The sequence below is a fragment of the Gastrolobium bilobum genome, unplaced genomic scaffold, assembly GCF_033153095.1.
Source record: "Gastrolobium bilobum isolate Gb01-03AN ecotype WA unplaced genomic scaffold, APGP_CSIRO_Gbil_v1 utg10055, whole genome shotgun sequence".
Classification (NCBI taxonomy): domain Eukaryota; kingdom Viridiplantae; phylum Streptophyta; class Magnoliopsida; order Fabales; family Fabaceae; genus Gastrolobium; species Gastrolobium bilobum.
Window position 1 is genome coordinate 1 of NW_026895634.1, and position 144,179 is coordinate 144,179.

The 144,179-nt window shown below is 36.4% G+C and overlaps 9 protein-coding genes across 22 annotated transcripts in view; 5 read left to right on the forward strand and 4 right to left on the reverse strand.

Moving 5' to 3' along the window:
* Positions 1 to 2,874: 2,874 nt before the first annotated feature.
* Positions 2,875 to 3,879, reverse strand: LOC133285599 (uncharacterized). The gene has a single exon (XM_061482857.1). The coding sequence runs from the start codon at positions 3,877 to 3,879 to the stop codon at positions 2,875 to 2,877; it is 1,005 nt and encodes a 334-aa protein (XP_061338841.1).
* Positions 3,880 to 5,498: 1,619 nt separating this feature from the next.
* Positions 5,499 to 9,640, forward strand: LOC133285656 (uncharacterized). 3 transcript variants are annotated; one of them, XM_061482911.1, is made up of 3 exons: positions 5,499 to 5,596; positions 6,043 to 6,150; positions 9,145 to 9,640. In XM_061482911.1, the coding sequence occupies exon 3, from the start codon at positions 9,202 to 9,204 to the stop codon at positions 9,586 to 9,588; it is 387 nt and encodes a 128-aa protein (XP_061338895.1). In that variant the 5' UTR covers positions 5,499 to 5,596; positions 6,043 to 6,150; positions 9,145 to 9,201; the 3' UTR covers positions 9,589 to 9,640. The 3 variants fall into 3 exon arrangements, with proteins under 3 accessions (XP_061338895.1, XP_061338910.1, XP_061338904.1); XM_061482926.1 differs by having other exon boundaries at positions 9,191 to 9,640; XM_061482920.1 differs by having other exon boundaries at positions 5,549 to 5,596; positions 5,989 to 6,150.
* An 876-nt stretch (positions 9,641 to 10,516) lies between these two features.
* Positions 10,517 to 18,896, forward strand: LOC133285619 (protein NUCLEAR FUSION DEFECTIVE 4-like). The gene is made up of 3 exons (XM_061482876.1): positions 10,517 to 11,220; positions 16,628 to 17,523; positions 18,142 to 18,896. The coding sequence occupies exons 1-3, from the start codon at positions 10,912 to 10,914 to the stop codon at positions 18,623 to 18,625; spliced, it is 1,689 nt and encodes a 562-aa protein (XP_061338860.1). The 5' UTR covers positions 10,517 to 10,911; the 3' UTR covers positions 18,626 to 18,896.
* A 12,694-nt stretch (positions 18,897 to 31,590) lies between these two features.
* On the forward strand, positions 31,591 to 67,794 carry LOC133285568 (uncharacterized). 5 transcript variants are annotated; one of them, XM_061482822.1, is made up of 26 exons: positions 31,591 to 31,904; positions 32,418 to 32,498; positions 33,482 to 33,619; positions 35,783 to 35,893; positions 35,993 to 36,043; positions 36,156 to 36,256; positions 38,520 to 38,613; positions 39,299 to 39,430; positions 39,589 to 39,855; positions 39,955 to 40,033; positions 46,874 to 46,965; positions 47,071 to 47,154; positions 49,232 to 49,306; positions 52,708 to 52,755; positions 52,987 to 53,082; positions 57,465 to 57,694; positions 57,968 to 61,476; positions 61,568 to 61,647; positions 61,787 to 61,867; positions 63,611 to 63,682; positions 63,762 to 63,867; positions 64,254 to 64,308; positions 64,961 to 65,089; positions 65,181 to 65,298; positions 66,729 to 66,811; positions 66,920 to 67,794. In XM_061482822.1, the coding sequence occupies exons 1-26, from the start codon at positions 31,740 to 31,742 to the stop codon at positions 67,338 to 67,340; spliced, it is 6,498 nt and encodes a 2,165-aa protein (XP_061338806.1). In that variant the 5' UTR covers positions 31,591 to 31,739; the 3' UTR covers positions 67,341 to 67,794. The 5 variants fall into 5 exon arrangements, with proteins under 5 accessions (XP_061338806.1, XP_061338817.1, XP_061338809.1 ...); XM_061482833.1 differs by having other exon boundaries at positions 63,771 to 63,867; XM_061482825.1 differs by having other exon boundaries at positions 61,568 to 61,644.
* Positions 67,795 to 72,076: 4,282 nt separating this feature from the next.
* On the reverse strand, positions 72,077 to 78,037 carry LOC133285610 (uncharacterized). The gene is made up of 3 exons (XM_061482868.1): positions 77,816 to 78,037; positions 74,219 to 74,877; positions 72,077 to 73,036 (listed from the first exon to the last, which is right to left on the reverse strand). Exons 2-3 carry the CDS (start codon positions 74,824 to 74,826, stop codon positions 72,346 to 72,348), a joined length of 1,299 nt encoding a protein of 432 aa, XP_061338852.1. The 5' UTR covers positions 74,827 to 74,877; positions 77,816 to 78,037; the 3' UTR covers positions 72,077 to 72,345.
* A 12,735-nt stretch (positions 78,038 to 90,772) lies between these two features.
* Positions 90,773 to 92,747, forward strand: LOC133285628 (probable DEAD-box ATP-dependent RNA helicase 48). The gene is made up of 2 exons (XM_061482881.1): positions 90,773 to 90,833; positions 91,056 to 92,747. The coding sequence occupies exon 2, from the start codon at positions 91,144 to 91,146 to the stop codon at positions 92,467 to 92,469; it is 1,326 nt and encodes a 441-aa protein (XP_061338865.1). The 5' UTR covers positions 90,773 to 90,833; positions 91,056 to 91,143; the 3' UTR covers positions 92,470 to 92,747.
* Positions 92,748 to 94,423: 1,676 nt separating this feature from the next.
* Positions 94,424 to 96,892, reverse strand: LOC133285669 (glycine-rich protein A3-like). 7 transcript variants are annotated; one of them, XM_061482968.1, is made up of 4 exons: positions 96,658 to 96,763; positions 96,462 to 96,530; positions 95,715 to 96,059; positions 94,424 to 95,020 (listed from the first exon to the last, which is right to left on the reverse strand). In XM_061482968.1, the coding sequence occupies exons 3-4, from the start codon at positions 96,046 to 96,048 to the stop codon at positions 94,782 to 94,784; spliced, it is 573 nt and encodes a 190-aa protein (XP_061338952.1). In that variant the 5' UTR covers positions 96,049 to 96,059; positions 96,462 to 96,530; positions 96,658 to 96,763; the 3' UTR covers positions 94,424 to 94,781. The 7 variants fall into 7 exon arrangements, with proteins under 7 accessions (XP_061338952.1, XP_061338942.1, XP_061338933.1 ...); XM_061482958.1 differs by lacking the exons at positions 96,462 to 96,530; positions 96,658 to 96,763 and adding an exon at positions 96,793 to 96,892; XM_061482949.1 differs by lacking the exon at positions 96,462 to 96,530 and having other exon boundaries at positions 96,658 to 96,759.
* Positions 96,893 to 108,971: 12,079 nt separating this feature from the next.
* On the reverse strand, positions 108,972 to 116,053 carry LOC133285642 (uncharacterized). Of its 2 annotated transcripts, none has more exons than XM_061482900.1 (8): positions 115,745 to 116,053; positions 115,604 to 115,660; positions 114,482 to 114,557; positions 114,057 to 114,136; positions 113,851 to 113,900; positions 113,669 to 113,753; positions 113,252 to 113,350; positions 108,972 to 109,446 (listed from the first exon to the last, which is right to left on the reverse strand). In XM_061482900.1, the coding sequence occupies exons 1-8, from the start codon at positions 116,012 to 116,014 to the stop codon at positions 109,225 to 109,227; spliced, it is 939 nt and encodes a 312-aa protein (XP_061338884.1). In that variant the 5' UTR covers positions 116,015 to 116,053; the 3' UTR covers positions 108,972 to 109,224. The 2 variants fall into 2 exon arrangements, with proteins under 2 accessions (XP_061338884.1, XP_061338876.1); XM_061482892.1 differs by having other exon boundaries at positions 113,851 to 113,954.
* Positions 116,054 to 140,622: 24,569 nt separating this feature from the next.
* Positions 140,623 to 144,179, forward strand: part of LOC133285635 (uncharacterized) — a 4,452-nt gene continuing 895 nt past the window's right edge. Inside the window, exons 1-4 of the mRNA XM_061482886.1 lie at positions 140,623 to 140,861; positions 141,476 to 141,592; positions 143,112 to 143,146; positions 143,658 to 143,758. Coding sequence (XP_061338870.1) covers positions 140,683 to 140,861; positions 141,476 to 141,592; positions 143,112 to 143,146; positions 143,658 to 143,758 — 432 coding nt within the window. The 5' untranslated portion in view covers positions 140,623 to 140,682. The remainder of the gene's footprint in view (positions 140,862 to 141,475; positions 141,593 to 143,111; positions 143,147 to 143,657; positions 143,759 to 144,179) is intronic.

Consider the following 144,179-nt stretch of genomic DNA (forward strand, 5'->3'; position numbering starts at 1 on the left):
ATAGCCCACGTCTCCTGGGTTCAAACATTTCAACAGTGGGGTTGAGAAACCTCTTTTATATAACCGGCCATTCATCAGGCAGAAGTGAGCACTCCTTCTGGCGATCTTCTTCGCTTCTTTCACGTCTGGCGGGAGGGTACCTTATGAAAGGTAGTTAACGATTGGAGTGATCTAGGTGTCAGCTGCGATTTCATATGTTTCTCTCGTAATACTCATTACAACGCATGGCGTTTGTAGGTTATGCTGGATGACCGAACGGTTATTACCTGGACTCTTGGTACTGGCCAATTTGGCGAGTATGTCGGCCCGGGTGTTCTCTCCCCGCCTAATGTGCTCCACCTTGACTGTCATGAATGTCTCCATTATATCTTTGACTCTTTCTAAGTATTTGCACATCAGGGGACCTTTTGCTTGATATTCGCCGGAAATTTGACAGGTCACCAGCTGTGAGTCACTAAAAACCTTGAGATGTTGGGCTCCCATTTCTCTGGCTTGAAGTAAACCGGCTATCAAAGCCTCATACTCTGCTTGATTATTAGTCGTACTGAAGTCGAAGGTCAAAGAGTGCTCCATTGCCACACCATCAGGATTTGCCACGATCAACCCAGCTCCTGACCCTTTGGCGTTGGTTGATCCATCCACGAACAACTTCCATGTCGCCGGGATTTCCCCCAACTGATTGCCGCTTGCAGGGGTATGGGTCATCTCAGCAATGAAATCTGTAAGGGCTTGTGCTTTGATGGCTGTTCTTGGTTCATAATTGATTTGGTATTCTGACAGTTCAATCGCCCAAGACATCATTCGGCCCGCCAGATCAGGCTTTTGTAATACTTGGCGGATGGGTTGATTGGTTCTAACCGTGATTGGGTGACATTGGAAGTATGGCCTAAGTCTTCTCGCAGCAAAGATGAGTGTGAGAATAACCTTTTCAACCTGATGATACCTGAGCTCTGCGCCCTGCAGGACTTTGCTGATGAAATACACTGGTTTCTGTGCTTCTTCGTTCTGCTCTCTGACCAAGGCGGCACTGATGGCTTCTACACCAACGGCGAGATATAAATAAAGGATCTCTCCAATGTCTGGCTTTGTTAAGACAGGCAGGCATGACAGCGCTCTTTTGAATTCTTGGAAAGCTTTCTCACAATCATCAGTCCATTGAAAAGAGCGGCCCTTCTTGAGCAGGCTAAACAACGGAAGGGACTTATAGGCAGAATTTGCTAAGAAACGAGTAAGTGCGACTATCCTTCCGGTCAACTGCTGCACTTCTTTAACCGTCTGGGGACTTCTCATGTCAATGATCACCTTGCATTTGTCAGGATTAACTTCAATACCTCTTTCAGTCAGCATAAAGCCTAGGAACTTCCCTACTGGAACTCCAAAGGCGCATTTGCTTGGGTTGAGCCGCATGTTGTATTTTCTCAACCTATTGAACACACCTTGGAGATGTGTCAAGTGCTGTTCTGGAGTTTGTGACTTAGCGATCATATCGTCTATATAGACTTCAATGCTGTCACCAATCAAGTCTTTGAAGACTTCATTCATCATTCGTTGGTAAGTGGCACCCGCGTTTTTCAATCCGAACGGCATCATGGTGTAACAGTAATTAGCAGTCTGTGTGACGAATGTCGTTTTGTCCTGGTCTTCTTTTAGCAATGGGATCTGATTATAGCCTGAGTATTCATCCATGATGAAAGCACCTTGAATCCTGAGGAGTTATCTACGAGCTGGTCAATGCTTGGGAAAGGATAGGCATCCTTTGGGCACATCTTGTTGAGGTCGGTGTAATCAATGCACATTCTCCACGCTCCACTAGGTTTTTTGACTAGTACGGGGTTTGAGAGCCACGTAGTATATTTAATTTCTCGGATGAAACCGACATCCCATAGTCTCTTTACCTCTTCGTCAATGATCCTTTGGCGATCTGGGCCAAACTTCCTCTTCTTCTGCGAAACGGGCTTTGCTTTGGGGTCTACTGACAATCTGTGGCAACATACTTCCGGGTCTATGCCGGGCATGTCAGATGGCTTCCACGCGAACAGGTCCTTGTTGTCTCGTAGGAGTTTGATCAACCTGCTTTTCAACTCCGGGTTGGTGAACGCCCCAATGGTTGTCGTTTGGTCCTTCTCGCCCAGCACTACGTGCTCTAGAGCTTCGTCTGGTGTGGGCCTGGAATGTTCCATCTGAGGGTCGTCCCGTGCATCAAACTCTACAAGAAGACACTGGTCAAGTTCTTTACCCTTTCCAGTAAGGGCACCAGTTGTTACCTGGGTTGTCGCCATATGGGGTGCTGGTTGGGCTTTCAAAGTGACTTTTGGTGCTGATTGGGCTTTCAAAGTGACTTTTGGTGCTGGTCTCATTTAATTTTGTCGCCACCTTGTTGTCTCTTGCCACAAACTTTATTGCCAAGTGCGAGTGCGACACACTTGCTTCGAAAACGGCGAACATTCGCCTGCCGAGAATTACGTTGTAAGCTGATTGGGTATCCAGCACCAGGAATTGAATGTCGGCTGACTTCGAGGTAGGTGGCGTTCCCAGAGATAATCGTAAGTTTATCAATCCCAAAGGTTTGGTGGTTATGTCGTTAAACCCTGCAAGTGCACCTGCCACTGGTGTTAAGTCATTGACAGTAAAACCCAAAGCTTTAAGACAAGGCAAGAACAAAATGTAAGCAGAACTGCCATGATCCATGAATATGCGGTTGACGCTCCAGTTGGCAATGATTGCTTGGATGACCAAGGGGTCGTCATGGCCAGGTAGGATATCGCCCAAATCGTTGAAGTCCCAGACGATTTTGGGTTTGGCCTGACCTGCATCTGTGCTCGTTTTGCTGATGGTCTTTCCTGCCACTGCTAGGCACTACTTCAAGTGTCTCTTTCAGGAATTAACTGTTACTCCACCGCCACCCAGCCCTCTAGAGATCATATTTATCATTCCATGTTTTATGGCTGCTGAATCTTCGTCTCCTCCGTCACGCCTTTCTCTACTGCTCTGGTTGTCATGCGCCTTACGGATTGGGGGAGACCTTTCCCTGCGATCCCACCCGCGATGAGTTTGATACCTGGGTTGGGTGCTCCTTCTTCGATCTGGTGACCAACTACGCTCTCGATACCGCCTGTTGTTTCCTGGGATTCGGGAGTTGCTTCCCTTGTTTCTTTGACCTCTACTGTTAATGATCTCATCGATTTCATCCTTCAGATGTCTGCACTCCTCAGTACTATGGCCGTTACTGCGGTGGAATTTGCAGTATACAATATTTTCCTGCGATTGCCCCTGACGCCTTGGGTTGTCTTTGCGTTCCTCCTTGTACTCGGTCTGAAGGACGTTATGTGTATGACGTCCAACCATATCTCGCCCTTGTTGGCGACTGACATACTTGGCGGGTTTGCGACTCTTTCTACGTTCCTCAGCATGGTCACTATTTTTCAACTCTCTGTTTCCTTGGCAGTGATTGTCGCTTGCTCGACTTCCTTTGTACTCTTCGATTCGCATAAACTCTTGAGCTTTACGCTTGACTTCTTCAAGATCCAAAACCTCATGACGAGCAAGCTCGTAGGCGAACGCTCCTTCACGCAATCCAGATAAAAGTATGTGCAACTGCACCTTTGGGTCTAGCCCTTGTACCTGCAGGGCTTCTTTGTTAAAACGGTCCAGAAATGACCTAAGAGTTTCCCCGGATTGCTGGCATACTTTCTCCAAGGCATGGACAGACTTCGGCACAGGGCGACTAGTGGCAAAATGGGTCTGGAATTTTCTTGCCAGGTCATCCCAGGATGCTACACTGCACGTTGGTAAGGTGGTAGACCAAGTTATCGCTATTCCGCCCAAGAGCGTTGGGAAGGTTCTGCACATCAGGAGGTTTGTTTCACCATGAAGGGTCATTGCCGCTTCAAACTTTTGTATCCATTCGAACGGATCAGCGTCACCTACGTACGTGACGATGTTGGATGGTCCCTTATAGCCAAGGGGAATAGGAGTGAGGCGTATGCTATCAGTCAGGGGTTTGTTACGCCTTGAGGTGTTCGGAGGGGTTGTTTGTAAGTATGGGGTTCCTGAGGCGCCTCGACTGAGTACGAGATAGCTGGGGCTTGGCGGGCTTCAAAACGGGGTTGGCCAAGGTTCACGACCGATCCCTGTGGTTGAGGGATGGCCGCGTTATGATGGTGGAAAAGATATCCTTGAAACGGGTAACCATTTGGAAAAGGTGGGGGGAAAGGAGCGGCCACATTATTCATACAAGGTCTGGGATGGTGTGTTGGGACTCGATGGTCATTATATAGTGCTACGGGTTGGCTTTGCGCCGGTTGGACACGAAGGGTGGTAGGGAAAGGCATTCCAAATTGGACACCAGGGGGTAGGGGTTGGTTTTCAAACCAGTTTTCTCCTTGCATTTCTTGTATTGGAACTTGATGATTCAGGAATGTTGCTCTGAGACCTTCCGCTGGTGCCTGGGGGTCTGCAGGTTGTAGCACCGGAGGCAGAGCATCTGCAGCTTCTCGCTCAGCTAGGATTGAGTGCATAGAAGGAGGGGAGTTGGAGCGCACAATTCGCACGTGCCCTTCTGGAGTGGCTGCCCGCACTTGTTCTGCTCGTCTTGTTGTGACTACCATGTTGGTCTGCAAATGGTAAGTGTTTTGCGTATTTAGTGGTGGGAGAATGGGAATAGAAGTTTATAGTTTCTCACAGACGGCGCCAATGTACCGTTCGATACAACGAGCCCACTATGTACCTTTGAGGGTAATGTCACTATATGGATTATACCTCTAGCTGATGTAAAGACCAGGCTAGAAGGTAATATTCCAAGGGGTAGTAAGCTGATATTAATGACAGACAGATAGTAAAAGTATAACTGAGAAGTAAATGGGCATAATAACAGTACATAAAAGGTAGATCCCTTCCCTTGTGCCCAAGGGTGGTATTTATAGGAGTCCAGGAGTCTGATCCGTTAGGGCTTACGTATTGGAGGTCAACGCTCCTTGGGATTCGTTATGAGGAGCTGACACGCCTGGCGCTGCAGCGATGCAGGGCTGCTCTTGGGCGATGTCAGCATGCGGCAGCAGGGCGGTTTCCACTTATGGTCTCTGGGCGATCCGCAGAGCATATGAGGTTCCAAGGTAAGACATTTTGGTGTCTTACCTTGGGAGGCGAGCTGCCTTGGGGCATGCGTCTAGGGTCAACCGGTAGGGCTGACGTGTATATAACTTGGGGTACTGGGCTTAGACTGTTTGGGGCTCTGTGAAACTGGGCCATCTACGTTACAAGGCCCTTGGGCTTCGGATGTGGTTAAGCCATCCGGAACACTATCTAAATTAAATTCTTTACTCTCTTTTGACATAAGAGATAAGAAACGCGATACTCTCCACAAATGGCATCACTTATTCACTTTCTCCATATCTGACAGTGTTCTTGGCGAGCCCATTTAGTAATTGGGCCTTTTTAGCCCTAATCCACAGCCCAATAATTATGCGGGTCGGGTTACGGATTAGCATTCATCAACCCATGTTACTCTTCAATGGCAATGCTCTTATTTTCTCTCTCTAGAAACCAAAAACTCTCAGTCGAACCTCTCTCTCTCTCATCCTTTGAGCTGAGACTTCAGGTGAAAAATCCCTAACTACAATTTTATTTTATTTCTGAGTTTTATTTGTTATCTGAATTGCTTTTTTTGCTGATTTGGATTCAGTGTTGAAAACTTATATCTTCGATTTCCATACCCAAAAATCACTACTAATTTGGCTGCAATATGAAATTGGCAGTATAGTTGTCGGGAATTAGGGTTTTTTGATGTATAATAGTGTTGCATATTACTGTTTTGTAAGAAATCTGTAACTGTACGCTTTTTCAGATGGGGATAATTTCTGGTTTTAATTCTTGAAAATCAGAAAATTTTCATCTTATCTGTGATCTTTAAGAAATTGAATAAATGATGAAAAAGTGGAAGTTCATTGATTATTTGATAAAGTGATACTTCAATTGTATATTGTTTTGTAGATCAAAATTAAATTCAAATACTTCAGGCCTAATCCCCTATCTGATTGCCTGCAGAGCATTTAAACCCCATGCTGGAGCAGATAATGATATTAGAGGAACCTCTTTGCAACATTCAGTTTGAATAGCATTGGTTAGAGGGTTAGACAGACCACCTAGTAATAGGTACTATTTGATGTTTACTTTTCTGTTTGTGTAATTTTTATTTTTTATTTTTTTGTCATTTACACTGCATGAATCACCCACATTTGGTCCAAGTACATCTTTTCTTATCCATTTACTGTGAAAAGTAATGGGGTCAAGCTGTTTTAAATCAATAAAATGCACTTGCCCGGGCTCTATTAGTGTATAGTGAGTCACCTTTCCACAATGCCCTTGAATTTTAATATGATTCTGTGTTATTTAGAATGTATAAATCACCCACATTTGGTCTAAGTGTATCTTTGCTTTTCATTTTAGTGGGAAAAGTAAAGGGGACAAGCTGTTTTTAAAAACTATACTATGCACTTGCTGGGCTCTATTAGTGTATTCTGAGTCACCTTTCCAAAAGGCCTTTGAATTCTAATATGGCTTTGTGTTGGTCTGTCCTTTATACATCTTTTGATAAATGCCTTTGATTTTTGACCTGGGAAATTTTTTCCAGCATAAGATAGTTTAAAAATAAAGCTAAATGATTTATGGGCCTGATGTGATGACTGGCATTGTTGACTAGCTGAATCTTTTTCTTCTACACCTCTCGAGAGTTGACAGTATAACTCCTTAGTTCTGGGAAATAGATACTATGCAAGTCCTAATGGATGCTAAATTCAATAGAACAGAAAGCTGATTGCTTTTAATCTAGCTAGGGGAAATTAATTCAGTCAATTTTACACTCTCGATTAAATTGCTTCCTCCGAACTCGTATCTGCTTGTGAAATTGTACCTGTTTTCAGAGGTGCAAGAAAACGAGCATTCTTGCAAAACAGCAAAGGAGTTGTGCTCGTGCACCTTTATACATCTCTGTTTACATAGGCAAAATGCTGGAAATTTGACTGCTGCAAAATGTGAAGAAAAGTAGAAGTGTTTTGTCTGAATAATACTTTCTTGATTCATTGAGAGACCCAATGGGTCCTTTTTATATTGAGTACATCTAACTACCTCAACTACTTTAATAAATATACAACCACCAACTACATCAATAAATATACAACTACCAACTAAATATACAACTACCAACTACATCAATAAATACTATCTAGAATATTCTACATATTCTACAAAATGATAGGATGGTTAATGTAGTTTCATGAGTAAGAAGAGGAATTGAGGTCAAATTTGGTGGTCAATTTATGTAGTTTTTGAAATTATTGAAGAAAGTGATGCATGCACTTTTTCATAAAATGCATACTGTCTTTCATTTTAATATAAGACTCAACCGGCATAACCGCCTCCTTCCCATGTATTTGATGTTTCCTTTCAATTTTCTATTTATTCTTGGATCCCAAGCTATGCTCTACAACAAAAATCAATCATCCTATTCAGAAAGACCCTTTAAATATAGAGGAGTCTGTCTTGTAAATGACATGGGAATGGATCTGGAACATGTATTGTCAACAACTTACCAGAAAGACCAATTTTACCTACCAACTTATGGAGCAATATCCTTACCAAATCTTCACCCAGCACACCAGTAGCCATCTTCTGCCTTCAATTTTATATCAAATAAGTTGCATAATCTCATACTCTTTGATGCCTTGAGATGTCCCCAAGCGCTGCAATGGTTGCAGAATATCTTCTGCCATATACATGAGGACAAGATCCTAACTCAAAATAGCTAATCACCCATGTGTGTAACAGAACCTTTTGCTAGATCAGGAAAAAGAAGAGATTACAGAGAGAGATAATACGAGAAAAGATTATTTCAGAGGATAGGAAGAGAGAATAGGAGAGAGGGAAATTCTTTGATAATTCTTGCTTGCTTTCATTACCCAATTAATACCTATATATACCCTCTAAGGGTTGTTACATAACATCCTAACAACTTATGTGTAGAATATTCTAGAATTACTAATACTTGGGCATGTGAGATGCAATTGTTACATTCCATTGCCCTTCAAACCAACCTCATCCTCGAGGTTGAGTCATAACAATAGCAGGATCAAAGATAAAAATACAGAATATTAGTGGTGGAGAAAGTAGAGAAATGATTCCAAAACCCCTAGCTTCAACCTCAGCCAGAGAACGTAATGTGAATCCACCTATAAATCTAGCATCCTCTGTCACCTTGTGCATTTCCTTCACATGCAGCAAGACCTGCAATACTGTGAAATATGCAAACTTCTGCAATGAATTGCAATCTTTCATTAAAAGCCAATAGATTAGTAAAATCTCCAGCGTGTTGTATCTGTCTGGTCTCCACTGCTATCTCATTTAACTCTTTTTTTATTGCATTATGCCAGAGCAATATTTCATCAATAGGATGTGTTCCAGTGACATCAGAAACATCTACAATGGATCCAGAATATTTCCTTTTTCCAGTTGTTGTGGACTCACATACACAGTTCAATTCCCTAACTTGATGGGTTAATAACTTGAGAATAATCTGCACAACTTTCAACTGTCTTAACACTACTTCTCCCTTCCATCAAGGTGAAGATAGCCTTCTGAAGAAGCTTTTCCTCCAGCACTATCTTGATTAAGCAATTTCGAAGATCCTGAGATTCATCAGGTGATATAGATGCTGAAAGCCATGGAAGAAATTCTGCCATCATATTCACAGGAATACTGCAAAGAAACTGCCAAACTAAGGATGCTTGTTCCTCGAGAGAGAACTTCTCAATAAGCAGAGGAAATACCTCCTCCTCTTCCTTTGCCATGTGTTGACTAACTGATGTTTGCAAAGCTCCCGTGCAGGATGCTAACTCTCTTGGAAAACTTTCATCATTATGGATGGAAGAATTTAACAGCTCAAATAGATGATCAAAAAGATTGCTTTCACCCTTGTGCTCAATGACTAAATGGTCATGAGTTCGATCCTCACCGCCCTATTTTATTAATAAATAATTGAATATTATGTAGTTTCTTAGCACATGCAAATGGGCCTGTTCATTGTCCATCTTCCAGTAGGCTCTTGATAGTTTTATATTATATTTTTCTAACATGATTATTTTGTCCTTTCAGTGTTTTGGAAATTGATTTCTCTGCTTGATTTGCCATCCACTATTAGATAATTGAAGAATGACTGTTACGAAGCGGTATGTGTTGAGATTGTTCATATCATTGAAGTACATTACGGCAAATGTGGTAGATAGAAACAATGGAAGGATTGTAGCAACATCATCCACTGTAGAACATGACATGAAAAAGTCTCTTGAGTGTGGCCGGTCCTGTAATGCAAAAGCAGCTTCTGTTGTTGGGGAGGTATTGGCCATGCGGCTCAAAGTTGATGGGCTTAATGAAGGACAGGGTAAAGGTATTCATGTAAATGTAAGTAAGGAAGTTGAGAAGAAAGGATTTAAGAACCAAACCAAGGTTTGGGCTATTGTGAGTGCTCTTAAGAATAATGGAGTGAAACTCGTCCTTGATGATGAACATGATGCCAATAATCCTTGGCCTAATTCCTAAATCTATGAAGTAAGTCTTGTGCTAAGAACATCTTTTCAGTAAATAAACAAAAAGTTACATGGAAGAATGGTTTAGTCTCATTTCTTATAGAAGCATTTCTGTCAGATGCAATCATAAAATCATTAATTAAAGTATTTTTTATTCATATGGTGCAGTTAATTTAGGTTTTTAAAAAGATATTGTAATATAGATGCTTTTTAAAATGTTTGTTCAGAAACTGTTATTTTTAAGTTTAAAATGTTAGATGAAAATAGGTCCCTATATTTAAAGGATTTCAGTTCAAAAATAAATAAATAAATAAACTGAATTGTATTTTATAAAATTCAAAGCAGGAGTAAGAAATATAAGGTGAACAACCTTTTAAAAAGCTCCTTATGATCTATCTCAATTTTCCAGTCATCACTGACAATATGATCTATCTGAATGCTTTACCTTTTAAAAAACTTTATATATTCTATAATTAAGAAATCTGTACTATCAAAAAATGCAGATTGTAATCTCAATTTCCATCTCATTCAAGGATAAAGTTCTTCCCACTATCCTATATACCTTTAAATATATAGGCAAAGAGCTTCACGTGTTCAGTATGCCAACAACTTTATTTAATAAAGAATACTATTATAAAATAATAATAATAATTAATGATCCATTATACATCCTGATCCTGTACCTCAAAAGCAATATATTTATATATCAAACAATGTATAGAAAGATTTAGTCATGGAGATTGAGAATGAAGATTAAAAACTACTAAGAAAAAAAGTCCATGAAAATAGTATAAATCTGCTAATAAGAACACTGGTCCTTTTTTTGTCCCCTCAAACTGAACATAACTGTAGTGTTGGGGTGCTGAAAATTACATACCAAGTATATAAGCTTCTAAGGGTAATTATTGAAAAACATGCCAATTCTGACAACCAACCAACCAAATAATGTAACTTTCATATTATATATGTGGCACAACTGTGAACCGCAACTTTATGTCCATTCAAGAATGAATAAAATATAAAACAAAGAGGACTCTAATTTTTACATATTGTTTTTTTTTTTTTTTTTCTCCAATAAAGTCTCACTTGTACAGAAGTACCTTCAAATAATTTGTCTTTTTATTTTTTGTTGGTAAACCAAATAAATTATCTTACACCTCAATTTTTCTCTTCCAACTCAAAAACTTTAGACTAACAGCAACCAATCTCTTTAAGCAAGCCATCACCAAATTTAGGCCAAAACTGGAGAAAAAAGAAAGCTTATCATGTTTCTTGGTGGTTGGAAGAAGAAGTAGTGCAAAGGAAAATTCTTGAAGAGACCAAAAAAAAAAAAAAAATGGTTTGGGAATCAAGAAAGTGGGTGATACTCCTAGCATCAATATGGATACAAGCATTCACTGGGACAAACTTTGACTTCTCATCATACTCATCTGATCTCAAATCTGTTCTTGATATAACACAGCTTCAGCTGAATTATCTATCAGTGGCATCAGACATGGGAAAAGCATTTGGATGGTGTTCTGGGATTTCACTCATGTATTTCCCTTTGTGGGTGGTTATGTTCATGGCTGCTTTCATGGGACTTGTTGGTTATGGCCTTCAATGGCTTGTCATTATGAGACTCATCACCTTGCCTTATTTTGTGGTTAGTTTTCATCATTCCTTATTCCTCTTAATTTCTCATTATGTTTATTTCTCTTGTCACTGCTTCTTTGGATTTTTCATGCATTTTCTTTTGTTACTTTGTTTTTCTTAGCTTTTGGTGAAGTGGGATTTGCTAGAAAATCAATGAACTTTAATTAGGCGTTTGCTATAAGGTATTTTATAGGATTTTCGGGAAGCTAAATTTTTCTAAATTTTTAATTTTCAAATATTATCGTAAATTGAATATTTTCATTATATTTTTGAAAATCAAAATTTCCGAATAAAAAAAAAAATTATCCTCTGCTGAAAGAATTTGGGAATGCAATTAAACAATGTCTTTTAGGAAAGAACTTTGTTTGAAACAGAATTATATATAGGGAAATCAAATTTCTCATATATTAAGAAAAGAATTACCTCATATAATAAAAACAAAATTATAACTAGAACCCAAAAATAAGAGGAGAAAAAAAAAATAGATATGAGATCCACCTCTATTTTGTGTGTGCCAAAACTTTATTTCTCTTATAAAAAATGACAGAAATATAACTAGGAAAATGTGGTTTTGGTTTACTCATTTCCTCTCATGCTACTTGCTAAAATTTCCAACAACAACAAAAAAAAACCTAAGGAAAGAAAAATTCTACATACAAGTTTATGGTATCTAAATGGCAAAAGAATCAACCATACTGAAGAAAAAAAAAAACACTTTTAAGAATATCCACTTTCCTCGTTTTCTGGAAAAAAAATAAAATAAAAGGTAGTTGTGAAAGGAAATGAGTGAAGATCTTAGAGCCACACGACAACATTTCTAACCGCATATGTCAAAATCAGTGCCTTAGACATTAGTTTAATGTTTTGAATTAAGGTGTCTATGATTTGAAATAGGATCAAAATAATCGATCAACTACATAATTTGAATGGTAGTTAAAAGATTTAAAAAATAAATTGTATGTCTCAAAATCATAAATATTATAAAGTTTGTCCCTTGTGCGTGTCTGTGTCTAACTCGACATCTAGGAGATTCAAATCTTTGAATTTTGATTAATTTGCCATTGGCTAAGAAAAGCATAGGATGGGTAAGTAGCAAGTGAACACACAGTCATAGATGGGTACATCTCTTCCATCTTTAGTGTTCAAATTATAAAAATTTTGATTGAGAAGAAATATTTGAATAATTTATATAATAAGTAGAAGGGAAAAGTGTGTATAATTTTTGAAAGATGTAAAGTTGTGTCATTTTAAGAGAGAGAAAAAGATAGATAAAGGAAGAGAGAGAGTTGACAAAAAAAAATAAAGTTGTGGGTCCCACCTCTTTGTGAGAGTGAAAGGATGTAAGTTGTGTAATTTAAAAGTATAGACATTTTTCCCTAAGTAGAAAATAGAAGAAATTGTTCCTATTTATATCTTAGTGTTGTACAACGATAATTAAAAAAATAGGAAATGAAAAAACAACAATTATAGAAAATAAAAATAGATAATTAATTAGGTAGTTACGTTAAATATATGATAAATATTTATCTGCATTAATTACGCAAATTTTTTTTACTGAATTTTATAATATATTCCATATACCTTTACACATTTCAAAATTATGTTACTAATATATATATATCATATATGTAAATAACAGAGAAAGAGAGACACTTAAAAAGTTACAATTTCTTTTTTGGTGGATAAAAAAAAGTTACAATACATAATATAATTTAAGGGTGTGTTTGATGTATATTGAGAGACAACTTTTTTAAATGTTATTAGTTGTTCGATAATTGAAATAAAATAATGTTCTTGGCACAACTAGTCTAACATTTCGCCCATATTAGCAGTGATTTGGGTTAGATTCTCAGCTTTCGCTTTTGCTAGGAAATATATAACTTCAATTTAAATTCTCAATAAGATTGGTAGCCGACTAGTCGTCCCTAATCTTGCATGGAGTATACCTCCCCTAATATAGAAAAGTAAATTTATAGGTTATTATGTTATTTAAGAATAATTATTTTCTTTATATAAATTTTAGGAAACTATTACTTTGTTTGATAACGATTTTATTAGGATGTATATAGAATTTTCACATTGGATTAGGATTTTATATTAATTAGAATTTATCTGGAATTCTTATACTGACTCGTCACAAAATTTGTTTATAGCACAAAAAGGGGGAGAAAACCCATAAACCACACCCTTATCTTCTAGCCCTATTGCCAGTACAATAATGTACAACATAAAGGATATCACAATAATTTTTATATTATTATATCAATATTACAAAACGGATATCATAAAATCATTGGTTCATCTATTATTTGATTAATCCAATTCGAGTCAAATAGGATTACATGAGAGGCAAAGTTTTCTATATCAAGTTTTAACATAATTGTATTTCCAAGAATTCGAACTCGCGACCGCTAGTTAAATTGAGACAATCCCTTAAAAGTTGATTCACGTGCTTGATGATATAATTTTTTTTTTCAATTTACTTTGTTGCAAGCTGTGTTAAATGGCTACATCTACTGCACCTATGCATCTTCTCATCTGCAAAAATTTTAACCATAATTTGTAATCTTAGTTTAATATCAAAATATCTTAAGAGTAATATAAGATTCAAAATTTTCAGGGAATCAACTGCTAATTGCTAAATTTAATACAAATTGACTAGTTTAGCAGCTAACTTAGGATATGCTTGTTCTTATCCCTTTGAGTCATTTTGACATGAAATCTAGAAAAAATAAATGCTATCTTTGGAACATTTTTCTAAAGTGAAATATTACTCTTATTTTACATGAGATAGTTATTTCATTTTTTTTCATTTTGAAAATCGCACTTTCTCTTTTTTCTTTTTCTTTTTTGCTTTTTAATAGTGAATTTCACCTGAATTTTCTCTGTAACATGAGAGAACTACTCTCGTATAACATGATACTAATATTTCCCTTTTCTAAAACGAGACTTTAATTGCATAGGTGGCTCCATTCCTCATTAATTGCTAGCAGTACTTGTTGTCGAATATATTTATTAGAAAAGAGCAATGTCTTTATCAAGTAAACTTCTTCTTTCTCCTATTTTCTTGTTTCCATTAATTAAACATGAGATTTATTTTTCTTATTTTGCATAAGATAAGAATAATCTTTCTACACTCACAAAAGAAAGAGAGAGGATAAAAAAAAGAAAAAAAAATTAAAGTGAGTCTCAAGATTTGTTTGTGTAGGAGGATTGTTTTATCTTATAACATAAGAAAAACAATCCCCATTGAACATATAACTTCATCATTAATGCATTTGTTGAACTAACCCAGTAATTTATAGGATTTAGATTTATTTTTTCTTATTAAATACCCAAATGCTAGAATAAAGCCAAAATACAAGCCCAAAAATAATAAAGAAAAATTCAAAAATATAAATGATGTCTCTAGATAGTATATTTTAATATTTTTGTTGATATAGATAATGGAGTCCATTAAACAAAACCAATAAATAATTAAATAAAACTTATAAATTAAGGTGGCTTTTAGTTAGAGATATTTTGATCTGATTAATTGTTTAAATTTAGTTTTGACTTAATGATGATCCAACTATGATAAGCTAGTAATTCCAAATAAATTATATTAACATAAAACTAAACATGAATAAGGTACTAATTTAAGTAAAAAAATATAATAATAATCTATCCTTAATTTTTAAAAACAATTTAAAGCCTTAAAATATTATAATATCTTGCTAGGCATGACCAACCCGAAAAGTATCACAAAGTTAATCCAATTAACTTTGGATCAGGCTATGTTATATAGTCGAGTTGGGTCTTAAATTATCCTTATTTTCCAATAATCATTATGCATAAATAAAGAAGTGATAGATTATATTTATAAATTTTTTGATTACAAATTATATTATATATTTTGCGACAGAATACACACTTAAGTGTTTGTATTCCCTAAAATATATGTTATAATTTGTAAAAATTTGTAAATATAACTCTGCTCAACAGTTAAACCAAAATAAAGATTGTGCTTAAATTAAGTTTATTTATCAAAATTTCCCTCTTTTTTCAACTAACTAAAATGTTGGTGTGGTTGGGGGAGTTGTTCTGATAGCAGCAAATTGTTTAGAATTATTAGCTTACCAGCTTTGGACAGTTTCCTAAGTTAGTTTGGTTTCTTAGGACAAATTATGCATTGGGGGTTATCTGCACTTCAAAGCATTCTTTTTGAAAATTCTTTACCATTCTGGTAGTTCACCTACCCTTCCCCATCATGTACAAGTGTGAAGATTAGAGTGGAGGTTAAGTTAAAAGGGAAAAGGAACTTAGGAGGGGGGTGGGAATACATGAAATTTTGGATTTTTTTTTTTAATTTTTGATAGTATAAATTATTTTTTAAATGTCTTTTTTCTTTTTTTCTTTTTAAATCTCAAATGGATTATAAAGAATAATTTTATCTCCGATAACAAGCCAAATATTAAAACCTAAATTAAAATCATAATAAATATAATCCAATGAAAAAAAAAATGTCAAATAAATTTTATTACCCAATTTATTATTTTTGGTGCACAATTTCTTAGTTTATAAAATTAGGCACATTACATCCTGAAGCTGGTCCCCATCCTGAATTGGTCACCTCTACAGTAAATCTGGTCCCCAAAACAGCATCTTTTGAATCTTCTTTAACAAAATAAGTTCCCATCACCATAAGTATAAACTTTATGGAAAGATAAAACCAAAGAAGACCATAAAAATAGCATGCTTACTCCTTTATATTTGCAAAATAAGATATACTATGATCCTCCTTAAGTACAATAATTAATCTTTTATAAGATACAGAAGAATCAAAGGCGGGCATGAATTAACAAAGAAAAAGTAGCAACATTTATTAATGTATAAATAGGGAGATATACTGATTGCTTAATACTATTTATTAATTATTATGTAAAATAAAATTGCAACAGATAATATAAAATTAGGGTCTAATTAAGTCTATAAATTGGGACGAAAAGTGCAACAATAGAAATAAATTAAGGGTGAAATGCATTACCCAAAAAAGAAATTAAAAAAAAAATTACACAAACACACATTCAACTTTATCCTTATGTAGCATAGAGGAAGAGAGGTAAAACAAAGACTCTTTAAAAGAGTAACAAGAGAAAGATTTCATTGCCATTCGAATCATAAGTTGTTATAATACATTCATTCTTAGTTTCTCAAACCTGTTCAGCTTTGATTCTACAAAGGGAGTGCTATTTTCACCACCAAAGTTATTAGTTTCACTACATAGTTAGGACTATAAACTTTTTGTGATTAAACTTATAGGGACTTTGTAATATTTTTTTATCATGTAAATAGCACAAACTTATTTTCAAATATTTGTGGAAACATTCCAAATTGATGGCTATTAACAAAACAATATTGGTGCACATATTGAACAGGTCTTTTTTCTATGCTTGATTGCTGGTTGTAGCATCTGTTGGTTCAACACCATCTGCTATGTCTTATGTGTGAAACATTTTGCAGCAAACCGTTCACTTGCATTATCATTAAGTATTAGTTTCAATGGTGTAAGTGCAGCTTTGTACACTCTCCTTGCCAATGCAATAAACTCAAGTGATGACACTCTTTATCTCTTACTCAATGCCATTGTTCCTGTACTCATTTCTTTACTAGTACTCTTCCCAATTCTCCACCAACCACAGCCTCAACCACATTCTGCTGATACCCTTCAAAGGGATTCCTTGGTTTTTCTCTGCCTCAACATCCTTGCCATTGTTACAGGCCTCTACCTCCTCTTCCTATATTCCTTCTCTTCTAACAGCGCCACCATGGCTCGTGTTATCCTTGCAGGTGCCATTTTCCTCCTTGTACTACTCTTGTTCTTGCCTGGCATTGTGTATTCTAGAGAATGGTCTTGCTTAACTTTCCCAACAAGCTTTTCCCTATACAATTCAAGGTTCAATGTTATTGACCCTGATGACCATGATCATGATCTTCACAAAGAACTCATTGGTGATGAGGACAATGCAAGGAATGGCAATGCTCAAAGTATAAGAGAAAAGAAGTGTTGTTTTGTGAATGTGTTGGAGAGAGAGCAGATTACAACGCTAGGGGAAGAGCATTCAATAAGGTTGCTAATGCGTAGATGGGACTTTTGGTTATACTACATTGCATATTTCTGTGGAGGAACAATTGGTTTGGTTTACAGCAACAACTTGGGACAAATTTCACAATCACTTGGACACAGTTCTCAGACTAGCTCTATTGTCACACTTTACTCCACATTTTCCTTCTTTGGTCGCCTTCTAGCAGCTGCACCTGACTTCTTGAGCGGGTATGTGTTAAAGATCTTTGTAGGTATAGTGATATATTTACACATACTTGTGCTACACAGCTAGCTAGAAAAAAACTTAGCCAGAATTTTGAGAGAATTTAATAAGATTTAAGGGTCATTTTCATTGTTGGATAAGATAATGTGGTAGGGACTACTCATCCATCCAAGAGTTAATAAGTATGTAACTCATTCTGTCAAAAATTCTAGCAAAAGAAATCCTGTATATTTAGTATTTTTTCCACTTATACAATAATTAATCTAGATGGTGAGTCTTGGAGCAACGATAAGGTTGCTCCTTCTAACCGGAAAAGGTTATGGGTTCGAGTCTGTGAAACAGTTTCTTTGCAAAATCGTACAATCGACCCTCACTTGTACCCTCGCAAGTCGGGGAATCTTGTGCACCAGGATTTGCCCTTATACAATAATTAATCCACTCATCCATTCAAGAGTCAATAAGCATGTCACTCATTCTTATAAAAAAATCTAGCAAAAAATTTCCAGATATTTAGTACAATAATTAATCCAATCACACATTCAAGATTCAATAAGGATGTCACTTGTTCTGACAAAAATTACATTACATGATAAGTAATCTACTAATGTTGTATGACAATGCAGGAAGATACACTTTGCAAGAACTGGATGGTTTGCAGCAGCCCTGGTTCCAACACCAATTGCATTCATTTTGTTGGCCATATCTGGCAGTGAAACAGCATTGCACATAGGAACCAGCTTGATTGGGCTAAGTTCTGGCTTTGTGTTTTCTGCAGCAGTATCTATTACATTAGAGCTATTTGGCCCAAACAGTGTTGGTGTGAACCACAATATCCTCATCACCAACATTCCTTTAGGCTCATGTCTTTATGGCCTTCTTGCAGCTTTGATTTATGACTCCAATGCAACAATGAACCCAACAAAGCACACAACAACAACATGGCTGCGTGAAATGTCCATGTGCATGGGGAGGCAGTGCTACTTTCAGACATTTATATGGTGGGGTTGCATTTCAGTCATAGGATTGGTTTCAAGCTTCTTGCTTTTCATGAGGACTAGAAAGGCTTACGACAATTTTGAAAAAATTGAAAATAGGAATAGAATGTAAAAGGGAATGGATCCTCTCAATGTGACATGAACTCGTGTGAGAGGATATCAAATGTCCAAATACAAATTAATAATTATTACTTTTTACTCTTTATTTTAATACATTCTCTGGTCATGGTTAATTTGTAGTAAATGTAAAATCTTCTCAGATGATCTTATGTTATATGAGAGATCCATTCTCTAACGTATACAAAGAATATTGTACCATGCTCAATGTAATAGGATCAATCACAAATACCAAAAATAGGATATGATATTTATCTCTACTCTTAGTGTCACAAATTCTTTGAGCATATATAGAACATTTGATTTTTTTTAATTTTTTTTTCCAAACCCTCAATCAACCATTCTCGAGCACTCAGAGAATTAGCAAGAGACAGCCTTAATGCCTCTGATATAAGAAAAATTGTCGCAAATTTAGTGACTTCGAATGGATGTTGGGACATGGATGACCTCAATTAAAAGCTCCCCATTAAGGTAAAATAGACCATCCTTTGTTTCCTTCAACATATGATCGTTGACTACCTTTTGGAAGCTAGTGCACCAGAAGCTCTTGACTAATGATCGTTGTGCGTTCTGGATTAATCACAATCCATATGTCTAACTTGCAAGTCAGATGTGGAAAGCGTTGTGCATGCTATGCGAGATTATTCGATAGCTCGAGTACTCTAGATTTATTTATGTTGCATACGAACACGAGACATGTGGGACACACAGACACTCAAACACGTTAATTCTAAAAAATATTCGATTCAGACACGTTAGGAAGGACACTTTTTGATATTAAACAATATTTTAATTTATGTAGTGTATATATATTTAATATTCAATAATTTAACAAAAAAATGAAGCTAAACTTATAATACCCATCAGTACTGCAAAAAAACATAAAATATCACAAATATTTATATTAAACTCAATAAAATAGTAATCGTAATCTAACAAATTTAATAGTTGGAATTAAAAACGCACTAAAACGCAACATTTGAACCCTTTTTTGAGTCTTTCCAACACGTGTTGGAGTGTCGGAGAGTGTCGAAGTGTCGGACACAATAAGTCAGATTTTTTGAAGTGTCGGTGCATCATAGCTCTGGACAACTTTAGTGCCTCATGAGGTAATTAGTAGCTTATTCCCGCCTAATTTCGAGTATTGGTTGGTGTCCAAAATCCCCAGTATCTCCCAACCCAATCGAATATCCCTAGGTCCACATGATTTCTTGTTGGAAGCTATGGCACTGGAAAAACATGGCTATGCATAGCAATTCAGATAACATAGTGATTCAGACTTATTATACCTAAGGTAGAGGCCCAAAAGGCCCAACTCACTCTTGCGACATAACCAAGGGCAATCCATCTCACGCGACATAGCCACAAAGGCAATCCATTTCGCCATAAGAGGTGTGGATCTCGCTCATGTCTTGGCCACCAAGCTAACATAACTTAAACTAGAAGGAATCATCATTGCCGAAATCAGCAGCTCAGGTAAGTTGGCCACAAACAGGGACTAGTAAAAGGATGGCAGGAGCTTGCCGCCATACTTGTAGAATCTGCTATGAATATAAGCTTGCCCACCAAGGAATAGCCTGAGAGAGGCCATCTCTCTCCACCAATCATCATGAACACTGCCTCTTGAAGGATGGTGATAAACATGACGCTCAAACACTATAAATATAGAGGCTATTGGCCTAGTTGTGGATATCTTTCTCTGAATATTTGAACCTCCTTGGATATTAAACTAATTTGAGCGTCAGAGTGCCTTTGCAGGTACCCCCCAGTCGGTCTCATACAAATCAGAGAAGCACAAACACAGCCCAACCATTTCGCATCATACAACATCATCTCGCCAAGCTTCCAAGCATCTCAACAACATCTCATCAATTTTTCCTTCTCTTCATCAACATCCTCTACCTTCAACAGTGCGTGATTAGGCCCAACCCAATTGGTGTTGGACTGATCACATAGATAATCAGAGAGTGAACATAATGAATTCTCTATCCCAGGAAATTCATGTTGCATCCTCATCCACAAGCCAACATGTTACAAAGCAATTAACTATGGAAGCAACCATTGCTTGAAACCATCCGGAGGAAGGCTGACTAAAGGTTAATACTTATGGATAGCTCATGGCAACCCTCGTCTAACGGCTTATGGGGGTGTGCTTCAAGATAAGGTAAGACTTTGGAAATGAGGGTTTGTGTATAGAGTTGGCAAGTGCACAACCTTCACAACGAAGCTTTGGGGTGTTTTGCATGACTTGGAACTTATAATGTCGTCAAGTTGTATTGGAAATTGATTCCTCTAGTGTGATCACTCTGCTCACCAAAGTTGGTGATGCATCTCACAAGAGTCACCATTTATCTCGAATACAAGCAATGTTGGTTAGAAATTGGAGAGTTTGGTTGCAGCACATGTATAGAGAAGGAAACGTTTGTGTGGATTGGATGATTAATCTTTTGTTTAACCAAAAAGACAAGGAAGACTCATTTTTCTATGCCTTTTATATTTGGTAGATTTTGCTGCTATTAGCCGATCTTGCTATTTGTTAGTTCTTGGTTAGATTTCAGCTTTTCGTCTTGTTTTTCTCTTGTTTGGTGCTTTGTCCTATACTCTGCCAAAGAATTAAAATTAAAAAATCTAATTTATCCCCTCTAGCTTTAGATCGTGTGCACTTTTATATAAAATTTTCAAAAACATCAACAAAATTTCTAAACTTTCTTACATGTTCACTTTTGTCTTTTGATTTGATTTTTTTGGCAAACTCTAATGGAAATTATCATATTAAAATTAGATTTTTCAAGTTTCATAATTAAAGTGCACATAACCCTAATTTGGAGGGGATAAATTCAAATTTTATCATAAAAAAAATTGGTAAAAAATGGTTGGTTTAAGCATGTCAATTACTACTTGAGTGAAAATCAAACAAAATTATCAAAAACAGAAAGTTATTAAATATCATGTTACATGTTTTCAAAGTTTAGAGATTGTATACCTAAAATTATGGCTACCATAGCTAGTAACAACTTATCTTAAATTTGAACTACAAATCATGTCTTACCTTAAGAGCCTGTTTGGTGAGCAAGATATCATAAGGACATATAAGATAAGAGAGATGGATAAAAGTATGATAAGATATGGGCTTGATAAGCCCTTCAATGGATAGGATAAAATAATGGATTATGATAAGAGGACTAGATAAAAATAGGAAATTATAAGATTCTAATAAAGTCATATTATATCTCAGATTTGATGTGCACATGTTTTCCAATATTGTACTTAAAGGGAACTAATCAACTAGACAGTGTCAAGATACGATATAAAAAAACTAAAATATTTATTATATCATAATTTTATAGAAATTTTTTAAAATTAATTTTTAAACTTCTTTTTTTCCTTTTGACTCATTTATATATTATTTCCTATTTTAATTTTTTTCAAAAAATATAAAAGGCATAATATTAAATAAATAAAAAATTCCAAAAATAAAAAAAAGTATATCTTTACCAAATAAACTTTTAAAACAAGTTTTAAACTTATTGTCAATTTTTATGTATGTAATAATATTTGGATAAAGTTAGAAATTTGTTGTTTGGTGAAAGTTAATGAAAGTTTGGGTAACTCCAAAAAAAAAGTTAATGAAATTTTTCTTGGAATTAATTTTTAAATTAATTATTCTTATGAATAAGAAGTTTGATTTGAAAAGATGTGTCATTTCGTCGTCGAACGAATATGTTGCTTCATCCTTGAAAGGGTATCTTTTCAATCGTGACCTACATTTTTTTAAAATAAATATATAATCACAATTTTTATACAAGTTTGTCTCTATTAATTTTTGGTAAGTTCTTTGCATTTGCATTCTATTACTCTAGTGCGATTGGTTAGACATAGGTTGAGTTCGATGAGACTATTCAATGTGAAAGTGCCGCCACAAGAATAGAGATAATCCATTATATCCTAGGAGACATTTGTCATGAATCTTAGGCACTATAGAGAGGGCAAAATTGTCTTAAGATTGTTATCCATATGATGTTAAAATTTATGGAGAGGATAATATGTTTAAGAGAGTCTTTTCCAATTGCATTTGCATTTGCATTTCTACTCTAGTGCGATTGGATAGGCATAGGTTGAGTTCGATGAGCTATTCAATCTGGAAGTGCCACTATAAGAATAGAGGTAATATGTTCTATCCTGGAAGATAATTATCCATGAATTTTAGGCATCATAGGGAGGACAACATTGTCTTAAGGACACATTGTCTAATATTGAATTTTTCCTTGATGCATTCATATATTTTCGTACGGTACACTTTAACTGTGCGTTATTGTATGTTTCAATTTTTTGTGTGTATTTCATGAAACTGAGTGTATTTGTTGTAATGATTTTTCTAACACAGATTATCCCCTCTCAATGATTTGAACTAGAGGTGAAAAAAGGGGCGTCCCAGCCCGACCCACCCTCAACCCGTCAAAAAACTGGGCTGGGCGGGTTGACCCACAATTGGATGATGGATTGAAAAATTGAACCCATCCCGTTTTAAGGTGGGTTGGCTCGTATATCACCAAAAAATTGTTGTTTCAACCTGTCAAAATAAATGATTATAAGTTTTTTATTAAAAATTGTACAAATAAAAAAAAAAACACGTCTATACTAATTACAGAACAACTCTTTCAACGGACACAATAAGTAACATTAATTCTAAAATGAACCCTTCAATAACTATTTATGTTTTTATTTTGATTAAACTATCAATGCTATCCATTAATGATTTTTAATGTTAAAATATTCAACTTAAGTATAACGTTTTTTTATCTCAGAAGTTACGAGTCCAGCATTTTTTCAATGTTGTTTGAGTAGGTACTTCAAAGATCTCACAATATTTACGTTAACGAGATATACGTAACTGTAGTAATGTTAACAAATAATCATGAAAACACACTTTATTGTAAGCTTTTACACTGTATACTATATCAGAGCAAAATATATTCCTTCTCACACCATCTGCACCCAGCTAATAAACAAAGACCATGAATATGAAAAGGAGCAAAGTCTATACGAAGGCTGTTTTGTAGTTTCAAAATAAAAATTAATGATAACATAATATATTTTTTGTAATTTTAAATTCAAAAAAAATAATAATAACCCGCGGGTTAACCCACCCCGCCCCTCCTATACCTGTTTTAACTTGTTACTTGACGGGGCAGGTTGACGGGTTAAGGTATGTAACCCGCCTCGCCCCGTTTTGGCGGGTTGACGGTTTGTCCGTTCGGGTTCAACCCATATTATCACTTCTAATTTTAACATTATTTTGTTTAACAATTTTTTTCTGATGAACGCACGCCATGGTGGCTATGGTTGGTGGTGATGATGGTGCTGGTGGTGGTAGTGGTGTTGGCTAGCCGGCGTTGGTTGGCAATTGTAAGACTTGCTCTCATGTTCTTAAGGAAGCATAATTTCATATCCTATTACATTAAATTATAACCCAAGTTCCCTTTAGGTTAGATTATTAGACTACAAAATCGATAAAATGAGTCAAAATGATAAGTTTATTATATCCTATTGGTTGACCAAACTAGAGTTGACAAAGCAGGTTGAACTTGATGGGTTAACCCATCAACTTGTCATAAATGGGCAGGTTGGGTTGTACATTTCAATCTAACCTAATTCAACTCGTCCTGCATGTAGGTGTGTTAAAGTAGGATAGGATAGAGGCAAGTCGGGTCAATCCAAGGATCACTGTTTTTTTTATGAAAAAAATTGAACTTATTATCTATATATATATATCACAACATTTCTTCACCAACATATTCATGAGTTTAATGCCATATGTATTTTATACGACACTTTAAATTTATATTTGAATATGTTGTAGTTTTGTTGCAAAATTGCAACATTAATGGCCCTCTCCAATGGTCAATTCACTACCATTACAACTGAAGCTGGAACCGAACAAAAAATACTATCATTCAAGCAATTTTTCAAAAATATTATTTGTGCAAATTTACATAATGATACACATTTCACTTAGTGCCTGTTTGATATATTTTTTTAAACTTAGAATTATTTTTAAGCTAAAATTAAAAAGAGAGCTTAAAAGATAAAGTTAAAAGGTGTTTAGTGATTATATAAAGGCAAGATGCAATAACGTGTTATTAGCATGAATTATTAGGATAAATAATAAAATTTATAAATACAAGTTTAGAATATGGGTAAAATTATAAAATAAATATAAGGACTCGAAAAAATTGACATACATCTTAAAAAAAAACTCTTCCTAATAACTTTTAACTTTTAATTTTTCCATCATTAAAAAAGTTCTTCTTATGATAAGAGCTTTATAAAAAGAGTAAATACTCAGTTTGGTCACTAACAAAAAAACATGGTACCCTTTTCGGTCCCTATCAAAAATAAATTAGTCTGGAAGTCCCCAACAAAGACAAAGAGGTCCCACATTACTCCTTCTGTTAGTCACAATTAGACGGCGTCACTCACAGAGCTGAAGTGTAACGTTAATACCCATGCTCACCTGCCACGTTGGAAGGCAAACGACATCGTTTGGAGACCTGTGTCCACGTTGCTGCAGAAACAAGTAGAAACCCAAAAGTGCCATTCACCTAACTGTTGTTCACTTTACCATTTCCCATTCTTGGAAGTTCAACATCCATTGTTGAGAAGGAATTGACTATGACGTTGTGGGTATTGGACTTAAACATTTGTTGTGTTTTGATTCTACAGCGGTTCAACACTCGGAGGAAATTCGAGCTTTGCTCGCTTGGGTTTGGTACGAGGTTCATCGTTTTGTTAAAGGTAAATGTCATGTATTTTGGAACACTTTTTTATTCCGGTTGCTATTTGTTGTCTGTGGTCCCCATGAAGTTTTTGTTGTGTAATGTGTGTTTCATTTGTGCATGTTCTGTGGACAATGTGGTCCATGTTTCACTTTAGGGTTTAAAATAAATAAAATGGGTACCGTGTGTGGTCCCTGTGTGAGTAAAGTGGTCCAAGGTTGACCCAAGCAGTAGTAAAAACCACATGCAAAGTGGACAAAAATGCATGTTCCCTTATCTGTTTGTTTAGGGTTTTTTTTATTATTGTTGAGGTATTATTAATGATTTACATAGGACCAGTGTTGGGAGTTTTTGGAATTCAATGGATTAAAGAAAGCTAACTTATTTTTTGTTTTGTACAGATGGCTGAATATATAGTCATTGTTTATCATCATGGTGGTGTTTTAGTAAGAGATGAAGATGGAGTGCTTACCTATGTAAATGGTAGAGTTGACTCACTTCCTGAGATGGATATTGACTACGTTAATTTGCGTGACCTTGACACTCTCTTTAAGAAATTTGGGTATGAAAAATGTAAAAAGATGATGTGGCTAAAGCCTGGTGAACCCAATTTAGTGCAAGGTCTCAAACCTCTTAGTAAGGATTCTGATGTATATGCTATGTGTGAGGCTGCCTTAGGTAATGGAAATAAGATACATATTTATTTCGAAGACTGCATATCAATTCCTCAGTTTGGTTCACCTGAACATGATAGTACAGAGGATAATGTGGTGAATTCCACCTATAATGAGGACCATGCACAAGATGATGGAGTGTTTTCTTGTCAAAATGTGAGTGCAGGTGATGATGGGGTGAATTCGGATCATGAGATCTCACATGATGATGGTGTGAATCCTAAGCATGAGAGTGCAGGGGATGGTGGTCATTCTTCGGAACATGACGGTGGAGATTATGAGATTGCTTCTTTGGATTCATATGACAGTGCAGAGGATGAGGTATATAAGCATTCCCCCCCGGTGTTGAGGACCAATTAGATGATGAAACAAAATAGATTGCACCATGTGGGGAAAAAGGCCTATAAAAAAGACCCTAAAGAAGAAGACATACAAGAAGGATGGCAGCAATGAAGACTCTGATGATTTAGTGGATGAAGAGGAAGACCAAATGTTATTTGAAGAAGATGGATATACTTATCTTTCTGAGAAATTAAGGACTCATCCTTCAAGTGATGATGATGAACATGTGAGACCTGTATAGCCAAAGTTTAATGAACATGCTGCCTTTGGGCATGTTTATTTAGAACTTGGCATGGAGTTTCTGAATTTGGAGCAATTTAAATGTGCTGTGAAAGACTATAACATTAGTCTTGGGAGGCAGTTTATCTGGGCTAAGAATGACAAGATCAGAGTAAGGGCCAAATGCAGTATTGAAGACTGTGAATGGATGGTGTATTGTGCTTGGAACACCAAGCTAAGCACATTCCAAATAGAAACATTTAATAAGACACACACATGTTGCAGAGTGTTCCAGAATAAAAAGGCTACTCAAGATTGGGTGGCCAAGAAATTAGAGAAAATGACATTGACACAGCCGAAGATGTTAAGGTCAGAGGCATTTGAACACATGAAAGAGGAATACAATGTTCATTTAAATATGAAGAAAGTAAGCAAGGCTCTTAAGAAAGCCAAAGACATGGTTGGAGGTTGTGAGAAGGAACAATATGGCAAATTAAGGGAATATCTTGCAGAGCTATTGAGAAGCAACCCTAGATCAACTTGCCAAATGCAAGTAACACCCCATCCTATTCCACAAGTACTGCTAATATTTGACAGGATGTACATTTGCCTTGATGCTTGTAAGAGGGGCTTCAAAGCTGGTTGCAGGCCTTTAATTGGATTGGACAGTTGTTTTTTGAAGGGCTACTATGAGGGTTAATTATTGAGTACTGTGGGTAAGGATGCAAACAAACAATTTTATGTAATTGCCTTTGCCATGGTTGACAGTGAGACAAAGGATAACTGGAAGTGGTTTTTGTCCTTATTGCAAGAAGACTTAGGGGATCATGGAGTTTATGGTTGGAATTTCATATCAGATCAACAAAAGGTATCAATTTATGGTTTATGAATTTATTTATTTATTTTAAATTGCTTGTGCTGATTCACATATAACAATTAGTTTCATTTTAACCTACAGGGATTGGTTCTAGCTTTGAAGGATATTATGTCTGGTGCACATCACAGATTATGTGTCCATCATGTGTGGAAGAACTTCCTCAAGCAATGGGAAGATAAAGAGACCAGGGAAATTGTGTGGGAATGTGTTAGATGCACAACTGTCCCCCAATTTCAGAAAGTTATACAAAGGCTGAAAACCTTAAATGAACCAGCTTGAAAGTATCTTGATAATATAGATCCTTCTTATTGGGTTAAGGCATACTATAGTCACTGGCCTAAATGTGACAACATCACAAACAACATGGCTGAGGTGTGGAATTCAAATATTGTGAATTATAGGTCCAAACCTATCATGACTTTGTGCGAGGAATTGAGATGTTATATAATGAGAAAGATGGCAGCACACAAGAGAATTTTGCAAACATTTAGGGGCAAGATAACACCTGCACAACATAAGAGGCTAGACTAATGGAAGGTTGCTAGCAATTCTTGGACACCTACATGGACTGAGAACTTGGTCCAAGATGTTTATGAAGTCTCTGGAAGGGGTCAAAGGGTTGGGGTGAACTTAACTAACCAATCTTGTATTTGTAATGTTTGGCAATTGACTGGATTGCCATGTGAACATGCCATTACTACCATTGCTCACAAGAATGAACTTGTAGAAAATCATCTCCATCAGTGGCTGACAGTGGATGCTTTGCATGCCACTTATGAACACATACTCAACCCAGTCAATTCCCAACAATATTGGCCCTCTTGTGATGCCTTTAGACTACTTCCTCCACGCCTGAAAAGGCCAATTAGACATCCTAAAAAGCATCGCAAAAAGGATCCTACTAAAGAGCTTATGAAGACCAACAAGAAACTGAAAAAGTTTTATACAGTTAAGTGCTCCAAATGTGGTCAGATTGGTCATTACCCAAAGACATGTAAGAGACCTGTAGCTCCTTCAAAGTCAAAGAAAAAACCAGTTAATGTTAATATTCAATCAAGGCCAGAGGAAGAAATAGTGATGACTCAAGGAAGCCTTGTACCAAAGACAAGCAGCTAGCATGCAACAACTGAGGCTCAACCAAGTTCAAGACCATCAAGAGGTTGCAGCCCAGCTCCATCAAATCCTACTGAGGTTGTGTTCAATGAGACACTAACTGTAGCAAACAGTGGTACCAAGGCCAGATTCATGAGCTTCATGTCTACAACAGGATTCAAGCCACCAAAACCAAGAATTGAATGGCAATGTCATTAGGCCATTTTTTGTCACCCTTTGATATAGGCCATGATTAGTAATTGTAATTAGGCCAATTTTTTTGGAACATTTTGGTATTGACCTGTTCCAATATGTCCTTAGGCTTTTTTTGTATGCCTCTGGTTATGGCCATGATTAGTACTTGTAATTACTGCAGGTTTTGAAACACTGTTGTATTGGCCTTGATGGAAATATGTCATTAGGCTTTTTTTGTATGACTGAGGCATATTGGCCATAGTTAGTGCTTATATTTTGGATATGTGGAAATGAATGCAAAATGTCTGGTTATCACTTCATCATCTTCATTTCTGTCTACAATGTGGAAATTTTTAATATTGGTCTACACCATCTGTTATGCGCACTTCTTCTGATAAACTTTCTTGTTTATGTCAACACTGGTATATATATTGTCTTTGTTGTGTCGTTTTAAGGGCATATGTAGCATCATTGCACTTCTCATCCATCAGCAATGCATTTCGCTTATAAATCCTCAACAATTTGCATCGGGACCATTTTAGTCCTTGGTAATTAAGACATAGATCCAGTTTGGTCCTTAACAATTTTATCAGGGTCTTTTTTGGTCCCTAGTTACCTTTCCACACACCAATGCCACCATAAGTTGTTAATACACCAGCAATGTCAGTACTTATTTAGATGGTGATTTAAATAAAAGTAAAGCCCCTTTTGGGTCCCTAACAAAAAACACGGTTCCCACTTTTGTCCCATACAAAAAAAGTCAACTTTTGGTCACTCTACAATTCCAGTTCTTTGAAAATGTGGTCTCTCCGAAATTCAATGAAGACTCAATTTAGTCCCTAAAAAAGGACTAATATGGATATTTGTTTTTGTAAAGGACGAAAGTGGTAACCAGGTTTTTTGTTAGGGGCCCAAAAGGGACTTTACTCATTAAATAATGAGTTACACACTAAACTTCTGCATAATTAACACCATGACTGTCTCAGATTAATGTTCATTCAATGTTTCCATTTTTTTATCTCCTTCAAGTTTATACTGCACTTCGTGCCAATAAACATAAGTTTAAGTACATACGCCATGTTATATACATTGTATGAACAACATTTCATTATATTTCAACACTGATCCTTCCATTACAAATCTTTACATTTCAAAATCATTACAACATGTAATGGTACATACACCAGCAAATCTCAATAGTACTACACTTTTTTTTTCCATTCCAGCCTACTTCCAAGATATATACGTATTACAAACACAACAATAATGGATCCAACAAACACTCTAGCACACCTACGCACATGCTTAATTTCCTTCTCCACCCTATCAAACTCTGCATGCATCTTCATTGATAGGTCATTAATCTTTATATGGTGCTCATTAATCTTCTTTTCCTGGTCATTCACATCCAACTGCAGTTCATCATTGAGCTTCATGTCCACATAGTTCAACTTGAATTACATTTCAGCTACATTCAACTCCAGCTTATTAATTCTCTAATCTTCCAACTCCATCGTATCAGTTGTAGCATCATCCACCCATCTAAAAAAAATTGCAGTGTGGCTTCTTTTCCTAACACAAAATGAAACCAAACTCTTAATAACATTCAACTTTAACAAAGAACGCATGCAACTAACTGAATGCAAAAAAAAAAAAAAAAACTCACCTTGAAATTGGGACACCCAAAAATGCTCTATTTAAGTTTCTATCCGTTTTGGAAGTGTAAACAACACTGTGCCTCCCACATTTACACCTTAGAGCAACACTCCTTCTTTGGCTTCTAGTCCCAATTGAGCTCCCCCTCAAGAAGAAATATTCATTTCCTAAACACTAAGTTTCAAAGAACGCACAAAATATTCAGTAATCCCTAAATCAGTAAACCCTAAATTGCAACGTTCAATTTTTGATTGAATCCCCACCTGATGTGTTTCTGTAAACCCTACACTATAGGATGACGTTCATGTGGAGAAATTGAGGGGGAAGGCAGACTTCACATTCAATTGGTTACTACTTGTTTATGCAGCAACGTGGACACAGGTCTCCAAACGACGATGTTTGCCTTCTAACGTGGCAGGTGAGCCCGTATTAATGTTACGCATCAGTTCCGTGAGTGACGCCATCTGATTGTGACTAACAGAAAGAGTATCGTGGGACCTCTTTGTCTTTGTTGGGAACTTCCAGGCTAATTTATTTTTGATAGGGACCGAAAATAGTATCATGTTTTTTGTCAGGGACCAAAATAAGTATTTACTCTTATAAAAATTATGCTGAGTTAAATTTATTGTTTTAAAGAAATTACTTAATTCCACAAATCATTAGATAATATCAATGAGGGATGAACTCGGTCGGTCCCGTTTTGGTGGATCATGCCAACCTTACACAAAACAATAGAAAGGAGGAGTAAAGTGATGGTTTATCCTATTCTATATCAGTTGTACTGTCCTCTCGATATCATATTTTGTGTTTACTATTTTGCTAAAAAAGTATATAAAAAACTTTGCTATAAAATGATGGGTGAGAGGGATCATTATTTTTACAATTTACCTTACTTTAAAAAATAAATTTAGAATTACACTAAATTAATTTAAAAATAAAGTTGCAGCAAAACCAAAAAAAAAAAGAAAGACAAAAAGTCACGAAAACACAATTGAGAATTTGAGATCCAAAAGTGAACAAATTAAAAAAAAAAAAATCAAATATTTTGACAAATAATAATCAACAAAAGCATAAGTATTATACGAAACCTGTGATTTTGGGGACGAGAGAAACTGAAAGGGGCTAGCTAGCTAGCTACTCTTTGTTCTCACTCACTGCAATGCATAAAACCTGAAGCCCAATCCAAGCGTGTGTGTGTGTATCTCTCATTCATCATATTCAAATTAATCAACGAGTTCCAGCGAGCAATAGCATCGAAGAAGAAGAAGAAGAAGAAAAATGGAGGTGGAGTTGGAACCTCGAGTGAAGGCTCTTCCATTCAAGGTCAAAGCTATGTCGAGGGAATCGCCGACACAGAAAGCCATCCACGTTCTCGACACCGACCTCCGTAACCACTGGTCCACCGCCACCAACACAAAGGAATGGATTCTCCTCGAACTCGACGTTCGTCTTCTCTTCTTTTTCTTTCCTTTCCCTGAAAATCTGAGAAAAAATCTTGTTTCATCTTTTTGTTGTTATTATTATTCGTTAGACTTTTTGTTTTTCATAATACTTCGTTGAAATATGGTGATTGAATGCTTCCTTCTGTTGGTGTTTCAACTCTAGGGCTGCTTGAAGATTTTTTTTATTTTTTATTTTAATGCTTAAACGGTTTTGGACTTTTACTCTATCTGAGTGTACATGCTGAAAAATAATAATAAATTCTCCGAATTATTATTATTATTATTTGGTTTTTTGAATTTTGCAAAATGACTATAGGGATTTTTGCACGTGTCATAGAGTAGCGATATTGAGAAGGAATAATTTAGTATAATGTGTGGGATTGATACGAATGTGGAAGTTCAGAGGCCTCGTGCTGCTCTTTCTGCGCTATGTGTAGTTCTAGTTCTTTTGTTTGTGTTATTGTGCATCTCCTGGCATATTTAATTAGTATTTATGAGGTTTTCTTTGTCGCAGGAGCCTTGCCTATTGTCACATATACGGATTTATAACAAGTCTGTACTTGAGTGGGAAATTGCAGTTGGGTTACGTTACAAGGTTAGTGGCTGGAAATTGTGATCAATGATCATTGGCAATTGATACTCTTTTCTCATTTGTATTTTACAAATTTATAAAGCTTATGTGTCAATTGTCTCTTTTTTTTTTTTTCGGGGAGCTTTTTTGGCTAGTTAATGATAAAAGGGAATTTTATGGTATGCTCACCTAGTTGTCTGTATTCTTTTTGATTTGATTATTGTTGAATGACTATTGATATATAATCCAAATGATCAATTGCAAGAGGTACCATAAAATGCGGTACCATAGATACCTCCTATTACAAATTCTATTGAATTAAGCTTTTATTGGATCAACTGTTCTTGATTGTTTTTGAGTTTAGATCTTAAAACAATTTGGTGGTCTGGGCGGGAAATGGCGGACAAAAGAAATGACCATTTCTATAAGATTTTTAATGTTAAGTTTTTGGTTGAACCTTTGGTATGCTCAATCTTATACGGACTTAAGAAGGCCGACCATTGGCTTTTATTAGGGGTTTCGAAATACTTGTGGTATAGGCTCTTTGTTGCTTTAGTGACCAAGGATATTATCAACAGGATGCATGCTTCTTGAGCTGTTTCTTGACCGTTCATTCATGATATATAATGTAATTAAGTTGTGCTGATTAAATGAAGATTAATAAATTAATTGATTTGGAACAATAATGTTGTTGAGCTTACTGAACAACTTGATTTTAAGGGAGATGTAGATAAAATGTAGAGTTTCACTTGATGTGGATGCCATTTTCTTATCAATCTAAATGCAAAATGTTGGGTAATTTCTCTTCAGTTTTCTGATAAAGATGCACTATAAATGTCCAACTGAGTCCCTTCAATTACTTGTTTTGCAAATGATGGTATATTGATTATAGTTCTCCCCCTTCAATTTTATATGAATTATTTAAGCTTTTAATTATACATTTTCCAAGATGAAGAGAAGCATGGTTGCATCATTGCATGCTTGACCGATTCTTATTTGCTTTCCAGCCAGAGACTTTTCAAAAAGTTCGCCCACGTTGTGAAGCACCTAGACGTGACATGATCTACTCTACAAACTACACTCCATGTCGATATGTGAGGATATCTTGTTTGCGTGGAAATCCAATCGCTATTTTCTTCGTTCAGGTATACTATAATATTTTTGTCATTTTTAACCTTCATCATTTTTTATTATTCTAAAGTTAAATCCTATAGAATTGTTAAATGTTTTTGTCTTTGTTTACTTTAGGCTATTTGGTTAATGTGATAGTTGGATGTTCATTTTTTGGGCAGCATCAAATCTCATGATTGGATGGTAGATATCTACATGTTTTTTATGTGTACTTTTACATTTCTTAATTTTTTGTATTTTGTTGGAGTGCAGTTATGATGTTTCTTAAGGTATAGAAATATTTTTGGTTGTCTGGTAATGTAATGTCTTATCTACATTGTTTATTGTTCTGTTGCCCCTTTTTTGATAGAAACTCATTAAAAGGAGTGAGAAAGGGTACAAAGAGAAGGAGGGTAATATCTAGGGAAAAATTCAAAACCCCCCCTAGGATTTACTCTTTTATCACTTGCCCCCCCTAAGCTTTTTTTCTTATCGCTTACCCCCCTATGGTTCCCCCCCCCTTCCAAATCCACCTTTAACACCGTTAATAATTGAACTAACTTGACCATTCTCCAAATCCACCTTTAACACCGTTAATAATTGAACTAACTTGACCATTTTACCCTACAAATCCATCAACCCAGTTGCTTAAAACAATTCCTATTGCAATTCCAACCCAGAAAAATCTCACCATTCCTCTTCTGTATTTGGGAGAAACAACGGTAAGCTCCACTTTTTACTGGCAAAACTCAAGGTTCTCACTCTACTTTAACTAATAGAGCAAACAATACACAGCCAAATCTGACATTAGCAACCAAAGAATCCAAATTGATTAGAATACATTTTTCACGTAAAAGTTTTTTAAGCTTTAAGCAGATTATGTTGTGTATTCATTTGGATATTTCATCTTTGCAGTGTGCATGATTACTGTTGTTTCTGTGTGCCACAATTCTCCCTCCCAACCTTCTCCTACATATATACAAATATATATGCTACTGTCAAATTTAAGTGGTGGCACTGCCGCACTCCTAATCTATATCATATGTCAATATACTCAAACTTATCATTGCACAGAACTTTTATGCGCATGGCATTACACACAATTTCCTTTTGTCACTCATTACGGAACTGATTTGTCACTCTGGATGAATAAGGACCTTCGGAATTAGAAGAACTACTTGGACTTGAGCCCATAGCTTCTCAAGGGATTGTTGAGAAGAGGCTGGAATTGATGGTGGCGCGTGGTCAGATGCACGCAGGCAGCGACGTGGGCATGTGAACGGTAATGACCCACCATAAGGACATAAAAGAACTAGATTTCTAACCACCAAGTCAGGATGATGGGAGTAGAATGGGACATACAGTGTGATGAGTCAATGCTAGGAACATGGAATGTGGACTTTACACATCAATAAATGAAGCTGCGTGTGGGGGCGTGTGATAGGGTCTTTGGTGATGATGCTTGGAGAGCTAGCTGGTTGGTGTGTTTTGGGTGGATTCGAACTTCTAGGAAGAATTGGGTCCCAACTTGAGCGATGACTGGATGCTAGGGACGATGTTTAGGGTTGAGATGTTAGGCCCTGGCTTGGAACTTGCTTTGATACCATGTAGAAGAGGGTTTTATGAGAATTGCTTGAGGAAATTTTCAGCAGAAATTTCTATTTATGCATGGCTTACAATCTCTAGTATTGGGAAACTAGGAAAGTAAGGAAACTAGGAAATTAGAGAAAATAGTACAAATCAAATCCGAATTATTTACAGCGTATATAGTCCTTAAATAGGAGATACTTTGTAACACACATCTTGACAAGGTTTTCGACTCTTTGCTCTCCCAATGCACTTAAATTGTTTCTTCTGTTCTGAGCTTCTGTGGTAATAAATCCATAATTCATCAAGTATGTGACGTGAGGTTCATGCTATTTACAGAACATTTATTGAGCATGGTTTATATCAGGGGATCAGTATTTTGGATATGTAAAGATATTGGGCTGCTCTTCTATTTTGATTAGTTTTATAGGACTTCTGTTTCTGTATCTTTGTTTTGGTTTTCTTTATCTAGTCTAAGGACTCCTTATCCTCCATTTTTTTTTTACTGTTTTATTGTTCTATTTCTAATGCAACTTTTTTATAAATAAAAAGGTTTCAAATGATCATCACTTGTCATTACTGAGCTTGTTTTTACCATCTGTCTCTTGCAGATAATAGGAGTTTCTGTGACTGGTCTTGAACCTGAATTTCAACCTGTTGTTAATTACTTGCTACCACATATTCTATCTCACAAACAGGATCCTCATGATATGCATCTCCAGGTGGATTGTATCTTTTCTTCCATCAAGTAGCTTATTATGTAATTTATTTCTTGTATTATTGTTATTTGTGTTTCCTTTCTGATGTTTCATAGTTTTTAGTTGCTGCAAGACATGACAAATCGATTGCTTGTATTTCTTCCACAACTAGAGGTAAACTTGAGCATTTTACTTTCATGACTTTATTCACAATTCCTCCCTCTCTGTCTCTCTCTTTTCTCCCCTACTTTTGTTATGCCATTCAGCATTGTATATAAAACTGCAGACAGACCTTGCAAGCTTTCCGGATGCTCCTGAGTCTAACCTACGATTTCTTGCCATGCTTGCTGGTCCTCTTTATCCTATTCTTCATGTGGTGAATGAAAGGTTAGTTTACTTTTATATCCTCTTCACTGGCCAATTATTTCTCACTAGTGGGAAATTTTATTTGGTTTGTGTTTTCTTTGTTAGTAGTTCCTGATATACTTATCTTAACTAATGACATGTACGTGTTTGACCTTTATGAAGTGAAATTTTCTTATGTATACCAACATGATGGGTGATGGTCTTGATGCTTTGTTTTTTCAACTTGATTTGGGTTCGAGTCATTGTTAAGATGTGGAAATAGTGATAGTTTTGTAGTTTCTTTCTCTGTTCTTGTAAATTGCATTCAAAGTAAATTGTTCTGAAAATGTTTCTGAAAGCTCCTGTATAGATTATTGCTTGTTCTAAAACATTCCAGAGTCTAAAGATTTTGATGTTATGACACATCACTGACATTTTGGTTTGACTACCTCGTAAGGTTTTTCATGTGGAGCAGATTAAGATAATACTAACCCAGATTAATTAATTAATTTAAGAACACGCCCAATGCTTAAATTCTTTATTGATTTTGGGATGGCTTTATATTCCTAACTCGTAGAGAAGGCATTAAGCTTTCGAATTTATCAACTATCCATATGGGTATGAATCTGGTGATCAAAAATAAAAATATTAGTATTTTTACTGGGGTGTCCCCATGATTTTCTTTTACTAAAAATCTCTGTGTTTGTATTAAGTTTTTTCTTAGGGAAAAAATATTAAAGAAAGAGAGTATTGAAGGCAAAAGGGAGTTTTATTTTGTTTTGTTTTTGAAATATTGGTTTATCCTTTTGTTGCTTGTGTTTTGTTGTGGGAGTTTACTAGAAGAGGGGGGGGGGGGGGGGGGGGGGGTTTGGGTAGTTGTGGTAGTCCCTTTTTCTGTTTTCTCCTTTGGATGTGTTTTGTTTCTGGTTTCGTCTGGGGTTTTTTTTTTCCTTCACTTTGTGCTTTCTTGTATTTCCCCTTTCTTACCTAATAATATTTCTATTCTATGTAAAAAAAATTATTAAAGAAAAGTTACACTACACGTAGAAAGTAGGATATCTAATCCTCCTTTGTAAATATTGGAGGAAGGAAATAAATACACAGCAAATGTAAGAGCATTTCATGCTGACCAAACACAACAAATTAAGAACAGCATCAAATTAGACCTGACCATAAAGTTTTGTTTGTCACTTTGTGCAAACCCTGGAAAGTTACTGCTCTAAACTCAAGTGGCTGCAATACAATGGAAGAACCAGTGAGCGACTGTTTCTGAGCTAGCACCACAGTGAACTCATAGTGTCTATAAACTTGTTGCATATCATTATTGTCAATCCTATTTGTGAACCATTTTTCAAACTAAAATTCTGATCTTCGAAGGAGATTTGATTTCCATAGGGGCTTACAAGGAAGGAAAATTGCTTGATTCAGAGACTCGATAAGAAATTGTGAGGAAGACTAATAGGAGTAAACACCAATAAAAATTGAGAGCAAACTCCAACCGCCAAATTGGATGAAATATGGAAATAGTGAAGCAAGACAATAAGACTGCAATTTTTCAATTTAAAGGTATCTATAGCATTCTCCTAAAAATCGAAATGGATGCCCTCATAATGTATAGATGCATAATGTATGTATTATGCTTCTTGTCATAAAATGTAAATTTTTGAGTGTTCAGTTTAAAAATTAAGGTAGTGAATGTTGGGCTGTAAAATGCCAATGAGAGCTAAAAGTAATGTAGTAGATATGCAAACCCTAAGGTGGATGAGGAGCATAAAAAAGATGAGATTAGGAATGAATGTGTTTGGGAAGAAGTTGGAGTAGCATTGATTGAGAAGACAAATACTTGTTTTCAGTGATTTGGGAGACCCATAAAGGCTCCAGTTAGACAAGTAAATCAAAAGTTCCGATTAAAAGGGGTAGAGCGAGACCTTAGAAAGTTGTAAGGGAAACCTTTAAAAGAGACCCTAGCTGTAATGGTTTTATTGATAATTTGGTTTTTGATAGAGCCCAGTGGCATCTGTTAATCCATGTAGCCGATCCTACCTAGAAGGATATGGCTTTGTTGTTGTGTTCGTATTTGAAATTAATTCATGTGGTTCTTGACACAAAATAGGTACAGATTTTGACTGGTTTTACAAAAACTTGGTAAACCAAATATTTACCTAACAAGTCACTTCTGAACCTGAAGCTCCTGAAGTGCATATATCATTTATCTCTCTCTCTCTCTCTGTATGTGTGTGTGCGCGCGCATTTGATATTTTGTTATTCATAATTGCTTTAGTACAAATAATTTGCACAATTACAGGACAACTTCAAAACCTCCAGGCAATATCACAGACCATGATATCTCCAAAAGTAGTCAACCGTCACCAGCCCTAACTGTCTCGTCTAACTTTGAGGTAGCTTCATCAACCATTTATTTCTCTGATATCTTGTCATCTTGCCTTACCAACAGGTTGTTTGTTACCATGGTGTCCCAATCTATGATTTTCACAGGATGAGTTTGTCTGTTTGCATATCCAAATGCATTATTGGATGGTCTCTTTAAATCTAGCTGTCTTTGACTTGTCCATGGTTCAATTTTAATTAGAGTAGGAAAAAAGTAGAGGAGTTGAGGATAAGATATTTTCCTAAGGGAACCACCAAACAAAAAGAGAGAGAAGAGAACCACTGAAATATGGCAATGCTTGCCAATCTCTTCATACATCTGACAAAGAAACCCATTTCAAATAGCCACTTGCTAAAACCTCAAAGAAGCTAACAATGCCACTTTATCCCAAAAAAATGGTAATTGCAAGAACTTCTTGAAAATTCTGACATTTTTGTCTGATCATAGACACCAAGTTATTGCATACATTAAACACTACTAGAGACCTGTCTTTTTTCCTGCCAAAACCTCCAAAATGGTATATAAGGAAATTGTTCCTAGCTCTCTTGACAAATCATGTTTCCCCAAAAAAATTTGAAAGTTTGCAGCACAAATATCTAGACAACAGAAAAATAAGCGACTCTTTACAATCAGAAAAAACAGTGCAAATTTTATAGCGTGCGAGCCTTGACGGTCAATATTTTCTTTCAATGCAGCCAAGGAGATCACGAAGTGCATCACCTTTCATTTTGTCTGCATACCGAGCCATAGTTTTTCGGCCAGATGCAATTTTTATGTTGCTGAGGAAGGCATATCAAGATTCTGATCTGGGTTGTGTTTGTAGGACGGTATTTATCTCTATCTTATTTAGTAGTTTATTTAAATAAATCGTCCTTTTACTTTTGACTAAAATGAGAGAGGTCTACTATTTTCTTTATGTATCTGTGCTCAACCCACTGGTGCTAATGTGCTTTTCTGGATATGTCTTTCTTTGCCTTCATTTCAGGCATCTAGAATTATGCAGAAGCTCATGAATCCGGATATTGAGCAAGATGTATCAAATTCAAACCCTCAAAATGAAGTAACATCTCTTTCGGAAGACAAATCAAAATTGGAACTGTCTAGTCCTTTAACTTTTGTTGATTATTCAAACCTGTTTGGTGAGGAGTTCCGTTTGCCAGATGAACACTGGGATTGCAGCTATCTTAATATATTAGATATGGGGGCAGTGGAAGAAGGGATCTTACATGTTCTTTATTCTTGTGCATCGCAGGTTCCTTACAGTCAAATGATACACAATTGATTGGTTCCGATTTCATTGTTAAAATTTGCAGTCTTTTATGTACATTGTTTAACACACTGCAGTTTACAGCCTGTTCTTTGCAGCAAGATGGCTGAGAGAACTTCAGACTTTTGGGCTGCACTGCCTCTTGTACAAGCTCTTCTGCCAGGTTGAGTGTTACTCATAAATTGTTCTTGGGTTTAGTAACAGTTTCTTTGCATAATGAAGCCATTTCGGGCATCATTCTGAAATACTGATTTTTTTTTTAAATGGAAATCTCCTGCTGATCTTTTTTCCCTATTGGATGGAAGCAAATAATAGTTTTTGCGAATTTGGAAGAAGCATAAAGTGCCATAATTTTACTTCTGTAAGCTTATCTCTTGCATTGGAATGCCATCTTAGTAAATGATGGTGATCTGGGAAATTGAGGAGAGAGAGGAAAATATAGGAGATTTTTTCTTTTTGGGGGTGGGGTGCGAGATGGAGGATGTGAAAGAATAGGAATTTTGCACTATGTTTAATCAACAATACGGAATTTAAATAGAACTTCAAATAATGAAAGGGCAAGGGATATATGATAGGAAAAACCTATCCTAGCACAGTTGAGGAAGAAAACAGAGAAGAGAGATAGAGAATTCAAGAAGAATGAGATGAGAAAAAAAACAGTTTATTTCAATGACAAGTTTAATACCCATTACGGTTACAAGGGATCCTATTTATACATGTTCTGTTCCTGACCCAATGTGGGTCACTCTAACTACTCAATTAACAATCACTAATATGACTACTTTGCCCATACCAATCACACTTCGTCTCACATGAACCTTTTGGGTTTTCTTATCACCCTTCTTGTTCTCCCTTCGGCAATGGTGTCAGCTACTACATGATTGTCCTCCCTCTCACTTTGATGTGCTTTATTCGTATCAATACCCACCCCATTAAAACTAACCTTGTCCTCAAGGTTAAAATGTGGATATTGTCTTCTAAATTCTTGTAATTCTTCCCATGTTGCTACCTCCTGTGGCATCCCACTCCATAGCACTTTAATCTCTATCTGCTGCTGATCTTCCACTGCGATGATTCTACTGTCTGTAATGTCCTGGGGTTCCAAAACTGGCATACCATTAGTGAACACCTCTGGCAGGGGTAGTGGAGATATAGAGTTGTCTCCTTTGAATGGTTTGAGAAGAGAAACATGAAAGGTATGGTGTATCTTTGCATTAGGTGGTAACTCAAGCTTATAAGCAACCTGATCAACTTTTTTTGCTATTGGAAATGGCCCGAAGTATCTTCTGCATAATTTGTTGCTCATTTTTTCTGCCACTGAAGACTGCCTGTAGGGTTGTAAGTGAACCCAAACTAAGTCTCCAACCTTGTATTGAACATCCCTCCTCTTGCGATCAACTCGCTCCTTCATAGCCTGCTGAGCCTTGATTAAATTCTCCAGTAGTTGCTGTAAGATAGCATGTCTATCCATTAGAGCAGTATCTACTTCTTCTAATCTTGTGGCAGATGACACACAATCTAGGATGGAAGGGGGATCACGACCAAAAACTGCCTTGAAAGGGGTCATCCCAGCTGCAGAATGGTAAGAAGTATTATAGCAATATTCAGCCCAATGCAGTATCTTAGACCACCTCTTAGGAAAATCTGCAACAAAGCATCTTAAGTATTGTTCGAGGACACGATTAACAACCTCTGACTGGCCATCTGATTGAGGGTGGTAGGCTGTAGTTCTTCTTAAGTGGGTGCCACTTTGCTCAAACAATTCAACCCAGAATCTGTTGAGGAAGATGGAGTCCCTGTCTATGATGATAGACCTTGGGATACCATGAAGTTTACAGATCATAGTGGCAAAAAGGTTAGCTACCTTTGCTGCTGTGTACTTCTGGGGTAGAGGACCAAAGTGAGCTTGCTTGGATAATCTGTCAACAACTACAAGAATAGTAGTGAAGCCATGTGAAACAGGTAAGCCCACTATAAAATCCATGGATAAATCTTCCCATATTTTGCTAGGGATTGAAATTGGTTGCAACAACCCAGCAGGTGCTTGGGTTTGATATTTAACTTGCTGACATACTATGCAAGAACTAACAAATGCCTTAACAGCAGCTCTCCAATTGGGTCAACTGAAGCTAGCAGAGACCCTGGCCATTGTCTTTTGTATGCCTGTATGACCACTCATGAAGGTTGAGTGATTTTCGTGTAAAACTTGCTGAACCAGTGGAGAAGAAGGATCCAATAACAGCTTCCCTTTATAAAACAGCAAGCCTTCATGTGCCTTATAATGTGCATTGGAACTAGGATCTTTTGCATTGCGCTTATAAATCTGTTGAAAGAAGGAGGAAGAATGATTCTCTTGTCTTAAGGTGTCAAGTAACTCAACTTGGACTGTTGCAGCAGCCATGAGAGACATGAGAACAGGTACCTAGATAAGGCATCCGCGGCTTGATTGTCCTTCCTTGGCTTATACACAATGGAATATTCAAATCCCAGTAGCTTGGTTAAGTAATATTGTTGCTCAGGTGTTTGTATCACCTGATCCAAAAGACCTCTCAAACTTTTCTGGTCGGTTCTTATGGTGAATCTTCTTCCTAACAGATATTGTCTCCACTCTTTCACTGCTTCCGTAATTGCATAAAGCTCTCTAACATACGCAGAAGCCTTTTGCATCCTCAAAGCCAATTTTTTACTGAAATATGCTTTCGGGTGCTCTTGTTGAAGAAGGACTGCACCCACTGCCAAGTCAGAAGCGTCAGTTTCAACAGTGAATTCTTTCTGAAAATCGGGCAGAAGCAATACAGGTGCTGTTGTCATTGCAACTTTGAGCTTTTCAAAAGCTTGTTGAGATGCAGCACTCCAAAGAAAGGCATCCCTTTTCAACAATTCAGTAAGGGGAGTTGCAGTTTAGGTGGATATGAAGATTGTGGTTTAGGTGGTACCTCTTTTAAGGATAGCTTTGCTTCTTGGATCTTAGCTAGTGAAATTGCTCTAGTCATTGAAGATGGACGGAATGAGGCTACTTCTTGTTGAATTATAGGTTTCAACCCGGATACAAAACAACTGAGCAAAAATGATTCAGATAAACCGTTTACCTTATTTGAGAGAGATTCAAATTCCTCTTGATATTCTAGGACGGATCCTTTCTGCATGAGTTTGGAAAGCTGTCCTTGATAGTCTTCCAATTCTGATGGACCAAAACGCACCTGTAATGCTTGAATAAAGGATTCCCAAGAAGCAATATTGGTGTTCTTGCGTACCCATTGATACCAGGCCAGAGCTTTGCCATCAAAATAAATTGGAGCGATTCGAAGCTTCTGTTCCACATCAATGTTGTAAAATTCAAAGAATTGTTCAATCTTGAAGATCCAACCCTGAGGATCGCATGACCCATCAAATTTGGGTACCTTGAGACGGACATTTCGTGCTGCTTGATTATCTTTCTGGACAGAGGAATTAGGTGACATACTCGAAGTTGCAGTGAGGTCTCGATGATTATCAAAGATAGCATCAAGCTTGCATGCAATCTCCTGAAATTTCTTTGTCATTTGTTCCTTCAAAACCTCGATTTCTGCTTGTGTGTGATCCAAGCGGTCATCAAACGATCGTGATCTAGTGTCAGGGGCCACGTTCAGCTCGATGAAAGCGCCAATTGATAGGAAAAACCTATCCTAGCACAGTTGAGGAAGAAAACAGAGAAGAGAGATAGAGAATTCAAGAAGAATGAGATGAGAAAAAAAAACAGTTTATTTCAATGACAAGTTTAATACCCATTACGGTTACATGGGATCCTATTTATACATGTTCTGTTCCTGACCCAATGTGGGTCACTCTAACTACTCAATTAACAATCACTAATATGACTACTTTGCCCATACCAATTACACTTCGTCTCACATGAACCTTTTGGGTTTTCTTATCACCCTTCTTGTTCTCCCTTCGGCAATGCTGTCAGCTACTACATGATTGTCCTCCCTCTCACTTTGATGTGCTTTATTCGTATCAATATACGTATATGTTATTGTTACGATCTAATTGCAAGGTATAAGACTTGAGTCCTACATCGAAAACATAAGGGTTTGGTGTGGGGTTTATATGGATTTTGGACTCTCTTATCTCATGAGCTAGCCTTTGAGGTGAGGCTCTCCCAAGGTTCGTATCAGTTATCTTTTAATATTAAATAAAAGAACATTACCTAAAAAACAATGATACATCAATTGCTCTGCATTAGTGGGGAACTATTAAAAACATTGGAAAGCCCTTAATTTGTTATTTATGTTTTGATGAAAGAAAAAGATAGAAAAGCAATATAATACAAGAGGATCAGGAATCCTCCTAAAATAGAAACAAAAACAACGGAAAAAAAGAAAATAATAACCCCACCCATTTGTGTATGGGATGTAGAAACACAATTGGAAACCATACTAATAGGGATACTTAGTAATTGGAATCGCTTTGTATGATTGGTTCCATTCATCCCTCTTCTTGAAATAATAGGAGGATTTTGACTCTTCCTTGAAATTAGGAGTTTATATCTAAAAATCCTACTTCCAATTCCATACTCATTCTCCAAACATGACGATCTCCTCCTTGCTTATCCCCTTCGGAAATCCAGGATCTCATTTAAGGTGAAGTCTGTTGTTTGGACGGAAGTAAGTACTCAATTGGATTGATACAGATGTTTTGTTGCAGAAATCTACACCTGCCAAAGTCCTGTCTACTAGTGTTTGTGTTGTGTCTCCTGATTCTGAGACTAGCACCCGCTTATCTTTTCCTCTGTCATGCTACTAGATATTTGTGGTTATGTAGACTCTTTGATACGTTTGAAGAATGTCGGATTTGTCCAGAGCTTGGATCACTTTCTCATGTAATTTTATAGGTTTTGGTAAGGGTATAAAGGTATAGACTCTTTTGCAATGTGCTATGTATGCCACCGTTTGGTGCTTATGATGGTATAGGAATGCCTGAATCTTCAAGGACAAAGCTTTGGTGTTTTGTCTTCTATGTGATAAAGTAAATTTCTTAGCTGCATTTTGGGTTTCAGCCAATGTCTTTTTCAGTGCGTTCTATTCATTGCTTAGAGAGGCTGGCGAGCTTTACTTAGTTGATCCACTTGTATTTTTTTTCAACCTCGCTTTTTTCTGTTTCTGTTTTCTTATTTTATCCTCTCTCCTTGTTTTGTCCCACTACTTCATCCCTTACCACTACGAAGTTATTTTTGCTTTTGTAATAAAAAAATAGAAAAAAAAACAACATTGAAACCCATAAGGAAGCTATGCCTATCTCGCAAAAAATGAGAAGCTCTACATTTGTGGCTAAAATTCTTGAATTAAGCTGCAGCCAAATATGCAACATACCAGGAAAAGATTACAAGCTCAAATCACTGTACTTTCCCATCTACTGCTAAATCCTCGATACTGTAGAAGAGAGAAAGATGTGCAAGTTATGTGGGCAGATGGAATAATCTCCAGAAAGCCCAAACAACTTACTTGATGCATGCCATGCACTATGCAAATTTAAGGGGAAAGGGACTCATATCATTCATTAGTGTTAATACTGTTGAGTACCATCATTGATACAAAAGCCTTAACCTCATAGTTGGCATTAGCATTACCAAATGAGTTAGTAAAAGCTTGGCATTAGCATGAAGGGAAGAGTTAGAAATAAGAAACTGAAAAAAAAAATACTAGAATAATATCCTGATTCCTGAAGAATGTGCAGTCCAAATATGACAGCGGGAAAAATACAACAAAATTTGTACAATGTGCAGTCTTTATTTATGCTATGATTTGGTGAATTTGGTTATAGCTTAAGAATCATATTCTAAGGATGTTTCATTGGCTCAGTAGCTGATTTGGCATGAGATTAGGCAATTAGCTTCTGTTTGGTATGAGCACTTGGTCTTTCTAAGGAGGTTTCCGTAACAGTCTTGCAGAGGGATGGGGTAGCTTTGTTCCATTGATTTTTTTCACTTTTTTGTGTGTTTTATTTTATCTTTTTCTATTTTGTAGGTTCCCTTGTCCTTCAAATCCCTTGTAATTTTCTTCCATTCATCTTAATAAATTTATCCCTTTATTAAAACTTAAGAAAGGAAGAATGTCCATCAAAAAGGCCAAATAAGAAGTCTCTCGGTCATTAAGGTTCCAGAAAGAATCAAATGCGAAGAATGATGTTAACATTTGATACTACATGTAAGGTAGTAAAATGGTAAAAGATACATGGGGGTGTGGGGAACCCTAGAGTATCTTATGTCTTTTGATAAACTGATATTATCTCTTCTAATAAGTTCTTACCATTTATGAAAATTCCATTTTTCTAATTCAGTGATATGGCAACATCAAGTTTCCGTTGTTTTACATTTTGATATCAAAGATCTCGTTTAAAGCAAGGGATTTTTGCTCATTCTAAATTAATTTTGCTCTTAGTTTAGATGAAAATTCCAGTTTCCTAAATGGTATGGGAACATCAAGGTTCAGTTGTTTTACACTTTGACATGAAAGATCACATTTGGGAATGTGAGGGATTTATGCCTAATTTAAATAAAGCTATGTGAAAATGGAAATATGGAAATGTTCTGAGTTATCAGTCCCACTCTCATATTGTTATTTTATTGAAATAATGAAATACTTGTAAAGAATTATTTCAACCCAAAAGCTAAAGCAGTTAGGTGAAGGCTATATTAATGATTATACATTGTATTTTTCTAACACATCATCTCATACAAGAGTCATTGGGCTTAAAGGTTGGACAATGCACATGCCTATTTACCTGTACTAAGAAACTTCACAATATTTTATTATTTATTAATAGAATGATGCTATAAGAATCAAAGAATTTGATCATTTTCCCATTAATTTTTATTAAAATATTATGCACGGAGAAGTTTAATATGCATTTGGAACAAATTTATGATCTTCAGTTTTCTTTATTACAAGGTCGTAATGGCTAATGCTTTTATCAAAACTGCTTTCTTCAATCTTTGGTTTTTGCTTTGTTGGATTTTTCGTAGCTCTACGCCCATGGGTGAACAATCCTTTTGACGTTGTTGATGATACATTTTCTCAGTGGAAGCAACCTACTGTACAACAGGCTTTATCTCAGGTTATATTTGAAAATCTTTTATAAACCCAACTGGCTAGATGTTTTTCTTATGTTCTGTGTTTCATCTTCAAACTTTGTTCTCCTAATTGTGTGTCATATGTGCAGATTGTTGCTATGGCAACATCAACCACATATCGTTCACTTCTTCATGCCTGCGCTGGATATCTGTCTTCATACTCGCCATCTCATGTTAGTCACCTGGCTATATCTTAATTTTAAATTTTAAATCTTATTATTTTTTGTCATCTATTTGCTGTGGTCCTCTGCTTTATTTGTATGCTTTATAACCGTATCGCATCTTCAGTCAACTGTATTCTTTTATTCTAAGTCCTTCTGATGGAGTAACAGTTTATTAGAGGTTGGATTAAGTTTCTATTAATAAAAGAAGAAATTCGTTAAAGTGAATATAAGAAAATTACAGCAAAGAAAATGATAAAACAAAAACAACAAAGCAAAAGAGAAAATATAATGAAGCAATTTTGCCGAATCCCTTTATGCATTTGTTGAGGAAACATCCTTAAATAGATCATTTGCTTTACATCACATTGTCAAAGAAAGTGAAAGAAAACCCCATTACAACAGCTACTGAGCTACTGAAATAAACCCCATATATGCTAATACATTGAGGCCAATTGCCTGATCTTATCTCAAATCAGCTCCTGTTTCCATGAAATGTCTTTAAAATATGAGTATCACTCTCCAACCAAATGCACCATTAGTGGCATAGATTACACAACATCAACATCAACAACATTTTTACTCGAACTAGTTGGAGTCGGTGTAAGAGCATAGATTCCACATTGGTATAAAAATTTAACCTCTTTATACCTACTAAATTCACTAATGCTAGTCAAACAAATTTTTTTTGCGGATCTAGAGCACACCCAGCATTTACCAAACTCGTTGAGCAATATATTCCCTAAAGTGACAGCAGCAGAACAATGTAAGGACTAAGGACACACATATACCACATATTAGAGGAAAGTACCTTATATGGCCCGTGAACATGAACATTGTTGTGTTTTTTTTCTCTCTAAAATTATTATTAAAGTCATTTATGTATATATTATGGGAAGTGCCACTGTCCAAATGGTAGATTTGACCTTGGAGGAGCTTTGGTCTTCTGAGTGGGTTTATCAAGATGGAAAATAACTCTATTCATCTTATGTGTTAGAAATTTGGAAAAGGATTTGTACAAATACACTCTAGAAGGGTCAAGAGATCAATTCCCCTAATCTGAATTTGAAGACACATGAATGGAGTCAATGAGTACTGAATGATAGTATAAACAATTTAAATCTAACAATTCATATCCAGAATAATAAACATAATTGCAAATTTTTTAAATTCTAACATATCAGACATACTAAAATTACCACAAACTCTAAATCATGTGAAACGAGATAAAAAAAAATTAAAAAGCAGAGGGTTGTTGGGTTTTACTTAATTTTAAGGACTTTAGTCTGGTTTAAGGTTGGGTATGGGAGTTAGTGGGTTAAAGGCTTAAGTTTGCATGGGTTAATGGTTTAAATGAAAAACTGCACATTAAAATAGGATGCACACCAAGAGCCACTCGATGAGCATGAAAATGGAGTGAAAAGGCTGAGAGAATGGGTTAGCAGGCTTACCACTTTGCTGAGAGACCACTGAGACTGATTCCAACAGTGTAGGGTGGGGCCAACAAGTCAAGGAGAAGATAGAGAGTCATTGGGAACAGAAGCTTCGTATGCAGAAGTGCTGGAGAATAACTGTTTAGGAGGCAGTTTTGAAGGGTTTTGCACAAGAAAATGGATCCAAAGAGATAAAAGATCTGTTGATGTTGACTCTCTTGGGGATTGCAATTGATGGTTGATTTGAGATTTGAAGTTATGGAGTGTCTATGGAGATCGATAAGATCGGAATATGAGCACAGTATAGTATACCTTAATCCTCTTTTAAAAGCTTCTCATTTCTTAAATCACAAGTAGTATGTGAATGGGATTGAATCATTTAAAGATTTGTCATAATATTTCTTTGCCTTTAAGTTTCAGTTTCGTGGATGAGAAATTGAAGGTTTTATTTATGAAGTAGCTATGAGTTGTAACAATTTTCTAAGGTGTGTGTAATAAAGATTGCTAGAGTAAAATATAAACTAGATTGATATATTTCCATATGGTATAATATCAACAATTTATAAAAGTAACTTGCTTTCCGAATTTGAGGTTCTGCATGAAATAATTTACTTACTTCTGGGTTATCAGCTGACTTGACCTTAACTTTTGTATAGGCTAGGGCTGCATGTGTGCTGATTGATCTGTGCTATGGTGTGCTAGCACCATGGATGACTCAGGTGATTGCAAAGGTATGCTAGAACCTGATATCATATTTTGGAGATACTTTCAGAGGTGCCAGTTGTCTTTTTGTCCATCATTGTTATCATTATTTTTATCATCTTCATCGTCATTATAACACCATCATGTTATGTATGTCCCCGTCATGCTTAAATTTCATGCATGTTATGCGTGGTGCTTGTTCATAATCAGTTCCTTATCTGTTGTTGCATTTTTCTGCTGCTGTTTCTTCATGAAATACATTGTTGAGCCATTTTAGTGAATGCGGGGTGTGCTGTAGATCATTGGACCAACTTTTGGTGACTTGCTTTTGTTGAAATTATAGGGATTTAAATAGTGAAGAAAGAAAACAGAGAATAAAGACTAAATAATCTGAAATTGATATTGATTTGATATGATATGAAAGATGTGTTATGATGTGATATAAATCACAAAATTGTAAGTCCTATTTATAAAATTATACTAATATTCTAAATCCTAATTAAAAAATAAAATAAATCATCAAATATATGGATACATGGAAACCAATCTTGAGAAATAATCTGAGATACTCCAAATTACACTAAGATGAATCAAGGTATTACAAGATATTTTTCATATATTTTAACAGCTTTAATGGTTTTGTTAGAAGTAATAATGGAAAGTGAGAGAAAGTGATGTAAAATGAAAGAAAGAAGAGAGAAAGAGAGAACAGAGAGATCTAGTCTCTGAATATTCTGATTGATACAACTAAAAATTGTTTCAGATTTTTATAACTCAGATATTTGTAGTATCAAATGAGATGGTGGTAATGAAGGAGAAGATGGTGACTGGAGGTGCGGAGGCCAAACGAATCAAACTCTTGGGTGGTGGTGAGTCATTGGCGGCTAGGAAAGTGGAAGTAGATTAAAACAGAGGGGAAAGAGAAAAAAGGAATTCTAATACGAACCTTGGGAAAGTCTTACCCCTAAAGCTAGCTTGTAGGGTAGGAGAGTCCAAAGTCCATATAAATCCTACACCAGAACATTATGTTTCCGATGTGGGACTCCAAGTCCCATACCTTACAACTAAATCGTAACATCCCACCACGCTCCGCAGCCCTGGCACCCACACAGCCTAGCTTGGCGCTAGTTTTTTTTACTATCCTTAGGTGAACACTACAATGTCAACGTCAGCAGCCGCGCCGCTCGATTGCAACTGGAAGACATAGTGGAAGCTTTGATACCAATTGATATAAACCTTGGAAGAGCCTCACCCAAAAGTTAGCTTATAAGGTAGGAGAGCCTAAAGTCCATATAAACCCTATACCAGAACCTTAGATTTCCGTTGCAGGACTCCGAGTCCCATAACATACAACATACTTTGAGATAAAATATCTGTCACCCAGAATTGTGGCATTTGTAATCTTTGTGATGATAAGACTTAAGAGTACCCTAGAGAGGCAAACACTCTTGAGACTTAGTCCAAATTGTGGCGATTATAGGGTCATAGGAATGGATAACAAGGCAACGAAAGACTTTAAGAACTTATAGTTAGGATCATTGTTGTTAAAATGTAGTGTCAACTCGTAGAAACAGGCGAGTTTACGCTTTTTGGGGAAAAAATGTGTCGAAATGATAGTAAACTCGTAAAATGAGCTGACTCGGTTGAAACGACGAGTCAACTCGATTGACTCGGCGAGTTTACTGAGTCGACTCAATACTAAAAAAAGAGAGGAAAAGGCTCGTCTCCATCTCTGTGGGTTATTATTTACAATAGTTCACCCATGTCTGACACCCATGACAACCCCGAGCCGCCGCTAGAGTTTCTGTTCAGTCGTCCACCGCTGCTGAAACCATCGTTGGTGGCGCCGCTTTACAAGCGGCAATCGCGGTCGCCGGATCTATATCGCGATGAGGCGTAGCTCCACCGCTAAGGGAACTAGAAGAATCGTCGCAACAAGAGGGAGGACTTTGCAAATCTCTGTTTTAAAAGAATGCCCATTTTCAACCTTTCGCTCCATCTATGTACCATTCCTTTATTTTAATATTGTTTTTTTTATGCACGATGGCACCTACTGACCTAAGCTAGAAAGTTAGATATATCTCACCTAACTCTTAATTTATTATTTGTTTTGCTCCTTTGTTAAACCATCTTAGTAGGATCCAACCTTTTGTCCATCTACATACTATTTTCTTTATTTTATTATTATTTCTTGGTTAACATGATGGCACCTTTTGATTCAAATTAGATATTATATATTCCACCCACTTTATATTTTATTATTTGGTTCGCTTCTTAGTTTCGTTTCAGTATTATTATTTATATTAAGTGATTATATATACTGTGATTTATTTCTATTCAACTGTGATTTATATTTTATATTCCACCTTTTTATTATATATTTGATTATATATTCTAATCATTATTCATGGCTTCTTCATAATGTTTTTGATAACTATAAATATATATTGGATATATATGGTACGTAGTAAATCTTACGTTTCGTTTACGTTTCACGATTTTACATTTTTGCTCGCCCTTACCGTTTCTATTGGTTAGGATAGCTGGATAGGTAGTATACAGTTTGAAGTAAGGAATTGGAAAATTTAAGGCAGCTGTAGGGAGATGATTTATTTAGTACACTGCTTGGGGAAAGACAGTACCAGAATTTAAAAGCTGTGGTCCCATAAGAAAAACTTTTATGGCAATGTGCATTATGCAATCTATGCTACTATTTGGTTTTGGTAGGACTGTAGGAGTGTAATGCTCATATTGTCATAATGGTTTCTTTGGCTTAGCAGCTGATTTTGGATAAGATTAGGTATTTGGGTTAAAGTACATCGTCTATTTAAGGGTGTTTTCCTGAAAGATTGGATAACTTTTCTCCGTTGATGTTTTCACTTTTTTTTTATTTGTTTTTGTTTTCTTTTTTTGTAAACGAGGATCACGTATTCTCAATATTCCTTGTAACTTCATGCTCTTCTACCTAATGAATTAGTTTTTTACTTAAAAAAATTTAAAAGTTTAAACTTACAGCTAGTGTACTTATTCTATTTTTTGTTCTTTTCATTGCACATGTAAATATAAATTTTGCGTTAACTAGTGTTTGGATATGCAGTTACTAAAATTATTTTATATCTAAATTAATTTAGAAGGTGGATTGACATGAATGGACTTGGGTCAAGACGTGGACTGTTATTTAAATTTATTAAAAAAATTTGAAAGTAGGAAGTTACAATTAGAGGAATAGTTATTCTATTTTTTGTTCTTTCTCAAAACACAAATGTAAATATAAATTTTGCATTAACTAGTGGTTAGATATGTAGTTACTTTAAATTCTTTTATATCTAAATTAAATTAAAAAGTGGATTGACATGAATGGACTCGGATTGAGACTTTGACTGTGATTTAATATTGCTTGATTCCTCATCTATGGACCTCTTATGTATAGGTTGATCTTGCTCTGGAGCTTTTGGAGGATCTTCTAGGCATAATCCAGGTTTGTTTGCCATTCTTTATTATGTCTTGCATTTCATGGACACTGATCTTTATTTTCTGCTGAGCCTATTGAAACTCATTGCTTACTGACCATATGTAACCTATGGACATCGATCTCTGTGCATACTTATTTGCGCAAACAATACTTGCAATCATTTTCTTGTTCATTACTATTCTATTTTGCTGAGATTCATGTTATTGTTTCAATTTAAGACACTGGCATGTTTGTCAGGATGCTCACAATTCACTTGTTTGTGCTCGTGCTGCCTTGAAGTATATTGTGCTAGCTCTATCTGGTCATATGGATGACATACTGGGAAAATATAAGGTACTTCACTTACTCCACTGGTTTCCTTTTCCCTTCAATGTGATGATGGTGCATTGTGCTCGAGATAAGAAACTGAAAGTTTCAATGCCAAATTATTCCAAAACTTTAATAAGCTATTATTTAGAAGCCTTGGAATTGTTTTAAATCTCTTATACGACCCCTTGTGCAAGAGTCATTTGGGTTTGAAGTGTTGACAGTATAAATGCCTATTCTACCTTGTGTTGAAATTCGAAGTTAATTATAGAAGAGAGCAGATGCAAGGATCAAACCATACTACTTGCTGTGATGCTGTCAAAAAACAACTACCCTAAAAAGTTGAACTGTTTGGTGGAATCCTAGAAATATTTTTATATATTTAACTTAGCACAACCTCATGCATGGGTTTGAAGTGTGGTGAATGCACTTTCCCACTTTACCCCATGCTAAAATTCTATTTCATTATAAAGGATGGGGCCTACATGAATTAAACACTTGACGACTTGTTCGTAGAAGATTTGATTCCCTTTTTTTTTTGTTGAAAAAATAAAGGAGGCTTTGATATCATGTTAGTTACAGAGATTAATGCAAAAGGTTAAATTGTTAAGTTGAAGCCCAGTTATATATCTAATAGATTACTATGGGTGTAATATATGGTTCCCTTTTGGTATAAAATGTTTTGTCATCTAAATTTGAAACAAATTGCAAATGTTTTTATTTGTATCTCACAAGATGGATGGCAGGAAAGTGATTGCCTAGGAAAGGCTGGTGAACAATTGCGTTCTTTTGATGATGTTACTGATGGACAAGTGGCCTCAAACTCAAGAGAGAGAGAGAGAGAGAGAGAGGGGGGGGGTGAATTGAGTTTTAAAAATATTTTCGCAAAATGCCTCATTTTCTTTCTTGAAAACGATTTTCTTGAGTTAATATAATTTTGAAACAAGCAAAGCTTAGAGAATAGAAATTAATACAAGAAAATAGTATGCAAAGTGGAGATTTAAATAAACTCAAGTATTCTAATAATGCTTATGTAAAGAGATAAAAAGTTAGAGAGATTGCAAACAAGATATATCCTGGTTCGGTCACCACCACCGTGACCTACGTCCAGATTGAAGCCGCTCGTTCAACTTTCCACTAATGATCAAGCTTCAAGGGTGCTTGACAAACCGCTACAACCTTCAAGAATTTTGGTTCTTGAAACCCTTACACTTCCACTCACTTTCTTAGGCTATGAGCAACTTTTACACTAGGGTCTCACTACCCTCAATAGAATGAGAGTGTTTAGAAATGGATTTGTACTCTTGAAGTACAGATTATACAAGTTGAAGCTTATGGGTATTGATCAATGACACAAGAATGAAGCTCAAAGGAGTTTTATGATCAATATGAGTAAGAACAAGTAATGAATGAGTTTGATTCAATGAGAATGATCAATAATGATTGCAAAATCAATGGAACAGTAAATCTAGGCTTGCTGATTCGTAATAAATGAGTTTATATAAGTGTTGGCACGAAACTAGCCGTTTATATCCATTAGACTGCTTACTGCCCAGTAAGTATTCGAATACTTTTCGTGAAGTATTCGAATACTTCATCAGGTATTCAAATACTTTTCGTGAAGGTATTTGAATACTTTGTTCACAGCACAAGTATTCGAATACAATCAAGAAAGTATTCGAATACTTTCTTGACAGAACATGAATGGTGCATTTTTTCGAGTTGTAAACCATTTCTTCTTGCCTTTAATCACTTTTAATGTAATTCCTTGACTTGTTGAAAATGTTTTGAGGTTACGAAATATGTCAAGGGTCTTTTTCATAAATATTAAAGCTTTCAAGTGATTGATGTCATGGATAATGCATGCATAGAGTTAAATATTCTTTGAGCTCATTTATGCATCATTAATCAATTACCTTTACATTTGGATCTAATCTCTCAAGTATATATTGCAATCTTGATCTACGATCTTGATCATGTGTGTTGAATGATTTGCTCTTGTTGTCTTGTTGAATTGCTTCCTTGGACTTTTGATTGTTGCAAGTTATATTATCTTTGACGTCGTTTCTAAGCTTGTTTGTTATCATCAAAACTCTTGTATAAATGAACTCTTCATTTTAAGTGCATTGGTTTCACAGTTACTTGACTACAAAAGTATTTTTCAATAATATATATTTGTTGAAGAGAGTATCTTAATATCTTCATCTTCACATGTCTGCTACTACCCAAGCACCCTGACATGGTATTTCCTGACTTCTCAGCTTGTGTAGTTAACTAAAAGGGCAACCTGGTGCTATAAAGCTCTCGCTATGTGCAGGGTCCAGGGAAGACCCATTGTGTGAGTCTATAGTAGACCCAGCTTTTGTAGTTAACTATATCTAAAAAATTCATTTATGCCACGCATGGTGCAAAGAATTGAATTTTATGGAATATGAATAAGAATAAGAAAAGGAATTGATAAACTAGAATGGAAATCCTATCCCAATTCAAGTTTTGAAGGAAAAAATACAAAATAAAATAGCTTGTAAAATGAATGAGTGATTTGGGAGTTTGGTGTAGAAGATACAACATGGAATGTAACCCAAATTGATGTGAACGACGTGAATAATGCTAACGGTAAAAATGTAGAAAATTTACTCTTTTCTTCCATATCTTTTACACACACCTAAAGAAACAGTCATAAGTTATTTTTAACGATGTTATATCTTTCCCTGTAATTAATATGTTATAGTTGTGGTCTTATGCTTTATGGAATTGGTATATTGATTTTGTTATTGTTCAAGATATATAAAATTCCCAAATTAAATAAAAATTACTATTAAAGAATTGTATGTAATATTGTTAGAAAAACATTTGTTCTATTATAACTTGGAACAAAAATTACACTCTGAAAATAAGCTCCAAGTTCAAGTACCCGAGAGAGTGAAAAACTGAAAATTGCATTTCTACAAGCCAACAACATTTTTTAATTCGTATCAATATATATTTTGAGAAAGGGGAATAGGGAGTAGACCGGGGAATTGGATCAGAAGGAGACCGGAAATATTTTTTAAATTGAAGGAGATAGTCTGTGTTGTCTTATAAATTGGATAAGGAAATATTAAGAAAAAATAAATTGAATATGTCATGAACCAGCTATCTCAAAAGTTTAAGGTATTAGTTAAAGACACATGAATGATTTTATATTACATCTCTAGGGCCATTGGTGGTATTGCCAGTCGTGTAGCTTGCTAGAAAGCTATAGATGGCAACAGACAGCAGTAGATGGCGGAGTGGAGGTTGCCAGAAAGACAACACAACAGAGATACAACTGATCGTGGAAATAGAATTGAGATTTAGATTTTAGGGAATTTTGTATTGGAGTGGTGAAGGGACAAGTCATAAAGGATAATTTCTAGTACTATATTAAAAGGGTTTAATGTTTTTCTTGGCAGTTAGACATAAAGTTATTTCTTGCAGACAGAGGGGTGTTGGTGGGTCCCATTTATCTCTCTCTCTTCTCCTTATAGGGGCTCACCCACTCTCATGTGTTTGCACGAGATAACTTTATCTCCAAATAGAAACATTAAACACATGTTAAAATTAAAGGGATTTAGGTAGGAAAAGAAGAAAAGAGAGAATAATGACTGAATAAGCTGATTTATATTGATTTCACGTGATATAAAAGACAAAGCAATAACCATTGTTTACAATAATCATAGACTCTAATCTTAAGTAAATAAGGAAAGAAATCATGAAATATAAGGAAAACAAATCATAAGTGATCATCTAAGATATAATCTTGATATTATAAAATACTCAAATCATATTTCTCAAAAATAGGTTACAGAATCCTAACCTTTTGGAGGAATGAGATTCCGTAAGTTTGTGGAATAGAATTCATATTGGAATGTAATGCATATTTTTTTTCTTTAACAAACAAAGGAATCCTCTCATTCCAGGAGTAAATGTGCCTGTCATTCCGTTCCTTCACACCAAACTATGTTACACATTTAAACTGTTGAAGGGTAATAAGGTTGCAGGGGAATTATCTGATACTTTGATGTATATTTCATTGTACGACTAAGATATATAAGGGGAGTTATAAAACCAATTTTATTGACTCAAATCCTCTATAAGGGGATTATACATCATGTGTAATTTTTTGTAAAATAACTTGAGTTGTGTAAGGAGTATAAACATCTTATTGGTAAATAAAACTTGTCTTCTTATATTTCGTTGTCTCTATGTTGCATCCTTACAAAACCTAAAGGTGCTGGCTGACTTATATTTTCAGAATGTGGTTAAACAATTTGCAGCAGATGATTTTATTAAGCCCTTTATTTGTTAAGATGGTGATTTTAATTTTCTCAAACAAACAAAAAACAAGAGTCAAATAATGTTAATACTTTTTTATGTGCCTTTTCCAGGAAGTTAAACACAGAATTCTCTTTCTTGTTGAGATGCTGGAGCCTTTTCTTGATCCTGCCATTGCAATCTCGAAAAGCAAAATAGCTTTTGGGGATCTATCTTCTTCATTTCCAGAAAAGCAGGAACGCAACTGCATGATTGCTCTAAATATCGTTCGTACTGCAGTACGAAAGCCAGCTGTACTGCCTTCTTTAGAATCAGAATGGAGGCATGGATCTGTTGCTCCTAGGTCATTGCTCTCTTGTATCTTAGCTAACGTATTCTGTTTTCAATACCATTTTGCTGTTCATATTATATATTGTAGATCTTTCTCGTTCTAACAACTTGATAGAGAATGAATAATAATTTAGTTAAATTATTTAATGCCAAAATAAAATGCATTTAGCTCTCTATGTGGTTATTATAATTAATGTTTACTGATGACTGAAAATATGAAAAAAAAAAATTGCCAGTTACTTATCGAGTTTCTTTTGTTGTGTCGCACCTTTACTTTTTTCTGCAGTGTGCTTCTCTCAATATTGGAACCACACATGTTATTGCCACCTGATATTGACATTTGCAAGTCTGTTTTGAGACCAACTGAACCTGAAACTGCATCTGTTTCACCACTTTCCTCTGGCATTAATGGCGGGGGTGCTTTTTCCAAGTCAAATAGTCAAGATGAATCTGACGGAAAAACAGACATTTCAGAAACAGCAGGAAAATCTGATTCTGTTGAAGATCGTAATCTACTTTTTGCCCCACCGGAACTGCAGAGTATTACATTGACAAACTTTTCTATTGATTCTAATCAAAATAGCTCTGTTTCTAACGTTGGAGATATGAGCTTGGAATCCAAACATGTGGTTGAGAAACATTCCACCAATCATTTTCCTACTAATGTTGTCTTAGATGCTGGTCTTGGTTTTGAATACTTCAACCTGCAGGCAGATTATTTTCAACTTTTAAACTACCATGATTGTGAGCTTCGTGCTTCTGAGTTTAGACGCTTGGCTTTAGATTTGCATTCTCAGAATGACACTACTGTTGAAAGCCATGATGCTGCAATTGATGCTTTGCTGTTGGCAGCAGAATGTTATGTAAATCCTTATTTTATGTTGTCTATTGGAGCCTCTACAAAACTTACAGACCTTTTGAATATTAATGACTGTAAAATCGTGCAGTCTCATGATGTTGTGGAGGTAAAATTGGCTTCTGAAAGGAATAAGCCTAATTTAGAAACAATAGCACATATAGAAAGAAAGAGAGATAAACTTGTTTTTCACATACTGCTTGAGGCTGCAGAATTGGATAGGAAATATCATTCAAGAATATCTGCTGGGGAAGATAGTCCTTATTCTGTTGAAGGATTTGATGAACAGGTTATCAAGCTGTCTCCTCTTGATGTACAATACACAGATGCTCTGACCTTGGTTCGACAAAACCAAGCTCTGCTATGTAACTTTTTGATCCAACGTTTGCGGAGAGACCAAATCTCAATGCATGAAATTCTCCTGCAGAGTCTTGTGTATTTTTTGCACTCTGGCACCAAACTATATTGTCCTCCAGAACATGTGATTGATATCATTTTAAAATATGCTGAAGACTTGAACAGGATGCTGGCATCTTTTGATCATCAGCCGAAGGAAGGTAGTGTGCATTTGGCACAAGAAAGAACACATGGGGTAGAGCGACGATGGTTACTGCTACAAAGATTGGTAATTGCTTCTAGCAGTGGAGGTGAAGAAGAAAAATTTGGAACTAATATCCAAAATAATTACCTTTGTGGAAATTTAATTCCCTCTTCAGCATGGATGCACAGGATTTCTCATTTTTCTGGTTCTTTATACCCTTTGGTTCGATTTCTTGGTTGGATGGCAGTATCTCGTAATGCAAAACAATATATCAAGGACCGAGTTTTCCTTGCATCAGATCTGTCTCAGTTGACACATTTACTTTCCATTTTTGCTGATGATCTTGCTGTTGTTGATAATGTTGTCAATAAAAAGTATGAAGAGGTTAAATTTGAAGATTCACGGGTTGAATTTGGTTCTTCAGCTAAAAGAGAGCTTGAACGATGTAACCAATATCATGAGGAACGGTCTTTTTGTGCAATCTACCCTGAACTTTGGAAGTTCTTTCCTAATATGAAGAGGCAATTTGAAACTTTTGGAGAAGCCATTTTAGAGGCTGTTGGTCTGCAGCTGAGATCTGTTTCTTCTACTCTCGTGCCTGATGTTTTGTGTTGGTTTTCGGAGTTGTGTTCATGGCCATTTTCTTTTGCTTCTTCAGTTGGTAGTGATAATTTGAAAGGGTATAATGCAAAGAATGCCAGAGCAATAATCCTTTTTATACTTGAAGCTATTATAGTTGAGCACATGGAAGCTATGGTTCCTGAGACACCTAAATTGGTGCAAGTGCTTGTGTCACTCTCAAGCTCTGCATACTGTGACGTGTCATTTCTTGATTCTGCATTGCGTTTGTTGAAGCCTATCATTTCTTATTCTTTGTCCAAGACTTCTCATGATGAAAGGTTATTGGTTGGTGATTCCTGTCTTAACTTCGAGGAATTATGCTTTAATGTTCTTTTCAATAAAATTAATCAGAAGAATGAGATCGTACATAGTTCTGAAGATAAAGGATACAATGTAGCACTGGCTATTTTTATTTTGGCTTCAATTTTTCCTGACTTATCTATTCGATATAGAAGGGACTTTTTGCAGTCTTTATTGAAATTGGCAAATTTTGCTGCTTTTGAGCCAACAACAACTTTCTATGATTATCTCAGTGCATTTCAATGTGTCATGGATAATTGCAAACTGCTATTAGTGAATGCTTTAACGGCATTTGGTGTTATTCCTGTTCAGCTTCCCCCCTTTCCTCGTGTAAATGGTGGTGGGCTTTCTGATGATAACTTAAAACCATATTCATGGTTTCTTCATGATGTCTGTCACACATCATGTGAGAATGGTGTTCATGCAGTAGAAAGTAACAATTCTGCTGTTGATGTGGATCAGTGTCGTTTACCTTCTGATGATTTAGAAGGCTTTTCTAAAGACATAGAGGATCTCATTTCTGAACTTAATCGAGCTATTGAGTGCTGTTGGAATCTTCATCAGCAGATAACCAGAAAACTGACAATAGCATCAGCAGAGTGCTTTGTCTTTTCAAAATGTTTGACATCGGTTTCTCAAAAGTTTCATAAAGCTGAAGATGATGATCAAAATTCTTCGCCTGTTGAATCTTCTTACCTGTTCACACCTCATTGGAGAAATGGTCTTCAAGGCCTTTCTGAATTGGTCTTTATGCTCCAAGAAAGTAGTTGCTGGGAAGTTTCTTGTTTGATGCTTGATTGTCTACTTGGAGTACCCTATAGCTTTTGCCTGGATAATGTGATAGGCATGATATGTTCTGCAATAAAGAATGTTTCTTGCAGTGCACCTAAAATCACTTGGCGTTTGAAGAGTGATAAATGGTTGTCTTCTTTAATTGCCAGAGGCATCCATAACAGTCAAGAAAGTGAGGTTCCTCTGATAGATCTATTTTGTACATTGCTGGGCCATGCTGAACCTGAGCAACGTATTATAGCAGTTAAACATTTGGGAAAACTTCTTGGTCAGTGTTCGAATGGAGAAGGAGCAGTGATAAATTCTAAAATTTGCAGTGACTTCTTTCCAAATGAGTTAGTTTTATCTGTTCCGGATTATTTTGTATCTCGTCTGGTTTCTAGTACTTGGGATGAGGTTGTTGTGCTGGCATCATCCGATATGTCATTACAAATAAGGATACATGCAATGGCACTTCTTTCAAATTACATTCCATTTGCTGAGCGCCATCACTTACAATCTTTTCTTGTGGCAGCTGATAGCATTTGTTGTTTGCATAATGTACCACCATCGCATGATGGTCCTATCCTACAACTTTCATTAGCACTTATTGCTTATGCCTGCTTGTACTCACCAGCTGAAGATATTTCTTTGATTCCCCAAAATATATGGGAAAATATCGAAACTCTAGGGTCAACAAAACATGGTATAGATCTTTATCCTAGCCATACCTGTATCAAATGGGGATTTTATAAGTTTGGATTAAGTTATTTTTTTGTTTTCTATTGCTTTTCTAGATGGCAAGCTTGGAGACATTGAAAAGAGGACTTGTCAAGTCCTGAGTAGATTGAGAGATGAAGGAGATGAGGCCAAAGTGGTATCTTCTACTATGAGACTATTCATTCCTACCAATTTAGATAAAGCACATTACATCCTCTTCTTGTTCAGAGTATAATTTAGTAGTTAATGCTTTCTCTTGTCTCATAATGAATTCCTAAATTATACTTATATGTTAGGCCTTGAAAGAAGTACTTTCTTCAAATCCACCAAAGCAGTATGACCCGGATTTTGCTAATACGCGTGAATCTATTATCCAGGTAATATAAAGCAATCCTGTCTTCTTTTCAGTACAATCCAAATCTTGTTTGCATCAAAATCGGTCATTTTATTCATGCAACATGTGTAACCATACATGGTCCTGTTTCATGTCTGACACTAACTTCAGGTTACATATGGACATATGATAGTGTTGATTTTGTCAAGTAGAAGGGGTAGGGTTCTCTTCGACAATGTTTTTGACAAGAAGAAAGAAGTAGCTCGTCCAAAATGGATTAGGTTTTAAGTGGGCTTTTGGGAGGGTCGTCCAAAATGTGCGGGTTGTCAAAAACGAGTGGGTCATTTTCATGTGGGACTGTGCGATTCCATTGTTTTTGGGATTTACGCTGCGATTCGCAACAATCCCGTTCAATTGCGATTCTACAGGCAATTTTGTACAAGCACAAGTAGTAAGAGCAATTCCTTTTGGTCTATATTCTTTCCGCTCTTCCACTAGACTTGAAAGTTGTTTGTAAATGGTTTTTGACCAGTGTTGATTGTCCTACATTATCTTAGACATTTCAGTGCCTGTTGAACATCTCTTATATGACACCACTGGTATGTACATCTCCAACCATGCTAGTGCCATATTCCTCTTTTTTTATCTCACAAGCTATAATAATTTGATGGTGGTAGTGATTGTGGTGGAGGTGAGACCTCAATGCCCAATTTGTAATAAATTGGACATTTAGAGGAGCATTCCTGGTTGGAACGTGGCAAACCAGCATAAGCTAATTTTGCTCAAACTGAGTCACCATCATATTCCCCCAATGTGACCATCCCTAGTGCAAACTATGTGGCCTTTCTTCACATTAAGGCATTGTCATAGTACTCTGTTGTCAAAAGGGCAACGAAGTCCCAAGTATTCGAGGTAACCATCTCATCAATCGTGGCCTACCTCTCCAACCAAAGATTGAAAGGGCCTCTTGAATAGTTTTAGGAAGATGAACAAAAGACAACGAAGACACAAAAGCATAATGTGACGGGGATAAATGGTGAATATTCAAGAAATTATAAAAAGGATGAGGATTTTGAGTGGACTGAATTTCTTTTCACATGGCTATCGGAGAACCACTAACAAACTCACCAAGGGAACGTAGGTCTGTAGCAGAAGTTGTTGGAGTATGACATAATCGACGAGGACCCTCCACTACCTCCTTAGTCATAGGAATGACCTGATTCTCATTGGAGTAGGACATGATTCCAGAGAACTCACAATTTCATCCAAGTCTTAATCTCTGAATTCAAGGGTCATCAACCAATTATCCTAAAAGCTTAAGCTATTGGGGGAATGTACATGAACTCTTTTATATCTAACATGCCTTCTCATGCAAGATTTCTTTGGGCTTGAAGTATAGACAATGCAGAGTTCCACTCATCCTACATTTTGCTTAAATTTAACATTTTATTAGTAAAATGGGGGCTGACAAGAATCAAACTCTAGAATAGATGGTCATAGAGGCTCTGTTATCATGTCATGTCAGGAACCACATATATCAAAAGCTTCGGCTAGTAATGACTTGTTTTATTAAGATAAGTATCTTCCCTGTCTTAATACAATATCAAAGCTTCAAAACACTTAAATTTGAACCTTCCAGCATATGGCTACTTGGTTAGTTTGCATCATAAAATCATCTCTTGAAACATGCCAGTTTTTACTTGTCAATCATTCTGTTTGGTCATAGTAGCCAACTTTTCTATGAACTTTATTATCTTGAGTTTTAGACATAGTTGATTTGCAACAGGTTCTTGGCAACTTAACAGCAGTTCACTCATACTTTGATGTATTCTCAAAGAAAATTGACCAAGATGATATGGTACGAGTGGTCACTAACCAAACTCATTTATTATTGTAAAACTTATCTGATTATTTACATATAATTGAGTATTTTCTAGGAGCTACAGGAGGCTGAGTTGGAACTTGACATTATACAGAAGGAACATGCATTACCAGGACGAATTGAGGATTCCAAAGATTGTAATCAGATTCAAAGTCTACCCTGTAAGAACTTTCTGCTCTAGCACATAAAATTTCTTTAAACCAACACATAAGTTTTCGTATTTCTTGTTTTTGTTATCATGTAGCAACTTTTTCATTGTTTTAGGGTGCATTTGGATAAGCTTTTGAAAAAGCGCTTTTATGATATTTTCTGGTGATCTTTTTAGAAGCTGCTTTTTCTAACTTTATAAAAAGCACTAAAAATTGCTCTTTTGTAGTATTTTTTTTTTTTTTTTTTTTAAATATCTAGTTATTATAAAAATTTCAAATATATTTTTTAATTAAAAAAGCTTGTTTTTTCTTTAAAAAAGCACAAACAAACCGACCCTAATGCTAATTTCATCCACGCCTCTTCAAGTTTGTGTATTTTACAAAATTGAACTTTTCAGCCTCCAGAAAGGATGTTTCCCGGCTTCAGCAAATCAGAGAGTGCATTATTTCCCTGTAAGTGATTATAACTTTCTCTTTTAAATATTGCTAGACATCCACTAAGAAGAGAATGCTAATTGTAGAAATCCTGTAGATAAGACACAACACGATCCGCTCCTTCTGACTTTTATCTTTAAGTGTGTCCTTCATGCATTGTTTGCTTCAGAGTATTTTAAGTCTGTAAGTATAAACCTTTCCGTACACCTCCTGTGTGATTGAGGTACCTCCTTGTTAAAGTTTATGGTTTCTTAGATTGGCAGTAGCCAATATGACTAGGTAGCTCTCTTGAGCTATTTTATTTCTTTTATATCTCTTCAGTTTACGAGGCCACCTTATTTTCAGTTTGGCTGCTTTCTTCTCTTTAGTGAAAATTTTGTTATCCCCCCGCCCCCTTTCAACCAAAAGATGAAAAAAGAAAGCCATTGGGAAGTATCCCTATGAATTTCAGTTATGATTTTTTCCCCTATTCATATATTTACATAGTTGCCAGCATGGTCTGGCTTTACTGTCACTTCTTTCAATTTTTTTTTGTATTGGACTTGCAAAGCTTTCTTGTGACTTTTTTTTTCTTCTTCCATCTTCCACCTTTTTTGAAATCTTGATAATGTATGCTGCTGATGTGTGTGGCTAAGTGTTTGAAAATTTGTTCTTCTTATGTTTCTATCAGAGAGAAGTCCAAACTTAAAGAAGATATTGTAGCCCGTAGGCAAAAGAAACTGCTTATGAGACATGCCCGTCAAAAATATTTGGAAGAAGCAGCTTTACGGGAAGCAGAACTTCTGCAAGAACTTGATAGGTTTTAGCTCCATATTGAGGATTTTGCTGCTTGTGTTGTGCTGTTTTGATTGTTTTCACTGGAAGCTGAGCATTTCCCAATTATTCAATAGGGAGAGAGCAGCTGAAACGGAGAAAGAGCTGGAGAGACAGAGATCACTGGAAATAGAGCGTGCTAAAACGAGGGAATTGCGTCACAGTCTTGATATGGAGAAGGAGAGGCAAACACAGGTAATCACACTTAAAAATAGAGGAATTTTTTATTGTTTATAGTTGCTTGGTTGTTGCATATGAGCTTGATTAGTTGAAGCGTGAACAATGCACGTGCTAACCTACATTGTGTTGAAATTCAAATGGGACAACAAGGATCCAACTTTACATCACTTGGTCATAAAGGCTTTGATATTATGTTATGAATCAACTATTCCAAAACCTCAAGCTCTTAGGTGAAGACACATGAATGGTTTTATATTATATCTTTAACACCAACCATCATTCGATAACATCCATTATCTGGTATTGGCTCCCTTTGTGGTGGTGGTAGAAACATGAAATTGGGATCCAATGTGCGTTGACTGGTCTGCTTCTTGTCATGCATGTTTCCTCCAAAATATTTAAAGTGTATCTTTTCAGAGATGGAAATTCCATGAATAGACTGTACCACCACTATACCTATAAAATATTGAACCTTGACCGAGTCCTTGGTCTGAAGTTGCTTGAACAAATGCTGCTTGAATTGGTCAATGGTGACTCGATCATTATTAGTCATAACAACATCCTCCCCATAGCTACAAGTTAGATTCATTGATAGTAGATTGATGCCACTTGAAAAGAGAGGAAAGATTTCTGAATTGCTTGATGAAATCCTGAGCATGATTGTATATATAAAACATGATTTACAATCTCTAAGTTCTGGAAACTAGGAAACCAGGAAAATATAAAAATCAAATCCTAATTATTGACAACAAATATACAACCCCTAAAAAAGAGATATTTTCCCTAAACAGGAGATAGTTCCCAACAATGCCAGTAGAAAATAAAACAATCAACTTCACGAGACATGCCACGGCTTGAAAAATAGTGCTCAAGAGGAAAAACAAAGCTTACGGGGACTACTTTAAGCCATATTGACAATTACAGAGTTTGAACACAAATGCAAACGACTCCTGAGCAGTAAATCTAGGTGGTTTCTCTATATAAAATCCCTCTTGTAAATCACCAACGAAGAAGCATTTGTTGATGTCAAGCTGTTAAAGAGATCAGTGTCAGATAGCAACCGTAGCAACAAATTGTGCAAAGTTTGGTGTTGTATTGTATGATACAGTTGTTGGTGCAGTCTCCCCATTGAGTAAATATTTTCCTTATAAGGTCAGCAATCATTATGGGTCCTGTTAGTTTCTGTAGGAGGGTGTGGCATTCTTGAAGTGACTTTTTTTTTATGTCTTTGTATTCTATTATGCCTGCTATTTCTAGGAGGTTCTTTATGATATGTTTCTTTTTACTATTCCTTCTTTGATCAAAAGTGGCATTAGAAAAAAGTGCAGCATCTTTAAGTTGAGAATATAGTTGTATATTTTTTTCCTTCAAAGCTTTGAGAAACAGTTGTATGTTTTTCTGCTTCAGAGCTTTTGAGATAATAATAGCTCTTCATTTATATGCAGAGAGAACTTCAGCGTGAATTAGAGCAAGCAGAATCAGGACTTCGACCATCTCGGCGTGATTTTCCTTCCTCCACTCACAGTAGGTAAGCTGTTAAATTAGTTACCTGTATGAGTCTTCCAAGAAACAATACTCTTGCAATGAATGTTCTGTTTATGAATGAATCTGTGTTTGTGGGTTTCTCATCTTGTAGTCGATCTCGGGAGAGATTTCGTGAAAGAGAAAATGGAAGATCTGGTAATGAAGGGAGCACTAGAGCCGGTAGTGGAAGCTTACAGCCTGAAATCCCTTCTGCCAGTTCTTCAATAGCAGCCTCACCAACTATAGTTCTTTCTGGTTCCCGGACATTTTCAGGCCAGCTTCCTACTATCTTGCAGTCACGTGACCGACAGGATGATAGTGGCAGCATATATGAAGAAAATGTTGATGGAAGCAAGGATTCTGGGGATACTAGCAGCATTGGAGATCCAGAATTGGTGTCAGCATTAGATGGCCAGTCCAGTGGATTCGGGTCGCAAAGGCATGGTTCAAGGGGGAGCAAGTCAAGGCAACTTGGAGAGCGTAGAGACAGAGAAAACAGACGTGAAGGGAAGTGGGAAAGGAAACATTCTTAGCTAGTGAGCTGAGATCTTTGTGCACTAATTAGGTCATCTTCATGTGTATATAATATATATCTTCAAGAACAGTACCCGTATTGCCCCAACAAAACAAAACCTTTGGGAAGGATATTTGCATGTCCTTGAGTTTGGAAAATCCCATACAAAGTCATGGGGAGCATGTCTCTTTGGGTGTGCTACTGGTTGAACAATGTTGTAGATTCTTATGGATGGCTGAACTAGATGCTGGTTCATAGTTTGGGCAACTGTATCAGCTTCTGTACAATAGCGTGGATGGTTGTCAAGTAAATTCTTCCTATGGCTGTATAAAAGATTAAAAAGACAACCTTCAGCTATAATTGATGTAATTTCATTTTCTCTAAATCATTATATCTTTTCCTTTAACCAGTGTAATCTATTGAAAATTGATTCAGTGATTGTAAAAATGTTTGCCGTATCACCAAATTTTTATTTTCATCTATTAAAAAAATTGATTACTAGAAATGAAAAATCTTGACCATTATAATTGTTTTAATTGACATGTTTTATAAATTAGATATTGGGGTATAATTAGTTCATAAAATTACAAAAACAAAATAATAATAATAATAATAATAATAAGGGGATCTAACCAAGAAGACAAAAGGCCTAGCCAAGAAACCGAGTCTATATTTCAACCAATTAACCTCTTAGCAGTTATAAAGCTCATGCAAACAAAGTAAATCAATTTTTTTTGTTTTTTCAAACTGAATAATTAGAAACCTAACCAGTTCGATTTGAGCATTCTCGAATTTATATTGGACGTAATTTTCCTAATATGATTTTTGTTGCATTCTTATGACTCAAATTCAAATGTTTAGTTAAGGAAAATAAATTCTTTTATCAGTTAAATTAATGGTGATTGGTGTAAATTAATATATTTATTTCTTATTTGTTATGGTCGATAATATTACAGCCAATTTCGATTCCTATATTAAGAGCCTAAATAAATACTCGAGGGATAGTTAAGTCCCTCCCTTGATGCTTGGACTATATAGTGGATTGTCGCTCCTGATTGTACAAGAAATGTTTTGATACGGTTTGGCCCCATTGTTTTTCGTTTTGTTTATGGCTTGAAATGACTCGATAACCATGAAGCGTAACTCGGTTATTTTGGTAATAAAATGGAAATATATTGGACTATTGCTATATTATTGTGTTACTATTTAATGCTTTTAATGAAATACTTGTTTCAATATGTTATTGGTATTCACCTTAAGTTGATTGTAGGTGTTGTTAGCCCCTGTGAATGAGTAACATACCTAGATTGGTTATGGTTGAATTTGACTCGAGCTGTGTGTTCATTTGGTTAGGATAAGTGACGCACCCTTAAATTTTATACAGTGAAAAATTCTCTGGTTGATCAATTACTCAACTAATCTGATTTGATTATTGTTGGATTCATTATAAGAGTTGACAATCCCAAAATTATTTTCTCTCTCTTTTACACTAGGAAAATAATGGAGTGAAATTTACTAATTCATTGACACGATGAAACACGGTGAAAACAAAAATGGAAACTATTTAATTATGTTAACAACGATGGTCCATCACTAGATATAGTATTACTCTGTCTTGGAGTTCTCGCATCTTAGGGCATGTTTGGTGCATAGTATAGGATAAGGCCTGATAGTATAAGACCTGATAGTATAAGACCTGATTGTATAAGACCTGATTAAATTTTAATACTATCCAGCGTTTGGTATGATATTGTATAAGATAATATCCTCTAATATTTTATAAATTAATATATTAAAAAAATTATTTTAATATATAAATATTGAAATGATATATTAGTTCTTGGAAATTGTACTTGTAAGCAATATTAATACATCAACCCCTTATCAGGCCTAATCCATCACTCTAGGCCGGATTAAGTTATACATCATTTTGATGTATAAAGGGGTCCTGCTGTATAAGCTTATACTATACGATGGTCACACCAAACAACTGAAAATGTCATAACGTATAGTATAAGCTTATACTATCATGCCTTATACATCACACCAAACAGGCCCTTAATTGATTAATTTATGTAACTACTATAATAATTTTTTTTTAAGATTTTTCTTTTGTTATAAAAAAATGAATTTCCCTTATGAAATTTGCTCCTATTTTATTTTGTTTAATATGCTTAATTGAAAACCTTATTCAACTGCTTGTTTTTCTTCTCATCATAGTATGAGTAGCTTCAAGTTCTTTGAATAGTTTTCTTCTTTCTTCATGCTTGTTTAGATAAAAGTGTAGGTCCTATGCCTAGTTATTCATCTCCATAATAATTTACTTTTTCTTTTCTTTTTCTTTTTTTGGAGAATTTCTTTTTTACTTATTATTGTTTTTCTGAACCCAACATAAGTAGGTATACTTATTATTTACGTTAGATGTGATTGTTTGCATGTGAATATTGAAAACTCATAGCTCCTTAAATATGGAGGCAAAGTATAATGAAGTTAATTTGTGAGACTCTGCTTTTGAATTGTTGATGTTAGGCTTCAAGTTTTATTGATTTTTTGAACATATATTTTACTTAGTTTATAATTGATTACTCTTTTTTCTTTTTTCTTTTTTTGTTACACTGTAAGAGAGAAGAATGCTTGTGTTTTTATACCTCACATTAAAAGTTTATAAAATTGTTATCATTTTTTGTTATTGTGCATAATTTTTTAGGAATATAGAATATTTTGAATTTTATTTTATGTTAAGATGATTTTGTTGAATTTCAATAGCATTTGTTGATATCAACATTCCTATCAAGCATTTTTTTTTTTTTTTTTTGGCATTGTTGAGGTTTTCTAGTGGACCATACTAGTGGATTTAGTTATTTGTCCAACCAAATTAACTATTTACATGAAATGATGCAATTAACAATATATCTAACTATAATTTAACCACTATCCCATGTCACATCTCTTGGGGTGTGGGAATGCTCTATGAGAAAGCTAAAATCCCCCTTTTATAATCTAATTTTGGATTAATGGTAGAAATTTTGTGTTGGTATTTTACAAACTTAGAGACACGTGATTTAAAATAGCATGAGTAGATTACTTTTTTATTTCTTTTCTTGAAAGATTGGATTCACATAATTTTAGTATTGAAAAGATAAATGACATCAATCTAGTTTTCTAAAAACAATTGACTTCAATTTAATCCCTCAATAATTAAAGAATAACATCAATTCAACCATTTAATTATTAAAAGTTGACATCAATTTAATTTCTCAATAATAAAAAATATATCAATTTAGTATCTCACTTGTAATTTGTGCATAAAATTATGATATTAGTCTCACTTTTTATGATTGAGGGACTAAATTGATGTATCATGTTTTTTGAGAACCAGATTGATATGTGTTATGAGTCCATGGTCCCACATAGTTCTATACTTCATTTATTAATGTAAGATAAAGTAGTAACCCCAACTCTTTACACACATTAAATACACCCCATCACTTAAAATGATGATCTCGTTACCAAACATGACATTCTTAGGTATGACTCTCCTCTCATTACCGGGCTTTCCACATAAACTCTATTTTAAGCTCCACTATATAAAACACATAACACACACACGAAAAGGATTGAACCTTATCAAATACTATTGAAACAAGTAATAAGGAGCTTGTGTCCCTTAATCAGAGGTTTTGAGTTCGAGCTTTAGAAATGAAAAAAATGATCTTAGGAGAGTCGCATCTGCTTTGGGTCTGACAGTGTTCGAACCGAACTAGTCTGAAGGATGAATGGTTGAGGAAACTCAAAGGGTTAAATCTTTAATATTTGAAACACTCATTCCAAGACCCATTTCCTCTCCTCCTTCCTTATGAAACTCGTTGTCCTTATGGAAAAAATATTTGTCATTTTAGATGACACAATTTGTGTCATTTCACTATTATAAAAAGATAAGACTCACATCTTTATTTTATTTTATCCACTCTGTCTCCTTATGATCTATCTCTATCTCTCACTTAAAATGATATAACCTTACATCTTTTAAAATGACACATTTTTTCCTTCTCCTTAAACAATAAATGTTTAAATCTTATCTTCTACAAAGGTCCAAATACTCCATATCAGAATTCTTAAGCTGATAAGTAAAATAATAATCAACCTCATCACTGGTTGCACACTCGAACTCAGGCTCATAATCGGAACCTAAGAACAATATGAACCTAACTTTGCATAACCAAATAAATGTTTGCTCTTTGTACCAAAAAAAAAATAAAAATAAATGTTTACTCTTTAAAATAATAAATTATCTTGTTCAAGTGAGAGATTTATTTAACAACTTATCTTTCCTGGACTAACATATTTCTTTAGATAGACTCAAGCTCGATCTATTGTATAGCAGCAACTCTGCCTAAAATTTGCTAGTCCTGCCTTATGGTCAACAGTCTATTATTTGCAATACATTATTCTAAAAAAATTTCCTAGCCATGCATTCACTCATGCTGTGTGAAGACAGTAAAGATCTTTGTAGAAACATTTTATTTAGCTTTGATACTCACTAATTGACAAGATTATTGATGAGCTACTTCCCTAGACATACAAATGAGAAAATTAGCCTGTCATGGTTGAAGAACAATCATTTAAATTCAAGAAATCAAAAGATAACTTGACAAATTCAATTGGAAGGAAAGAAGAAATTATATGACAATAAAACTAATAAAAGTAAATAAAAATCCTCATAATTCGATTACCAAAAAAAAAAAAACCCTCATAATTCTAACATAAAATGTGTCAAATGCTTTTTTATGTGGTCAATTTTAGAAAAGTTGATTAACTTAAGAGCTTTTTTATGTGCACATTGATTGTACAAAAGCCCCATTATCATGTAGCCACCAACATCACAAGGCTAATGAGTTGAAGAATTCTGAGTACCAATGTGTGGCAACTTATGCTGTACATTTTTTTTTTCTAAAGTATTGCAGCAAAGAAAAGCAAAAGGCACATTCATGAAAGTGATTGTACATACACTTTGCTTTGTTCTTTCACATAGAATGCCTAAAACTTCTTCTGAACTTCCTCCTGAAAGGCTTACATGCCTCAATACTAAGGTCAACAGCTGCTGCAAGTGCCATGAAGATGGCGGCATCCTCCACGCATGTTACGTGTCGCATCGCCAGTTGTACTAATGGCTTGCCGCGCTTCCCTTCACCTTGAACTCTACAACTCATTACAAAACCTCCAACCATTGGACTCAGTGAACCAAAGTCTCCACTACTTTGTGGACTAGGTATGGAACTTGCTACACCAGTTGTTGTTCTCATATGTTTTTCGGTGTCTATGAAAAACTCACCACCCTTTTCTGCATTTATGTATATTTCAGACATGAGAACTTCACCTCCTTCCTGAGCCTCAGAAGGGAGGAGAAATCTGCAACAAATGGTGTCTCTAATGCCGCGCTCGCGCCATGCTTCAAGTTTTCCCCATGGCTGCCAGCTCTCGGCTCTGCAAGCATCGGGACGAACAATTAACCAAGCTCCCGGGTTGGACCTGGCAACCCAATCACAACCTGAAGATGGAACAAAGGGAGTTGTTATGAAGGCTGCAGCTACAGCTGAGCCAGATAGGTCATGTATCTTCACCTTCCACCCCTTTCTCTCTCTCCTCTCAGTTTCTAAGTCAGAAATGTCAGTAGCACCTGACCAGTATGTGCTCAATGAGTCAACCTGGGAAACCCTGTCATTCCATAACTATCAAAAGTTTTATTAGTAACAAATTTCAGACAAAGTTGCACATTTTATAGATATCATTATCATGTCAAACTGAAAAAGAAACAATGAAGAAAACAGTTTTTAAGCTTCCATTGGAGAAGGATACTCATTAACTACATCAGCCTACATTGACATTCTGGTATCCATGTTATGTGTGTTTTGTCCATGCTTCAGAATGCAAAGAAAAATATAGAACATTGTAAAATTTCATCATCACATAGTCAAGCACTGCAGCCAAGGTTTTCTTCATATCAAAACGGAGGAAAACTTGGCTTCATACTAGAAAATTGACATCTATTTTTACTTTATAATGTACTGTCATGAGGCTACTGAATGAGATATTGTTTAGTAGCAAAATAAGGGAAACAGTGGAGTGTATCAAGAAACAGCATCAAGCTATCATTTGGTTGGGAGTTTTGAGTTTGTTTTAAGTATATATTTGGAAAAAGTGTATTCATGGGGTACTTACAAATTCTACAAAAATGCTGCAAACTTTTTAGTTTATTGAAAACTCTTGAAATGTTGTCATGAAGTAACTTTCTCTGTTACAAACAATTACAGAAATGAACAACTGCTGGTATAAGTGTACATGGAAAGAAGTAATTTTATTTTTTTATGTGAGACAAAAGTAAATTATTTCTTATAAGAAAATTAATATCTAATAAATGAAGTGGCAATTTTATAGTAGAATTCTGTTAATTAATAAATGAACCAATTAGCAAAACCTTTATAATAAAGCAAACTTAGTTTCAGACAAATATACCTCAAGCAACAGGGACTTGGAGGATTAGGGTTCTCTGAAAACATGACATTGATTTTACTTTTATTACCTGAATGCAAGTTATTTGAGAACAATTAAGTCATGACTTTAAAAGAATTCTAGAAAGAGTCAACAACAAAAAAAACCACTCCACTCCCAGTTATATCCCATCTAGCGAGGGTAGGGTTGAGAGAAATCTTGTACGTAGCCTTACCCTCGCATATTTGCAAAGAGACTATTTCCCTGATTTGAACATGTGACTTTTTAGTCACAAATGAACAATTTTACCACTGCTCCAGGCTCGCCTTCTTTTTGAAATAGATTGTATCTTTCAGTCAAAAGAGTCAACATAATTGAAAATAAAATAGATTGCAAATTTCATATCACCTGTCCTTACTAAACTTGCAACTGAAGATTGGCTGCTTGATGGATCCTTGCAGCTGAACTATCTGAGGACACAATGTTGTTATATCTTCAAACTGGAATACATATCTAGGGTCAGGATCTAGTTTCACTTTTAAATGTAGCTCTGCACTTGGCTTACCATTCTCGTGTTTGTTCTTGCCAATACCTATCCAACCATTAAAAAGAATCAATGGCTTTCCTTCACCCCACTCAGGACCAACTTGCATTTTAAAAATCCCAATTTGCTGCCTTTTGATGCCAACTCCACAATGGGAGCCTTTACTCCCTGAAAATACAGAAATCTCCAAACAAGCATGAGGATTATAGAAACAACCAGGAGCTAGCAATGCTTTTAAATCAGATTCCTCAAGGTAAAAGCTTGAAGCAATGTTCTGAGTATCAGGTATGACATCTGCAGAGGTTATCAAGGGGACTGATGACGTTTGAACAGGAAAACCTCGAAGCCGTATCTCACAAACACAAGGTGAAGAGAGTCTCTGAATTCCAGATTTTCCGGTGCTCAGATCGATTCCTGTACATCTCAACCTCAGAGAGCCTATTGACAACCTAATGAAGGCTTGAGGATCCATACTTGTCACAATTGTTCCCCCATTGGATCTAAAGCAGAAAACTCAGATGCTCTGAAAAATAAGACAGAAATGATAATCAATTCAGGAATAAAGGTCAGATAAAGCATTAGTGTTTGATTAGTGTTAAAAAACAAATAACAGCTTTCTTAAGTTATAAATATTTGTCCTTATAATATAACATACCATTCCTAAGCAAACAAACATAAACACGACATTGTCAAGAAACTAAGAAACATTTATATTTGAAAATAATAAAATAAGGAAAAAGTACACACTGCCAACTAGCTTAGACTCTTGTTTAGTTCATGTAAACATTAAAATTAGAAAGCAGTTGTGACTTGAGAGTACTTTTAACACAATGAAGCATATATCATGGATATGTGAAGACAAATAAAAGGGAACTATTTTATATAACACAGATTGACCAGTGACCAGTCCACTGAAAGAGTGAACAACTTTATGCTGCAGATATTGGAAACAAACCCATCAACATCACCAACACCTTTATCCCAAACTAGTTGGAGTCGGTGACAGATGAACCCAAATAAAAAACACAACTATTGGAAACAAACCAACCAGAGGAAAAAATTATTTCGGTCAAATTAAAAAAATTATACTAGAAAATCATTATGTTTCAGAATGAATGAATATACTATGAAAAGCTTTTGTACAAGAATTATACTCAATGTTCTCCAATCTCCAGCGGATGTGACTATATGCTTATGATATTGAATAGAAAATACGTAAATGATTAATCACTTGTAACAAATAATCATCAACTTTGTTATCCTTAGTCACATGAAGGAGACACACTCTAATTAGTTCTGGAGATTCCATTTTATAATAGTTTAGGTTTGCTCATAGCACCTACATAATAATAAAATCATTTTTAAGCTCTTTAACTTCTTCACAGTTTGCATTCAAAGAAAACTCTACAAGAAAACAAGAACCTTTTTAAGTGAATTACTTCCTGAAGTCATAAAGATGGAGTTGATTATAAGAAATGCATAGAAGTTTTCAAAAGACGCATTAAACTGCGACATAGGAATCCAATAGTTAAATTGTCACAACAAATGCCTTCTCCTGTAACAATAACAGTGTAGCAACTCATAAAAGAATGGATTCAATCATAAATGCCTTACATGTTTATCAGAAGAATAGAGAACAAAACCCAAAGATAAAGATAAAAAAAAGAGTATAAATATTGGTTGATGTGAAAAATGAACTACGGTGGCAAAAGCATTAGTACTGCTCAACCATCTCTTCACTATATTACAGACAAACTATACAACAGAATTGCAAAAGCATGTTTTATCTATCTCTAAGAAAAATATTCCTGGGGATAAGCCAACAAAATCAAAAAAACATGGAAATGATAATGTAATTCTTTTCCATGCAAATGCCTACAGAAACTTTGCTTCAACTTAATCCTTTTTTCAGTTTTAGTATAAACTGTATTTGTATTTAGCATTGCTTGGTCTGAAATATTCTACAACAGATGAAGAAGATGTCCATGTTTACTTTTTAGGTTTTTCCCTTTTTTTCCACCAAAGAAGCAAAATAAACCAAATGAGTACAACTTATTTCTTTTAAGATAATAAAAACCAACTCTATTAAATGCTTAAGTTTTTAGCTAACACGTGAATGGCTTCATATCTCCAAGGCTTCAGTTTGAGGCTTGAAAAGCTCACTTTATCTTGTTTTGAAATTTAATTTGATTACAGAAAATGAAGATAACAAGAATCAAATTCTTGACCACTTGGTCATGAAGGTTGTGATTACATGTCTACAAAACAACTCTCCTAAAAGTGTTGCTTGATATTTTAGTATATGCAATACAAAGGTGAATGAAGGCTGAAGGCTGTAGGCTGTATACCATTCACAAAATATAAAAAGTGGATAAAATTAAAAGGAAAAGATAAAATTTTCACTAAAGGCTTTGAATTGGAAGATCACTGGCGGCAATTGTTTAATTTTCTGAGTAGCTCATTAAATATCAGAGAATTTTAAGAGAGAAATTTTTTCCAGAATTTGTCATTTGTAAAAGTGTGTTTTTGCTTCATGCCAAACGTGATCATGGAATATATTAATTCAAATTCTTTATTCAAATGGCAGTTGAATTGATTATATTGAAAGGACCTATTTGAACAAGCTTGGTACTCATCAACTTTGCTTTTTGATTCTTGAAAAAACCAATCACATGTTTATATGTAAATATTTTTCAGTTGAAGAACAAAATAACAAAGTCAACTAAACCATTTAGTTAGCTCATATTTGAAATAAATTTTAGAGATCTTTTACTTTAGACTAACCAAGTTCCAATCTAACTACGAATGATATTAAGATAGTCATGACATTCATCTCCCCAACATCTCTCTCTTCAGCAAAATATAACTTGCATTTTCAGGGACCAATTGCACTTTCTAATGAGGAGATTGCTTACAAGTGCACCTATATATTATGTGGAAAGCTATTAGTATAACCAACCTCAACAAACTCAAATAACATAAATCAATTTAAGCAAATCAACTAGCACAAATTCATGCACTTGATAAATTTATGGAATGAAGTTAAACTCTTGCAGAAGCAGTCAATTTTGATGATCAGAGAGGCCCAAGTGAAAATCTGTCAACAATCCCACCTAGGATTGGGGTAGCTCATAATTGCTTTAGACAAAAGCAGCTAGTAGAACACAAGAACAACCATGGTGAAACATAATAACAAAACAAAAGTCAAAGTCAAACACAGATAAAAATGTAGCAACAAAATGCAAACCAAACTAAACTAGTTGGCATATAATGCACCAAACTCCCTCAACCTTTCACACAAAGGGCTCAAAAGCTAAATATATTGCCTCAACTTCACACATAAATTAAAAAGGAAAAAAATAAAAAGGGGAAAAAATAAAAAATAAATAAAAAATAAAAGAAACCCAGAAAAGAATGGGTTTTTAAGATGACACTGACAAAACCCAACAAAAAAATCTCACCTTTTGCACTCTCCAAATTGGAAAACTTGAAATGGGTGATTGTAGAAGAAGGGGGTTTGGATTAATTGTTGAACAAAAGAAATGAAGAAAAGAGGGAACAGCAAAAAGAACCCAATATGCAAGTTGTTGATTGTGCACGGATCACGAGAACAATTACCCAAAAATCACTGAAATGTTGGCGCAATCTCTCTTCTCTCTCTTTTTCTTACTTTCTTGGGACAATGAAATTTAAAGGGTATTACTCTTGTCTTTTTCCTTGCTGTGTTTCAGAGAGAGAGAGAGAGTTTTTCTAACATAATAAAATTAATTAATTATACACTCGAAATAGACGGAGAAAATAAAGGAATCATATTTGCTTTTATATTATATCTATATTCATAAGTGATTATGATGTATGACATTTTGACAAAGAATTTAATAATGATCCAATAGTTTTATTCCTACATTTTATTTTCTGGATTAAAGGGCAAAAGTGTGATCTTTTTTAATTTGTTATAAAAAATTCATTAAGTAATTTTTGTTGTGAATATACATTTATTAAGTGATATAACAAATATACATTGAAATGAATTAAAATTAATTTTTAATAGTTGAAATTAAATTAATTTTTAAAAATATTAGTATTGTAAATAAATTATCAAATATTTACTATCGTTAATTTTCCCACAAATGTTCTACTACTATTTTTTAAAAACATGTTTTACTATTATTATATAGGATTTGATGTTTGTCATTTTAAATGACATAAGTTATGTCATTTTAGGAGAGAGATAGACACAGACAAAATAGAAATCATGGGAAAGAGAAAGTAAGTGATTTTTTAATTTAAAATTTAAATTAAAATTTTTTTATGTCTGTCTCTCTATTAAAATGATATAACTTTATGTCATTTAGAATGACAAACACTTTTTCCTATTATATATGACTAATAACTGATAAATATTTTATAACTTTTCAAACTATCATATTTTTTTATATATTTAGTAATTCATCAATTACCGACTAATGGTTTGAGCACTTTAAATTTAGGGTTTTATTAGTCTCATTTAATATAAGATAGTTATCTTATGTTGTAAAGAGAAAATAGATGAGTCCCACCATTATAAGAAAAAAAAAATGTGAGATGCGAAAATCGAAGTGAGAGAAAATACCTTATGTGAAATGAGAGTAATATTTTCTTTAAACTTATTACTGGAGACAATTCTCTTAATATAATTTTCTTTATTCCCAATAATCGAACGGGATCTTTGATTATGGTGATCAATCGAACCCAAGTTGAGTTTATAATTAATTTAAAGTGGGATTAATTTTTTTTAACAAAGGGATTGCTCATTTAAAATGAAATCTCTTATACCTAAACTTTTATTAGTCGGTAAATATTTATTGAATTTTAGTCCGTCTTAATCAATTTTAGATATTTATTTAATAACTCAAAATAAAAAAAAAATAAAAAATAAACATAACAGCTCACATAAAAAAATTATAAAAAGAAAGAAAAACAATGAATACCAGCATGAAGTATGAACACAGAACTAGAAACATGGAATTTGGGCGAGTCTGACTTTATGGTACATGTAATCATAAGTATAAAACATTATCTTAATTCAAACATAGGTAATTGAAAATAATTAGTTGGAATTAAAAAAGAAAAGAAGAGAGAGATTGAGAATTGGAAGTCAAAAATGAAATAAAATAAAATAAAATAAACAAAGCAGAGAGTGAGTACGGTCGTGAATACAGCTGTAACCAAAAGAGAGTGTAAGAAATGAAGTTAGGAATCGCTATCAGATATACATGTGCCTGACTTCATCCTATGGTCATCCTTTTCTTTTTATTTGATTTATTTTTTTCAGTCCACACACGCAAAGTTTTTTAATTAAAATATAAACCTTTGAAATGTTATTAACTAGTATTTAAATATATATTTAAAATAGTATCACTAAGATACTAAGATGCATCTTTTGATTATAACATACATTAATGAAAATGAGGTATATTTTGTCTGTATGAGTAGAAAATAATATTTGTTTTGCAGTATATAGATCTTAACACGATGAAAGTAAATTTTTAAAATTGAAATGCAATATCTCTTTTTGAGTTTGATTGTATTACAGTAGTTCATATAAATGTACCTGGACAGAATATGAGATTTCCATGATATACACCTATTGATGGTGCAATAAGTGGCTCCTCTTGTTCAGCGGAACAAAGGAGAGAGTGTACCTACAAGTTAATAAGAGTGGTAAGTGTAATATTTCAATGTAAGAGAGATCCATTTATTACTTTATGAATGAGGGTGAAGAAGACCATTTATATATGGCATCTGTCCGAGAGTCACCAAGGGGTGTGTAGAGTTTCTGTGTTAAGTGAATAGGCCCAATGCATAATGGTACTAAGTTATATAGTATATTTAGAAAAGAAGTCCCTCGGCTCGATGCGTCACTTGTTGGTATGTTGAGTTTATAAGATACGTTGATCAGGTCAAAGAGATCCTCCATGATGAACTCAGGATACTTTGCTAGGTTATAGGTGTAGTTTGCATCTTGAATGAGGAAGTCTAATGTTCAAAGTCTTTCTTCAAGGTTTAAAGGTGGAGGTGTTAATACCTCGAGATGTCAACTTTAAACTCTACCAATTAGCATTAATAATGTGCCTAACTAAGTTAGGACTTTCGCAATGAGCATTCAAATATAACAAATGTATCGTGTGGCTGGTGAGGTAATCATGCAAACAATCATTAGGAGAGTAAGTGGAGAGTGTTTAGTCGAGCTAGGTCTTTTACATTGGCTATAGTTGGGGTTGCAATAAACACCATGAAAAATATGTCGTTTGCAAACTTGTAAGAAGATGAAATCCGTTAATTGTTAATGTTTTTATAAAACAACCATAATAAAAAAGAAAAGATAAATGGGTAATTTAAGAATGAACCATAAATGTGCTATTAAGTAACTACCCTTGTTAGTTGTGAGATACTTGTACACCCGATGTATTAACATCACAATATGGTCTTAAATGCAACATAATTAATAATTTAAACTGAAGTCACATATATATAAATGACCCAATTACACTCCAGTAAAATGGAAACTAACTATTTCCTTTTCTTGTGAATTGTCATACACTTTATTCGTCTCTTGTTTACTCAACATATATCATATCTTCCTATGCCTCATATCTTGAAGACTTAAGACTTTACTAATACCATAGTAATGGTAACCAATTGTTTGAGTGTTATAATCATATACTACATCAGTTAAAATAAAACGAACAGTATCTGGCTGCATCCCATCACACAACTCGGCTCAGCTATGCTTTGTTGAACCACGATTCTATAATTACTCGGGTTCTTTGTACTTGCCAACCTAGATAAAATATCAGCTTTACTATACTCTCCTCGAGGAATATGAGTAATTATGACTTCATCAAATTCGTATATAATTTTCTTCACTCTACTCAAATATTTCATCACAGAGGCCCCTTAGCTTGATATTTCCCATCAATTTGTGAAGTGACAAGTTGGGAACCATTGAAGACTTTAATTCTCTTGGCTCCATGCTCCTTTGCTTGCATCAATCCGGCTATCAAGGCTTCATATTCTGCTTGATTATTTGAAGTTGGAAAATTCAAGTGTAAGGAATGTTCTATTGAAACTCCTTCTAGACTTTCTACTGTGATTCCAACTCCGCTCCCTTTATTATTTGATGAACCATCGACATAAACTTTCCATATGTCATCATCATCATTACTTCCTCCATTAGATGGAGCGAACTCCATTATGAAGTCGGCTAGCGCTTGACATTTGATGGCATACCGAGCTTCATAAGTGATATCATATTCAGAGAGCTCAATTGCTCAGTTAGTCATCCTTCCAGCCAAATTCGGCTTGTGCAACACTTGTTGTATTGGTTGATTAGTTCTGACGACAACTTGATTCCCTTGAAAGTATGGCTAAAGTCTTCTTGCTGTGGTGAGTAAGGCAAATGCCACTTTCTCTAATTTTTTGTATCTCAATTCAGGACCTTGGAGAGCCCTGTTAACAAAATATATTGGGTCTTGCCCTTTATTTCTTTCTCTCATTAGCACAACACTTATTGTTTCTTCTCCAACGACCAAATATAAAATCAAGATTTCTCATGGTTCTGGTTTTGATAGAACTGGTGGCGCTGCCAAACACCTTTTAATTTTTTCAAATGCGATGTGTTTTCAGCCGACTTTGGTAAGAATATAGTTAAGGCATCCAATCTTCCTGTTAATTGCTGAACTTCTTTCTTATTTCTAGGGGGTTTCATGTCCAGTACAATTTTTCCCTTTTCTGGATTTGCTTTAATCCCCATGTGAGTTAACATAAAACTCAAGAACTTTACAGTCGGGGCTCCAAATGCACATTTAACTGGGTTTAATCGAATGTGATGAGCTCTCAATTTCTCAAAAGTTTGGTTCAAATCTTAAACATGACTTGCAATATTTGCTAATTTGACGATCATGTCATCTATATAAACTTCTACATTCTTGCCGAGTTGATATTCAAATACTCGATTCATCATCCTCTGATATGTGGCACCCGAATTTTTCAATCCAAAAGGCATTACATTATAATAGTAATTGGCCTTTTTCAGCAATGAAAGTCGTCTTCTCTTGATCTTCTGGATACATTGGTATTTGGTTATAGTCGGAATACGCATCCATGAAGGATAGCAACTGGAACCCGGATGAGTTATCCACAAGCTGATCTATAATGGGCATCATATATGAATCTTTAGGACACACTTTATTGAGATCAGTGTAATCCGTACAGACCCTTCATTTCCCATTAGACTTCTTTACTATAACCACATTGGCTAACCATGTAGTGTATTCAATCTCCCTTATGAAACCATCATCCAGAAGCTCCTTTACATGCTCATCTAAAACTTATTTTCTTTCAGGTCCCAGCTTCCTTTTCTTCTGTGCAATTGGGGTTGATCCGAGATATATTGCCAGCTTATGACAACAAAATTTGGGATCAATCCTAGGAATCTCGGATGACTTCCATGCAAAAATATCTTTGTTCTCCTTTAAAAATTCTATTAACCCAGGTTTTACATCCGAGTTGATGGTTTTATCAATTTTGGTAAATTGCCCAGGCTCATTGCCTAAGATAGGAATGATAGCTTCTTCTCTCATATTCAATTCAACCATGTTGACTGGCTTACTTGGATGGTGAGAGATTTTATGCTTTCTAACTTTATCTCCTGGACGAATCCGGGATGGAGGCAAATGTCTTCCCTCATTATCTTTGACAGCTTCAAAGTAGCATTATCGTGACTCTTTTTTTATCTCCTTAGATTGATAACTTCATTTTTATTGCTCACCGTCTTCAATTTCTGATGCTTAGTGGAAACTAGCATATCCCACTTATAAAGAGTTGGTCTTCCCAAAATTACATTATATGGAGAAGGAAAGTCGGCTACGATAAATCTTATTCGTTCCGACTTAAATGCCTCTTTCGTTCCCAGAGTTAATTTGAGATCTATGTATCCTTTTAGGGGTATTTTCTCCGTTAAAGGATATCAACGTAGTCTTACATGGTTTGAGACCTTCCTCATCAATATTCATCTTCTTAAAAGCATCACAAAGGATAATATCGGCACAGCTACCAGCATCTACAAAGATCTTCTTAACCTGGTAATTCACCAAAGTTCCTATGTTAACCAACCCATCTTCTTTAGTAAAATATAATAAATGAGTATCCGGTTTACTGGGATCTTCCTTATATAACACCCATGTCACGAGCCGGTTCAATTAACATACATATGATATTTAAATATGCATCAGTGGAAGTCTTACTTAATCTTTTAACTCTTTTAGCGGAAGTACGAGCTAACTTTTTCCTTTTCTTTCCTTTTAATTCAATGATATATTGCAACACATACATCTTTTCTTACTTGTGCATAACATACTTTCTTTCTTTCCTTTCCATTCTCTAATACATCCATGATCAATTACCATAGTCAAAGATCCCATACCATCAGGATATGACCACAAGTGTCATTCCAGATAGAGTCTCAAATCGGATAGAGTCTCCGTGTTTGTCTGTCCTTCGGGTTGTAAAGACCTTGAAGCAAAGAGACGATCTGATAATACCCCCACTGGAGATCAATCTTAGAAAATACAGTCGCACCATGCAACTGATCCAACAAACCATCTATACGCGGCAAAGGATACTTATTCTTAATAGTAACCTTGTTCAATTGCTGGTAATCTATACACAATCTCATAGACCCATCTTTCTTCTTAACAAAGATAACTAGGGCTCCCCAAGGAGACATACTCGATCTTATAAAGTTTTTACTAGATAAGTCTTCAATCTGTTTCTTTAATTCAGACAATTCCAGAGGTGACATCCGGTATGGAGCTAGAAGGATAGGCCCACACCAGGCAACAAGTTAACGAGAAAGATATCCAATCTCCTTCTCTGGCAAAAAGTTTGGAATTTCATCCGGAAAAACTTCCTCAAACTCTGAGGTTGGACATATGTATATAAATGAAAACCAAACCTGTGTTTAAACCAATAAGGGGATGGGCTTAAGGTTTTGACTTTTGTAGATAGAACATTGTTGCGATTACAACAAGTATACCGGTCATATAAGTAATAAAGAGTGAGTAGAGTTATCGTCCCATTAGGATTAAATGCACCAAACATTATTCTCATTATTCCCCTTAATTTGGACAGATCAATAGATATAGAGAAGAATAATTTTATAATAAAATAGAAATAAAAGTAAATCACGATTAAAATAAAACTCAGACAAGAACGCGGAGAATTAAAACAGAATTTAAGAAATCAATAACGAGACTGTAGTTAGGGCTTTCTTCACCTCTGATCCCCTTTGAGTAGTTTAAATTAATTTCAATAATAATTTATCCCAATTATTTCAAACAATTTATCTTCTAATTAATTGGTTGGTTAAATCCTAATGTCTTAATGCTTTTAACCCTTTAACCCAATTAGAATCCTAATGTCTTAATAATTCTTTTTGGATTAAGGTTTAAGCACAATGAGTTATGAAAGTTTGCAATTCCAACAAGTCTATGTCTAGAACACGCAAGAACTAGTGTTTACCATTATCAGGATTAAAATCTCAATATTTCTATTGTGAACCCTAACCCTCAAATCCCTATATAATTGATCAAGTCATACAAGGATGCATAAAATTAATTCCAAGGTAAAATACAAACAAGTTGAGATAATTTATTAAAGAAATAATTTAAACCAAATAAGGATTCACGTCAGAATTATATAGGGATTTATAGATGAAGTTCATGTCATGAAATAATTTCGAGGTAAAATCTCAACTTTTTCCTTAAACCAAACAAGTTGAAATAATTTATTAAAGAGATAATCCATTTCAAACCAAATAAAATTGGGTTGGATTTAAAAAAAAAATCTAAATCGAATTGATTATTAAATTATCAAAGTGAAGGGATTGGATCAGATGATTTTTACTTCAAAACCAATCCTGTAACACCCCATGTATACCCTGTTTGTTATCATGTCATCATATTAAGCCACGCTTAATTAAAAATTTGCAGAATATCTTTTTCTTTTCAATTATGACGTCATTATCTATTATCAAGTTGATTACTTAATCACTTTCAAAATATTGCCTTTATATAATTGCAAATAGACAACTAGCTACACTGAATAACCTCAATATATATAAATAAGGTGGGTATTTAAGTCACGGATCTACAACACGTAGTTCAGACATAAACTTGATACAATAATACAAGTCGAATCTAAATAAGACATAGTCAATCAATATGGCATGGACAACCCCATGCTCACCAAATAAGGCAACAAAGCCCAACAACAGTCTCAACAATAACAACATATCATAAAGATAGTAAAGCAGATCAACATCCAAACATAATCCAAGCATAATCATCATAAGCAGCATATATCTAACTCAGCTCCGGTCTCCTGTCACCCGAGGTCTCAACCCCCGAGTTACCTGAACCTGAAATATGTGCCCCAAACGTGGGCTGAGATCTCTAAACAGAAATCTCAGTAAGGCAAGGGGTCCTCAAGGATTTCTCCACCCCAAGCTCACTTACATGTGCAATATAAGTTCAAAAGCAGTAATATCATACAAGTTCCAAAATCACTGCAATGCAGCATATCATCATGTCATGTGTGTTAATTATTCTACTGATCAGAGGAAGCGTAGGATATACGTACGTCTACAACCCACAACAGTACATGCAAATGTCGTACCTGCCCACAGGAACTTAATCCCGTCTAGGCGAACACCACATACATATCATAGGCATTTGCACTTAACAGCTCAAAAGCATTTCAATAAATCAATACATGAAAACACATCATGCATATTATCCCCCCATGGAGTATGGTGAAATCAACAATGGCTAAACCGAGGATACAAAAGCTTACCTTGCAAGCTAACTATCCAAGCCAAGAGTCCAACTAGCTCAAAGTCCACAAACAGCATAATCACAATCTGTTTTAGACCAGCAATCTTATCAACAATCATACTTTACAAGCATATAACATAAAGACAACGCATTTCCTTTACGTTTCATGTCTTTAGGCTTCTCACAAAGTCACAAACCCTTAATCACTTTGATTCTGACTTAGTTTAGTTATTACAGAAGTCCACATTGACCAAACATGGGTCCACAAACCCAAAATGTCATTCTGTATGAACAGTACCCTTACTATTCTCGAAAATCCAGAATATCCGGATATATGTCGGGGACATATCCGGATATTAATATCCGGATATGCATATCCGGATATCCATATTCGGATATCACAAGACCCCATATCCGAATATCAATATCCGGATATCATATCCGGATATTTCGCGACAGAATGCAGTTTCTGCATTTCGCGAGATATCACTTCCAAGGTTGGGTTTTTAACCCATTACTACGTCCAAGCATGCATTTTTATACCCTTTTAGGTTCATGTTCAGGTTAGTTACTTAAACAACTCATTAAACATGCCAAGACTCCACTTTTAACCAATAAAACTCATGATCAAACGTGGGGAAGCTTACCCAAGCTCAAAACAGAGGTACAATGGCTCTTGGAGCTCTCACAACAGCTCCAAAGGTTCTGACTTTGAAGGTGCACGAAAATGGCACACCACAATGGTTCTTTCTCCTTAAATGTCACACCTTGAAGCTCAAAATGCTACCTTAAAGGCTCTCACAACTCCAACCACAAGCTCAGCCCACCACACCTCAAACTCAGAAGTTTACACTCAACTAGGGAGTAATCAACACCCTCACAAGACCAACTCTCACTCAACAATGGTGTTTAAGTGAAAGTTTCATGGAGAAAGGCGGCTCCTTGGTCTCAAAATGGAGAAAAGAAGACCATGAAACAGTGGAGGCTGGTCAGCTGAAGGGTTTCCCACGTAGAAGGCATAAAACAATGACCTAGGATCATGTGCCAAGGCCTTATATAGGCCACTTAAGTCTTAATCGCACTGTATTAGCGCTAATAGCTACGCTTAGCATTTTAATCTCAAACTTAGGATTCTGAATCTACTCATTTTTCTAAGATTTTTTATATTTTTATTTTATTTTTCACAGCACCTTTCCGGTAGGCGCTTTTACATAGCCAGTATCAGTTCTGGCACCAGTTCTCATTATTTTGAAATGAAACTTGTTATGCCAGTCCTATATATTTTTCTAGTGATATATACATAATTTTCATAATTTTCCGAGATACTTCATCGGTACGCATTTATACCGTGAGGCAGAACCGGTATCTTCACTTTTCGTCAAAAAAGCGACTTTCAGCATTCTTAATCACTTACTATAATTATTTAAGCCTTCTCATAATTACTAGGGTCAATTATGGAATTATTTCCTAATTCTCATATTTATTTAACTAATTTCCTAAATTAACGGTGCAGGTTCTTACAAATCCAATCCAGACGCAAACACCCATACGAGGCATGTCATGTCATACATACAGATATCTTACCAAATCTCTTCAAAGGGAAAACGGTAGTATTCCTTTATATAGAATAGTATATATCTTATTTCTTGAGCAAATGTTTGATATTTATGCCATCTTGTTAAAGTGCAAATAGGAGGTATTGTTCTTATTTCTTGTTTGTTTTATTGTCTCTTTTTTGGGCAAAACGTTAGCTGCTTTTAAGAGAGGTCACATGCTCATAATAGTTTGAGCATAGTATTGTATTGTGAAGCCCCCAAAAATCTGAATATACAAATTCATCAAAATCGTGAAAACTAAGTGAGTAGAGAAGAATCACCCAATTTATTCATTAAATTTTTTTTTCTTATTATAATTTGTTTTTGTTTGTCTTTTGGCAGAAATGAAACCTTGCGCTCGGGTCAAGTTTGTTTTGTGCAGACCAACCGAATGGGGGAAATCATGACCCGAGCCCTTCTTGCTCGAATGCATGATTGCAACTATCGCCAACTATATGGCTTTTTCATAGACATTTTCAAGGTTTTCTGGGCAGTTTTACCTTTTGAGGCCTAAGGTGTGGGAAATGAGAAGTTTTCTGCGCGAGGGTCTCTAGTGCTAAGTTATTTTTTCCTGTCGTGTATTTGGTTACTTGGGTGTGACGAAATACTACATTGGTCTGCACAAAACATACACAGTGTGCTCAAAAAAGTTATTCATTGGGTGTGACGAAAACGTTGAAAAAAAATTGGGATAAATTTTTTTTCTCTCGCTATAAAACCTCATTCCCTCCCCCTACTTTTCACTCTCACATGCACACACCGCACTTGGTTACTCACACAAACATGGCTGTGATACCATTTATGACTATAATTGGCATTCCCACAGTGTATGTTGCTCGGGTAAGGCTTATGAGGCGAAGAACTTATACATTCAGATTTTTGGGGCGTCAGAGTATTGTATTGTGAAGCTCCAAAAAATCTGAATGTACAAGTTCATCATAATTGTGAAAACCGAGTGGGTAGAGAAGAATCACCCAGTTTATTTATTTAATTCTTTTCTTATTTTAATTTGCTTTTGTTTGTCTTTTGGTAGAAATGAAACCTTGCGCTCGGGTCAAGTCTGTTTTGTGCAGACCAACCGAATAGGGGAGATCATGACCCGGGCCCTTCTTGCTCGAATGCATGATTGCAACTATCGCCAACTATATGGCTTTTTCACAGATATTTTCAAGGTTTTCTGGGCAGTTTTACCTTTTGAGGCCTAAGGTGTGGGAAATGGGAAATTTTCTTCACGAGGGTCTCCGGTGCTAGGTTATCTTTTCCTGTCATGTATTTGGTTACTTGGGTGTGACGACATACTACATTGGTCTACACAAAACACACACATTGTGCTCAAAAAAGTTATTTCTTGGGTGTGATGAAAACATTTAATAAAAATCGGGGCAAAAAAAATCTCTCACTATAAAACCTCATCCCCTCCCCCTACTTTTCACTCTCACACACACACACACCACACTTGGTTACTCACATACAAACATGGTTGTGATACCATTTATGACTTAATTGGCAATCCCACAATGTATGTTGCCCTGGTTAGGGCTTATGAGGCGATGGACTTGTATTTTTGGGGCGCCACTGTATTGTATTGTGACTCCCCCTAAAATCTGAATGTACAAGTTCTTTAGAATCATGGAAATCGAGTGGGTAGAGAAAAACCACCCAATATTTTTATTAAATTCTTTTCTTGTTTTAATTTGTTTTTGTTTGTCTTTTGGCAGAAATGAAACCTTGCGCTCAGGTCAAGTCTGTTTTGTGCAGACCAAGCGAATGGGGGAGATCATGACCCGATCCCTTCTTGCTCGAATGCATGATTGCAACTATCGCCAATTGTATGGCTTTTTCACAGATATTTTCAAGGTTTTCTGGGCAGTTTTACCTTTTGAGGCCTAAGGTGTGGGAAATGGAAAGTTTTCTACACGAAGGTCTCCGGTGCTAGGTTATCTTTTCCTGTCGTGTATTTGGTTACTTGGTGTGATGAAATACTACGTTGATATGCACAAAACACACACAGTGTGCTCAAAAAATAACTTTCTATTTTCAATTTTAGTTTTTTGGGAATATATTGTATCTCATAAAAAATGGGTGACGAAACTTAATGAGATATAAAGAAAAAATGGGTTACATTTACTCGTTCACGTTGTCTCATGCAAATAAGAGACACATTTGGTTTTTGGGATTTATAATTTTGATGTTGCGTAAAAAAGAAACTATCTTTTACATATATAAATCTAGGAGCATGTTATATTTACAAACTTTTTTGTTTACAAATTCATACAAACTACACTATGTTCTCCCAGAAGAACACTAGTACACTAGTTTCACTATGTTCTCCCGGGAGAACATAGTGTAATTTGTAAAAAAAATTCAAAAAAATTTGTAAACGGATCCTTCCCCATAAATCTAAGGTGGATTCCATTATATATTTTTTCTCTTTATAATTTTGATGTTGCGTAAAAAATAAACTTACTGAGATATAAAGAAAAAATGGGTCACATTTACTCGTTGACATTGTCTCATGCAAATAAGAGACACATTTAGTTTTTAGGATTTATAATTTTGATATTGCGTAAAAAAGAAACTATCTCTTACACATATAACTTTAAGGTGAATTCCATTCTATTTTTTTTGTCTCTATAATGGATCTCATCTCCACAAATCAGTCTGTTGGAGGTAATAGTTTTTACGCATGAAAAAATTATTACCCTTAATTTTTTTTTTGAGATTCTCAAGAGAGTGACAGTGGTAATCCTTTTGATTTTTTTTTTTTTAGAAAAAATTCTGATAATATTTTAGTTTATCAAAAAATTTTTTGATAATATTCTCAAAAATAACTTTCACGCTCTATTTTTAAGAATCCTGATTTCAGGTTATCCGTGCAGTAGTTTTTACAGTAAATATATCATTTAAAAGGAAAAAATTAAAAAAGAAAAAGAAAGAAACTAACGGCCGAGGCTTATCTGAGCAATTCGACTGTGTCTCTCCTGGTCCCTCTATCTATCTTCGCTCAGGTAATAGTACTACTGCTACACAATTTAGGTTTTTTAATTGTGGATTTTGGGTTTTCGATTACTCGAATTTGTTAATTCTTTTTGTGTACCATTAACTCTTTCAGTGAGGTATTCTGTTTATTGTCGAATTTGTTGATTTTTAATTGTGGATTCCTGCTCCATTCTGTATTATGATGTTGTTTTCGTAGCTCATGTTCTGTTCAATCTTTTTGTTTTTTTCAGATAATTTTTTTCGGGAAAAAAATTAAATTTTGATGCTGTTTTCAGTCATTTCAAAGGCACCCAAAATCAAAATCTAAACCAAATCCAAATGAATATCTTAAACCCCAATTTGCCACAACAAGTTTCATTCTCCAAATCTTTGTCAAGTTCACAATGGCACTTTCTCCACAACAATAGCAACAATTTAAGCTCCCTCACACGCCCTTCAACTATGACCACTATTATCCGCATGGGTGGAGGGCCAAGAACATACCCAGGTGGTGTGTCCAAGTGGCAGTGGAAGCGTATGCAGGCCAAGAAGGCCAAGCAGCTTCTAAAGGCGCGCTTAATGCGCGAGAGGCAGATATACGAGATGCGCAAGAGGGCTGAGCTGAAGGCTGCTGTTTCAGAGCTTGAGAGGCCATGGGAGGTGGTTGAGAAGGCCCCCAGCTTGTTCTCTGTGAGTGCTGATGAACAGGTTAAGGTTCTTGCTGATAGGTTCCAAAGGCCTGGTGGGTTTGATCTTTGGAGCGAAAATGATGGACCGCAGTTGTTTGAAACCCCTGATGACTTGCCCTCTGCAAGGTTTTTTCCTAAAGGGGTTGTTCATAGTATCAAGCCTTACAGGAAGGTTGGTGGTGATGGTGATGAGTTGATGAAGGGCCCTGTTGTGGAGGATGATTGGTCTGGTGATGCAGATGGAAGAGGGTTTTGTTCTGATTCGGATTCTGGGGTGGATGGAGTGAGCTTTGATAGTAGAAAGGGGAATGGAAGGAAGTTTTTGTCGAACGGTGTTGGTCGGTCTAATGATGGAGAGCGTTCTTCTTCTTTGAATTATGATGGTAGGAAAGGATTTAATGTTGATGGAAAAATGAGGAAGAATGGTAATGGAAGCAAGTTTTTTTCAAAGGGTGTTGATGGGTCTGATGATGGAGAGCGTTCTTCTTCTTCTTCTTTGGGTTCTGGGAGGAAAGGATTTAATGTTGATGGAAAAATGAGGAAGAATGGTAATGGAAGCAAGTTTTTTACTAAGGGTGTTGATGGGTCTGATGATGGAGAGCGTTCTTCTTCTTCTTCTTTGGGTTCTGGGAGGAATGGAGTGAGTTTTGATGGCAGATCGAGGAATAAGGGGAATGGAAGAAGGTATTTATCAAATAATGTTGATGGGTCTGATGATAGAAGATTGAGGAGCAAGGGTGATGGAAGAAGAGTTATGCCAAAAGATTTTGATGGGTCTAATGGTTTGTATTCGGGGAGAGTTGGTTCTGGCATGATCCACAGAGGGAGTAATTCCATTGCAGGCAGAAGAAGTGGGAAATATACTAAAAGAACTTCAGGCAATGCTTCACGAAGAGTTAGAGAAGCAGATTCTGAAGTTTATGATATGGGTTTGGAACAAGATGGGAGTTATGGTTTCCTACAGGAAAGTGAGTAATATAACTCTACAAGTTGGTAAAACTGTGAACTCTTATTCAAGGCATTCTGGATTATTAATGAGTTTTGCTATTGGCAAAAGGTTTGCTTGGGGAAGATGACTGATGCTTTGTCTACAACATTGTATTGCCATTTTGGTAGGCCTTTTCTAGTCAGCTTAATCTCTCAGATCTGCATATGTAGCAAGTCAAAATTGGACTAAGCTTGTCAAATATCATATCATTTTTTGAAAGTATATTCTGTATATATTACATTTGTATCTTGAAAAGAAAAATTGAATTTCATTTTTATTTTTTGTGCTAAGTAAATACTAATTTATATATGCTTGTTGCTTGCAATTAACAGAAGTCCATAGAAATTTTATTTTTGATGACAAGTAAGAAGCATATCATAAATATGGGATGCACTTCCCTGATGATCTCTGTTATAAATGCGTGTTTAAAACCATACTGGTTTTAATTTAAAAAAGAAACAAAAATGATAACTCAAAATTTGAAAAATAAATTTTGTCCTGGATAGATGAAGAGGTTTGTGGACTGTATGAATACTGAAAAATGATAACATAAATGATTGTAAGAGGATGTAAGGAAAAAAGAGGTTATAAATATAACTTGTCTCATGTCCAAATAAAATTGTGGATAAACACTTTGAACTTTGAATGTATAAGGACAAGCATTTTCCTTCGTCTTGTGTCAGACTTCTTTCTGCTTAGGCTGGGCTTCGTAGATTAAAATTGAATGGAATCGTGGAGAAGTCAAAATTACTTAAATGTTTTGCTGCAGGCTGCATATTGGGAGCTTTTGATTTTGCTTTTGTTGATGTTGACAAAAATAGTTATTTTCCTTTTAGTTGGATGATGTTTCTATGAATTTGTTGATGTTCGAGGTGGTTTGGTGATTGATTGTTGCTCCTTTTTTCTTTTTCTTTTTTGTTTTCAATATTCAAGAAACCTAGTGTCATTTCTTGGATCAATTTCCTTTCAATTATAGGCAGGACTAAGAAAATAGCAATAGAATCGAAGACTTGTGACCTTTTCCTTAATGAAATGAAGAACAGAAGAAGGGTCTTTGGTTTGAAAATTGTTGAAAGTGGACGTGGTTTCATTAATTGTGTTATTCTAGGCAAAGAGACTTCCTTCAGTTTCAATCCTTTCAATATTTCTTTCCTTATTCCCAACACTCTCGTCAGTTGAAAACATTGAATTAAATAGGAGGACTTGTTGGATATGATCAATCCATTTTATATTTTGACACTGAACACAGTGATAATGGTTTATTTAGAATTTACTCTACCTAACTCAAAACTCGAACTTAGTTACATAGATGCGTACACAGCTGTTCTTTGTAACATTAGGGGAGTGATCTTCATGATCCCCTCATGTCACTTCTGCTTACAAATGATACAGTTGTAAATTTGGCTAGTTCTCATGATTGAAAGAATATGTTAATGCCATAATTATTAGTTGCTTAAGCAATGAGGGGAAAATTAAGTACCAAATTCCTTGCTTAAAACAATGTTTAGCAATTTCGGCAATTAACTACCGAAGTCCAATGTTTACCATTAGTCTCATTACAAACTATCAAATTATTCTTCCTTTTTTTGGATTAAAAAAAAAAACTATTCAATTAAAAACCATTATAACTAAGTTTCCAATACTACGAATTTCATCATCAGATATTCATTGAATGAAAAAAATAAAATTAAAGAACAATAGCTTACATTCACTCAGACTCCAAGGTTTTGCTCTCCTTTTTTAAGGACTTTGAGACACACCAAATGCCTAGTTTTTTTACCACAGATGTTTTTATCCAGTAAGGAGTTGCTCATACTTAGCACATACAAACAATTTACAATTTTTCTTAAGGCTCATTTGTTTCATGGACATTTCCTCTTTACAATAGTTTAATGATAACCTATGGAAACAGAATAAATTTTAAAAGGAGTTCAAAAGGACATAATAGGATACAAGTTTCTACATGTACGGCCTATTTCCACACTGGAAGCAGAAACTTCTACTACTGAAAAGTGACAAACGTTTTCTGTCAAATTTACTAAACTGTTATCTCAACTTAAGCTATTCATGAAGAAGAAAATAGTAAGAAAGCAAGCTAAATAATTAAGGATAATGGCTTTCTTATGTGTACAGGAGCCACACACATTTGCACAAAAGATAATAATGACCAATGTACAAAAAGTAGTCCTAGCAAACCTCTAACTGAAACTCAGTATATTGCTAATAGCAAACATTATTCATCCCAGAATTCAACCTTCATGACCATGCATAATTACATATTTTATATATTGGCCATTGTATCACTTCCATCTTTTCCAACCATGCTTAAACTTGCCGAATCCAAACCTGCCATGCTTCCAACGCTTGCCAAATTTCCCATGCTTAAACTTTCCATGACCAAAGTAACCCCCATGTCCATAATGATGACCATGATGATGACCATGATGATGACCTCCATGTGCCAGATGGTGAGCTCCATATGCAACAGCTGCAGCAGCAGCACCCCCTGCTAACAATCCTCCAACACCAGCCCCATGCCCTACATAACAATAAGACAGTTCCACAGTGCATATTGCAATTAAACCATAACCTTCCCAAATCCCAGAATTATTCTAAAGTATGAGAAGAAATTCACTCAGTAATACAAAGATGTAATATCAAGTATGGCTTGAATGTAATCTATGCAAGAAAACAGTAGGAGAAACCAATAACAAAAACGTTCATCTAAATTATGGCTTAACTGAAAATTTAATTTTTGATAGAATCCAACACTATCCGGGTAACAGGCTATTTGTAATTATGCAAGGAAAAGGCTATGTACAAACATTGCTCTCATCCCACCCTCAATAGTTGGGGTTCAATGGGGAATGGATTTTATAGAATCCAACACTGGCAATTGATCCATGTAGCCTACACTACCTAGTGGGATAAATCTTTGTTGCTGATGGTGGTGTTGACATGAGTAAAGAGGATAAAAAAACAAATACAGCCCATAAAACCCGAACTTGCAAGGGTATGGTTGAGAGAAATCCTTATATACAGCCTTACCTTTACAATTTTGCAACGAAATTGCATCCTGGATTCAAAACCGTGACATTTCAATAACGCAGGAGCAGATTTACCAATGCCCTCTTACTTGAGTAAAGAGGATATTGGAAAGTAATAACTCATTTTCAAACAACAAACTAAAACATATCATAATCTTCATAACAAATTGGAATGGCCAAGTGTACCTGAAGAATATGGATGTGGAGCACCTGGATAGCCGCCATGTGGGGGAGGATAAGGTGGTTGATGATATCCTGAATGAGGATAACCAGAAGGTGGATACCCTCCTGGAGGTGGATATCCTGAAGGGTAATAACCAGAAGGTGGATATGCTCCTTGAGGTTGATATGCAGGTGGTGGATATGCTGTTGGAGGATAGCCTCCTGGAGGTGGATAACCTGATGCTGGGTATGATCCAGGTGGAGGAGGATAAGGTGGTGCTGATGGATAGCCTATTATATGTGAAAACAAACCTCTCTCACTAGATTCATCATCATGCTTGTCTCTTTTATTGCTCATTTTTATTCAACCTAAAATTTATCAACAACAGTATCAGCATCAGCATCATCTTTATCCCAAACTAGTAGGGGATTCAACCTAAAATTCATCAATAACCCAACAGAAAAAAAAAAAGGTAAGAGATTCTTAATTCATAAAGTACTATCCAAATAAGATAACATCGATTTTGAAACAATACATAATCAAATGGAATCTGCTCCCTGATTGTCTTGAAAATTTTCATTTATCTAATTTAAACTGGTAAGGGTTAAGGAAGCATAATAAAAGAACTAATTGGGAACAAGGTTAATCACCACGTTCAGAATCAATCAAAGTTTAACCAATATGCAGCAGGGGAACAATTTGAGCAAACCCACTTTTCTTTTATCATGATCACGCTAAAGTGTAAGAGAGAATCAAAGGAAAACAAAGACCATGATTGGTGCAATCCAAAAACCTTGAAAAACCCAGTTGATTATGATACCACAGATATTGAAATTTACCTAGAAAAGAGGAAGAATTATAACATGTCAAACCAAATTGAAACCAGACATTGCAACACACACAAGATTTGGTTGAAAACAATGGGAAAAAAGAAGATAGTATTAATAATTATTGCTTCATGCTTACACAATTGACAATTGTAAACACTTTCTCTGAAATGTTCCAAAGTTGATGAAAGCAAATGCTTGTTGCCAAAAAAAAAACTAAAAAAAAAATAAAATTTGAAACTTGTTTTTTGTACATAAAAAATTGAAACTTAACCTGCTCTTATACTTGACGTTTCATTATTTAAAAAAGCACGCGTAATTTTGACGCGTGTTCTTCTTATTCAAGACCACCATGAGCTCCACGAAATAACATGGAATATGTACATTTATTTGTGAGTACAAACATAACATGGAATATTATAATATAGGTTTTTTTTTTTTTTTTTTTTTTTGTAAATTTATAATATATGTTTTTGGTCCAATTGAAACTTAGATATTCTATTCTATTGTTTGTTATGATTATGAATATTAAAGGCAGTCACCTGTATATTTGTAGTAACTCTAATACAATATTATTTTAAGATTTCACTCTTTATAATTATAATTTTATAATATTTCAATCTTAAAATAATGTTATTTTAAGAGTAAATACAGATAATTTATCTACGGTAGCTCAGAAATATTTTTCTAAATATTAAAAGACGGAAAAGAATGTTAAAACAAAAAACTGAGAAAGCTGCATCGGCACGCATGTTGGATACAATTAAATACCAAGATTTGACCAACCACTTTGGATGGATCAACGCAAATGTATAATATTAGTGTGGAGCAGTTCCTAAATCGCAATAAATATTGTGTATTGTTTGATCATTTTTTTTGTCTCTGTAATTTGTATTGTGAATATATTCAATAGTAAGATTGAGAAATATAATAATTTTTTTAAAAAAATATATAATATAATTAATATCATATAAATCTAAATTCTAAAAAAAAACAATAAACAAAATATATATGTAACTAAAATGCAAACCAGCTATTTTTCTACTCATCAATTATTAAGACTAATATTATTATTATTATTATTATTATCACTATCAGCGACATAATTAATTTAACATCTTTTTCGTTAAGGTAATCATTTGACTCATTTCTTATTCAATAATCTGAGGTCCTTCTTTCTTATCATTCTTATTGGTAATATCATTTTGTTTTATCAAGCATATCAAGATTATCTTGTTCTTGTATGATTATGCCTTTAGTTTTATCATTCCTATCAACTTTAAAATTTCATAGGACCTAAAAAAATAAAAATATGCATAACAAAATATATAATTACATATGTAAATAATTAGATATGGCGTTTGACTAAAAGAAACATTATACGAGCAAGTATACTTTTCTTTCTCTTTTTGCTTGGGTCTCCTTCATCAATGTTGAAGCACTCATGGACATCCATCCAAGATTTTCTATCCATTAGGCAAGGCTCATCTTGCTCAGTAATCCATTAACCATCGGAATCTAAATATGATAAACAGATAGAATCATGTGTGTCTCCTTTGGATCCGGATCCTCTCATGTGAATTTTCACATGACCATGTCATGTGGGAAATCATAACCATACAAATGTGGATCAATGGTAATAAAAGAGGAGAGAGAAAAAAATGATAAAATAGATAGTTACGAAATCATAACAGTTGATTCACCTTTGTATAGTTGTGATATTCTCATATGACCATATCATGTTTTTTTTCCACGTGAGATTATCCATTTCCGTCTCCTTTCTCCTCCCTTATATTTTTTAAAGTAAAACATCAATTTAAGTAATGAATAAAATTAAATGATTACCAGGTTGCTTCCTATCTCTGGTTGCAATGGCTAAACTATTTCCTTATTTTCTTTTTCTTATTAATAATAATTTTTTAGATTTTTTTTAATTTAAATCACAAATCAAATCTTTATTTCTGTTTTATATTAAAAATTATAAATTTAGATATAATTTTCGTATCATATGATACATATCAATGATATGTACCGTATCATCCGAAACAAACCCCTTTTTGATATATCCCATGACACTTATCGTTGCGTTTGTGAATCATATCACATCATACAAATCGTATCGTGTATCGTACAATACTGATAACTTTGGTGTAGAGTTACATTCGATGTTATCAAACTTGAATTAGTCATCAACTCGGTCGGGATACTAGGTCAATAGGTCTTTGGTTCAACCAGCGGATCACTGGTTCAATCACATGAATTAAATATGTATAGTAAATATAATAAAGGTAAAATTAGAAGCATTTTAACTAATAATTATAGTTGGTTAAGTGGTAAGTGTTATAAGTTATAATCCACATGGTCTAGGTTGGAATCTCATTAGTGGTATTTTTCAAGCATTTTGTCCAAAATTCCACAAAATTGATTTCTTATCGGGTCAAATGAATGACCGGTCAAATATTTAAATTGGACCAGTTAGGGGTTCGATTTATGGGTCAAGCGATCAAATTGGCTGGGTCAGGTCAATTTTTATAACATTGGTTAGATTCTAATTTTTAGACAAGTTTCTATAATTTTATATTTAAAGGGATAAATAAGAAAGTTTCAAAATTATCTGTCATTGATCAATCAAATGGACCCGATTTATTGGGATCATCTCTAGGAGTCTAAGACCCATTTAAGGAATTATATGTATCCATCACTAAAGTGAGATAAATGTGATTTCACCACAGTGAATCTTACTCCCGTGCATATGTCCCTGGAAGAGTGGCCATTTTGTCACATTTGGCAAAAAAATTTACCAGACTGTCACGCTAACAATAAATTTTGCCAAAATGCCACGCTGCACCCTTAGCCGTCGTTGAAGAAGTCTGAAAATAATTAAGAGTTAAGATAAGATAATGTGAATTAGTTATATTTTCAGACTTCCTCAACGATGGCTAAGGGTGCAGCGTGGCATTTTAGCAAAATTTACTGTTGGCGTGACAGTCTGGTAAATTTTTTTGTCAAGTGTGGCAAAATGGTCACTCTTCCATATGTCCCTCATGCATCGTGTAAGGATCCTGCATTACTCCTAGTGGGGCCCGTAAGGATAGAAACGATTATTGTTTCATTACACTCATCATCGGAGAGAATTCTCCACGCGCGCGTGTATATATATATATATATATATATATATATATATATATATATATATATATATATATATATATAATCTGCAGCTATTGTATGTGCAGCAATTAAATACTTACCATATATATTTGAAAGCATTAAATGCAAGAAATCATAACCATACAAAGGATAAAAGTATTAAATATGGAAAATCATAACCATACATGTTGCGGTACGTAAAGCGGCTGCAGAAATGATTTTATTTATATATATATATGGCTTTACTTTTCTCCGGCCGCTTGACGTCCAACAAATAAATTTGGAAATATCGAGAAATCATAACCATATAAAGTGGATGAAAGCATTAGATAGGAAGAATCATAATTAATCAACGGTGTGAGATTTATTGTTGGATGTCTAGCAACCGGAGAAATGATTTTACCATATATATATATATACTATTAGTACAGCCATATAGAACCAACGTGTTCTATACATTTACCTTGATTCTCCGCCTATGCTTGAGACCCATGTGTAAGCAATTTAATCAATAAATCAGTAATTCATGATTCATGTTCAACAGTAATCAATCAAGAACATGACATAGGATCTTTAGAATTCATGAGTTTCACATAAACATACCTTTGTCCATAATCGCGGAAGATCTTTAACAGTAGAATGCTTTCTCTAAGCCTTGACCCTTTCACCGTTCTTGTATCTTCTTTGATAGGGATAGGATACAACTTTTCTAGGCAGACTCAGAAGGACGTTTGTTTTCTATCAGATACCCTTATTTTAAAACTGACCATATAAACTATTATATAACTGGCTTATCACAGTTATTTCTAATTAACTTCCCTTAATGCGAAACGTCAAAACGTCAATTACCATTAATGCGAAACGTTACCATAATGCAAAACGTTAAAACGTCAATTATCATTAATGCGAAACGTTACCATAATGCAAAACGTTAAAATGTCAATTATCATTAATGCGAAACGTCAATTACCTTAAAGCCTCTTTTATTATTAATCAAACCAATTGACACACATCACACATGAGACACAAATAGTTTTACATTCTCCCACTTGGCTCATGTCATAAGGTGTCCCTTCATGATTTAATTAACATTAACTTTAATGCGCATTTACTAGGCTAAAGGTTCCATACATTGACGTCATCATAATTCATTATTAGAAATAAAATCAACATGAGTCATGGCGGTTGTATGCTATCAAGTCGGCATAGTCCCTTCCATGTACTATTATATTGACTCTTCTTCCTAACATTATACTTTAATAGGAAGTGTACATTATGTCCAACAATAATGTCTTCATAACGGACCATAATTATTTTCAATATCATCACATTTACTTGCATGCATTCATAAATTGAAAATAAGACAATATCAGAAACATATATTCATCAATGAGCTCAGAGTGTCAACACTTGATGCATAACTATAATTTTTCATCATTCACTAGCTGACATAATGCCCATTTATGTAGTAAATGTCTTGGGCGATAGTCCCTTCGTCAAGGGATCAGCTAACATAAGATCGGTGCTAATATGCTCTATTGACACTCTATGTTTCTGAACATCTTCTTTAACGACAAAGTACTTTAATTCCATATGTTTAGCACCTTTGGAATACTTGTCGTTTTTAGAAAAGAAGACTGCTGCGGAATTATCACAATAAATTTTCAGCGGCTTTTCAATATTGTCGACCAATCCAAGCCCTAAAATAAAGTTCCGTAGCCATTTAGCCTGAATCGTGGCTTCAAAGCATGCCACAAATTCAGCTTTCATAGTAGACGCAGCTATTACAGTCTGCTTTGCACTTTTCCATGATATAGCTCCTTCAGCTAAAAAATACAGGTAACCACATGTAGACTTTCTTGTGTCTACACATCCTGCAAAATCCGAATCTGTGTATCCAATAACTTCAAGGTTGCTAGACCTTCTATAAGTAAGCATGTGACCTTTAGTTCCTTGCAAATATCTCAGAACTTTCTTTGCAGCTCTCCAATGATCCATACTGGGATTACTTTGGTATCTACCCAACATCCCAACTGCAAAGCTAATATCTGGTCTCGTACAAGTCTGAGCATACATTAAGCTCCCAACTAATGATGCATACATTAAGCAAACAAAACACACAAAGAAAGGAGCCACAAGGAGCACTCAACTTCTTGAAATTATACACACTGATGTGTGTGGTCCGTTTGATGTTAATGCCTTCAATAAAGAAAAATATTTTATCACTTTCATTGATGATTTTTCACGTTATGGTTATGTCTATTTTCTGCATGATAAGTCTCAAGCTACAAATGCTTTGGAGATTTATATTAATGAAATTGAAAGGCAATTAGATAGAAAGGTGAAGATTGTCAGGTTTGATAGGGGTGGTGAATATTATGGAAGGTATGATGAAAGTGGACAACATCCGGGCCCATTTGTTAAATTTCTGGAAAAGCGTGGTATTTGTGCTCAATACACAATGCCCGGTACACCGCAACAGAATGGTGTATCAGAAAGGCGTAAAAAGACCTTACTAGATATGGTTAGGAGTATGTTAAGTAATTCTTCTTTACCTGTTTCATTGTGGACTTATGCTCTAAAAACTGCCATGTACGTATTGAATAGGGTTCCTAGTAAGTCAGTTCCAAAACTCCTTTTGAACTTTGGACTGGAAGGAAACCTAGTATAAGACACCTGCATGTTTGGGGTTGTCAGGTAGAGATTAGATACTATAATCCACAAGAAAAGAAACTGGATGCAAGGACAATCAGTGGTTATTTCATTGGTTATCCAGAAAAATCGAAAGGGTATAGATTTTACTGTCCTTATCATACTACAAGGATTATTGAATCTGGAAATGCAAGGTTCATTGAGAATGGTGAAGTTAGTAGGAGTGAAACACCACGTAAAGTGGATATTCATGAAGTGAGAGTACAAGTTTCATTACCTTGTAGCTCTAGTAAAGCTATTGTTCCTTATGCTATTGAACCAATCAATAATAATGAAGGACAAGTTAATGATCCCACTATTCATGAAGAAATCATTGTTGATGAACCGAATGAACCCATAGTAGAAGAACCACAACAAATAGCATTAAGAAGATCTCAAAGAGAGAGGAGACCTGCTATTTCTAATGATTATGTGGTATATCTACAAGAGTCTGAATTTGACATGGGTGTTCAGGATGATCCAGTAACGTTTTCACAAGCCATGAAAGGAGAAAATGGTGATAAGTGGTTAGATGCCATGAAAGATGAGTTGAAATCTATGGAACAGAATAAGGTCTGGGATCTTGTTGAGTTACCAGAAGGGTGCAAGAGAGTTGGTTGTAAATGGGTCTTTAAGACCAAACGTGACTCTCATGGTAACTTAGAACATTACAAGGCCAGACTAGTTGCAAAGGGATTCACTCAGAAAGATGGCATTGACTATAAAGAAACTTTTTCACCAGTTTCAAAGAAGGATTCTTTAAGAATTATTATGGCATTGGTGGCTCATTATGATCTAGAGTTACACCAAATGGATGTGAAAACCGCCTTTCTAAATGGAAATTTAGATGAAGATGTGTACATGGACCAACCAATGGGGTTCATAGAAAAGGGTAAAGAGCACATAGTGTGCAAACTTAAGAAGTCAATATACGGACTTAAACAAGCTTCACGACAATGGTATCTTAAATTTAATGATACTGTTGTTTCCTTTGGATTTAAAGAAAACATCCTTGATCGATGTATATATCTGAAGATCAGTGGGAGCAAGTTCATCTTATTGGTTCTGTATGTTGATGATATTTTGCTTGCAACTAACGATCTTGGTCTTTTAACTAAGACTAAGAAGTTTCTCTCTAGTAACTTTGAAATGAAAGATATGGGTGAGGCAGCTTATGTGATAGGAATAGAAATATTCCGTGATAGATCACAAGGACTGTTAGGTTTGTCTCAGAAAGCATATATTGATAAAGTTCTAGAGAGATTCAGAATGGAAAACTGCTCATCGTCTCCAGTTCCAATTCAGAAAGGAGATAAGTTTAGTCTCTTACAATGTCCTAAAAGTGAATTGGAACGAAAAGAAATGGAAGCAATTCCGTATGCATCATTAGTTGGGAGCTTAATGTATGCTCAGACTTGTACGAGACCAGATATTAGCTTTGCAGTTGGGATGTTAGGTAGATACCAAAGTAATCCCGGTATGGGTAATTGGAAAGCTGCAAAGAAAGTTCTGAGATATTTGCAAGGAACTAAAGGTCACATGCTTACTTATAAAAGGTCTAACAACCTTGAAGTGATTGGATACACAGATTCAGATTTTGCAGGATGCGTAGACACAAGAAAGTCTACATGTGGTTACTTGTATCTTTTAGCTGAAGGAGCTATATCATGGAAAAGTGTGAAGCAGACTGTAATAGTTGCGTCCACTAAGGAAGCTGACTTTGTGGCATGCTTTGAAGCCACGATTCAGGCTAAATGGCTACGAAACTTTATTTCAGGGCTTGGATTGGTCGACAATATTGAAAAGCCGCTGAAAATTTATTGTGATAATTCCGCAGCAGTCTTCTTTTCTAAAAACGACAAGTATTCCATAGGTGCTAAACATATGGAATTAAAGTACTTTGCCGTTAAAGAAGAGGTTCAGAAACAAAGAGTGTCTATAGAGCATATTAGCACCGATCTTATGATAGCTGATCCCTTGAGGAAGGGATTACCGCCCAAGACATTTACTGGTCATGTATGTAGAATGGGCATTATGTCAGGTAATGAATGATGATAATTATTGTTATGTATTAAGTGTTGACACACTGAGCTCATTGATGAATATATGTTTCTGATATTGTCTTGTTTTCAATTTATGTATGCATGCAAGTATATGTGATGATATTGAAAATGTTTATGGTCCATAATGGAGACATTACTGTTGGACATAATGTGTACTTCCTATTAAAGTATCATGTTAGGAAGAAGAGTCAATATAGTAATACATGGAAGGGACTATGCCGACTTGACAGCATACAACCGCCATGACTCATGTTGATTTTATTTCTAATAATGAATTATGATGACGTCAATGTATGGAACCTTTAGCCTAGTAAATGCGCATTACAGTGAATGTTAATTAAATCATGAAGGGACACCTTATGACATGAGCCAAGTGGAAGAATGTAAAACTATTTGTGTCTCATATGTAACGTGTGTCAAATGATTTAATTAATAATAAAATAGGCTTTATGGTAATTGACGTTTCGCATTAATGGTAATTGACGTTTTGACGTTTCGCATTAATGGGAAGTTACAGGGAGTACCGGACATTGTGTATTGAGCACAAATACCACGCTTTTCCAGAAATTTAGCAAATGGTCCCGGATGTTGTCCACTTTCGTCATACCTTCTTGCAGCAAATATAATTTCAACTTCATTAATATAAATCTCCAAAGCATTTGCAGCTTGAGACTTATCATGCAGCAAATAGACATAACCATAATGTGAATAATCATCAATGAAAGTGATAAAATATTTTTCTTTATTGAAGGCATTAACATCAAACGGACCACATACATCAGTGTGTATAATTTCAAGAAGCTGAGTGCTCCTTGTGGCTCCTTTCTTTGTGTATTTTGTTTGTTTTCCTTTAATACAATCCACACAAACATTCAAATCAGTAAAGTCTAAATCCGGAAGGATTTCATTATTTACTAATCTTTTCATCCTTTCTTTGGAAATATGTCCCAAACGTTTGTGCCACAAGTAAGCGGAACACTCATTAATTAAGGTACGTTTAGTACCAACATTATGATGCAGAGTCATAAGTGTTTCAGCATAAAGATTATCAAGACAATTTATATAATCCATCACATAAAGTACCATTACCAATCAAATGATTGTGCTTGTACAAACTGAAACTACCACTACCAAATTTAAAAGAGTATCCAGCAACATCAAGTTTGGAAATTGAAACTTAATTCCTAGATATACTAGGGACATACAAAGTTTCACATAAGTCCAAATGATATCCACTGTCGAGAATTAAACGATACGTCCCAACAGCTTCCACCGGAACTTTCACTCTATTGCCCATAAAGACAAACTTTTCATTTGGCCTTGTGGATTTTAGAAGAAGAGGCCTCATTCACTTTAAGGGGTCCTCCTCCTCCTCCTTTCTTCTCATGCATCTTACCTTTATACTTTTCAGCTGCTTGATGCTTTACATAATTGACAGAATGATTTTAATAACATGCTCAATGATTTTAACTTTGCCGCAATGCTTGTCATTTCAATAACATGCTCATGCATAGTACGCGAACCATCAAACTTCATGGTGGTCAGTGTACTCATAATTGTCCCAACAAGAGACTTATCAGCGGTTTGGGAGCGCTCTTCCACAAGTTCATCATTTCAATGGTACTTTAAGTTTGATGCTTTGAGTCATACATGTCACATACTGACATACTTCACAGATTCAACTATACTAACTTCAATGCATAGATTCAACTATACTAACTTTAATGCATATTAATGTTCGCCTTTGGGGATCCATTAACATACAACATTAACTATAATGATGCTATATAAATTTCACATAATTTGGCAATGATGCATACCCCTATCATAATTATTTGTCATCTTTGGATGTCCAAATGTGAGGAAATATGCCAACAATACCAACATCCATGTTCATTTTATAAAACAAATAATCAACCTTTGGGTTGATCCCCAACTGTTCTATAATAATGAACTTCAATATACCATAACTATAATAATTATATCATACTATTCATAGCATCACAGTCATGGTAATTGAAATAAAATTCATAATATTTGAAATTAAAATAACTCTTCAAGATTTGGCCACTTTGGTGACTAACAAATCTATCATAATTTAATTTCCAAAACTTTAATATTTCATAAACAATAATAGGATTAAATTTTCATATTCAATTTTAATCCAACCACATCATATAATCATTCACATTCACGGTTTAGAAGGAAAAAATAAAAATAAAAAATTCATACAGTACCTAAAAGCCGATTCAATCAGTAGCTAAAACTATTATGGGTCTTCTTATTATACTTTAATGAAACCCACCGATTGACTTTTAAAATTAATGAGCAACAATACTGTATGCATATATATCGATTATTGACAAGTTGATAATACAAGCCAATTCAATCTCTTTGCATACAGTATGCATTATTTTTCAAATACAAATCGAATGACAATCTTTCCAACTTTGTCCTTTTGTGAATACAAAGTCAATTTGAATTTTTCCTTCAAAACACACGATTCTTTTCAAAATCAAATGTGGACACAAATGGCAGTGATTCATAAAACCAAATTGAAAACCGAATGGCTATCGAGAAATACCTTTAAGCATGATGATCGGAAATTTTCAATGATGATCGTGAATTTTATTTTCAAAAACCCTAACTTTTCATGAATCAGAAATTCATTCATAATTATTTATGGAAAAACACAAATTCTTAAACACATGCTCTGATACCACATGTAAGCAATTTAATCAATAAATCAGTAATTCATGATTCATGTTCAACAGTAATCAATCAAGAACATGACATAGGATCTTTAGAATTCATGAGTTTCACATAAACATACCTTTGTCCATAATCGCGGAAGATCTTTAACAGTAGAATGCTTTCTCTAAGCCTTGACCCTTTCACCGTTCTTGTATCTTCTTTGATAGGGATAAGATACAACTTTTCTAGACAGACTCAGAAGGACGTTTGTTTTCTATCAGATACCCTTATTTTAAAACTGACCATATAAACTATTATATAACTGGCCTATCACAGTTATTTCTAATTAACTTCCCTTAATGCGAAACGTCAAAACGTCAATTACCATTAATGCGAAACGTTACCATAATGCAAAACGTTAAAACGTCAATTATCATTAATGCGAAACGTTACCATAATGCAAAACGTTAAAACGTCAATTATCATTAATGCGAAACGTCAATTACCTTAAAGCCTCTTTTATTATTAATCAAACCAATTGACACACATCACACATGAGACAAAAATAGTTTTACACCATGTACGGTGAATCCCCCTTGTTGAACTTATGTTTATACCTCTATCTCTCTATATCATTGTTACATGGAAATACGACATCCGAAGAAAGAAACGGTGTTGGATCCTTTACTTAAACAATTTATTATCAAACCCTATTTTTTATTGACAGGTATTAATTGAGCTAAAAAGTGCTTTGACAAATATTTTTTACATGATTGTTTTTGAATTGGAGTAGTGGTAAGATTGTTCCTTATAATGGATAGACATATTAAGAATTAAAAAAAAAAAAACTAAAATGCATACCAAAAAAAAAAAACTAAAATAATATTATTTTATAATTTAAAATTACATAAGTAATAATTTTATTTTACTTAAAATAAATAATATGATAGTCACGTAGACCAACTTATAAACTTATAAGTTAGGTATTTTAAAGTAGGCATAAGACCTAATTTTTTAAATAGGCTTTTTTAGGGCTAGACTTATTCTACTTTACTACACATACTAAATAAGTTAGGGGTATCAATTAGGAGTGTCAAAATGAGTCAACACGTACGACACGACACAAAGTTGACACGACATGAATACAGGAGACACGAACACGAAAAGAATTTTTTTTTCATGTCAAAATCTTCAACACGAACACGACATGAATTTTTGGCGAGTTGACACGACACGACACGAATGACACGCAAACTAAGAGTCAAAATAGTAATTGACCAAAAAAATAAAAAAGAAATCTAAAAAAGTTTAAAAAATAATAATAAAATATATTTGAAAAAAATATGGGTTGACACAAATTTGACATGACATGACAAATTTTTTACGGGTCATTTTTTCCAACACGAACACGGCATGAATTTTATTATGGATCAATCCGAACACAGAATTTGAAATTTTATGTCGTGTCACGGGTCGACTCGCGTGTCATAACTTGTTTTAACACCCCTAGTACCAATTCGGGTTGATACGACATAATGTTAATTTAACACAAACACAACACGAATTTGAAAATGAAACAAAATATTTGAAATGAACAAAACTCATCTACTTTACTAGTTGACACGACACAACATGAATAACATCTATGAAGACTAAAACAGGTGAGTTCTATTTGCAGGTTGACACATAACACTACATAAATTTTTTCGTGTTATTTTTTGGCAACACAAACACGACACAAATTTGAAAATAATTAATTATATTCCTTTAGGTTTGAGCACTATTTATGGTTTTTTTTTATTATATAATAGTGATCATTTCCTATTGAAACTTATAGATACCTTTAGATATGGACATTATTTCTATTTTTTTGGTCAGATAGTTGTAACTTCAAAGAAGAATATACGTTACAGTTTCGCACCTCACAAAATTTTCTGGTTTCGTCGTTACACAGCAAACACAATAAAATCGCAAGTGTCCTATTAAGATCTGAAGAGTCATGTGGGATGCACTGTGTCTGACATGAGTGTTCCACTCCATATATGTCTGACATGGACAAGGTTCCCCTCGTGCTTCATAGTTGAAGAACAATCATCAAGCTTGACTAATTATATCTGCTTCTGATACAACCTTCTATAGATTTTTGCACCTTCAAGTTCTGCATGAATCTCTCTCTCAGTCCTTATCCCCATGGGGTTGCTTAACAACCATCCTTCACTGTCACACAACATAGCAGGGTTCAAAGCATCTATGTGTTTGAGTGCATCAACTTCATCAAACTGATTTCTCATGTCAAGTGCCATTTCAAGCACATCAGACTGTACAAACACCTGTCACAACACAACCACAAACGTGACTTTCAGCCAAAAGCTCCAGAAATAACCACAAACATGACACTATTACTTCCCTGCCTTAAGAAGAATCTATGCCAAGAAACATTCACCCAACATCATAAAGTCGTAGTTTGACTTCTAAAACAGATTGAAGATATGCCACCAACTTACTAGTTATCTGGCAATTCAAACCTTATGTCCCCTGCCATTAGGCTCAGGGTTCTGCAGGATTTGTGTTCAAATCCCACAAGGACTTGTCATGACATTTTTTCCTTTCCATGGAGCGACTCCTCTCCTATCACCTCCCAAGATCTCCTACTGTAAGTAAAGCAAAAATTACGAAATTTAAAGAAAAAATATTTTAAGATATTGGTACTTTCATAACGGCATCATTAATCTATCTCCAATACCAACACCTGTACGTTACGACATATCTTAGTCACAATGACAAGTGGTTTATGGCAGTAGAAGACATTACTCTTGACAATTTTCGCACGTATTAGTACATGCATTTAAGACATAGCAACCCTTGGATGTTTTTCAAGCATATTTCACAGAGATCTCTTGCAGATAAAATAACTATTTTATAAAGCATAGACCTTGATAATGCATCAAAGTAGATAGTTGGAAGAGATTAATTTAGTATTAGTTTGGTCTTGATTATCCGGTGATGCACATTTAAACCATGGACGATTATTATGATTGTGATAGGAACCCCACTAATGGTTTATCATAAGAATTGCCACAGGGAATTATTTAGGAAGGATGACTCGGCTAATAAAGCGAATATTCTAGAGGTGAAGTTGTTGGAAGGCTCCAATTCTGTTAGAAGTGATGAGTTGTCAAGGAGAGAAGGTGAAGTGGTTAAAAGGCAGCAGAGAAAGGAGGAGAGGCATCTTTGGGCATTTGGAACCTTGGGCACCTTAGGGTGATTTGGGAGAGCGCAGCTGCACCTGGGCTGTTCATTGTTTTCCTTTTCTTATGCAATTTATAGCTATTTTCATTGTAGTTGTTGAAATATCATAGATACAAGAGGAAATGATAGTAATCCTTGTTGTATTAAACTACACAACATTGGTGCTATTATATAGCAAACCAATTGAAGAATACAAAGAGACACACTCAATGTGGGACTTCTACACTATTAACACTAATACTCTTAACACTCCCCCTCAAGCTGTAGCATATAGATCATATGCTACAAACTTGATACATAAATAATACTCCCATTAGGAACCAAAAACAACAATGCTACATCAACGAAATGAAATGACTAAGTACAACAAATCAACTGGAATGACCATCAGTCTGAAGAGCTGATAAAGAGACAGTGCTGGAATGGACATCAGAGCATGGATGGTGCCGGAATTATCATCGGCAAAGACAACTGAGCTGACCAGGACATCAGCATCAAGATCCCTCTCAGACATTTCATTTAACAGTTGGTGAGCAGCCGTGGTTTCCCCATGACTATGCTACAAGCTTATTACAAGAAAGACCAAGTAACATAACATCAAAATAAATCTCCTAAATGAGAAACCAAAAATCAACAATGTGCTAAAAATGGCGTCGAAATGAACATCAACATGGAAGATGCCGGAATGATCATCGGCAAAGACAATTGTGCTGGAATGACCATCAGCAACATGGACGGTGCTCCCCCTCAAGAGGAACTTCTAAACAGTGCCGGAATTATCATCGGCAAAGACAATTGTGCTGGAATGACCATCAGCAACATGGACAGTGCTCCCCCTCAAGAGGAACTTTTAAACAGTGCCGGAATTATCATCGGTAAAGACAATTGTGCTGGAATGACCATCAGCAACATGGACAGTGCTCCCCCTCAAGAGGAACTTCGGTATCAGCGGAGACAACATCAGCAACTTGGACAGTGCTACCCCTCAAGATGGATGATGAATAGTATAAATACTCCATCTTGGGAAGAAAGAAGTTTTAAAAAAAAACAAAGCTTCGCGGAATCGGAAAAGTCGCCGGAGACGGCGGTGGGTCGTCGGAAAAGTCGTCGGAGACGGTGGTGGATCGCCGAAAAAGTCGCCGGAAAGTCATCGGAAAAGTCACCGGAAAAGTCGCCGGAGACGGCTGTCAACGGTGGTCGGTCAACAACAACGGTGGTCAACCCAACAACTTCCCAAGGATCATTCTTTTCTGATGTGACAGATCAGTCTAAGCTGCAGTCACAGAGCATACTAAGAAAAATCCGAAAAAGAAATAGCAACTGGAATCCCTCAAGGAGGGTGATATCTCTCTATAACCATATTGAAATTATGGAAAATAGAACTAAGTTAAACGGATTAAGATTCCTCTTGTTAGGCTCTAGATACCATGTTGAAATATCATAGATACAAGAGGAAATGATAGTAATCCTTGTTGTATTAAACTACACAACATTGGTGCTATTATATAGCAAACCAATTGAGGAATACAAAGAGACACACTCAATGTGGGACTTCTACACTATTAACACTAACACTCTTAACAGTAGTAGTTCTAGCTTCTGTATTTCGTTTCTGTCTCATTTTTTACTGTAATTGGTTTCTTCTTCAATATATATCATTTACTAGGCCAAAAGAGTGTTCTGTTCTCTTCTTTTAATCCTTACAGAATTTCAGTTCTTATCAGATTGGTATAAAGTTGTTATGATTTATTACTAGGTACCACCTTTGTAAATTAGTTTATATGCAGCTGTCATGTCATGCGACAGGTCCATTACCCACATACAACTGGATCCAAACTACCCAACCTCAATAGCTAGGAATCCAATGAAGAAAATGAATAATGTAAATAGATGACAAAAAAGGGAGAATAACTATGCCATAAGTCTCAAACAAAACTACAATGAAAATGATTAATCGAATTCCCATTGCATATCAACATTCCAGAGTCAGGACAAAGTTCCCAGCAGCAAAAAAGATGATAATGCAACCTTAATAGGAAGGTTGGGATACCGAAAGTCATATTACACTTACCAAATGACAACTTTCAAATAGAAAGTTTTGCTATCTTACTTTGCTCTTTCCCTACAATCCCTATATGTCAATGTAATATTATAAATAATCTCTAGCAAGCAGGTAGGAATGGACACTATTGGCTATTGGGTATAGAGCATCTTTGAGTATTGTGTTGTAAACTGAGGCTACGCCAGTGTACGGTAGAAATCCCTTGTAAGAGGATTACCTCTTGTATTCTTTCATTGTTAATTCAACAAACTTTCGATTCTTTTCTCTCATTTTCCTTTCCTTTCCTTATTCCACACCGTTTTACTGTAGTTCCTACCTATCAAGAATCCAGAGCTGTGTCAGTTATTCCATGTGTTATTACCACAGTAAAGACAAAGCACAACGGAAAATCCTCAAGCACATTGCCTATACTGTATTCAAACTGGAATGGTCAATTAGTATAACCATAAGTTGACTACTGTGCCGAATATTCTCTCATAGTTAACTTTCTCAAAACCTGATGATGTTCTTCTCCTTCATTCTTAGTTCCTTCAAAATCCATTAAAGGGTAACATATCCATTTCAACAATTATAGAAATGCTCATAACATCATATGCACCATCTTCATTCTTAATTTATTTTCTTGGAAGAAAAAGAGGAAGAGAGATAGGGTATGGAGCATAGCTCTCGTACAACAAATACCAAAAATTTCTCATTCATACCAATTCAAATAAGATGGCGCAAGAAGGAAATCTGACAGGATACTATTCACCAAAGCACTAGATGAACACATATACGAGATTTTAGATCAATTAAAAATATAGTAAAGCATGCTGCAAAAATACCTGTCCCCCAGGCATTAAATTATCTACAATAGCACCAACCAAAGGCTTCTGCAGAACTCTTCTTTTATGATGCCTTTTCTTGAAATGCGGGTCTGGACACTGCATGTGGGGGGCAAAATCATTTAACCAGATTAAAAGGCCTTTCATCGGAAAATCCTTAAGTAACAACAATGTAATAACAAGCCTTTAGCTCAGTGACACCAATTCTCGTCTTGCGGTGCTTGGTGAGGAGGGGGGGTGGGGGGGCTCAGTTACCCCTAAATGTGCTCCCTACTTCCCAAGGCCCCTAGTGGGGATCCCTCAGGTCCCTCGGCGGGGCCTACTGCTAAAAAAAATAAACAATGCAGATGACAGTTTACTGAAGGTAGATACTAATGTATATGTCTTAGAATTCCTAATATAAGGAGATAAACTCACCAAAACAGAAACTAACAACAAGGGCCCAGGATATGATTCTACCAACTGCTTGAAAGAAATTGTGGCATTTGCAAACAAGAAATGTCTGCATTTTAGCATAACAACAGTCATTATTCCAGTGTTGATAAAAATAAGCACATATATGTTTTACTTCACCATTTAAGTAAAGTTTAGGTTAGTACATGTTATCGAGAGCCAGATCTTTTACCCATAACTCAGCACGCTTGACTAGCTGCACATGGAAGTGTTGCATTATCATACAAGAAGATATCCCCCATATTTGAAGCTGAATGTGCCACAACAGCTAAGAAATCAAAATTAACTGGAAGGGAGCAATTATCAAGGGCATTTCAAACCAAAGGAGACAGAAAGAAAAAGGTTTCAATACCCTTTCCCGTATTTCCAATCCCAAATAATTTCTCACTTTAGGAGTTCTTTTAGCAAGCCACATAAGAAACCTGCCACTGCCTGACATTGTTTACAACAACAGATATGCTGGAACAAGTAAGTATACATAAATTTCCAAGTAGTGAAGTGAATATTTGATCCTGGTCCTAGAACTACTCCTTAATTGCATTATGATGCTAACAGAAATGAAATAAAAATAACTGGTGTATCAATTTCAACAAGATATTTTGGTTCCATAAATTAGAAGGGTTCAAGTCCAACCTCAGAAATATATTATGTAAGAAAAGAATTTTATCATTGTCAACTTTCTTATACATGATCCACTCGATTCCATAACAGACAGACTAACAGTCAACAATCAAGGAAAAAATGCATAAATAAATTTATCATCTGAATTCAGGTTACCACATCCAATATCCACCATGAGTGGCAATGCTGGGTCCGCAAAGACCTGGTTCCAGTCAGGTACTTGTGCAGGAACCTGTTCAGACAAGAGAATCACATTAGTGGAAAACAAAAGACTCCTTTAATGCATGGTTTCTGTTCCTGGTTCTCCTCATGACTTATCAATATACCATTCATTATAAATAAATAAACATATATAAATATATATGTATATATACATATATATGGCAGAATTTTTTTTTGACTCATGTGTAACATTAAGAAGTCTTACTCCTCATCTAAGTCATTAATTTTCATCCATATAATGTTGGAGGTTATGGATTTGAGAGAGAAGGGTTTAATTAAAGGCATCAAGTTTGGAATGCTCAATAGGGAATACTCAACAATATTACCTCCGGTTTAGAAAAATCCTATAAATAATGCAAGCTATTGGGCTTCCATTCATATGGGCTCAAATAACCATGTTTTCACCTATTGGGCTAGTATGTGAACATATTATTGGACTATATTATTAATATATCCAACATATAACTGTAGTAGTTTATCGAATTATATCTATTAATTAATTATTAATTCCAAATAAACTACAACCGTCAAATGGATGGAAAATCAACGACCAACATGGGGAGTAAAACTTAAAAAAAAAAAAAAATTGGTAATCAAAACTTTAAATTAATATACTAGAGTCAAAAGATCCTGACTATATATATATATATATATATATATATAAGAGGCAGGTTCCTTTGACACCTCATCTGAGAGCCGTTAGATCAAAAAATATCAATGACTCTGATTTGTAAGTATGTGATACCATTGATATTTTTTGATCTAACGACTATCAGATGAGGTGTCAAAAGATCCTGCCTCTATATATAAAGTTAAAATATATTGTTGGTACCTATAGTAGCACTCATTACCAATTTAGTCCCTATAAATCAACTTGTAATAACTCTAATATAGGGACTAAATTTAAAACTTTTTTTTTTCTTAAAGGACCAATTTAATTTAAAAATAATTGTTTGTCTAAAGACCAAAAATATATTTTATCCATGTGTATAATAAAACGAATATGAATATAGGAAATAATGGAACGAGAGAATTAGAATAGAGAAAGGAACATACAGAGAAAGAAGAGCTCAGTGGATTAACATGTTGCCTGATCCTGACATGACCCATATCCTGAAAATTTTGGATATACATCATAACACTAAATAATAATGATAATAGCAATAATAATAGAAAAAAAAAGACAAAAAAGGGTACCAAGTTGTAGGAGAGATTGAGGTCTTCATATTCCAATGCCACCAGCTGTGAGCTTCGAAGATTGGGTTGTTCTTGTTGTTGTTGGTGTTGGTGATCTTGTAGGGCTACTTGAGAAGAAGAAGAAGAAGAAGGAACGTGGCAGTTGGAACGGAACGGGAATGAGAGAGAAGAAGGGGAAGAGGGAATGGTGAGAAAGGGTGAAAGACGTAACATCATAGAAGTACTATAGGAGTTGTGGCTTTGTAATTTTAACAAACTGGAACAAGCCATTTATCGTTGCTCTTAAGTTCCCATTCACTTCAACTAGTTCTTTAAATTAGAACGGGTGAGACCTGCCCCGTTATTCCCAATGGTTGGGTTTCGGTCAAATAAATAAAAAGTTAGTATTTTATCAATAAGGAAAATTATTTAGTTAAAATTATTATTTTTAATTAATATTAAATTAAAAAAATTCTACTTTCTCTCACCATAATTTTTTTTTTTTTTTGTAAATATAATTTTTATTATATAACTAATACTTTATGTATGTTGCACCGACATTGACACGTCACACGAGACACGACACGACACTACGATGTGTTAATTCTAAAAAATGTTAAATTTTGACACGTTATGATACGTTTAGATATTAAATAATATTTTTGATTTATTAGTGTATATTATATTTAATATTCAATAATTTAACAAAAAAATAAACTAAACTTATAATACCCATTAATTTTATAAAAAAACATAAAATATTATAAATGTTCTGGGTTAGTTACTCTGGTACGGGTTGGAAGAACCCGGGATAACGGTACCCGGGTTATGGGGCAGTTGTCTCCTTTATTAGTCCAGGAGGTGGGTCTTGCCATGATGGCACGTCCCAGATAACTACTCATCCACGTCCAAGGTAACCACCTTCTCTCCACGTACAGTGCAACTATTCTAACTAGGAGTACAAATATATGGGTTAACATCCCAAGAAGGACAGTCACAATTAGAACAAACCAATATTAATGTTCATCCAGAACATTTGGCGCTGTCTGTGGGAAAGGTAAAACTATTCCTACGCATTTTCTTGAGTCATGGCAAGCAACCACCATGATGAGCGAGCGGGGGAGAACGAAGAAAACGGAGGCGAAGAAGATTCCTTTCGGTCCAGTGGAGGGAGTCGATCATTAGATACAATTGGAGAAACTTTAATTCAGTTGGTGGAGGAGATAAGGAACAGGCAACAGCAGGAAGGAGGAAGAGGGAGGCAATATTCAGAGGAGGGATTATCTGAGAGGAATAGACCACAAAGCTGGTATAGGTAGAGAGGTTATGTATCTCCCCTTTCTAGTTATATTCCGTTATCACCTCCACCTCAGACTGGGAATAGGAGGACAGAAGTTCGAAGAAAGCAAGTATCTCAGATATCCAGAAGCCTCTTAGAAAGGAGAAATTATCAAGGGGAAAGACGTAGAGTAAACCAAATGGGCAGGTAGAATCAGCCAATAAGATTTTGACAAATGGTTTGAAAAGAAGAGTAGAGGATTGTAAAGGAAGATGGGTAGAAGAGTTGGACAACGTGTTGTGGGGATACCGAACTTCAGTGCAGTCCAGCATTCAAGAAACCCCTTTTAAAATGACTTACGGATTTGATGCAATGCTTCCAGTAGAAGTCGGCGAGCCATCATGGAGAAGAAAGATAATATCTGAAGAAAAAGAAGAAAAGAATAGTGAAATGATGAAGATTGATTTGCAGCTGTTAGAAGAAGAGCGAGAGAAAGCAGCATTAGTGGAAATGGCGTCAAAGCAGCGAGCAGCAACTAGGTATAATCGGACGGTGGTGAAAAGAGAGTTTCAGGTTGGAGATTTGGTGCTCAGGCGGGCAGATGTGGAGAATAAAAATGCAAGTGATGGGAAGATGGCAGCTAATTGGGAAGGTCCATACCGGGTAACACTGACCACCAAGACGGGGGCATATCAGATAGAGCATTTAGATGGAAAACCAATTCCACGATATTGGAATGCTGCCAAGTTGAAAAGGTATTTCAGTTGAAGGATACAAGATTTAATGAGAAGTCGTTGGGCAAGTTATTAATATAGTTTAATTATGCATTGTAGTGCTAGGTCGTATTTTGTTATGTTTGAACTCGTGGTGTTCTTAAACTTGGAAGCATTTGAATTTATGATATGGATGATTGTTTAATTTTGATGATATGATGCGTTTAAGAGAGATAAAGTCCATTGCCGCCTTGATTGGCCTTTTGGGCACCCGTTCATTTCCTACTCGGAAGCAGGAAGACAAAGTCCCTTGCCGCCTTGATTGACCTCTTGGGCACCCGTTCAATTCCTACTCGGAAGCGGGAATATAAAGTCTTTTGCCGCCTTGATTGGCCTCTTGGGCACCCGTTCATTTTCTACTCGGAAGCGGGAAGACAAAGTCCTTTGCCGCCTTGATTGGCCTCTTGGGCACCCGTTCAATTCCTACTCAGAAGCGGGAAGACAAAGTCTCTTACCGCCTTGATTGGCCTCTTGGGCACCCGTTCAATTCCTACTCGGAAGCCGGAATATAAAGTCCCTTGCCGCCTTGATTGGCCTCTTGGGCACCCGTTCAATTCCTACTCAGAAGCGGGAATATAAAGTCCCTTGCCGCCTTGATTGGCCTCTTAGGCACCCGTTTATTTCCTACTCGGAAGCAGGAAGACAAAGTCCCTTGCCGCCTTGATTGGCCTCTTGGGCACCCCTTCAATTCCTACTCGGAAGCGGGAATATAAAGTCCCTTGCCGCCTTGATTGGCCTCTTGGGCACCCATTCAATTCCTACTCGGAAGCGGGAAGACAAAGTCCATTGCCGCCTTGATTAGCCTATTGGGCACCCGTTCAATTCCTACTCGGAAGCCGGAATATAAAGTCCCTTGCCGCCTTGATTAGCCTCTTGGGCACCCGTTCATTTCCTACTCGGAAGCGGGAAGACAAAGTCCCTTGCCGCCTTGATTGGCCTCTTGGGCACCCGTTCAATTCCTACTCGGAAGCGGGAATATAAAGTCCCTTGCCGCCTTGATTGGCCTCTTGGGCACCCGTTCAATTCATACCCAGAAGCGAGAAGATAAAGTCCCTGGCCGCTTTGATTGGCCCTCTGGGCACTCGTTTAACTCTTACTCGAAAGCGGGATGACATAATCTTTTTCTTTCTTTAAAAGCTTATGGTGAAATGTTAGTTAAGTGAAACATTAGTTAATCGTGTGATAATTTCAAATAATTGAGAAGTAACATCAATATGATGAACATAATATTCTTGTTAAAAATTAAGAAGTTGATAGCCAATCTTGACCCTTAATAGCCCAAATAGTAAAGCAAGTTAATGGGACAAAATACAAAATATAGAGTCATAACAAAACAGGAGAAATAAGACTGAATACAAAATAAGGTGGCATTCCACCCCTTCAAGTATCTTTTGGAGTATCCTCGGAAGTAGCATGATCAGACGCAGAGTTGGAGTGCATATAGTCAGAGGGGCACTCAGCAAGAACAGCAACAGAGCCTTTTTCATCGTGAGTACATAGCCGTCCGTCTTGGATGAAGTTGAAGGTCTCAATTTTGTCTAAGTAAAGGGGAGTTCGGGTGGAAAAATTTCACCTGGTCTACAACCCAACCACGAATTTGATGGCCAAAAGCAACATATTTTGAATCCGTGTCATCATGAGCTTGTCGTAAGTTTGAGATATCCTTCTTTAAAGTATCCACTTCCAGCTCCAATTCGGCTACTCGGAGGTCAGAATCTTCGAAGTTTTTCTTCAGAATTTTTTGTTCATCAGTAAGCACTTGGTGATCTTGTTTAAGCACAGTAAGCTCTTCATTCAGCTTTTTCCTCAAATCTTCGGATTTTGTGAGTTTGAGTTGAGTGTCTTGTGATACCAACTCGGTTGTTTCAGCTTTTTTGAGTAGACGAATTTGTTCCACCTGGAAGTTGGTTTTTAAAAGCTGTAAGTCTTTAAGCTTAGACTGAAGTTGCTGGCATTCAGCTAGAGCCAGGAGGGCCATTTCGTAATAATGAGCTTCTCGGAGGGAATGATCTCGGATGTCAATAAATTTTTGGATGAGTTGGTCCAAAGAAAATTTATTCCACTTTTCACGCAGCCCAGCCGTAAAGCAAGGTTGTATCTTTTTCATAAAAGATGGGTCAGAAGAAGGAGTAGCAATAACAGAATGGGGAGGAGTTAGAGATTTATCACTTGAAAAATCATGGCTAGCATCAGTAATCCGAACTCGTTTGGGATGACGGATCTCGCCAGAGTCAATCTCCATCTCCATCTCAACAGCGGTACTCGGCATAGAACCCGTTGCAGAAGTAGCTGGCATAGGAGAGCGAGTAAGAGAGAGTTCTTTCTCGCCAGAAACTGAAGATGGAGCATGATGTAACACCCCGTGTATACCCGAAATATTAACATTACATCGTATTAAGCGGTGCTTAATTAAAAAAAATGCGGAATATTCTTTTTCTTTCCAATTATGACGTCATTATCAATTACCGACTTGATTACTTAATCAAGTTCATAAAATATCACCTGTATGTAAATTGCAACAAAAAATCTACTGAAATACCTCAATATATAAATAAAGTGTGTATCTACATCACGGTATTACATATCGTAATCCGGACAATATCCTGATACATTATTACAACACCAAAAGACTCAAGACATAATCAAGACATAACAATACTATGTGTCATGAACAATCCCCATGCTCACCAAATAAACATAGTAAACAACCAGTCTCAACATAAAACTCCATGAACATAACTGAAGCTATAAGCATATAAACAGCATGCAAATCCAGCATCCAATCATGGCAGCATAATATAACAGCAATCTAACTCAGCTCCGGCCTCCTGCCGCCTGAGGTCTCAACATTACCTGACCCTGAAATAAGCTTTCCCCAAACGTGGGGTGAGATCTCTAAACTAGAAATCTCAGTAAGACAAGGGGTCCTCAAGGATCTTCCACCCCAAGCTCACTTACATGTGCAATATAAGTTCAAAAAGCATTTATATCATTATCGGTTCCAAAACTATGTAGTGCAACATATATCTATGGCATGTGTGTAATCACTATCTACTGGCCAGAGAAATGTAGGAATACGTCTATTCCCTACATGTAGTACAAGGAACACCGCTTGCACCTCACCCACAACCTCACCCTCTTGTATGTTCTACATACTCAGGCTTACCGTATAGGTGGAACACCTCCATGCATATCAACAAGGCACTAACATACAATAGCTCAACAGCATTTCCAAAACATCAAAAGCATGTAACACAACATGCATATACCATATCCCCATGGGACATGGTGGAACCACAACATGGCTAAACCGAGGACACGAAAGCTTACCTCTAAGCTAGCTATCCAATGCCACAAGTTCAAAGTCCAATCACAGCAGATCACAATCTGATATGGACCAAATATAAATCAATAAACATGTACCACATGCATACAAATTAAAGACAACACCTTTTCATTACGTTTTATGTTTTAAAGCTTCTAATAAAGCCACAAGCCCTTAATCACATAATTCTGGCTTAGACCATTAAATACAGAAGTTCAACTTCATCAATCTAGGGTCCACAAACCCCCAATAGCCTACTGTACACACAGCACAGCTACTGTTCTGCGAAATCCCAGGATATCCGGATATTCCTCAGGACCATATCCGGATATGCAATATCCGGATATCTCACTGTCCATATCCGGATATGCAATATCCGAATATACAGGTTCACATATCCGGATATCCAATATCCAGATATCCCAAAATCCCATATCCGGATATCACATATCCAGATATCATATACGGATATCCAATATCCGGATATTCCACGGGCAGATATCCGGATATTTCACGACAGAATGCAGTTTCTGCATTTTCGTGAAGTTATCCCTTAAAGGTTCCCTTTTTACCGATTTTAAACACCTAATCATGCATTTCTAGGCGTGTTCAACATTACCCAACAACAAGTTATCATCTTTTAGTCATTAGATGCATCAAGGTATCATTTTTAAGCCTTAAAACTCAAGTTAAAGGTTGGTACAACATACCAAGGCTCAAAACTCAGAATGGAGATGCTCTCGGAGCTCAACACATCCCCTCAAGTCTGACTCAAGGTAGATGCACGAAAATGGCTTCACAAAGGTTGGTTCTTTCTTCCCAAAGATGACACATTGAAGCTCAAAGTACCAACTCCAAGCTCTCACAAGCAAACTAACCAAAGTCAGCCTCAAAACCTCTCACACAGCAGCTGGAATACCACTGAAGAACACCCTCACTCACCCACAATGATGCCTCTCACTCACACCAAGTGTTTAGGATGATGAAACAACCAAGAAAATGGGTTCAAGGTTGAGTTTTGGTCAAGAACTAGAGAAGAAAGCAATGGAACAGTTCTCACTCACAAACTGATCAGCCCACTCACGTAGGAAAGAAAGGAGTCTAGGGTTTTGTGCCCATAATAAGAGTATATATAGGCCACACAAGCATTAACACACAGTATTAACTTTAATTGCTACGCTTCGCATTTTAATCCCAAACTTTGGATTATAAAACTTCATAATTTTATAAGAATTAACATATTTTTATTATATTTTTCTGAGCACCTTTCTGGTACGCGCTTTTCAAAGCCAGTACCGGTTTCTAGCACCAGTTCTCATTATTTGGACTTGAAACTCGTTTTACAAGTCCTACATATTATTCTAGTAATTATCATGCACTTACCTTAATTTTTCGGGATACTTTTTCGGTACGCATTTATACCGACTAGCAGAACCGGTATCTGCACTTTTCTTCCGAAAAGCGACTTTCAGCATTCTTAATCACTTACCATAATTATTAAAGCCAGGTTCGGAGGCAAGGCAAGCCGGTAGGCAACAAGCCCTACTCTACCAAGGATCTGGTATGGCCCAATATATCGCGAGCTTAGCTTCCTCACTCCGAGTGCCCGACCAACACCAGTGACAGGTGAAAGTCTCACAAACACGTGCTCACCCACACTGAACTCCAGCGGACGATGCTTGACATCATAGTAGCTCTTCTGGCGATTAAGCGCCTGCTTCAACTTTTCACGGATCATCTGGATCTGCAAGGTGGTATCTTGGACAAAGTCCAAGCCAAAAAGCTCCTTGTCCCCAACCTCAGACCAACAAGTAGGAGTCTGACACCTCCTACCATACAGTGCTTCGTAGGGCGCCATGTCCAGGCTAGCATGAAAGTTGTTGTTGTAAGAAAACTCAACCAACGGAAGGTACCTATCCCATGCCGAGCCCTTCTCCAACGTGCAGGCTCGCAACATGTCCTCCAAGGTCTGGATGGTCCTCTCAGTCTGTCCATCAGTCTGAGGGTGATAGGCGGTACTCAATCTCAACTGCGTACCAAAAGCCTCCTGCAGCGCCTCCCAGAACCGAGATGTGAACTTCGGGTCCCTATCACTAATGATACTCTCGGGCACCCCGTGAAGCCTCACAATCTCGCGGACATAAAGCTTGGCCAACTGCTCTGTAGTGAAGCTCACCTTCACTGGAAGAAAATGGGCAGACTTCGTCAGTCTGTCCACAATGACCCAAATAGAGTCATAACCCGCCTGAGTCTTCGGCAATCCCACCACGAAGTCCATGGAAATACCTTCCCACTTCCACTGTGGTACTTCAAGAGGTTGAAGTTCACCAGACGGTCTCTGATGCTCAATCTTCACCTTCTGGCAAACCAAACACTTGGACACAAAGATAGCCACATCTTTCTTCATGCCCGGCCACCAGAAGTTCTTCTTCAAGTCTTGATACATCTTAGTAGCACCAGGGTGGATAGAAAACTGACCCTTATGGCCTTCTGCCATAACCTCTTCTGTCAACGGGCCTCGGGGAACTACAATCCTCTGCTGAAACAAAAGCAATCCATCATCATTCCAAGACACACCGTCTTGGTTCTTCACATAATCCAGACACTCTCTCTGAACTTGTGCCTCTTTAATCTTTTCTATCAGCTCGTTCACAACATCTGTTGCTTCCAACTCGAGAAGTACACTCTCACACGGAGCGGTCACTGCCAAGTTTCGGAACTTCTCAACCACATCAAAGTTACCAAGTAACAAACTGGATGAACTACTGGATTTCCGACTCAAACCATTAGCTACCACATTGGCCTTGCCAGGATGATACCTTAGCTCGAAGTCGTAGTCCTTTATGAACTCCATCCATCTCCTTTGCCTCATGTTCAACTCCTTCTGGTCGAACCGGTACTTCAAACTCTTGTGGTCACTGAACACCACAAACCTCAAACCAAAAAGATAATGCCTCCAAATCTTGAAAGCAAACACAATAGCAGCCAACTCCATGTCATGAGTGGAGTAGTTTTCCTCATGAGGTTTCAACTGCCTCGAAGCATAGGCAATCACTTTGCCCAACTGCATCAACACACAACCTAGCCCCTTCCCGGAGGCGTCGGTGTACAGCTCAATCTCAAGCACATGATCAGGAAGGACCAACACAGGAGCAGTAGTCAGTCTCTCCTTCAACTCCTGAAAACAGACCTCACACTCGTGAGTCCACACAAATGGAGTCTCCTCCCGAGTAAGGCGAGTCAATGGAAAAACCATGGTGGAGAATCCCTTGATGAACCTCCGATAGTAACCTGCCAAACCCAGAAAGCTCCTCACTTCCGTAACTGTCTTGGGTCTCTCCCAATCCAGTACGGCCTCAATCTTGTTCGGATCCACTGCAACTCCCTCAGCAGAAATAACATGCCCAAGAAACTTCACAGACTTGAGCCAAAATTCACATTTGGAAGGCTTCGCATACAGCTTCTTCTCCTTTAGCACTTGCAGAACAGTTCTCAAATGCCCCACATGCTCCTCCTCCGTCTTGGAGTAAATCAAAATGTCGTCAATGAAGACGATCACAAACTGATCCAGGTACGGCTGGAAAATCCGATTCATGTAATCCATGAACACAGCAGGTGCATTGGTGAGACCGAACGGAATCACCAAGTACTCAAAATGACCATATCTCGAGCGAAATGCGGTCTTCGGGACATCCTCCGGCTTCACCCGAATCTGATGGTATCCGGATCGAAGATCAATCTTGGAATACACACAAGCACCCCTGAGCTGATCTAACAGATCATCAATCCGAGGAAGGGGATACTTGTTCTTGATTGTCACCTTGTTCAGCTGCCTGTAGTCGGTGCACAATCGCATTGTCCCGTCCTTCTTCTTCACAAAGATAACTGGTGCTCCCCAAGGAGACACACTCGGTCTAATAAAATCTTTCACTGAAAGATCCTCAATATGTTTCTTCAGCTCTGCCAACTCCGATGGCGACATCCGGTATGGAGCTAAAGAAATCGGCCCCACACCAGGCAACAGATCTATGGAGAACTCTATCTCCCTCTGTGGCGGAAACTAGGAATCTCCTCAGGAAACACCTCGAGGAATTCCCTCACCACAGGAATGCCGGAGATGTCCTCCTGTGTACCACTCACCAAACCTCCCATCATGACATAATCAAATGCCCATGCTCTCAAGGCTCTCCTAGCCTGCAAAAACGAAATGTACGGCGAGGAACTCGCTGTGGAATCACACGGAGACAACACTACACGCTTGGCACAACAATCAATCATCACACAATTTCTGGACAGCCAATCCATGCCCAGAATAACCTCCAAGTTGGCCATCGGCAACCCTATCAGATCTACCGAGAACTCACGGCCATCCCACTGAAACGCCATATCGCGATGAACAGTGGTAGCATCACATCTTTCTCCGGTGGCGGTGGTCACCCGCAGCGGTGGAGAAAGCACAGACATGGGCAACTCAAGCCCCACAGCAATCAGGGTAGCAACAAAAGAATGCGTAGCTCCAGAGTCAAACAAAACATCCACAGCTGATGTACCAATCGTAACAGTACCTCTGACAAGGTTCGGAGCTCGATCCGACTGCTGACGATCCAGAGTATAAACTCTCCCAGAAGATGGTGGCACTGCCGGTGCCAAAGTAGGTGGAAGGGGAACCATCTGAAGTGGCACTGCCTGCACTGCAGTAGCCCTCGCCGTCGCCGACGGACAGTCTCTGGAGAAGTGGCCCTCCTTGCCACACTAAAAGCAAATCAACTGGCCGGTAGAGCACGACCCAAAATGAGTCTTCCCGCATCCCGAACACCTGGGAGCAGGAGGTCTCGCTGCACTCCCCTGAGCAGAAGTCCTCTTGAACTGATTCGGCGCCTGCCGAGCTGCCATCTGTTTACCTTTGCCCTTGTTCCCAAACTTCCTGTCTCGCCAAGAAGTGGAACTACCAGCTGCAACCTTCGTCGCCTCAGCAACCTTGGTCTTCTTGGCCTTACTCGAGCTGTAGTAATCTTCAATATCACGACACTGCTGAACCAGTGTCCCAAAATCTCTAGAAGCAGAACCAGCTAGGTAACCAGCAATATCCTCACTAAGTCCCCTGCGGAACTTAGCAGCCAGAAATGTAGGAGTAGGCCTAGCCATCCTGAAGTGTGCAAACTTCACCAACTGGTTGAACTTGGCCAGGTACTCGTCCACAGACAACGAGCCTTGAACCAATCTGTCAAACTCTCCATGCTGCCTCTCTTGAGCGTCATAAGGAAAGTACTGACCCAAGAAGAAATCCTCGAACATAGGCCAAGTCATCACATGACCCTGCATCTCGTAGACATGAGAAATGTTTGTCCACCACTCATGGGCATCGCCCTCCAGCATGTAAGTAGCGAACATCAACTTCTGCGGATCTGTGCACTGCATGACCCGAAATATCTTGTCCAACGCCTGAAGCCAACGGCCGCAGCAACAGGATCAAAGGATCCATCAAAGGCAGGTGGCTTATGCTTACGGAAAGCATTCAGCCGGCGATCGATCTCATCACGATCCTCAACAAAAACAGGGACGGTCTGCATGGCCCCCGTAAGATGACTGCCATCTCCCATCTGACTCTGAGAGTCATCCTGCAGACTGGGTGGAGGTCGTGGTGGTGGCGGAGGGGCATGACCAACATCAGGGCCATTCCTCATCTCCTCCAACATGACTCTAAACATCGTCATGTTCGCCAGACGGTTGGCCTCCAACACGTCCTCAGTGGCCTTTCTGTTCGCCTCTCTGACGGCGTCCAACATGGCCTAGTTTGCCATTCTAATGGCCTTCTGGTCGGCTAGTCGGGCCGCTTGCATCTCAGCCAATGCAGCCAGGACAGGATCGGGCCGATCCTCCGAAGTCTCCCGGTTTCTCCCGGGTCTTACCATGATTCTGCATAAGTTACACAAATTATGAGTTGATCAGGCCCACGCAATGTGGTCACATATGCATTATCATAATAATACTCGACGGAGCAAACACACAAAACAGACACAACCAAACATCCTAATTATTGCAATACATACAGGCTTTTCCCTTGAACCAGGCTCTGATACCATAAAATGTAACACCCCGTGTATACCCGGAATATTAACATTACATCGTATTAAGCGGTGCTTAATTAAAAAAAAATACGGAATATTCTTTTTGTTTCCAATTATGACGTCATTATCAATTACCGACTTGATTACTTAATCAATTTCATAAAATATCACCTGTATGTAAATTGCAACAAGACATCTACTGAAATACCTCAATATATAAATAAAGTGTGTATCTACATCACGGTATTACATCTCGTAATCCAAACAATATCCTGATACATTATCACAACACCAAAAGACTAAAGACATAATCAAGACATAACAATACTATGTGTCATGGACAATCCCCATGCTCACCAAATAAACATAGTAAACAACCAGTCTCAACATAAAACTCCATGAACATAACTGAAGCTATAAGCATATAAACAGCATGCAAATCCAGCATCCAATCATGGCAGCATAATATAACAGCAATCTAACTCAGCTCCGGCCTCCTGCCGCCTGAGGTCTCAACATTACTTGACCCTGAAATAAGCTTTCCCCAAACGTGGGGTGAGATCTCTAAACTAGAAATCTCAGTAAGACAAGGGGTCCTCAAGGATCTTCCACCCCAAGCTCACTTACATGTGCAATATAAGTTCAAAAAGCATTTATATCATTATCGGTTCCAAAACTATGTAGTGCAACATATATCTATGGCATGTGTGTAATCACTATCTACTGGCCAGAGAAATGTAGGAATACGTCTATTCCCTACATGTAGTACAAGGAACACCGCTTGCACCTCACCCACAACCTCACCCTCTTGTATGTTCTACATACTCAGGCTTACCGTATAGGTGGAACACCTCCATGCATATCAACAAGGCACTAACATACAATAGCTCAGCAGCATTTCCAAAACATCAAAAGCATGTAACACAACATGCATATACCATATCCCCATGGGACATGGTGGAACCACAACATGGCTAAACCGAGGACACGAAAGCTTACCTCTAAGCTAGCTATCCAATGCCACAAGTTCAAAGTCCAATCACAGCAGATCACAATCTGATATGGACCAAATATAAATCAATAAACATGTACCACATGCATACAAATTAAAGACAACACCTTTTCATTACGTTTTATGTCTTAAAGCTTCTAATAAAGCCACAAGCCCTTAATCACATAATTCTGGCTTAGACCATTAAATACAGAAGTTCAACTTCATCAATCTAGGGTCCACAAACCCCCAATAGCCTACTGTACACACAGCACAGCTACTGTTCTGCGAAATCCCAGGATATCCGGATATTCCTCAGGACCATATCCGGATATGCAATATTCGGATATCTCACTGTCCATATCCGGATATGCAATATCCGAATATACAGGTTCACATATCCGGATATCCAATATCCAGATATCCCAAAATCCCATATCCGGATATCACATATCCAGATATCATATTCGGATATCCAATATCCGGATATTCCACGGGCAGATATCCGGATATTTCACGACAGAATGCAGTTTCTGCATTTTCGTGAAGTTATCCCTTAAAGGTTCCCTTTTTACCGATTTTAAACACCTAATCATGCATTTCTAGGCGTGTTCAACATTACCCAACAACAAGTTATCATCTTTTAGTCATTAGATGCATCAAGGTATCATTTTTAAGCCTTAAAACTCAAGTTAAAGGTTGGTACAACATACCAAGGCTCAAAACTCAGAATGGAGATGCTCTCGGAGCTCAACACATCCCCTCAAGTCTGACTCAAGGTAGATGCACGAAAATGGCTTCACAAAGGTTGGTTCTTTCTTCCCAAAGATGACACATTGAAGCTCAAAGTACCAACTCCAAGCTCTCACAAGCAAACTAACCAAAGTCAGCCTCAAAACCTCTCACACAGCAGCTGGAATACCACTGAAGAACACCCTCACTCACCCACAATGATGCCTCTCACTCACACCAAGTGTTTAGGATGATGAAACAACCAAGAAAATGGGTTCAAGGTTGAGTTTTGGTCAAGAACTAGAGAAGAAAGCAATGGAACAGTTCTCACTCACAAACTGATCAGCCCACTCACGTAGGAAAGAAAGGAGTCTAGGGTTTTGTGCCCATAATAAGAGTATATATAGGCCACACAAGCATTAACACACAATATTAACTTTAATTGCTACGCTTCGCATTTTAATCCCAAACTTTGAATTATAAAACTTCATAATTTTATAAGAATTAACATATTTTTATTATATTTTTCTGAGCACCTTTCCGGTACGCGCTTTTCAAAGCCAGCACCGGTTTCTAGCACCAGTTCTCATTATTTGGACTTGAAACTCGTTTTACAAGTCCTACATATTATTCTAGTAATTATCATGCACTTACCTTAATTTTCCGGGATACTTTTTCGGTACGCATTTATACCGACTAGCAGAACCGGTATCTGCACTTTTCTTCCGAAAAGCGACTTTCAGCATTCTTAATCACTTACCATAATTATTAAAGCCAGGTTCGGAGGCAAGGCAAGCCGGTAGGCAACAAGCCCTACTCTACCGAGGATCTGGTATGGCCCAATATATCGCGAGCTTAGCTTCCTCACTCCGAGTGCCCGACCAACACCAGTGACAGGTGAAAGTCTCACAAACACGTGCTCACCCACACTGAACTCCAGCGGACGATGCTTGACATCATAGTAGCTCTTCTGGCGATTCTGCGCCTGCTTCAACTTTTCACGGATCATCTGGATCTGCAAGGTGGTATCTTGGACAAAGTCCAAGCCAAAAAGCTCATTGTCCCCAACCTCAGACCAACAAGTAGGAGTCTGACACCTCCTACCATACAGTGCTTCGTAGGGCGCCATGTCCAGGCTAGCATGAAAGCTGTTGTTGTAAGAAAACTCAACCAACGGAAGGTACCTATCCCATGCCGAGCCCTGCTCCAACGTGCAGGCTCGCAACATGTCCTCCAAGGTCTGGATGGTCCTCTCAGTCTGTCCATCAGTCTGAGGGTGATAGGCGGTACTCAATCTCAACTGCGTACCAAAAGCCTCCTGCAGCGCCTCCCAGAACCGAGATGTGAACTTCGGGTCCCTATCACTAATGATACTCTCGGGCACCCCGTGAAGCCTCACAATCTCGCGGACATAAAGCTTGGCCAACTGCTCTGTAGTGAAGCTCACCTTCACTGGAAGAAAATGGGCAGACTTCGTCAGTCTGTCCACAATGACCCAAATAGAGTCATAACCCGCCTGAGTCTTCGGCAATCCCACCACGAAGTCCATGGAAATACCTTCCCACTTCCACTGTGGTACTTCAAGAGGTTGAAGTTCACCAGACGGTCTCTGATGCTCAATCTTCACCTTCTGGCAAACCAAGCACTTGGACACAAAGATAGCCACATCTTTCTTCATGCCCGGCCACCAGAAGTTCTTCTTCAAGTCTTGATACATCTTAGTAGCACCAGGGTGGATAGAAAACTGACCCTTATGGCCTTCTGCCATAACCTCTTCTGTCAACGGGCCTCGGGGAACTACAATCCTCTGCTGAAACAAAAGCAATCCATCATCATTCCAAGACACACCGTCTTGGTTCTTCACATAATCCAGACACTCTCTCTGAACTTGTGCCTCTTTAATCTTTTCTATCAGCTCGTTCACAACATCTGTTGCTTCCAACTCGAGAAGTACACTCTCACACGGAGCGGTCACTGCCAAGTTTCGGAACTTCTCAACCACATCAAAGTTACCAAGTAACAAACTGGATGAACTACTGGATTTCCGACTCAAACCATTAGCTACCACATTGGCCTTGCCAGGATGATACCTTAGCTCGAAGTCGTAGTCCTTTATGAACTCCATCCATCTCCTTTGCCTCATGTTCAACTCCTTTTGGTCGAACCGGTACTTCAAACTCTTGTGGTCACTGAACACCACAAACCTCAAACCAAAAAGATAATGCCTCCAAATCTTGAAAGCAAACACAATAGCAGCCAACTCCATGTCATGAGTGGAGTAGTTTTCCTCATGAGGTTTCAACTGCCTCGAAGCATAGGCAATCACTTTGCCCAACTGCATCAACACACAACCTAGCCCCTTCCCGGAGGCGTCGGTGTACAGCTCAATCTCAAGCGCATGATCAGGAAGGACCAACACAGGAGCAGTAGTCAGTCTCTCCTTCAACTCCTGAAAACAGACCTCACACTCGTGAGTCCACACAAATGGAGTCTCCTCCCGAGTAAGGCGAGTCAATGGAAAAACCATGGTGGAGAATCCCTTGATGAACCTCCGATAGTAACCTGCCAAACCCAGAAAGCTCCTTACTTCCGTAACTGTCTTGGGTCTCTCCCAATCCAGTACGGCCTCAATCTTGTTCGGATCCACTGCAACTTCCTCAGCAGAAATAACATGCCCAAGAAACTTCACAGACTTGAGCCAAAATTCACATTTGGAAGGCTTCGCATACAGCTTCTTCTCCTTTAGCACTTGCAGAACAGTTCTCAAATGCCCCACATGCTCCTCCTCCCTCTTGGTGTAAATCAAAATGTCGTCAATGAAGACGATCACAAACTGATCCAGGTACGGCTGGAAAATCCGATTCATGTAATCCATGAACACAGCAGGTGCATTGGTGAGACCGAACGGAATCACCAAGTACTCAAAATGACCATATCTCGAGCGAAATGCGGTCTTCGGGACATCCTCCGGCTTCACCCGAATCTGATGGTATCCGGATCGGAGATCAATCTTGGAATACACACAAGCACCCCTGAGCTGATCTAACAGATCATCAATCCGAGGAAGGGGATACTTGTTCTTGATTGTCACCTTGTTCAGCTGCCTGTAGTCGGTGCACAATCGCATTGTCCCGTCCTTCTTCTTCACAAAGATAACTGGTGCTCCCCAAGGAGACACACTCGGTCTAATAAAATCTTTCCCTGAAAGATCCTCAATATGTTTCTTCAGCTCTGCCAACTCCGATGGCGACATCCGGTATGGAGCTAAAGAAATCGGCCCCACACCAGGCAACAGATCTATGGAGAACTCTATCTCCCTCTGTGGCGGAAACTAGGAATCTCCTCAGGAAACACCTCGAGGAATTCCCTCACCACAGGAATGCCGGAGATGTCCTCCTGTGTACCACTCACCAAACCTCCCATCATGACATAATCAAATGCCCATGCTCTCAAGGCTCTCCTAGCCTGCAAAAACGAAATGTACGGCGAGGAACTCGCTGTGGAATCACACGGAGACAACACTACACGCTTGGCACAACAATCAATCATCACACAATTTCTGGACAGCCAATCCATGCCCAGAATAACCTCCAAGTTGGCCATCGGCAACCCTATCAGATCTACCGAGAACTCACGGCCATCCCACTGAAACTCCATATCGCGATGAACAGTGGTAGCATCACATCTTTCTCCGGTGGCGGTGGTCACCCGCAGCGGTGGAGAAAGCACAGACATGGGCAACTCAAGCCCCACAGCAATCAGGGTAGCAACAAAAGAATGCGTAGCTCCAGAGTCAAACAAAACATCCACAGCTGATGTACCAATCGTAACAGTACCTCTGACAAGGTTCGGAGCTCGATCCGACTGCTGACGATCCAGAGTATAAACTCTCCCAGAAGATGGTGGCACTGCCGGTGCCGAAGTAGGTGGAAGGGGAACCATCTGAAGTGGCACTGCCTGCACTGCAGTAGCCCTCGCCGTCGCCGACGGACAGTCTCTGGAGAAGTGGCCCTCCTTGCCACACTGAAAGCAAATCAACTGGCCGGTAGAGCACGACCCAAAATGAGTCTTCCCGCATCCCGAACACCTGGGAGCAGGAGGTCTCGCTGCACTCCCCTGAGCAGAAGTCCTCTTGAACTGATTCGGCGCCTGCCGAGCTGCCATCTATTTACCTTTGCCCTTGTTCCCAAACTTCCTGTCTCGCCAAGAAGTGGAACTACCAGCTGCAACCTTCGTCGCCTCAGCAACCTTGGTCTTCTTGGCCTTACTCGAGCTGTAGTAATCTTCAATATCACGACACTGCTGAACCAGTGTCCCAAAATCTCTAGAAGCAGAACCAGCTAGGTAACCAGCAATATCCTCACTAAGTCCCCTGCGGAACTTAGCAGCCAGAAATGTAGGAGTAGGCCTAGCCATCCTGAAGTGTGCAAACTTCACCAACTGGTTGAACTTGGCCAGGTACTCGTCCACAGACAACGAGCCTTGAACCAATCTGTCAAACTCTCCATGCTGCCTCTCTTGAGCGTCATAAGGAAAGTACTGACCCAAGAAGAAATCCTCGAACATAGGCCAAGTCATCACATGACCCTGCATCTCGTAGACATGAGAAATGTTTGTCCACCACTCATGGGCATCGTCCTCCAGCATGTAAGTAGCGAACATCAACTTCTGCGGATCTGTGCACTGCATGACCCGAAATATCTTGTCCAACGCCTGAAGCCAACGGCCGCAGCAACAGGATCAAAGGATCCATCAAAGGCAGGTGGCTTATGCTTACGGAAAGCATTCAGCCGGCGATCGATCTCATCACGATCCTCAACAAAAACAGGGACGGTCTGCATGGCCCCCGTAAGATGACTGCCATCTCCCATCTGACTCTGAGAGTCATCCTGCAGACTGGGTGGAGGTCGTGGTGGTGGCGGAGGGGCATGACCAACATCAGGGCCATTCCTCATCTCCTCCAACATGACTCTAAACATCGTCATGTTCGCCAGACGGTTGGCCTCCAACACGTCCTCAGTGGCCTTTCTGTTCGCCTCTCTGACGGCGTCCAACATGGCCTAGTTTGCCATTCTCATGGCCTTCTGGTCGGCTAGTCGGGCTGCTTGCATCTCAGCCAATGCAGCCAGGACAGGATCGGGCCGATCCTCCGAAGTCTCCCGGTTTCTCCCGGGTCTTACCATGATTCTGCACAAGTTACACAAATTATGAGTTGATCGGGCCCACGCAATGTGGTCACATATGCATTATCATAATAATACTCGACGGAGCAAACACACAAAACAGACACAACCAAACATCCTAATTATTGCAATACATACAGGCTTTTCCCTTGAACCAGGCTCTGATACCATAAAATGTAACACCCCGTGTATACCCGGAATATTAACATTACATCGTATTAAGCGGTGCTTAATTAAAAAAAAATGCGGAATATTCTTTTTGTTTCCAATTATGACGTCATTATCAATTACCGACTTGATTACTTAATCAATTTCATAAAATATCACCTGTATGTAAATTGCAACAAGACATCTACTGAAATACCTCAATATATAAATAAAGTGTGTATCTACATCACGGTATTACATATCGTAATCCAAACAATATCCTGATACATTATCACAACACCAAAAGACTAAAGACATAATCAAGACATAACAATACTATGTGTCATGGACAATCCCCATGCTCACCAAATAAACATAGTAAACAACCAGTCTCAACATAAAACTCCATGAACATAACTGAAGCTATAAGCATATAAACAGCATGCAAATCCAGCATCCAATCATGGCAGCATAATATAACAGCAATCTAACTCAGCTCCGGCCTCCTGCCGCCTGAGGTCTCAACATTACCTGACCCTGAAATAAGCATTCCCCAAACGTGGGGTGAGATCTCTAAACTAGAAATCTTAGTAAGACAAGGGGTCCTCAAGGATCTTCCACCCCAAGCTCACTTACATGTGCAATATAAGTTCAAAAAGCATTTATATCATTATCAGTTCCAAAACTATGTAGTGCAACAGATATCTATGGCATGTGTGTAATCACTATCTACTGGCTAGAGAAATGTAGGAATACGTCTATTCCCTACATGTAGTACAAGGAACACCGCTTGCACCTCACCCACAGCCTCACCCTCTTGTATGTTCTACATACTCAGGCTTACCGTATAGGTGGAACACCTCCATGCATATCAACAAGGCACTAACATACAATAGCTCAACAACATTTCCAAAACATCAAAAGCATGTAACACAACATGCATATACCATATCCCCATGGGACATGGTGGAACCACAACATGGCTAAACTGAGGACACGAAAGCTTACCTCTAAGCTAGCTATCCAATGCCACAAGCTCAAAGTCCAATCACAGCAGATCACAATCTGATATGGACCAAACATAAATCAATAAACATGTACCACATGCATACAAATTAAAGACAACGCCTTTTCATTACGTTTTATGTCTTAAAGCTTCTAAAAAAGCCACAAGCTCTTAATCACATGATTCTGGCTTAGACCATTAAATACAGAAGTTCAACTTCATCAATCTAGGGTCCACAAACCCCCAATAGCCTACTGTACACACAGCACAACTACTGTTCTGCGAAATCCCAGGATATCCGGATATTCCTCGGGACCATATCCGGATATGCAATATCCGGATATACAGGTTCACATATCCGGATATCCAATATCCAGATATCCCAAAACACCATATCCGGATATCACATATCCGGATATCCAATATCCGGATATTCCACGGGCAGATATCCGGATATTTCACGACAGAATGCAATTTCTTCGTTTTCGTGAAGATATCCCTTAAAGGTTCCCTTTTTACTGATTTTAAACACCTAATCATGCATTTCTAGGCGTGTTCAACATTACCCAACAACAAGTTATCATCTTTTAGTCATTAGATGCATCAAGGTATCATTTTTAAGCCTTAAAACTCAAGTTAAAGGTTGGTACAACATACCAAGGCTCAAAACTCAGAATGGAGATGCTCTTGGAGCTCAACACAGCCCCTCAAGTCTGACTCAAGGTAGATGCATGAAAATGGCTTCACAAAGGTTGGTCCTTTCTTCCCAAAGATGACACATTGAAGCTCAAAGTACCAACTCCAAGCTCTCACAAGCAAACTAACCAAAGTCAGCCTCAAAACCTCACACACAGCAGGTGGAATACCACTGAAGAACACCCTCACTCACCCACAATGATGCCTCTCACTCACACCAAGTGTTTAGGATGATGAAACAACCAAGAAAATGGGTTCAAGGTTGAGTTTTGGTCAAGAACTAGAGAAGAAAGCAATGGAACAGTGCTCACTCACAAACTGATCAGCCCACTCACGTAGGAAAGAAAGGAGTCTAGGGTTTTGTGCCCATAATAAGAGTATATATAGGCCACACAATCATTAACACACATTATTAACTTTAATTGCTACGCTTAGCATTTTAATCCCAAACTTTGGATTATGAAACTACATAATTTTCTAAGAATTAACATATTTTTATTATATTTTTCTGAGCACCTTTCCGGTACGCGCTTTTCAAAGCCAGTACCGGTTTCTAGCACCAGTTCTCATTATTTGGACTTAAAACTCGTTTTACAAGTCTTACATATTATTCTAGTAATTATCATGCACTTAACTTAATTTTCTGGGATACTTTTTCGGTATGCATTTATACCGACTAGCAGAATCGGTATCTGCACTTTTCTTCCGAAAAACGACTTTCAGCATTCTTAATCACTTACCATAATTATTAAAGCCTCTTAATAATTATTAGGGTCAATTATGGAATCATTTCCTAATTTTGCATAATTAATTAATTAAATACCGTAATTAATGGTGCGGTTTCTTACACATGACGTTTGTCCTTGTCGCCAGAGACAGAGGAATCTTCCTTTTGGGCGGCTTTTTGTTTTTGGCGAGCAAAAAAGGTGAGATCCATGCACTTGTCTGTAAAACATACAATAGTAAAAACAAAAATAAGGTTAAAAGAGGAACATATAGAAAAACATAAAAGAATTTTATAAGTACTTACTTAATTTTCGGCAAACCCAGTCAGGAGAATCTTTGTTAGTTAGGATAGACCGAGGAGTGAGAGAAATATTTTCCTTACATAACTCGGAAGCGAGCTGCTTGAACCAGGTATAAGTTTCATTTTCATCAGTATTCAAATTTTTTGAGTTAGTTAAAAATGCTCTAGCAGAAGTGGTGTAATGATGACTGTTCTAACTAAGAGGAAATTGGGGAGTTCCGTCCTGATTCAGGAAGAAGGCAGAAGGGGGAGCAGGTTGTGAGGAAGAAGAGAAGGCAGAAGGTGTAGCAGGAAGAGCTTCAGGTATACAAATTTTGAAATATTCTTCTTTGAAATTCTTCCAGTTATCTTCATACATACTACACCAACGTAGCCCGGGACGGGCTTTCAATGAAATCCAACTATGACGAGGACATCCTTTGTCAATGGCGTTTCGGAACACAACAAATAGACAGAAGAAAACTCGAAAAGAGTACGCAAATCCAAATGATTGACAGATTATCTCAAACGTATGCAAAAAACACCAACTGTTGGGGTGTAGTTGAGAAGGAGCGACTTCGAGGTGGTTCAAGACATCTACTTGGAACTCGGTAAAGGGTAAAGTAATTTTGAGCTCGAAAAACAAGCACTTGTAGGTAAAAAAGAAAGAGCTCTCACCTTGCCCAGAAGGCGAGCAGATGCGTTCTTCTTCTCCAGGTACAGAAACGCGGAAAGAAGTGATTATTGAGTCACGAAATAGTGGCACTGATTGTAAAGCAGTGTGGAGGGTACTCGACTGATTTTCATAAGAGGAACGAAGCCCTAGAGCTTCTTCATCAACCCATTCTAAACCTTCTACACTAGAGGGTAGTGTGAAGCGAGAAAGGGGGAGTGAACGGTACGGACGATTCCTCGGCATCGCCTGGACGAAACGGTATCAATAAACTTTTAGAAGATATATGATAAGTTTAAATGACTAACATAGAATGTGTTGTTTACAAGTTAGATCCTTGATCTGTCCAGAGATTAACAAGCTGGTACCAGAATATTCAAGAAGACAAAGGTATTGAGGTAAAGAAATTAGGAAGAAGAAGAAGAACATAAAGAACAAATAAACAAGTAATGGGTACAATTCGTCAAGGTGAGCGATGGCAGTATAAGCAAACATTTTTTATACATTAGGCAAAACATAAGAAGGTGAAGCAAGAAACAAGAGAACTTACTTGTATGAAGAACTGAGGGCTTAAAATCAGCAGTAGAAAAGTCACAGCAATGCCTACGTGAAGAAGACAACCAGAATAGCAACGAAAGTAGAACCAGAAAGGAAAGAAGAAGAAAACAAAGAAAGAAGAAGAAGGTAGGAGGATGAGTGAAACCGAAAAAATGGAAAAGGCAGATGGTAATAAAAAGGAAAAGAAATGATGATTGACGTTTCGAAATTGGGAAGCAATGATGATGTTAGGAGGAGTCGTTTCAAATGTCAAGACATTTCAACACTCAAGGTACTCAAAGGGTGACAAGTGGCAGGTAAAAACTGAACAGACAGAAGGTATTTAATGTGTGCATTGGGATAAGGAAAAGAAGAATAAGAAGAGATAAATCAGAAAATAAACTCGGAGTAAATAATTATTAAACTCCGAGCTTGGGGGCTTAATGTTCCGGGTTAGTTACTCTAGTACGGGTTGGAAGAACCCGGGATAACGATACCTGGGTTATGGGGCAGTTGTCTCCTTTATTAGTCCAGGAGGTGGGTCTTGCCATGATGGCACGTCCCAGATAACTACTCATCCACGTCCAAGGTAACCACCTTCTCTCCACGTCCAGTGCAACTATTCTAACTAGGAGTATAAATATAGGGGTTAACATCCCAAGAAGGACACTCACAATTAGAACAAACCAATATTGATGTTCATCCAGAACAATAAATATTTATATTAAACTCAATAAAATGATAACCGTAATCAAACGAATCTAATAGTTGGAACTAAAAACGCAACACATCGCAATCTTTGAACCTTTTTTTAGTTTATGCAATGCGTGTTAGTGTCGGAGAGTGTCGAAAGTTTCAGACATGACACATCAGATTTTTTGATGTATTGGTATATTATAGACTTTTGCCATAAAACACAATAATTTTTATTAAATAACATAATTTTATGTCTTTTAAAAGCATAAATATTAATTTATTTATTAAATGATTCAGAAATGATTGTTTCTATCTAAATATTATTATGTCAGGAAAAAATTTCAATTATTTATTTACAAATTAATAGTTAGTAATAAAAGCGATAATTCTTACTTTCTTATTTTACAAATAATTTTCATTAGAATTATAATAATTAATCTATAAATGGAATCACGGTAAACTTCGACGTTATACTATGATAATATTAAAATAAGATATGAGAAGATTTATTGGCTTTTTCACCCTTTTGCCCCTTATTAATTAATTAATAACTATTTTGCTCCTAATTTGAAACTATCTATCAATCTGCCCCTCTTTAATCGACTACCTTGCATTTTTAATCGACTAAATGGCCAAAATATACAAAAAATGGCTGTTGGGAGATTTAGTCGACTAAATCTCCCTATTTAGTCGACTAAATCTCTATATTTGACAAAAAAAAATAAGTCAGTATGATTTTAATCGATTAAGTAGGGAGATTTAGTCGATTAAATCTCCCAACAACCATTTAGTCGATTAAACATGCAAAGTAGTCGATTAAAGAAGGGCATATTGATAGATAGTTTCGAATCAGGAGCAAAATAATTATTAATTAATTAATGAGAGGCAAAATGGTCAAATAGTCAGATTTATTCTCAAACGATTTTCACTCTAAATTCACAATCTAATCTTATTAGTACGTTATTCATTAAAATAGGAGAAAAGCAATTCATTTATCTATTTCTATTTAACTGTTGTCTTTATGATTGATGCCATTCGAATTAATTTTTTTTTCATAAATAAATATCATTATCGGTCATTCAATAGTATCAATTGTCATGATTTTTTAATGACAAAATTTACAAAATGAAAAAGATAAAATATTACATAACATTAACTTTATTTATTTTTTCAATCAGAAATATTTTAATTAATTGTCTTTACTCTTCAAGGGAGGTTATATTTATAAGGGTTTGGAAAATTTTGTCTAAAACTATTACAATTCGTCTCGTGAGGAATTTGGATAGCTTTTATTAAGTTGTGTGTTTAATATTTACTTTTGTATAAAAAAAAAAATTGTCTAATGTTAACATAAATGATATTATTTTGGAGCAGAAATTATTATTATTTTAATTTTTTAATTTTTCAACTCAAAATAACATGGTTTCGATACACATTAGATAAAATTGTTTAAAATAACATTATATACTTTTTTCTTTACTTATAATCTATTTTTATTTTTAATTTCTTACAACTATATTTTAATTATTGATTACCATTAATTTAATAATTATAATTTATTAAATTATATTTATTAATTAATTATTAATTTTAAATAAATTATAATTATTAAATTAGAAAACAACGATTAAAATGTAACTGTAAATAAAAATAATTTACTCTCGTTTAAAACGACAAATATTTTTTTTATAAATAAATTCTTTCTCTATTTTTTAACGTCAGATAATTTCAGATATTTTTAATTTTTTTATGAAAGGAGGATTAAAAATTTACTCAAGACATTGATAATGGGTGTTGGGAACTGAGTGAGAGGAGGAAGGAGGAAGGAGAAAGGAGAAAGGAGAAAGATGGCGGTGAGGCAAAGAGCAGTAACTGCGCTTCCGAATCTGATACGCAGTTTGCGGAAGGAGCCATTGAAACCCAACAACCATGTCCATGCATTGCCCTCTCTTCGACGCGCTTTCTCTTTGTACGATCAGATCAACCTCATTGACCAAGTCCCTGACGAACAGCTTCGATTTCAAGGGTACCCTCTTTTTTTTCTCTTTTTTTTCTTTTTCATTCTCGAAAATGGGGTGCTTTAATTAATTTATTATTTTTTTAATTGTGGGGATTCAGGGTAGAAAGTTGAATGGGAAAATGGGTTTTTTAGAATAGTCTTTTGGATAACATCATGTTATAGCAATTTCTTTGTTCCTTTCTGCCTTTTTTTGGATTTTTCTTCTCATTATGCAAAATGGGGTGTTTTAAAATTTGTTTTTTAAGTCAGTTTTAATATGGGGTTCAAGGAAGAGAGTTGAATGTGAAAATGGGGTGCTTTAAGTTTTTTTAATTATGGAGATTCAAAGTAGAAAGTTGAATGTGAAATGGGTTTTCTAGATAAGTCTTGGATAACATCGTGTCATGGCAAATGTTTGATGCAGGGACTTAACATAGTTGCAATGTCTTTGTTTCTTTCTGCCTTTTTTTGGATTTTTCTTTTCATTCTGCAAAATGGGGTGTTTTAAATTTAGTTTTAATATGGGGTTCAAGGAAGAGAGTTGAATGTGAATACTTTTAGCTAGCATTGTATTATAGCAGTTAATTGCTGCAAGGACTTGACATGGTTGTAATTTCCTTTTTCTTTCCCCAATTTTTTAGGTATAATGATACAGGGTTTACTGTAAATGGGGTTGAATATGAAGGAAGCTTGCTTTGTGTTGGAAATTTGCTCTTGTCTTGGAAACCAAAGAAGTTCTCAGAGATATCTGCTGATAGGTTTGTTTGTTCTATGTCCCTTGTTTCTCCTCCCTATCCTTTAGTAGTCTTGGTTTTCTTTTAATAAGCATTTTTGTATTATCCTGTTCCTTAAGTGCATTAACTTTTCAAGTTTTCTATCATGAAACTTTGGTAATTTTATCCTTTTTGTGTACTTTTTTCGTCCTGCGGCTTTATATCTAAAGTTGAAGAAAGAAAGGAGCGGTAGTCTGTTCCACCATGGTAATGCAAATCCAAATTCTGTAAATGAAAAGATGCCTTTGAAGCTTGAAGACATATAATATATATTTTTTTTTAACTAATATTAACCCAACCATAATAAGACCTTCCTGAGTATTTTCACACATTCTTAATTTTCTCTCTCAACGTAAAATATTGAAAAACAAAAATATAACCCAAAATCAACCCATCTAGGATTTAGGCCACTAGCACTTTTTTATTGACACAAAGTCAATGTTGTGTATTCGGAAGATAGCTCCCAAAAGCCTTTGACCTTGCTAGTTGATACACCTTAGAGGAAAGTAATGCGAGCTTCACCCAGAACACCACTCCCAATCAAAGGAAGAACTGTGCAACACTTCTGTATGCAAGAAAACCACCAATATAGCAATCAGCCAAAAGATATCAAATTATGTGGAACACAAATAAATGAGGCAGAAAACAACTTTCATATCTGAACAGAACCAAGCAAACCAAACCACTCTCCATTTAAACCCGACTAGTGAGTGTGGGGTGAGGGAAATCCTTGTACGCAACTTTACCTTTACAAATAATTGCAAAGAGGTTGTTTCCCGAATTCGAACCTGTGATCTTTCAGTCACAAAGGAACAGCTTTACCACTGCTCCGGTTCGCCCTCACCTAGGAGAAAATTAGCAACCACATAGGTTAGCTTGAGAATTGTGATGCAACTACCCAAACCAGAAATGAGCGAAGAGCTTGGCAGATAAGCACTTCTGTCAAAATCTATTCAACCCCTAGTGAAATGAAATGCTCTCTCATGTTCAGGCACGTGAATAACTGGGCAGTAAAATGATGGTGGCATGCACAATTTCTGATTCTTGTCGTTCTTTATTTTCTCCAATTTACTTTGTTTTGGAGGATACCCCCTAATTTTAATTGCTTTTCCCTAAAAAATTCTATTTACTAAAATAAATATTCGTAGGACCTATTGTTTTCTTTAATCTTTGACTACTACATCCTGTTTTAAATTTTGTGTTAAATTCCTTTGTGGAGAGTACTTATAATGCGTTCATTATCCTTCTTTATTTTGTATCTCATTAGATTGGAGAATATGAGAAATGGATGATAACTTCTGCTAAATGGCAATGACTTATCTGACTAATTATCCCCTCTGATAAAAAGGATGTGAACATCATTGTGATAGTTATGTGACAGGCAAAAACAGCAAGAAGTGAATGCATTATAACATTCCAGTTCCATATCTGCTCTATTAGGGGAATATCTATTATTTGTCTTGCATGACTATCTTATTTGTTGTCATATTTTTCCTTGTTGCAGCTTATCGTTCTTCCAAATTGTTCGTCCAATTCCAGGTTGGGTTTTTTAGTTTTGCCATTCTTTTTTTTACTTGACTTTGTGGTTTTCCCTTTTTTTCTTATTCAATTTTATTTTTCCTCATAGATTTCCTATTTGGGTAATTTTTAGGGATGCTTCGTAATGTGTAATTCTATAGATGAAAAATTACTGAATTCATGGTTTGCTTTTTAATTCACTGGGCAAGTGGTTGCTATATTGAAGACTGATGGTCCCTATACATGCACTTTTAGTTTCTTAGTGTTTAGATGGGACCTTAAAGCTGATAGGTATCCCACTGTCACAATTAATGCAAATTAATCGAAGTAATGGCATTTCACTTTTTCTTGAATTTATATAATTTTCTTTTCTACTGTTCTCTCTCTTTGGATTTATTGTGTCTTTTAGGTAATCACTAATCACTTTGAACTAATTACAAGAAACTGTTTGTTGTTATATTACTAAATCGATGCTATGATCACCTATCAAATTGACCCATAGTAGCTGACACTTGGAAGAATTATTTCTCAGAGATTTTGATTCTTGGCTGTGGAAGGAACATTCAACCTGTAGATCCTGAAATTAGACGGTTTATTCGGTCTGCTGGCATGAAGTTAGAAGCTGTTGACTCGGTATAGACGATTGCTTTGATATATGAGATTTGTGCATGACTTTGTTAGTATTCATTATTATGTTTAATAAAGTAATCTAAATTAAACAAGCAGATGGATCCTTAGGACACAAGTACACTGAGGAAATGGGAACTATTAACCTTGTTTAGAAGATTTTGAAAGCTAGGGACTAGAACAAGATAGAGGGTGCCTGAGTCCCATCTTTTCTACCCTAAATCCCAAAAGTTTTATAAATCTTTTTTTTCCCCTCGGGGAAGATTTTTATGGGATCGCATTAAGATAATACCTGACAAACTTTGTCTAAAATTTGGTTTGAAAATGTGATGTCAGATAGTGAGAGAATCAAAGTACAAAATGGCTGATGAGAGAATTCAAGCATGATAGCACAAATGATTAGGAAAGTGTGTAATTTTGATATACT

What these genes read in the sequence shown, in the direction of transcription:
- LOC133285599 (XM_061482857.1), bottom strand. Translation starts at nt 3,879, where the DNA reads ATGACCCTTCATGGTGAAACAAACCTCCTGATGTGCAGAACCTTCCCA.
- LOC133285656 (XM_061482911.1), top strand. Translation starts at nt 9,202, where the DNA reads ATGACTGTTACGAAGCGGTATGTGTTGAGATTGTTCATATCATTGAAG.
- LOC133285619 (XM_061482876.1), top strand. Translation starts at nt 10,912, where the DNA reads ATGGTTTGGGAATCAAGAAAGTGGGTGATACTCCTAGCATCAATATGG. An exon ending in TCACCTTGCCTTATTTTGTG is followed by an intron (nt 11,221 to 16,627) that starts GTTAGTTTTCAT and finishes CATATTGAACAG; the next exon opens with GTCTTTTTTCTATGCTTGAT. An exon ending in GCACCTGACTTCTTGAGCGG is followed by an intron (nt 17,524 to 18,141) that starts GTATGTGTTAAA and finishes ATGACAATGCAG; the next exon opens with GAAGATACACTTTGCAAGAA.
- LOC133285568 (XM_061482822.1), top strand. Translation starts at nt 31,740, where the DNA reads ATGGAGGTGGAGTTGGAACCTCGAGTGAAGGCTCTTCCATTCAAGGTC. An exon ending in CTGTCTCGTCTAACTTTGAG is followed by an intron (nt 38,614 to 39,298) that starts GTAGCTTCATCA and finishes CTTTCAATGCAG; the next exon opens with CCAAGGAGATCACGAAGTGC. An exon ending in CATGGATCTGTTGCTCCTAG is followed by an intron (nt 57,695 to 57,967) that starts GTCATTGCTCTC and finishes TTTTTTCTGCAG; the next exon opens with TGTGCTTCTCTCAATATTGG.
- LOC133285610 (XM_061482868.1), bottom strand. Translation starts at nt 74,826, where the DNA reads ATGGATCCTCAAGCCTTCATTAGGTTGTCAATAGGCTCTCTGAGGTTG. An exon ending in TGCAAGTTTAGTAAGGACAG is followed by an intron (nt 73,037 to 74,218) that starts GTGATATGAAAT and finishes ATGGAATGACAG; the next exon opens with GGTTTCCCAGGTTGACTCAT.
- LOC133285628 (XM_061482881.1), top strand. Translation starts at nt 91,144, where the DNA reads ATGAATATCTTAAACCCCAATTTGCCACAACAAGTTTCATTCTCCAAA.
- LOC133285669 (XM_061482958.1), bottom strand. Translation starts at nt 96,048, where the DNA reads ATGAGCAATAAAAGAGACAAGCATGATGATGAATCTAGTGAGAGAGGT. An exon ending in TCCACATCCATATTCTTCAG is followed by an intron (nt 95,021 to 95,714) that starts GTACACTTGGCC and finishes ATTGTTATGTAG; the next exon opens with GGCATGGGGCTGGTGTTGGA.
- LOC133285642 (XM_061482892.1), bottom strand. Translation starts at nt 116,014, where the DNA reads ATGGCTTGTTCCAGTTTGTTAAAATTACAAAGCCACAACTCCTATAGT. An exon ending in TCAATCTCTCCTACAACTTG is followed by an intron (nt 115,661 to 115,744) that starts GTACCCTTTTTT and finishes CAAAATTTTCAG; the next exon opens with GATATGGGTCATGTCAGGAT. An exon ending in CATGGTGGATATTGGATGTG is followed by an intron (nt 114,137 to 114,481) that starts GTAACCTGAATT and finishes AAACAATGTCAG; the next exon opens with GCAGTGGCAGGTTTCTTATG.